This window comes from Onychomys torridus, chromosome 8 (genome assembly GCF_903995425.1).
Source record: "Onychomys torridus chromosome 8, mOncTor1.1, whole genome shotgun sequence".
Lineage (NCBI taxonomy): Eukaryota > Metazoa > Chordata > Mammalia > Rodentia > Cricetidae > Onychomys > Onychomys torridus.
The window spans coordinates 58,410,265-58,550,299 of record NC_050450.1 but is presented as its reverse complement, the minus strand read 5'-3'; the positions used below and the strand labels follow the sequence as shown (position 1 = coordinate 58,550,299).

The 140,035-nt window shown below is 47.7% G+C and overlaps 7 protein-coding genes across 17 annotated transcripts in view; 6 read left to right on the top strand and 1 right to left on the bottom strand.

The window, feature by feature from the left end:
- The window catches only part of LOC118589660 (polyunsaturated fatty acid (12S)/(13S)-lipoxygenase, epidermal-type), an 8,662-nt gene extending 6,211 nt beyond the window's left edge, over positions 1 to 2,451 (top strand). Inside the window, exons 12-15 of the mRNA XM_036197142.1 lie at positions 1 to 4; positions 1,526 to 1,625; positions 1,734 to 1,907; positions 2,025 to 2,451. The exon at positions 1 to 4 is cut by the window's left edge and continues 119 nt beyond it. Coding sequence (XP_036053035.1) covers positions 1 to 4; positions 1,526 to 1,625; positions 1,734 to 1,907; positions 2,025 to 2,204 — 458 coding nt within the window. The 3' untranslated portion in view covers positions 2,205 to 2,451. The remainder of the gene's footprint in view (positions 5 to 1,525; positions 1,626 to 1,733; positions 1,908 to 2,024) is intronic.
- Positions 2,452 to 61,347: 58,896 nt separating this feature from the next.
- On the top strand, positions 61,348 to 73,212 carry Alox12 (arachidonate 12-lipoxygenase, 12S type). Its single transcript, XM_036196613.1, has 13 exons — positions 61,348 to 61,543; positions 62,598 to 62,679; positions 62,783 to 62,905; positions 63,012 to 63,115; positions 63,364 to 63,524; positions 64,401 to 64,544; positions 65,569 to 65,778; positions 68,157 to 68,243; positions 68,478 to 68,647; positions 69,108 to 69,229; positions 72,335 to 72,435; positions 72,553 to 72,723; positions 72,828 to 73,212. The coding sequence occupies exons 4-13, from the start codon at positions 63,022 to 63,024 to the stop codon at positions 73,005 to 73,007; spliced, it is 1,440 nt and encodes a 479-aa protein (XP_036052506.1). The 5' UTR covers positions 61,348 to 61,543; positions 62,598 to 62,679; positions 62,783 to 62,905; positions 63,012 to 63,021; the 3' UTR covers positions 73,008 to 73,212.
- Positions 73,213 to 75,446: 2,234 nt separating this feature from the next.
- Positions 75,447 to 77,481, top strand: Rnasek (ribonuclease K). Its single transcript, XM_036197631.1, has 3 exons — positions 75,447 to 75,845; positions 76,484 to 76,560; positions 77,141 to 77,481. The coding sequence occupies exons 1-3, from the start codon at positions 75,768 to 75,770 to the stop codon at positions 77,280 to 77,282; spliced, it is 297 nt and encodes a 98-aa protein (XP_036053524.1). The 5' UTR covers positions 75,447 to 75,767; the 3' UTR covers positions 77,283 to 77,481.
- A 182-nt stretch (positions 77,482 to 77,663) lies between these two features.
- C8H17orf49 (chromosome 8 C17orf49 homolog) lies at positions 77,664 to 80,381 on the top strand. 7 transcript variants are annotated; one of them, XM_036197624.1, is made up of 6 exons: positions 77,667 to 77,824; positions 77,984 to 78,078; positions 78,626 to 78,727; positions 79,390 to 79,577; positions 79,784 to 79,888; positions 80,121 to 80,381. In XM_036197624.1, the coding sequence occupies exons 1-6, from the start codon at positions 77,804 to 77,806 to the stop codon at positions 80,123 to 80,125; spliced, it is 516 nt and encodes a 171-aa protein (XP_036053517.1). In that variant the 5' UTR covers positions 77,667 to 77,803; the 3' UTR covers positions 80,126 to 80,381. The 7 variants fall into 7 exon arrangements, with proteins under 7 accessions (XP_036053522.1, XP_036053517.1, XP_036053516.1 ...); XM_036197623.1 differs by having other exon boundaries at positions 80,117 to 80,381; XM_036197627.1 differs by lacking the exon at positions 78,626 to 78,727.
- Positions 80,382 to 85,705: 5,324 nt separating this feature from the next.
- On the top strand, positions 85,706 to 91,387 carry Bcl6b (BCL6B transcription repressor). Its single transcript, XM_036196689.1, has 9 exons — positions 85,706 to 85,788; positions 86,331 to 86,521; positions 86,800 to 87,021; positions 87,129 to 87,476; positions 87,781 to 87,905; positions 88,494 to 88,658; positions 88,732 to 88,862; positions 88,950 to 89,087; positions 89,419 to 91,387. Exons 2-9 carry the CDS (start codon positions 86,343 to 86,345, stop codon positions 89,533 to 89,535), a joined length of 1,425 nt encoding a protein of 474 aa, XP_036052582.1. The 5' UTR covers positions 85,706 to 85,788; positions 86,331 to 86,342; the 3' UTR covers positions 89,536 to 91,387.
- Positions 91,388 to 95,020: 3,633 nt separating this feature from the next.
- On the top strand, positions 95,021 to 99,145 carry Slc16a13 (solute carrier family 16 member 13). 2 transcript variants are annotated; one of them, XM_036196832.1, is made up of 4 exons: positions 95,021 to 95,546; positions 95,697 to 95,840; positions 96,714 to 97,451; positions 98,131 to 99,145. In XM_036196832.1, exons 1-4 carry the CDS (start codon positions 95,348 to 95,350, stop codon positions 98,334 to 98,336), a joined length of 1,287 nt encoding a protein of 428 aa, XP_036052725.1. In that variant the 5' UTR covers positions 95,021 to 95,347; the 3' UTR covers positions 98,337 to 99,145. The 2 variants fall into 2 exon arrangements, with proteins under 2 accessions (XP_036052725.1, XP_036052724.1); XM_036196831.1 differs by having other exon boundaries at positions 95,021 to 95,840.
- Positions 99,146 to 99,654: 509 nt separating this feature from the next.
- Slc16a11 (solute carrier family 16 member 11) lies at positions 99,655 to 102,181 on the bottom strand. 4 transcript variants are annotated; one of them, XM_036196833.1, is made up of 5 exons: positions 101,796 to 102,181; positions 101,348 to 101,558; positions 100,962 to 101,105; positions 100,017 to 100,784; positions 99,655 to 99,932 (listed from the first exon to the last, which is right to left on the bottom strand). In XM_036196833.1, the coding sequence occupies exons 2-5, from the start codon at positions 101,547 to 101,549 to the stop codon at positions 99,703 to 99,705; spliced, it is 1,344 nt and encodes a 447-aa protein (XP_036052726.1). In that variant the 5' UTR covers positions 101,550 to 101,558; positions 101,796 to 102,181; the 3' UTR covers positions 99,655 to 99,702. The 4 variants fall into 4 exon arrangements, with proteins under 4 accessions (XP_036052726.1, XP_036052728.1, XP_036052727.1 ...); XM_036196835.1 differs by having other exon boundaries at positions 101,348 to 101,694; positions 101,796 to 102,073; XM_036196834.1 differs by having other exon boundaries at positions 101,348 to 101,555; positions 101,796 to 101,856.
- Positions 102,182 to 140,035: the final 37,854 nt, after the last annotated feature.

Here is a 140,035-nt window from a genome sequence, read left to right as displayed (position 1 = left end):
GGGGGTAAGGCATGGGGTCCTCCTGAGTTACCCTGCATCATTGCCATGCATCTGTCAGCATCCCTCATCTGGTACCCTGAAACACTTCCCTGGGTGTCTCCCGAGCCTCCAGAAGCCCTAACCATCACCCTTTTCTGCAGCTCCTTTGTCTTCTCCTCTCACGGGATTCGCTCTCCTCACACACCGGGGGCTTTCTCTGCAGCCAGAACTATCATCCTCTTAGAGTCCCTTACTCTCCCAACCTCGAGCTGGAAGGCAGCTCCAAGGCCCATCCTACATGCATCAGTTTTCTTTTTTATTATTATTATTATTATTATTATTATTATTATTATTATTATTATTTTGGTTTTTTGAGACAGGGTTTCTCTGTAGCTTTGGAGCCTGTCCTGGACTAGCTCTGTAGACCAGGCTGACCTCGAACTCACAGAGATCCACCTGCCTCTGCCTCCCGAGTGCTGGGATTACAGGCGTGTGCCACCACCACCCGGCTAGTTTTCTTTATTTTTATCTTGGGGGAATATTTTCTTCTCTTCCTTTCATCCTTCCAAACCCTCCTGTATACCCCACCTGCTCTCTTTCAAATTCATGGCCTCTTTTTTCATTATTTGTTGTTACATATATATATATATATATATATATATATATATATATATATATATATGAACTCTCTCTCTCTCTCTCTCTCTCTCTCTCTCTCTATATATATATATATATATATATATATATATATATATATATATCCTTTTGGTTTTTCAAAATAGGGATTTTCTATGTAACAGCCCTGGCTGTCCTAGAACTTGCTCTGTAGAGTAAGCTGGCCTCAAACTCACAGAGATCCACCTGCCTCTGCCTCCTGAGTGCTGGGAAAAAGGTGTGCGCCACCACTGCCCGGCTATAATACATTCTTATATATGTATTCCGGACCTCAATCTCCTTGTATCCTGCTCAGTCCGTATAATGTTACTGTGTTTATATGTTTTCAGGGCCCCCCATTTGGTATTGGGTGACCACTTGGTATACTCTTCCCTATGGAAGATTATTTCTCCAGCTCCCAGCTCTCCTTGGTGGCCTTTATGTAGGCTTGAGGCCTCTTGGGCTCCCCCCGCCCCATGTTAGCACATCTATTGTTGTCCTTGTTCAGCTCATGGGTAGGCAGTCATATTGGTGAGGCCTTATGGGCGTGGCTTCTGGTATTCCTAGGACACCACCTCACAGCAAACTCCCTTATCCTCTGGCTCTTACTATCTCTCTGCCCCCTCTTTGGAAAGAACCCTGAGCCTTAGGTTTGGGAGTTGTTTTGCAGCTGTATCCAATGGGGCTGGGCTCCACATCTGCATTTTGATTGGTCGTGATTTTCTGTAGTGGTCTCCATTACACATCAGGTTTTGAGTGCACCTGTTTGTGAACCATAGGCTCTAGAGGCTGTGACCAGAATAAGGCCTTCATGTTTCTTCAGACATTTTTGCTGGCCTGAGCTCTGCCTCAGATGCTGGTCTCAAATCTAACTCTCTTTATTTTTACCCAGGTTCCCCCTGTCCCTAGAGTCGCGGGCTCAGCTGTGCCGTTTCGTTACCATGTGCATTTTCACGTGCACTGCTCAGCATGCTTCCAACCATCTGGGTCAGGTAATCCACGTGATCATGTCCCCAGGCTTCTGGGATGTAGGAGATGGGGAGAAACATCAAATGTCTGGGCGGTCAGCCTGAATTTCCAAGTGACCCTTCTATCTGCAGCTGGACTGGTATGCCTGGATCCCAAATGGCCCATGCACCATGCGGAAGCCCCCACCGACCTCCAAGGACGTGACAGAGAAGGACATAATAGATGCACTGCCTACTCTCCAGCAGGCACGGATGCAGATGACGTTCACCAAGTTCCTTGGCAGACGCCAGCCTGCCCCTGTCATGGTTAGACACGGCTGTCTGGGCCCTGGCCTAGGGGTGGGGAGGCAGCTTGACTGAGGGGCAGTATTCTTGCCTGTGAGAGGCCTAAGGGCCTGAGCCATTTGGTTTTCTCTCTCTCAGGTGGCCCTGGGGCAACATAAAGAGGAATATTTCTCAGGCCCTGAGCCCCGGGCTGTGCTGAAGCAATTCCAGGAGGAGCTGGCTGTCATGGACAAGGAGATTGAAGTCCGGAATGCAGGCCTGGACCTGCCCTATGAGTACCTTCGGCCCAGCGTAGTGGAAAACAGTGTGACTATCTGAGAGGCCCTGTCCATCTCAGCCCCAGAGGAGGCCACTGTCTCTGTGTATCTTCATAGTCTTGTCCTCCTTGGCCACATCCTTTAGTGAACAGACAAACTGCCCATCACAGAGTCCTGGGGAATAGACAGCGATCATTCCCATTGCATTTCAGAATCTGGAACTTGCCACAGTTGCTCTAGTGCTATGTCAATCCTGCTATGCGCTTCCTTAGCCTCAAACCCGTTACCCACTTCTCTTCCCCAAAGGACCTGGCTTGTACGTTAATGAAAAGTCTGATTAAATAATAAAGTTTGGTTATATAAAGCGTGATGTGGGATGTTCTGTATGTTAAACGTGCTGCTCTGATTGGTTAATAAATAAAACACTGATTGGCCAGTAGCCAGGCAGGAAGGATAGGCGGGACAAGCAGAGAGGAGAATGCTGGGAGGTGGAAGGCTGAGGCAGACAGACGCTGCCAGCCGCCACCTTGACAAACGAGATGTAAGGTACCAGTAAGCCACGAGCCATGTGGCAAGGTATAGACTAATAGAAATGGGCTAATTTAAGATAGAAGAACTCGATAAGAAGAATCCTGCCACGGCCATACAGTTTGTAAGCAATATAAGTCTCTGTGTGTTTACTCAGTTGGGTCTGAGTGGCTGCGGGACTGGCGGGTGAGGGAGATTTGTCCTGACCGTGGGCCAGACATGAAAAACTCTAGCTACAAAAGCAAGGAAAGGTGAGAGAAAAAGGCCTTATTTTGGTTTTTTGCCTTCTTATTCAGATAAAGGGAACGAAGGAAGATATTTTCCTGGGACAAAAATTTCTTCCTCAAGGGTTTCCTTAAACATCTGTAAGCTAAATGACATTGGTTATGGCTGACTGGGCCCAGTGGAGCTGGGAGTCATGGCTTTCACCTTTAGGCTTCTCTAAAGCCTCAGCTAACACATCCCTCTGTCCACCCACACTGAAGTCTCCCGTACACCTCCCAGCTCACATCAAACTGCCTCGACCCCTTCCCAAGCTGCAACTCATTCTCCTTTTCAGCCCTTTCCCCGAGACTCATGATAAAGCTCCCTCTTCTTTCCACCAACACTAACATAACCATCCAGCCCAGAGTCCTAACACTGAAGAAAGACAGACAAACACGTTCCCAGCAGAACGGGAGGAAAGAGTAAAGACATCAGTATAGAAAAAAAGAAGTCAACTTGTTACTGTTTGTGGGTGACATAAGCCTACGTAGAAAACACTCAATAACTTTACCAAAAATAACCTATTAGAACAATGAGTGTAGCCAGCAGCACACAGAGTTGGCAGCACCTGAAAATCAACAGTCAATTCTTTGAAAATGAAGCAAACAAAGCAATCTCATTTCCAACACCTGGAAATATACTTCACCAGAGAAGTGAAATATCTGTACAATCAGAAGTGTGACACTGAGGAACGGTGAGAGAGTGTGACCAAATGGAAAGGTATTCCATCTTCATGGATTGGAAAGATCAGTATCATTAAAACATCCATGCTATGAAGAGCATTTTGCAGATTCAAAGCAGTCTTTATCAAAGTATCAATGACATTATTCCCAGAATTAGAAAAGCAATCCTAGAATTTGTATGGCACCTCAAAAACAAAAATCCCAAGCCTGAATAGCCAAAGCAAACTACAGTTAAAAGAAAAAAAAAAAGTAGGAGCCATTACACTGACTATGTAGACTATGAGTATACATGTGTGTACAAAGTATTCTATGAGTCTATAATAGTCAGGACAGCATGGCACTGATGGGAAACAGGCCCTTAGGCCAGTGGGACAGAATACATACGAACACATCCATGGCTAACTGCTTTTTGACAAAAGTGCCATGAACATGGCATCAGGAAGAGGACATTCTCTCTCATAAATGGAATGTCTACATGTAGAACTCTGTAAGCAGCTAAAAAGAGCAACTCAAAATAGATTAAAGTGTAACATCTGAAACTGTGAATTACTATAATAAAACATAAAGGTAGTGCTTCAAGACGAAGGGACCCCAGCGTTGTTCTTTCTAAGCTACCAGAATTCCTGGCATGTGTGTGTGTGTGTGTGTGTGTGTGTGTGTGTGTGTGTGTGTGCCAGCGAGATGGCTAAGGGGATAAAGGTGCTTGCTGAAGTCTGGCAGCCTCAGTTCAGTCCTCAGAACTCACACAAAGGTGGAAGGAGAGGACCGACTGTACAAAGTCATCCTCTGACCTCTACATGAATGCTGTGACATGTGCACCCACAATTACAATCAATAAGAACATTTTAATTGGAAATAGCAAGCGCAGGTGAAAATGAAGAGGAAAGGTGCTTTCCAATGCATCAGTGGACAACTACACACTCACGCCCATGTGGGCGGCCCTGGTTAGCCTCACAGAACAAAACAAAGCCAAAAGAAAAAGAGAGGAGGAAAGGGACCTGGGAGAAGGTGGGATGTTGATGGGATGCGGGTGGGTCAGAGATGGTAGGGGAGCAAGTGTGATGTAGTATAAATACATGTGTGAAACTGTAAAAGGATACAGGAAAATAAAACGCTAAAAATAGATTATCATATGGTATACCAACCCTACTACTCAGTGTAGATGTGAAAAAAAAATGAATCCTTACATTATAGAGACATCTGGAGTCCTCTGTTTATTCTGCCAGTATTTGTACCAACCAAGAACTGGAAATGACCCAAGTGCCCATCCACCAATGAATGGATGGATAAAACACGGCGCCTATGCCTAAAACACATGCCTAAGCCATGAGAAGAGGTAAATCCACTTATTTATAACAACAGAAACAGACAGGGGAGAACGAGAGAGCGTTGTACTAAACAATGAACTAAGCCAGGCACAAAATGAAAATGACTAATTGATCTCACTCACACCTGGAGTAGAAGAAGTAGATCTATGGATCCTGAGTGTTGAGCAGAGGCTGCCAGCAGCTTCGAGAGTTAGAGGGAAGGTGAGTAGGGAAGATCCATCAACGGCAGTGAGTTGCAATTAGATAAGAAATAAATGAGTTCCACTTTCCTACTTCCATAGTAATATGGATGTAATAACGGTGACACGTTCTGAGTATTTTTTTTAACTAGGAAGTAACTAGTATTTTTTAACTTTTTAAAAGGCTACTTTCCCCATAAAGAAGGACTAAATATCTAAGGAAATGCTTACCTTACACAATGCACATATGTATCAAAACACGACGTGAGGGCTGGGGAGATGACTTTGCTGGTAAAGTACCTTGCCATGCCAGCGTGAGGTCTTGAGTTTGATCTCCACGTAAAAACCAGGCGTGGTGGTATAAGCCTGCAATCCCAGTGCTGGGGATACAGGGACAGGGGAGCCCTGGAGTCGCCGGCCAGCTAGTTTTGTCAAATCAGTAAGATCCAGGTTCAGTGAGAGATGCTACCTCCAAAAGTAAGGTGGAGGGAGAAAGACACAGGGTGTGAACCTCTATCTCCACATAACGTGTGTGTGCGCGCGCACTTGCCTACATACACACACACACACACACACACACACAAACAAACAAACAAATAAAAACTCAAAACAAGTTAAACACTTAAATACAAGACCTAAAACTATGAAATTGCTGGATGAAAACATAGGAAAAAGTCCATGGATATCGGTCTGGGCAAAGACTTCTGGGATACGACTCTTAAAGGTCAGGCAACAGACACAAAGATGGGCAAATGGGATTACATCAGACCAGAGGAGAAGCAAAGAACAGCCCACAGGCTGGGGAAATATCTGCAGTCTTGGCCAGTTCAACGGTACAACTCAGTAGTGTTGATGTATCTGTGTTGTTTGCAATGAGTCTCCAGAACCTCACAATCTTGCAAAATGGAAACTGAACAGTAATTCCCATTTTTCTCTCTCCTAGACCTTGCCTTTATCATTTTATTCTCCATTCTCTGTGAGTTTAGCTACTGTAGGTTCATCATATAAATGACGATGTGAAGTACATGTCTTTTTTTGGTTTTGTTTTTTTTGGTTTTTCGAGACAAGAGTTTCCCTGTGTAGCTTTGCACCTTTCCTGGAACTCACTCTGTAGACCAGGCTGGCCTCGAAATCACAGAGATCGACCTGGTTCTGCCTCTCGAGTACTGGGATTAAAGGCATGCGCCACCACTCCCCGGCAACATTTAATTGGTTACATTCCATATTTTTGTGATAGTAGTAGCAGTAAGTTGTCTTAAGTGTTTCTGTCTTTTTTTTTTCTTCCCCCAGAGCTGAGGACAGAACCCAGGGCCTTGTGGTTGCTAGGCAAGCCCTCTACCACTGAGCTAAATTCCCAACCCCGTACATATCTTTTTATGGCTGGCTTATTTCACTTAGCAGAGTATCTTCTCAGAGTTTCTTCAAGGTTCATCCACATCGTCAAACGTGAGAGGAATTATTTCCTATAGATACAGAATGATAATCCGTTCTGTGGGTTTATTACCAACTGGATGAGTTGCTTCTGATGTACTTAGATGGGAACTGGGTGTTGGCAAGGAGTAGTTCATCCAGTGTTGGTAGCCCTGGCCCTTGAGTGCTGGACAGCTAGCAGACAGAGGCTCATAGCTTCGAAGATCAAAAACTAGAGTTCCCGACATCAGCAACCAGAGGCTTAGGATTTAAGTACTGTGATTAGATGTTTATTGTTCTAGGTGCCAATTGCCAATGGCCTGGCACTTAATAGCTAGTGAAAACCCTGGCTCCAAGCAGTGGCTAGAGCAGCTGCAGTCAATGCAGCGGTGGTGCTCATCAGTGTTGCAGCCCCTGGGTGAGACGTGGGCACTGGGACTCTCAGTTCTCCAGCAGCCAGCATGGTACCTTCCAGGTCTCGGGTGCTACGCCCTGGACTCTTTTCAGTAGCTAGTATTCTTGCTGTCAGACTTGGCGTGTTAGGACCCCCATGTGATGCTTATTTTTGGTTGTCGACTACATCTGGTATTAACTAAAACCCAAGCGGTTGGGTTCACCTGTGAGAGACTTTTTTCCATGGAAGAAGGAAGCTTGCTCTCTTCCCACTTGCTCTCTCTCTCAGTGGCAATTCCTTCACTGGCCTCAGAGCCTACGTCTTCTGGGTTTTGGCATACACTGAAGACCACTGCAACATCCAGCTTTGTGGACAGAACAACTACTGGATTTTTGGACCTTCAGTTGGTAGACAGTCATTGTAGGATTAGCTGGACCACAGTCTGTAAGTCATTCTAATAAATCCTGTTATATATGTGTGTGTGTGTGTGTGTGTGTGTGTGTGTGTGTGTGTGTGTGTGTTCATTCTGTAAGTTCTGTTCCTCTAGAGAACCCTGACTAATACAGCCCAAGATGTTTGGCTGCTTCCTAGACATTTTCCAGTGACTAGCACCCACAGTTTCTTATCTCTGCCTCTTCACAGATGTCTATATTTCTTTCTTTTCTGTCTGTCCTCTCCTACCTACTCTATATTTCTATTGCTCCTTTTTGTCTCTTCTATCTATATTCCCAAGCCCCAATGTGTCTGTCTGTCTGTCTGTCTGTCTCTCTCTCTCTCTCTCTGAGAGTCTTCAGCTCTCTTCTCACTACTAACATTTAGGTTTTGTTCTGTTTTGCTGTGCTGTCAGCTCAACCACTGAACTTGAAAAGAAAATCTTTGTGTAGGTTGAAGCCTCTTGGGCTTTCCCTCATCTACTACGATATGTCTGTTGGTGTTGTCCTTGCTCAGCTCTTGTTTGGGCAGTCCTCCTGGTGAGACTTCATGGGTGTAGCTCCTGACATTCCTAGGAGACACAGTCTCACAGCAAACTCTTTGACCCTCAGGGTCTCAATCTTTCAGGCCACTCCTCAACAATGTCCCCTGAGCCTTAGGTGTGGGAGTGTGTTGTAGCTGTTTCCACTGGGACTGGGATCCACAACTTTGCATTTCGATCGGTTGTGGTTTTCTGTAGTGGCCTCTGTTAAAAAGAGAAGTTTCTGTGATGAAGAGTGAGGCCGACACTTACCTTTGGGCATAAGGGCACCCTACACAAAGATTTACAGACAACTAAGAAGTGCTGAGAGGAGGAGAAATGGTTTTCTCTAGGGAAGAGCATACTAATTAATTGGTTATCCAACACCAAATGGTCAGCCCTGAAAACATACAGGCGAGTCACATTCTATAGACTGAGCAGGTTGTATCTAGGAATATACATGCATATACACATATGTGTATGCGTGTAATAACAATTAATGAAACGAGAAGCCGTGAAGTTGGAAGAAGTCAAGGAGGGGCATAGGAAAGGTTTTGGGGGGAGGGAAGGGAAGATAGAAATGTTGCAACTCTATTACAATCTAAAAAGTAAGTAAAAGACAAAAACCAAAATCATGATTAGGCAAAGACTGTTGAAAAGAAACTTTCTATTGAGCCTAAGGTTGCAATGCCAGGGAACAGCACCAGAGAGGGACTTCCTGCTGGCTAAACACAAAACAAGGAGGATCCAGAAAGGGGGCAGAGGCGTTTACAATCCTTCCTGGTGGGCCGGCACAGGAAGTGCTTCCTCTCTGGCCCGGATAGAAAACGGTCCCCGTAGTCCACAAAGGCTTGTGGTGGCCTGAAGTCCAGAGTGAGCTGTTCAAAACCCTTATGACTAGAAAAGTGCCCTGAGGAGATGGAGCTGGTTTCAGCGGCAAGCGGCTGTAGTGTTAGGGTGGCTTCTCAGAGCACCGGTGACATGTTCACCATAGTCTGGCTACCGAAAAGGCGACCGGCCAGCTGCTGAGAGCTCTCGCTTGCCTTTGTCAAGGCGGCCAGGCATAAGGAAAGAACCGTCAGATGGTCTGCTCTTGACAGTTTCAATCATTCAGTGAAAACATTAGTGAAAGATCAACACCCAGTTAACATTCCCAATCACAATGAATGATGCTTAATAGTATAAAATGATGCTTTACACCAGTGGCTCTCAACCTTCCTAACTCTGCCACCCTTTAATACCATTCCTCATGTTGTGGGGACCCCAACCATAACACTATTTTCATTGCTACTTCATAACTGTAATTTTGCCACTGTTATGAATCATGATGTAAATATCTGATATGCAGGATATCTGATATGCAGCCCCTGTGAAAGGGTCATTGGACCTCAAAGGGTCACGACCCACAGATTGCGAACCACTGCTTTACACACTTAAATCTGCTCTAGTGTCTGAGGGTCCCTCTGTCCTCTTCTATACAGACCATTATTCTAGTTATCTGTTCACCCAGGGGTGGACATCTGGTTTGTTTCCCTTGTGGCGGTTATGAATAATGCTGCAATGGATGTGGGAGCTTAAATAGCCCTTTGAGGTTCCATTTCAATTCCCTAGAACATAAAACCAGAAATGGGACCTCTATGGGAGTCCTACTTTTTTTTTCTAGATCTTTTGTTCTATTGTACTAGGCTCAAGAAAACTATGGTAATCTTGATTAGATGCCGTTGAAATGACTTTGAACAATTCTTCACTGTCTGTACCTCTGCCAAGACAGCGCTTTACACAGTTGTGGGGCGGGAATTCTGAGAGTTCTGGTTCAGTTCTGCAACATGGCGCTCATCCACTGATAGAAGTGATTGATAGAAGAAGTGACCAAAAGTTGCAAGTCACAGATCTATGGCTTTAAGTTTCAGGGACTAAAATATCAAGTTCTGTTATTCCTGAGATGACCTCTAGAGAGCGCTCTTTAAACAATGGCCACTAACTCATGGGGAGCTGATCGCCTTAGCGTGGGGTTGGGTGCTGCCTCTCTGCACCAGGCCGTTTGTGTTTTTCTTTTTATGGGTGTACGGAAAACAACATAACAGTCCCAAGTGGCTAAAAAAGAAGAAAAAAAAAAGTGAGCTTTTTTCCAATCTCCTTTTTCTTTCTAGCAACATAATTACTGATTAAAAAAAAAAAAATAAGACAAACAAAAAAAGTATACACACAGTTGCCATTCTTCTTCTTAACAAAGTCTTACTCGGAGTTTAAAAAATAGGAGCAAAGGTTTTAAAATAAACAGACTTAAATTTTATACTTGTTTTAGTTTAAAATGCTTCATTATGTGTATTCTTATTGTTTTATTTCCTGGTATTAACTTCTGTTTCCTCCTATTTTTGTGCTTTAATTATGTTTCTTTGTCTAATTTTGAAAAAAAAGGTTACCCATCAGTTGGGGCGGAAAGTGACTTCAAAACAGAGCGTCCCAGGAGATGATTTACTTTTGTGTGTGTGCACATGTGTAACTAAAAATTTTAATTTTCCTGTAGTCCTTTTATCCATTTTTGTTTGCATGGATCATACTTTTTAGTTGCAGTTTGAGAATTCTTTTACTATCTCTTGATACTGATGATTTTTCTATTTTTCCCCCTGAATATTACACTGGTTCACATTTTGTACATTAGAATACATTCTGAGGTCATTTTTATACAAGGTATGAGGCAAGTTTCTTTTTCAGAATCCATAGATGCCGAAGTTCTAGAAAGGAGCTTCAGAAGTTAAGAGCACTGGCTGCTCTTGTAGAGAACTGGGTTTGATTCTCAGCACCCACATGGTGGCTCACAATCATCTGTAACTCTAGTTCCAGGGGACTTGACACCCTCTTCTGGCCTCCACAGGCACTGAATGCATGTGCTGCACAGACATACACACAGGCAAAACACACACACACACACACACACACAATGAAAACGTTGCTGTGCTATTTTCTGAGAAGGCTGTACCATAGCTGTGCTGATCTTACTCGGGTCCCACTGAACTGTATGCCCTCAGCTCCTGAAACTTAATTCTGGTTACTGTGGCTGTCTCAGTGATGAGTAGACTGACCCTGCCTACCACTTTATTATGTCAATCGCTTTAGCCATTTGTATAAAAATTTTATAATAATCTTGTTGATATCCACACTACTGTTCAGAATTCGAAATAAATTGTGTTAGAACTGTTTGGAAGGACTGAAATTCTGACTAGAGTCTCTGGTCATCAGGCATAGTGTGCCACGTCACTTGGTCTCACCTGCCTTTCTCCCATCAAGACTGTGGCACGCGTTGTTAGACTTACTATTAAGGACTCCTGTGTTGGTGGTAAGTGGCATTATAGCTCGAATTTTGGCATTCTTGTGTTTATTGCAAACATGTAGGTGCATAACCTAATTTTGTAAGTTTACCCCATGTTGGGCAGCCTTACTGGCCACACTTAATAGCTTCACAAAGTTTATCTGTGTGTGTGGATTCTTAGGTGTGTTCTATGGAGCCATGCCATCAAGCCAACAGGGCTGGGTGTCTCTTTCTCTCTCTCACTCTGTGTGTGCATGTGTATGTGTGTGTGTGTGTGTGGGGGGGGTCTGTGGGTATGACTCTGTGTGTCTGTCTCTGTGTGTGTGTGTGTGTGTGACTGTGTTGTGTGTGTCTGTGTTGTGTGTGTATATATCTGTGTCTGTATGTGTGTGTATATATCTGTGTCTGTATGTGTGTGACTGTGGTGTGTGTGTGTGTGTGTGTGTGTGTGTGTGTGTGTGTGTGTGTGTGTCTATGCACATGCATGTCTGCTTGGAGATTTTTCTACTCTTTCTATTCCCTCGGGCACCACAGGACCTCTGGTAATGGTGGCCCTGGCAGCACTGGGAATGTGTGTCCTTAGGTCTAAAAGTGACAAGAGCCAAGGGGTGGTTAGACATGTGAGGCAGAGGCAGTGGCCAGTGGAGGACCAGTCTTAAGGCCCAGAGGCCAGGTCCTTTGTTACTTGGGTCTTACAGGTGGCCATATCTCTGCTGAAGAGAAATGTCCACCTGCTACAGTCCAGGGAAATATGTGAGATGCTGGGGTCATGGTTGTACTGCTGGGTCTATGTGGGAGGGGAGCCCCAGATGCTGTGTGATGGAACATGAGAGCACAGGAGGACGGTGTGCAGGGGTGTCTTTCCTCCAGGGAAGTGACTTCTGACAGTGGCTCTGATGGTGGGGTGTGTCGGAAGGCAAAGCGAGCTTCTCCTCTGAAGCAAAGCTTCCAGGATCCAGGAAGCTCCCCTAACTCACTTTAACCCCGAGACAGCTGTTGAACTGTCCTCTGGCCAATGAGTATCATCTGTGGGGCGAGATCTGCTGGGACCCTCTTGTCCAGCCCTTCCCTATACCATGGACAGCTTTCTGCAGGGCTCTGGTAGCTGGTGGAGTTTGCATCTCTCCCCCTGCTCCCATCCCAGGTGTCAGTGTCTTGAAGAGTCCCTGTGTCTCCTCTGTTCCACAGTCTCCCTCGGCCATGCAACTCCAATGCATTTGCTGTTCTTTCTTGTAGAGACAGAGGCCAGCACTGAGCACTTCACTATGACCATCTCAGATGGAAATGTTAACCATTAGAAAGTTTTTCAATGTATAGTTCGAGAATTTTGGGTTCGTGTGCTACTCAGGTTGCTAGTGCGCCTCATGAGGAAGGGATCCTCAGGGTAGTGCTCTTTCTCTGTTGGGGTTTTCAAACTCCAATTGCAAAAGGAAAGCTGAGCACAAGCAACACACATTCATAAAGTGACCACTGAATGGAGTGTTGGAGCCTTCCTCCCGGATGGCTCTGTAGGCAATTAGTGGCCATGGGAGAGGGAGAGGGAGGCCAGGGAATGTCATGACCTTTCCTGGAGCAAGCAAGGATTCCCGGGGGAACATGAGCACCCTCCCTATGCTCCCTTTAATGGCCCAGTGCTTCCTGGCCCGTCTGCTGGAAGGTGTGTCCCTTAGGATAGGAATTAGAATGTAACGCATCTAGAGGTCATCCGGTGGCCACGCTGGCAGCCACTTTAGATCTATCCAGAGTAGAATAAATCATCTCAAGAGGAACTCCTGGCCTTTGGGCATCCTGTTCTCAAACATTAGGGAGGGGAAGAAATTTGGCTAGGTCGTGCAGACAGCTCACTGGGTAACAATTCACAAGTGCAGCTCCAGTTATTTAAACGAAACCTCCCCGAGGACCCTTCCACCACCAGGGTCTAAGCAGCCACTCCTCCTCCCCTCGAATTAGGATGCAGAGAAAGACATGGGGGGCATGGAACAGGAAATGGCCATGGGGCTATGGAACAGGAAATGGCCATGGGCATGGAACAGGAGCCCCGGAGTGCACGCAGCGCCTGCGGAGGCTTAGAAGAGGGGTTGGATACCCTGGGACTAGTTGTAGACAGTTGTGAGCCCCCATGTGGGTGCTGGGAATTGAACCTGGGTCATCTGCAAGAACAATAAGTTCTGCTGAGCCGTCTCTCCAGCCTCATCTGCCCAGTTGCTTGGCCCTTCTATCATGCCATCCTAGACACCCCAGACAAGAAGCCACGGGACTGATTACGGGCCTGGTGGGGTTCAGCCTTGCTTTTTTTCTGTGTCTTTCTTTGTATCCCCATCCTTCCCTTTCAGAATATAAATGTTTTCTCCATATAATTGTATCTTGGAAGTGCCTCCCCCTTATGTAGAGGATCACAGCTAGACTTTGGCCTTGGTGTGGGAGTCCAAATTACTCAGGGTCTGAGAATCTGAGCTTGCTTTACCCTGCAGGGCTGAATAAGGGGATGATTTGGTCACTGGCGTGTTTACCAGGTTTTTGGAAGGGTCCACACTTGGCTGTACAGCGTGCTTTGATCTTGCAAGGGGAAGGTCTTTTGCCTCTCCCCTTGGCCTATTATAAAAAGCTCTTGCTGGGCGGTGGTGGTGGTGGTGGTGGTGGTGGTGGTGGTGGTGGTGCATGCCTTTAATCCTACCACTCGGGAGGCAGAGCCAGGCAGATCTCTGTGAGTTCGAGGCCAGCCTGGGCTACCAAGTGAGTTCCAGGAAAGGCTCAAAGCTACACAGGAAAACCCTGTCTCAAAAAACCAAAAAAAAAAAAAAAAGCCCTTTTGAATAAACGATTGGGTGGTTGGGTATTGACCCAGGCCCTCCCGAAGCTATCCTGTATCTGTTTTTCTCTTCATTGTCTAGATCTACTTTTCTTTTCTTTTCTTTTTTTAAAGATTTATTTATTTATTATGTATACAGAAGAGGGTGCCAGATCTCATTACAGATGGTTGTGAGCCACCATGTGGGTGCTGGGAATTGAACTCAGGACCTCTGGAAGAGCAGTCAGTGCTCTTAACCTCTGAGCCATCTCTCCAGCCCTAGATCTACTTTTCTATCTGATATTTTCTATCCCTCTCTCCTCCATCTAAGAATCCTTTGATAGGTCAGAACAGGTTGGAGCTGGACTCCCCAGACTCCCACACTTTGGGTCTCAGAAAAGACTTCAGAACAGATTGGAACTTTAGCAACTTGAAGAACTCTTGGGGCTAAATGCAGTGTTCCTTATGCAATGGGAAATAGTATTTGGGGGAGCAGAGATGTCATGGTTTGAGGATGGAATGTTCCCCCAAGACCAAGCACGGAAAGCTCTTAGCTACTGGGAGTTAGTGCAACTCTTAGGACATGGGATCTAATGCACAGAAGTGGGTTACCAGGGGGATGTTCTTCCTACTCCTCTCTGCTTCCCACCACCAGGAGGCAAGCAGCCTTCTAGGCTCTTCTGCTTCAGTGATTGTCCCCCTTACCACAGGCACAAAGCACTGAAGCCACCATGGGCCTCTGAGCCCAAGAGAGCAAGCAGACCCTTCCTCTTCTTCAGTTAACTATCTGGGATGTGTTGTGACAGTGGCATATGGGGAAGAGGAGAGCCTCTTCGAACAGTTCTCTATCCACTGACTTGTTAGCCTGTAACGGTGGTGAAATTCTACATCTTCCACCACTTACTTTTCCATACTGTCTGCCCACCACACTGACAACAACAACAACAACAAAAAGTGATTAACTTCTTGTGTTAATATGGAACAAAGAGCACTCTTTTAAAAACATTTTATTTAGGCTGGGGATTTAGCTAGGTGGTAGAGTGCTTGCCTAGCAAGTGCAAGGCCCTGGGTTGGGTCCTCAGCTCTGACACACACACACACACACACACACACACACACACACACACACACAAAAGTTTTATTTATTTATTATTGTTTATTTATGTATTTATATGAGTGTCCAATGGGATAAAGAGAAATGCAAGTCATTATGTCATAAGGAGGTGATATTCAGAGGACAGGAAGAACTCCAAAAACTCACGTGCAAAACCAAATCAACCTGAGGGAGGCAGGGGGCGCACACCTTTAACCCCAGCACTCAGGGGGCAGAGGCAGGCGGATCTCTGTGAGTTCCTGGCTAGCCTGGTCCACAAAGTGAGTTCTAGGACAGTCAGGGATACACAGAGAAACCCTGTTTCAAAAAACAAAACAAAACAAAGCAAATAATAATTTAAAAATAAAACAAAACCAACGGAAACCAGAAAACTACGAGAGGAAGCACGTGAGGAAAGCAAGGGGTGATGATCATTTAGGTCCAAAACCAGGCAAGAAAAAGGAAAGAGCATGTCCCCTTGAACCTGCTAAGATCCGGGGGGACTGAGAGGCAAGGCTATGCAAAAGCACGCATCTGAAGAAAACTTGTCTTCTAGAAATAGAGAGGAGCCCTGACTGCACTCGATGGCAAAGCAGCTCCTGTCCTTCCATAACCCGCGTCCACAGGAAGCCTCTGCAAACAGCTGATAGAGAAGACTCTAACTCATTCAAACACACCCTCAAACAGGAACTGACGCAGCACTCACATACAGAAAGTACACACTTTTATTACACGTTTTTGATTTTTTGAGACAGGGTTTCTCTGTGTGGCCCTGGCTGTCCTGGAACTAGCTCTGTAGCCCAGGCTGTCCTCAAACTCACAGAGATCCACCTGCCTCTGCCTCTCAGGTGCTGGAATTAAAGGTGTGTGGTACCATTGCCTGGCTAGAGGACATACTTTTAAATTTGAGAACTAGCACACAGCATTCCCACTGAAGTGTTCATCAGAAATGAGAACATGGACAAATATTTCTATGTGAATTAAAAAAGAATACTTTAAAAAGCAAGTGCCGCTGGGTAGTGGTGGCACATGTCTTTAATCCCAGCACTTGGGAGGCAGGGGCAGGCAGATCTCTGTGAGTTCGAGGCCAGCCTAGTCTACAGAGTGAGATCCAGGAAAGGTGCAAAGCTACACAGAGAAACCCTGTCTTGGGGGGGGGGAGCAACACATCTTTGCATCATTAAAACAGCAGCACAAACAAATATAATACATCTTAAAATAATATTCCACAGCAAACATGGTCTACATGCAGAGTTCCAGGTCAGCCAGGGCTACATATTGATGAAGTCAAATTAAAAACAAAATGAATGCAAAGCAAATAGTCCATTTAGGAAACAATTTAATTATTTCCTATATATATAAATAGACATACAGACATGTGGAATAAAGACACATGTGCAAAGGGAATCATGGCAACAGGGCAGATACGTATGACAATAAATGTGAGTCAACTAATCTTGCCGACTGCTAGGAAACAAGTTTGTATTAGTTCCTGTGCTGTACATAAAAGACCTGTTTAAAATGAATCAGGAGGCTAAAATAAGAGGGTTGGTGTTCGTGGGTTAGCTTGAGGCATTAACATGAGCCCATGATAAGCTTTAGAGATATGGATGGTTATATATTAAAATATTGCTGGACATGGTGATACGTACTTGTAATCGTAGAGCTTGGGAGGTAGAGGCAGGAGGACCACAAGTTCAAGGTCATCTCCACCTACATAGCAAGTTCAGGGCCAGCCTGGGGTACATGTAAGCAATTGAATGACAAAGCATTATCAATAGGTTTGTGTAGGTATATTGGTTACCAGGCACACAGGACGTCAGCCCACTGCAGCTGAGAAGAGTTAGAAATAACGATGGTCCAGACAATGAGCAACAGGGCCTGGCCTGTAATACTCCTGCTCGATGACAACAACCAAGGTTCCTCTCCTTGGGGAGAGAACTGATCCTAAGACTGGGGAAGAAATTATCAAGACAAGCTTGGAGCATCTTTTTAAAATTCCTTTTTTAAAACTGTAATTATTTAAATATGTGTGTGTGCATGTGTATACATGTACCTGCTTGTCTGGATGAGCACCATGTACACACAGGTACCCATGAGGCCAAAAGGAGTTACAGGTGACTGTCAGATGCTAGTGCAGTGTGGTGCTAGGAACTGAACCTGGGTCCCCTGCAGGAACAGCAAGTGCTCTTAACTACTGAGATGTCTGTCTTAGTCAGAGTTTCTATGGCTGTGATGAAACACCATGACCAAAAAGCAAGTTGGGGAGGAAAGGGTTCATTTGGCTTACACTTCCACATTGTAGTGGGGTCACCCTGGGCAGGTGTAGTGGATAGCCATCCCAGCATTGGCCTGGAAGTTCCAACCCCCATTGAGACTTCAGTAATGGTCACGCCCACAAGGCGGGGCGGAGGAGGAAGCGGAAGACCCAGGATCGAGAGGAGGGCTTTCTCTCTTGGTTCTGGGATGCTGGACACAGGAGGTAGACCGAGCAGAGATCTCCAGAGAACACCGCCAGACTGTGCCATACCTTTGCCAGATCCTACAACCTATCCCTTCATTTGTAAGTTACCCCACAAAATAAACCTCCCTTTTAACTACGTGGAGTGGCCTTAATAATTTCACCAATAGGCAGGTGGTCCTGGTTTCTAAAGAACACAGGCTGAGCAAATCAGTAAGCAGCCCACAGCCTCTGCATCAGCTCCTGCCTCCAGGTTCCTGCCCTATTTGAGTTCCTGTCCTGACTTCCTTTAATGATGGACTACAACTCCTGGAGTTGTTGGCCATTGAGTTCCCATAGACCCCCAACGTTATAAACTATTGCCATCGCTGTTGAGAACATACCTTTGGGGACACATAAATGGAATTCAGAAGAACTGAATGAGGAGTTAGGGAATGTGACTCAGTAGGCAGAGTGCTAGCCTCAAATTTACAAACAGGATAGTGTGGTGGTGCAGGCCTGTGATCCTAGCACTCAGGAGGTGGGAGTCAGTGAGTCAGAAGTTCATAGTCACCCTCCAATACAAAGCTTGAAACCCGCCTGGGCTAGAGACCCCCATCTCAAAATAAAACTTGAAGGCCTAACAAAGAAACCCTTCAAAGCAAAGACTGGGGTTGGGGATTTAGCTCAGTGGTAAAGTGCTTGCCTAGCAAGCGCAAGGCCCTGGGTTCGATCCTCAGTTCAAAAACAAAACAAAACAAAAAACAGAAAAACCAAAGCAAAGACTGAGCTTAGTGTGGACAAGTCCACATATGTAGAAGTGGGTCAAAGAGGCAGTCAGCCAGGTGCTGGGAAACGAGGATTTCAGACTTCTGAATCGAGGATTTCAGTCCCTGAAAGGGAGACCAGAGAATCATCTGTGTGGAGGAGAACCTCAGGAGAGAGGAGGCATCGGAGGACTGAGTCTGGAGACACTCCTCCTCTTTGGAGTGAGGAGCAGGAAGGAACCAGTTTGGGTGAGCCACAGCACCAGTTCAGGAAGAAGTCGATGGCAGAGCAGGTGGCCGCTGTCTTCCTGGTGTAAGTCTGTCTTATATATGGTTTGAATGCTTGGGGAAAGGGACCTGAGGACACATACCACATTTTTAGGGATAATGGTGAGAGTGAGGGTACTCCTTTCTACTGTGCGTGCAGTTTTCCAGTTAGTGGACACTGAGCTTATAATGACCACCCTCCCCCATGGCAGCCAAAGAACCGTGATAAACCATTTTCCCTCTCTCACCCCTTCCGGCCACCCTCTTATCCCTTCTTAGCCAGTGTCCTTGTTTCTTACACAGCACGCCCCTAATCGCGCCACTCCGGCCTGCCCTAATCTCCTCAAAGTGTCCGTCAGCTAGCTGCTTTTTGTTGGATGGCAGGGAAAACTCTCCAAAAGTGAGCTGAGCCCTGGCGTAGTGGGATACATCCATGACCCCAGTATTCAGGAGGCTGAAGCAGGATGGAGAGTTCTCGTCCAGCCTGGACCACTCGGGAACCCCGAGGAACCTGCTTCTGCCTTGTTCGTGGTGGCTCGGACCGACACCCACTCCTTCCTGCCTTCTTATGGGTTGTGTCCCTAATGACGTCGGCTTCCGGAAGACCTCAGATGTGGGGCTTCCATCAAGCCCCGTGCCTGCTGCTCTACAACTGGCTACCTTCTAGGCAAATAATAAACACGCAGTGGTGATTTACCTCTGTGTGGTGGGAGGCCCCCACGATGTACTGTCTCCATGCAACAGAGAAACAATGGCTCCGATGAGCTGCAGGCTGCTCAGGCCTAGAGAGGTGCCAGAACTTAGAATTTCCGGTTCTGAGTTCAGTGCGTCCCATGTAATTTCTCCTGTGTCTCTCTTTAATGTGGCTCCTTAGGTGTTTAATGTTAAATTATTTTTATGTCACTTACATAGAATTTGTTATCCAGCATTATCATGTTTTCTTCATCCTACTGAATTTGTTAATAAAAATTAAATGGCACTACCATTACATGATCAGGACAACACACACACACACACACACACACACACACACACACACACGCACGCACGCATGCACGCGCACACACACATACATATATACATATACACCATATACAAGATCCTGCTGTTCGTTCCTATTGTCCTTATAAATTCATTCCTCTCTTTCTGAGAGCAAGGTAGTAACTATTTTTAATGCACAGAATGAAAGAAACAGACAAGGGGACCCACTGATGGCCAGACTTTCTTCCTCAACATAGCTTCTGTCCTAAAGAAAACAGAAAGGACTCTCCAAATGGGGCTTCAGTGTATGAAGAGAAGAGATTCAGAGTCAGGGAAGCTGAGGCAGAAGGCAGGGAGCCGCGTACTAGAGAGAGTTCCCCAGGGAATCTATGCAGATGTTTCTTTGAGTGGTCAGCTGAATATTGATCAGACAAAGGGTAAATGCAATTCAGTGTGAATCGGGTAACAACTTCTGGAGAGCAATGGCTTGGGATTCTGTTGCTATGATAAAACATTGTGACCAAAAGCAACTTGGGAGGAAAGGGTTTGTTCCATGTTACAGAGAAGCCAGGGCAGGCACTCCAGGCAGGCACTGGAGGCAGGGACTAGAGCAGAGACCACGGAGGGGAGCTTTCAGGCTCATTTCAGCTACCTCTCCTGTACAACCAGGACCCTCTGCCCAGGGCAGCATCCCACAGTGGGCTGGGCCTCCTACATCAATCATTAATCAAGGAAACCTCCCAGGGTTGGGGATTTAGCTCAGTGGTATAGTGCAAGGCCCTGGGTTTGGTCCTCAGCTCTGGCAAAAAAAAAAAAAAAAAAAAGAAAAAAGAAAACCTCCCATAGACTTGCCTACAGGCCAATCTGAGGGAGGCATCTTCTCAACTGAGGTTCCTCTTCCCGGATGATCCAGTGTGTACCAAGTTAATTAAAACAAAACTAACCAGCCCAAAAATCATATTTTATACAAGAAACATTTTGCAAGCTAATGCAGTTACTGCAGGCTTGAGGACAAAGTTCAGTATAGTGTATGTAAGGACCGGTTTCACCAAGGGCTAGGGCTTGGCTTGGCCTCCAGCACTGGGAAAGAAAAAGAAGCAGGAAAAAAAAAAAAATGGGGGATCTGGTTGGCAAGATAGCTCAGCAGGTAAAGATCCTGGTCATGCAAGCCTGAGGGCCTCAGTGTGGTTCTAAGAGCCCACATAAAGATGGAAAGAAAGCATCAAGTACACAAAACTGTCCTCTGGCCTCCATATGTACACCATGGCATGTGCACTCACACATATACATATTATTATTGTTGTTGCAGAATAATAATAATAATAATAATAATAATAAGTAAAAAATAAGAGTTACCAAAGTAGATATACACCTTCTACCTAAAGTGAAATACAACCAAAAATCACACAGAGAATAAAAGTTTCATCTCACGAGTAATCAAACAGATGCAAACAGAGGTGTGGCCAAAGCACTGATTTAAAACTATTAACAAAATAAACATTCCAGGGGAGATGGCTGGAGAGACGGCTCATTGGTTAAAAGTGCGTAATGCTCCTGCAGAGGACCCAAGTTTGGCTCCCAGCACCTGCATTGGGTGGTTGCCAACCTCCTGTAAATCCAGGTCTACAGGATCTAACACCTCAGGCCTCCTCAAGCACCTGCACTCATGTGTACATATCAACACATCCTTAACATATTGTGTGTGTGTGTGTGTGTGTGTGTGTGTGTGTGTGTGTGTGTGTATCCTAGCCCCTGGCTGAGTATGGTTGTGTATGCCTGTGATCCCAGCACTCAGGAGACTGGGGCAGGAGCTCAAGGCTAGTCTGTGTCCAAAAAACAAAACACCCAAATTAGATCATTTGGGAACAAAGATCTATATGTGATGGTCAATAATCCTACTTCTGAACTTCATTAATAACTTTAAAAATACTGGTGAAAATCTCAACCTCAAACAACTGTGTACTTCCAGAAGAGCCAACACTAATCACAGTGCCAAGGATTGCCAAGGACGAAGACCAATGGGCCAGCCTGCCATTGCCAGTGAGACTTTAGATTCCCAGGGCCACTGTGGGAAGCCTTCCGCTATTTTCTCATCAGGGTGAACCTGCTCGGACTCTAGCAAAGGAGGAGGTCCAGCTCTAAGTGCGTATCCTTGAGAAATGCAGACTCACGGAAAAGATCACACTCCTCAACAGCCAATAATGAGAAACCACCTGACAATCCACCAACAGCAAAAACAATGAATTAATTTGGGCACATTCATATAATTAAATACCAGAAATTGAAAATGAGTGAACTGCAGCTACGTGTGGCAATGTAATTTAATAAGATAAATTGAGATAGGGCAACAAGGTAAAATGATTTCATTTACGTAAAATTCAAAACCAGTCGAAACTAAGCAATGTGTGTATAAATGGCAATCTAGAAGTGTGTGAGGAAGTGGTTGCCAGAAGGGTAGGAAAGTGGTTATTTATGGGTTGGTGGGAGGAGGACACAGAAAATGTAGATGATGCTGTCAGTGTTCTACTTTGTGTTACATTTTTCCTGAAAGGATCTCTTGCCTTTGAAGAGAATGAACTTTTGCTTGACCCTGCAGCCAGGTTAACCACATGCCTTGAGATAATTGAAGACTATATACTTGACCTACTGTCCTACTATGTACTCAGCCTGTTGATATGCCTTTAAGAGAACAATATAACTGGCAGGCAGTGGTGGCACATGCCTTTAATCCCAGCACTCGGAGGCAGAGGCAGGCGGATCTCTGTGAGTTCGAAGCCAGCCTGATCTACAGAGTGAGTTCCAGGACACCCAGGATTACACAGAAAAACTCTGTCTCGGAAAATAAAAAAATAAGAAGAAGAACAGCAATGTAACCAACGTCACTATGCCTTGGATTTCCTCTGCAAATCAGCATTTACAACTTAAGATAAATGCATAGCTTTAATCTTAAACTATATACTCTTCCATGCCCCTGACCCAGAATAATGTATGTGTGCACGTGCGTGCTGTAATCATTTGCTGAAAGTAGCCAGCAGGTTGTAAGAAACCTTAAATAATAAATATCCCACAAATGTTGAAAGCAACATGGGGATATAGGTAGACCTCACCTGTTTGCAGTTTTGAGTGCCGTTCTATATCAGTTGGGGTTAGTAAAGTAATTTTTTCCCTTGTGAATTCTAAAGATTTCTATGTAGAATCCCTCATCCCTTTCCCATGCCACGTTTTCTGTGTTGTTCAATTAATACACAGCTATTGTGGAATAGTCTTTTTGTTTTTTTTTGGTTTTGGTTTTTGGTTTTTCGAGACAGGGTTTCTCTGTGTAGCTTTGCGCCTTTTCTGGAACTCACTTGGTAGCCCAGGCTGACCTCGAACTCACAGAGATCCACCTGGCTCTGCCACCCGGGTGCTGGGATTAAAGGCGTGTGCCACCGCCTGGCTAAAAGTCTGAGTTTTTTTTGGGGGGGGGTGATGGTGGTGGTGGTTGGAGACAAGGTTTCTCTGTAGCTTTGGAGCCTGTCCTGGAGTAGCTCTGTAGACCAGGCTGGCCTCGAACTCACAGAGATCCACCTGCCTCTGCCTCCTCAGTGCTGGGATTACAGGCATGTGCCACCACTGCCCGGCTTTTTGTTTTTTGGAAGTTTTTGTTTGTTTGTTTGTTTGTTTGTTTGTTTGTTTTTTGTTTTGCCAGAGCTGAGGACCAAACCCAGGGCCTTGCGCTTGCTAGGCAAGCATGCTACCACTGAGCTAAATCCCCAACCCCGGAATAGTCTTTTTGTATACTTTGAAGATTTGTCCTTCAGATTGGTTTAATAAAAAACTGCATGGCCAATAGCTAGGCAGGATGTTCAGAGCAGAGAGGATGCTGGGAAGAAGATGAGTACAGTTGCAAGGAGACTCCAGGATGCAAAACAAACAGCATGGACAGTACATAGATGAGATAAACAAGCCTCGGGGCAGCACACAGATGAATAGAAATGGGTTAATTTAAGTTATAAGAGCCAGCTAAAAACAAGCCTAAGCTATTGGCCAAAGTTTTATAATTAACAGCAAGTCTTCATGTTGTGATTTAGCAGCTGGCAGGAGAGACAGGAAAATCCGCCTACCAGCAACAAGCCCTTTGTCGGAGACATGAGACATAGGAGAGGTGGACAATTCAAACTCGGGCTCACTCTAGGTCAAACTCACCCAAGAGGAAGTTGCTTTGTTTCCATCTTCCATGTGTCATCAATGAACTTCCTAAACTGGCTCGTATTTACCTAGGAGCTTTTTAATTTGTTCTGACTTATTCTTTGATATAAACATGTACAGATGTGTATTTCGTATACATATACATGTACTTAGATATTTCATATTTCACTTGATAGGCATAAGAAAAGCGTATTGATGGAGTAGTTAATCTTTGGCCATCAGTTTTTGAAGAATGTGCTAAAAATAAACAGCTCTTCTGTCAGAAACAAAATACATTTACAGGAAATTTGTATGTAATTTTAGAAGATACATGTATCTTTTGAATTCAACACTGAAGAAGAGGGTGTCTGGGGTCTATACTGAAAACCTAACTGTAGAGTCTATGCACTGAAGGTCTCCATTTGTAGGAATTACTTTGCAAAAGCATGTCTTAAAAACCAAGGGTCACCGGGTGGTGGCGCATACCTTTAATCCCAGCACTCAGGAGGCAGAGCAAGGGCAGATCTCAGTGAGTTCCAGGCCAGCCTGGTCTATAGAGTGAGATCCAGGAAAGGCACAAAGCTACACAGAGAAACCCTGTCTCGAAAAACAAAAAACAAAACAAAACAAAACACCAAGGGTGAGGTATTTATTTTCTTTTCTTTGAGACCCAAGGTGATTGTACAAAAGACTTTGGACCACAGGCAGTCAGCTGGAGCAGCATACCGCCAATAACCAGGGACACACAAGGCCAGTCTTTTTAAACAAGACAGCACAGAAAACCAGGAGATTTGACAGTGACAAACTAAAAATTCCTCAGAAACGATTTTAGACAACAATAAAAAGAATTCTGCTTATATATCCAGAAAGGATGAAATCCACTAGTCAGAGCCTGGGAGTGGTTGCCAAGCAACTCAGCAGCTCTTCGATGGACGGGATCCTGATGATTCTGAATGGAACCAGCTTCTATTTGCACAGCCAATGTGGCTTGAATAGAAGAATGGGGAGCTGAGGAAGGAGAAGTTCCTAGAGTGTGGTTTTAAAATGCCTGAAGTAGCTGGGCGGTGATGGTGCACGCCTTTAATCCATCACTTGGGAGGCAGAAGCAAGTGGGTTTCTATGAGTTTGAGGCCAGCCTAGTCTACAGTAAGTTCCAGGATAGCTAGGACCACACGGAGAAACCCTGTCTTGAAAAACAAAACAAGGCCGGGCGGGGGTGGCGCACGCCTTTAATCCCAGCACTCGGGAGGCAGAGCCAGGTGGATCTCTGTGAGTTCAAGGCCAGCCTGGGCTACCAAGTGAGTTCCAGGAAAGGCTCAAAGCTACACAGAGAAACCCTGGAGAGAGAGAGAGAGAGAGAGAGAGAGAGAGAGAAAGAGAGAAACAAAACAAAAGCCTAAAATAAAAAAGGTATGTAGGGGATAGTTCACTGATGATAACAGTAATAATATCACTCACAGGGTTTAGGAGGATGGGTACTAATTTGCACTTAGAAGCTACTGATGTAGTTACAGACTTAGCCCAAGAACTGAATAACGGCAGCTCTAAAACTTTAAGAATGATTAAGAATTCTGCCTGTCCCCCCCACCCCCACCCCTGCCTCAAAAAAACTAGACTCTGGGCCAGAGACATGCCTCTGTGAGTAAAGGCATTTGATGCTGAGCCTAAGGCAGAGAAGAAACCTGTTCTCAAGACCAGCGACTTGGGTGGGAGGAAGAACCAGCTTTAAGAAACAACAGGACTAGGTGGAGATGGTGTGCATCTTTAATCCCAGCACTCGAGAGACAGAGTCAGGTGGATCTCTGTGAGTTCAAGGCCAGCCTGGTCTACAGAGTGAGATCTAGGACAGCCAAGGTTACACAGAGAAACCCTGTTTCCAAAAACCAAAAACCAAAAACTAAAAAAAAAAAAAAAAAAAAAGAAAGAAAGAAAGAAAAGAAACAACAACAGATTCCTACTGACTGCTTAATTTTTCTGTAACTTAAAATTTTCTCTGAAAAGAATTTCTTTAAATGTAGATTGTAAATGGGTAATATTCTTCACAAGAAACATGTAGAATCGAAGTACTACTTGTTAAACAGTTATAGACTATGTGATAATGTCTTTATTCATAGGGACAAGCTAAGCTAGACTTACCTTCAGAAGGAACATAAAGACTGTCATCCACAGATGGAGATGAATCACTGTTCCTGACTGGACAAAACAGGAGGAAGTGAAACGGAGTGAGCCACGGGGAAAACCAGGTTCTTTTGAGAAATGACCTACTAACCTGATTCCTAGTTTCTTGGCTTTCTGACACAGAATCTCACCATGTAGCCCAGGCTGGACTGGTATGCATGGTTCTGCCTCAGTGCTGGGGTTACAGGTGTATGCTACCATGTCTGGCTGAGATACTCTCCTTGAACTCCACTGAACATAACTGAGATGTAGACCAAAGAGGAGGAGGCTATTGTTCACAGGATTACTCTAAAAGTAGTTTGGTTTTACATGGTTAATTTGAATGCCCTAAGTGGAAAAACAGTTCTGTGGGGGTATTGACTGTGTAGTATGGCATTGACATGCAGTGCCCATGGAGGCCAGAAGAGGGCATTGGATCCTCTGGAACCACAGTGGTGCTGGAAACCAAACTCTGGTCCTTTTTAAGAGCAACAAGTGCTTTTACCTGCTGAGCTATGTCTCCAAACCCAACTATTGCATTTTTATATAACCAGATATCAGTAATTTCTAAAGAAACCCAACTGCCCACCAGTCATTTTAAACCTATTTTCCATGCAGATGCCTGTTTGATACCTTAAACCCTTAACAACAGTTAGCCTGCTCAGAATCTTGCAATCATGCTTCTATTTATTGCCTATACCTATAAATATAATGAAGGTTTTTTAAAAGTGTCTCTGAAAATGTGAAAGGCAATCATGACCCAGAATTTTTACAAAGAGGGGGCAATTTTGAAAGAGGCAGATCTGGAACTGCCGAAACGGCCCAACAGGTAAGATGTTTTCTCTGCAAGCTTGGCAACCCGAGTCTGATTCCCAGAGGCTAGCTAAAGGTAGGGAGGGAAGAATGAACTCCATGGGCCTGTCTTCTGATCACACATGCACAGGCACCCGCCCCTCACAACGATGATGATGATGATGATGATGATGATGATGATGATAAATGGTCATAATAAGCAACTTTTGAAAAGGATCACATAGTAACATGTCATCAAATATTTGAGTGTCATGAAGCCACTGAGAAGGATTAACCAGCCTGACTTCCTTTCCTCCTGTTTTCTCACATTTTTCTGTTATTTCAAGGAAACACCATTATATATGTGGGTATTGCTCCAATGAGACATTTACTCGGGATAGAAACTGGGAAAGGGTGAAGATAATAGAAAAATTAACAAGGAGATTTCTTCCAAGATATGTAACATTTGGCTTGGGTGTAGTTCAGAGGTAAAGCAAGACTTCCCAGCATGCATAAGGCTCCAGAGTCAGTCCCCAGCAAAGCACAGAAGTCTGTGCTTGCCATCTATTGATAGTTATCTGGGCTAGTTCTCCACCTCCACCATTGTGAGTGCCATAAAAAGTCATGGGCACAGTGTCACACACCTTCATCAAAAGCTAGCAGATCCATATGAGTTCCAGACATGTGCTTATGTGCTCACATGAAACATGTCAAATTCCAGAATATAGGTCAAGACATGGTCAAACCCAAATTTTACAGAAAACGGAAATGAACTTATTTTGACCTGTAACAAGATGGCTTCTAATCTTAAATGAGGTCAGGCTGGTCCATCATGACCCTTGTTTGTTTGTCCACTTTAGGAGATTTGAAGGCCAGATGCTTTCATGAGGGTGGGCTGCTTCTGAATTGCCTGATAGGACTTATTGTGCCCAGGAGGTATAGCATTCTCCTTCACTGACTTACTAAATATGCCAGAACAGCAATTTTTCTTTAATAACAATGAATATCGATTTTATTAGATATATATTTAAAAGTTCTACTACCCTAAAATTGATTTCTTTTGAATTTTTGGGTATTTGTGTAAATGGAAAGAAGGCCAATAATGCTGAGTATGCGTTATGAAAGATTCCCTTTTATGGCCCTGCCACTTACGTGGCTGTATTTTGTGACCTGCATTTTGTGACAGACATGTGGATTAGGACAATGATGAATACCTACCTGTATTAGTCAGGGCTTAGTCAAGAAAACAGACACCACCCTAGGTTTTTCAAACTAAATAAAGAACTGTAATAAGGAAAGTGCTTACCCAGGAAATGGAAAAGCTGAGAACCAAATGCGGGATGAGGCAATGGAGTGCCTACTCAGAGGCAAGCACTACCCCTGAGCTGAAGGGACCAGAAAACAGTTGTATTGAAATGCAGCTGTGGCTAATCAAAAGATCAGAACTGATAAGGGGATCTCCTAACTGCAGCTGGAACCCCACAGGGAGGGTCCCTTTAAGAGGTTCTGGAGGCACAGAAGAGAAATAGCCCCAGCTGAGGACACTAGGGGGCCAGAGAATAACCCAGCTCTTCTACATTCCAATTACCACCATTGTCTCCTTAGTCAAACTTACCCATAAGCCCCTGGCCAGAGGACCTGGGGAAATTATAGGGGATGGGATGGGTTTGAGCAAAACCAGGCAGTTGGCCAGCAACTGTCAAAGGTGGTCGTCACTCTACTACTTCCATAAACACTAAAAGGAAGAGGAAGCTGGGGCATGGCTTAGTTGACAGTGCTTCCCTAGCACACTTGAGAGCCAGGCTTCCATCTCCATCCCTGCATCACTTGGGACTGGTGGTACATGCTGGTAATCCCAACACTTGGGAAGTAGAGGCAGGAAGATCAGAAGTGCAATGTCATCCTCAGCTACAGAGTCTGAGGACAGCCTGGGCTACATGAGATCCGATCTTTCAAAAAAGACTCGCACAAAACAATTCACCTGCACTCTCCACAACATTAATGTCAAAAAAGAGAAAAAAGACCAAAAAACTTATCTAAGCTAAAGATCACCGGGGAGAGATGGCAGCCTCTTTCAATATAAGAAAGATCAGACTGAATACGGAGTCAAAAAAGAATCCCATACAAAGGGTATTATGGACAATTGTAAAAATGCGAACAAAACTACAATATCAGATTATATTATACATAAAGGTTAAATTTCTTGAGTACGATCATTTGTTTGTGGTTGTGTTAGACCATACCCTTGTTCGCAGGAAGAAGATCTGAAGAATTTAAAGGTACAAAAACAGCATCATGATCCTCCCAACCAGCTCCATAGAAATAAGGGGAAAGAGAATGGCAGGCCAAACAATCATCAAATTAGCAAATCCCTGTATCCGGCACAGATGTTCACAACACGGCATCTGCAGCTATCCTGGGGGCTTCATGTTCCCGCCCTAAAAAGCAGGAGAGAGAGGCAGGAACCAGGTCTTCAGCTCTTGGCACAGCATGAAGAGGAAGGGACTGAACCAATTCGTTCTTGGGACTCTGCTACTGAAAATTCATAAAGACTTTGCTAGCTAGCAACACAGTTTGAAGACAATGGGGGAAAAGTAGAGCTAGGCAATAGCAAGCTAAATTTCATGCAAACCTAAGTGGTTAACTGAAAGAGAGACAAAAACCCCAGCAAACTGTTTGAGAAGTTGCCTCAGACCTGCCCCTTCTCCCACCAAGAGTGAAGTCTGGGCAGAATTGGCCAGGCGCTAATCCCTAACCATTTGGAAGTCTCCCATCTTCCACTTGCCCTCACTTGGAGTCTGAGCCACCCTCAGAGAAAGGCTGTCTTACTGGAGAGATTGAGGTCAGTGTCCTCAGCTGTTCCCACACTTCAGCCAAAGCAAGAACCCCACCCTCACCACCCCACCCCGAGACAAGCCAACCTAGCCATCACCTCACAGAGCAAATACAAGGTGTTCCTGCCAATCTCCTCTCAAGTTACAGCATCATGTAGGATGCTCACTATTTAAACCATTGAACGGTGGGGAGATTTGTGAGAGAGCCAATAGACAAACAGAGCAGACAGACACACAGACATGCCTGTGAGGAAAGTGGAAAATTGCGACTTTTGGTATTCTAGTTAATCCTATGTTTTGGCTCAAAACAACGCCTACTCCTTTTTTGGTTAACACTGACTAAGGTTATGTCCCTTTCAACCAAAATAAAATTAAATTAAAATTAAACAAAGAGCCAGCAACAAGCGGCCCTTCTTGTCCTCTCCTCTTGCAAATATTATTTTCCAAAGATTCTGAACAAACATTTCTTTTTTATTTTATATGTATGAATTTTTGCTTGCATGCTTGTATGTGCACCACATGCAGTGTCTGTGGATGCCAGAAGAGGGTGTCAGGTTACAGATGGTTGTGAGACACAATGTGGGTGCTGGGAATCGAACCAGGGTTCCTCTGGAAGAGCAGTCAGTGCTATTAATCATTGAACATCTCTCCTTCTAAATGAACACTTCTCTTTGTATGTGGAGTTTTGTTGTTGTTGTTTATTTTGTTTTTCAAGACTGGGTTACTCTGTGTAGCTTTGTACCTTTCCTGGAACTCATTCTGTAGCCCAGGTGGTCCTCGAACTCACAGAGACCCACCTGTGCTGGAATTAAAGGCGTGCGCCGCCGCCGCCGCCGCCAACACCTCCCAGCTTGTGTGTGTGGTTTCTCTGTATAACAGCCTTGGCTATCCTGGAACTCACTCTGTAGACCAGGCTGGCCTGCAGTTCACAGAGATCTGTCTGTCTCTGCCTCCAGAGTGCTGAGATTGAAGGTGTGTGCCACCACATCTGGAGAATGACTACTTCTCATTTCTTCTTGTCCTCCCTTCACTCCCCTTTGCACTGGGGACTTTAAAATGACGTGCTATGATGTGCACCACACAGACAGAAGGGGGCGTGACATCAGTGGCACTATTTAAACATTATATGAGGGTGTTATGTTAGGGTTTCTACCCACTTTGTTTAGAAAATGTGACCGCTCTTTAGAAGTGTCCAGTCCTCAGCTGCTGCCACTTTCCCCATCGTGAACTCTGTTAAATCACGGTCATTTTTCCTTTATAGGCAATAGAGCACTTAATTTTCCAAAACTGGGTGGTAAGCAGCAACCTAGGAGAGGGAGGAAAGATGCCTCCACTGTTAGAGGAAGGCTAGGCACCGGGCAAATAAACTGAGCCCCTGGTCTCTGGGTGGCTGTCTGGCTTGGGCTTCTGAGCATTCATTAGAGCCTTTTATGGGAAGGTGTTGAGCAAGCTGGTGAGTAACTCTGGGAGACAGGGCTTGGCACCTTTGAGACATGTAGTGACACAGGAGCACGGGCCAGGCTTCAGATGTTTGGCCAGGTCGCGGTCGGAGAGACAGGCTGCCCATTGTGACTTCTCTCTGCCCGCCAGGAGAGGTCAAAGCTGCATATTACTAGACAATACACCCAGCCTAGATGGAAGACCGGACCTTGTCAACATACGGTCAAAGTAAAATCAGTGCAGAGAAAATCCCAGGCCACACGCTAGGTGTGTTGACCTAGCTTTCAAAGTTAGCATGATGAACTTGGAATGGTGGTGTGTGCCTGCAAGTCCAGCAGAGGCAGGGCCATGAGCTTAAGGACAGCCTGGCCTTGTCTGAGAGAGGGGGGGGGGGGAAGCATGGCGATAGTGGGGGAGATGGTGATGGGGGAGAGCCCCCATCCCTCCATATCCCTCCACACACCTGGAATCCTGGGAGCCTGAACCCACTAGAGAGCTGTTGCCTCACTCTGAGGATTCTCCTCACTGTTGGCCTGGGTCTGGTGTGTCTGTGTGGTTTCCCAGGCCCTCCTGGTTTGGTCTTTCCTCCAAAGAGTCCAGCCTCCAGGAAATTCTTGAGAAAAGCTACAGGAGAAGCAATGCTCACACACAGGAATGTGTCTTTTGTCCTTATAGATGATTGCTAATTTAGCTAGGAACAAAGTTCTAGGGAATTGTTTCCTTCAGGACTTTGAAGGTGTGGCTCGTCTTCATACTTGTAGTACTGTTTAAGTACAGAAAGCAAAGTCTGAGTCCCGGTCCTGTATAGATCTCTGTTCTCTCCCCCAATGCCCCTCCCTCCCTCTCTTCCTCTGCCCCATTAAGATCTCCTAGCCGCTGTGTTCTGAAATTTAGTAACAATGTGTCTAGATGAGCTGTTATCACCATCCATTTTGTTCTAGGCCGGTCAAAGACCTCTCACAGAAACGGTCCTGTTATAATAATTGTTAAAGCAATTAATCTCTCTCTCTCTCTCTCTCTCTCTCTCACACACACACACACACACACACACACACACACACACACACACACACACACACACACTTCTGGGTTGAGTGACTCCTTCCTGTTCTCTTTCTTGAACCTGTCATTCAGATATTTATCTTCCCAGGCTTATTCTCAAGTTTTATCTTTTCTCTCCATTGTCCCTTCTGTCTTCTTGTAGATTTCTTCAAGTATTTCCTCCCGCTATTATTATTATTATTTATGTGTGTGAGAAAGAGAAAGAGAATTACTATTATTATTATTACTCTGTGTGTGTGTGCGTGTGTGTGCGTGCGTGCGTGCGTGTGTGTGTGTGTGTGTGTGTGTGTGTGTGTGTGAGAGAGAGAGAGAGAGAGAGAGAGAGTGAGCAGGTGCATTTGTGCTACAGAACACATGTGGAGTTCAGAGGACAGTTTGCAGATATCTGTTTGTTCAGTCCTTCCCTTGCTGGGCTGGCCTGCAGCCCTTTTATTACATTCCCCAGCTCTGTTATTCTGCTTTAATATTCAAGGACGGTTTTACCCTCTTTATCACAATCACGTCCTGTTCTTACGGACACAGCTGATTCTCTTACCTTTTCTGAGTATATTAACAATCTCTTTTGGAACTGGGGGCTTTGCTTTTATTGGGGGCTCTATCTTCATTGTCTGAAGCAACATCCGGTCTCTTTGAAGACCTGCTAAGTCTCCTCAGTTCACAGGGGTGAGCTCACCGTTCGCTGATTCTTTCATCTTTATAACACACTTGACCTGCCTGCCTTCAGTTCCTTCACCAGTAAAACGAGGATGATAGAAGCCATTCCATGAGCATTGCCCAAGTCACTCCCTACGTCACGGACCTCAGACTCGTAACTGGACACAACTGGCTCAATAAATTTCAGCTGTAATCATCATCACATAGTTCAGGGGGGACCCACAGCACTATTCAGCTGAAGAGAGGAAAACGCCATCCGGGTTGTAGGAAAGGGGCCGTGGTGGCACACACCTTTAATCCCAGCACTCCGGAGACAGAGGCAGGCGGATCTCTGTGAGTTCAAGGCCAGCCTGGTCTACAGAGCGAGATCCAGGACAGTCAGATTTATGTGAGACCCTATCTCAGGAACACAACAAACAAACCCCACAAGCCCAGGACTGTTGACAGCCATCTTTATGGCACTTGTGGAGAGTCTGTCAGGAGCAGAACCAACATAAAGTAAAACCAAGGGCGGGGCATAGCTCACAGGTATAAGGGACGCTGCTCAATGAGAGCGTGGTACTTGGGGGTGGCTGCTGAATCAGGACCCACCCTTGCCTGAAGGCATTATGACCCCTGGACTTTCCAACACCAGGTCAATACATTCCTTTTCTTTCTCTCTCTTAAGCTATTTTTGTTGTTGTTGAATTTTCATTGCTTGCTACAAGAAGAATCTTTTGTAAAACTAAACAATCGAGAACACACATTTAAAACCTATGTATTTAACTTGATATGACCATATTCTCATTTTACTAAAATTAACCTTCAACATTATTTTATGTCTGGGATTTGCCTTATGATGCCCATATTAATGGGCAGATAACTTGTTAAATTTTAATACTATAAATAACATTAGAATGAGGATGTCACTACATTTTTGTGTATGGCATTGTTGCTTCCTGAAGGTGGACCTTCCAGGTCAAAAGTTGCACAAGATACTAAGAGTTTTTGCTACAGAGAGAAAAACTGGCTTTACTCCCCTGGAAATGTAAAACTGATTCACCCTCAGGCCATGAGCTTAAGAGAACACCTGTTTTCTCTGTCTTTGCCTGCTGTGGTTAATACCTTTCTTACACTCTGCCAAATAATCATATACACAATGAAACAGTATATCATTTTACTTCACATTCCATTATTATGTGAATCACCAGCTGTGCGTAGATTTGTACATAGTGTTCCATTGTTTAACCTAGGGGACCTGGTGATTAGGTCTTCTGGCATTCTCTTTGCTATGGTTTCTCGGGCTTTATTCTAGTTCTGCAAAACTAGAAACACAGAGATCTAATGATGAATAAATGTAGACTGAGGCTTGAGTTCCACATTTAGATATGTGATTCTGGCTGATTTACCCTTGATTCTGATATAGGGAGAGATGACCCAAGGAAAGTGAGTGAGATTCCAGAGAACCTGGAATGGCTCAGCCTGGGTGGGGGTTCTCAAGCACCACCACCACCACCACCACCACCACCACCACCCTGCACTGCACAGCGGTTGAAGGTCCTGCAAAGGGTGATACACAAAACCAAAGGAGATGCTTGAAAAGGTGTTCTGAAGGGATATGTCCCCCCAAGTCCCCTGCCCCAATCCCACTCAGGCTAGCACTTTTTCCAAAACCAAAGACAAGTGATTTATTCTTGGGAAAACAGAAATGGTCCAAGCTTGAAGAAATCACAGTAGAGGGAATGGGGTGAGCTATGGGACCGACTACAAGAAGACTGAGTGAAATTCCATGCTCTGAATCCTGCAGCCCCCAGTCCCACAGTCCCCCAGGCTTCTCCCGGACTTGCAAGCAGCTCACACTACCAAACCAGAAGTCAGGGCAGTTCTTTTCTGCATTTAGTGGACTCAAGAGAACGGGCCTTCCAGTTCTGACGTCTGCGGCCAGATCCATAACGGAACCCATTGCCCCTGGTTCCCCTGCACGAGGCCCACGTGTTCACACTTGGAAGAATTCGTCAGCTGCGGAGCTCAGACTTGGGAGGAGAACCTCTGAGATGAGAGAGAACAAAACAGCAAAGATGGGAGAGGATTCGTGTGCTTCCATTAGAGTCCTGTTCTCTTCTGCACTGTTCGGACTGAGCGCAATACCTCACACCTGCTGGGCAAATGCTAGACCACAGATACTCTCCAGCCCAGGACCCACTGTTACTATATTTGGGTCTTTAAATATATTTTATTAGAAATTTACTTCCTTTTAAATCTCATACATGTTCATTGTAAATAGTGATAAGTTCTATAGGGCATTTCTATCCAACTATATCATGCACTTTATAACATAATTTTTATGCTATTTTATTCCCATTATTGTATGCAAATGTATTCTAATTTTTGCTACAGCTTGCCTTTTTATTTATACTAACACTTACGTTATATTACTTTTTTAATATACCAAAGTAATTTGAAAGGTCATGTGAAGAAATTCATAACACCCTCTTGATGGGGGTGCTGAACATCTGTCCCCTCTTTGGGTGTTTCTGTGATGAGGAGAAACTTCGTCAGTGCCAGGTCCCAGGCCTCAGAGGTGACAGAATGGCCTGAGTAGTTGTCAATAGGAGAAGAGTAATGTGGGTGCTTGATTGGCCCAAGGTTTTCTGACGGGGAGTCAGGGCCACAAGGAGCATTGGGGTCTTAGTTACTGCCCACCAAGCTCTGAGTTACAAGAGGGGGTGGTCTAGTTTGCTTTCTGTTGATGGGATAAAACACTGACCAAAACCAACTTAGGGAGGAAAGGGTTTATTTGGCTCACACTTCCTGATCACCATTTTTCTTTGGCTAGAAATTCTGTGCATGAGACTGCAGAGTGGACACGCAGAAAAGACCATCTCCTTGATCGAGACACCCTTCCTCATCTGGGCAGGATGGAAGACCTGACTGCCAGAGGCTAGGTTCACATCGCCTCCCAGATACTGAGACCTTTGCCAGAGTTACCTACCATTAGCACCCATATGTACCTCTCCTCTGTGCCCAGAGCCTAGACTTCTCACCTCATAGCTCAGAGCTCCTCAAACAAGTGTTCAACACACTCAACAGACTCAGAATTCACACATCTTTTCTGCCACAGTCCAGTGTACCGACCACAACAGGCATTTTGAAGATACTCAGGTCCAGGGCAAGGGGAAGATACAAACCACATCTTTCAAAGGGTGTTCAGTGTAGGAACAAGCCCCTCACTCTGTAATAATTAAAGAGACTAGTTAAAGTGAAGTAGGTTTCATTTTAGTTTGTTTGGGGTTTTGTTTGTTTGTTTGTTTGTTTGTTTGTTGTTGTTTTAGACAGGGTTTCTCTGTGTAGCCCTGGCTGTCCTAGAACTCACTCTGTAGATGAGGCTGGCCTCCAACTCACAGAGATCCACCTGCCTCTGTCTCTCGAGTGCTGGGATTAAAGGCGCATTCCAGAGAAGTAGTTCTTAATATACCATCCTGCAGACAGAGACACTGTCGCAGAGGAAAGGCAGAAACAGCTGGCATGGTGATCTGATGGAAGACAGTGGTTTTTAAATGGTTTGTAAAGTCTCCAATCAGGAGAAACTCCGTCCCCCTTTTCCCATAAGCTGGTTCTCAGAGAGGTACAATCTTTTGTTCTTCTAGCAAAGCCCCTTCCCAAGTTCCCCATCCTGTTGGTTCAGAACACAAAACCTCATCTAACAAATATTCTGAGGCTTGGGACTGTCCCCCTTTTCTGATCTTGAGCTCAGTCACATAGCAGACTGCAACTTTCCAACTCAGCGCTTTGAGACAACAGGTACAAGCAGCAGCTAGTGGGGAGAGGAACCCAGAGCCTCCTGCTTACCTACGATTCTTCAGTGTGCTGGAAGTGCACCTCATCCTCAAAATGGACTCTAACAATATATCTCTTTCATAATCTGTGATGTGTGTGTGGGCACGAGTGTGTGGTTAACATTGGGTGTCTTCCTCAATCATTCTTCTGTGGGAATCTTTTAAAACAAATGAAGGGCATAACCTCTAAGATCCTAATATTGGAAGGAAAGAATAGTTAGGTTAAAAATAAATAAATAAGGAGTAAAACTGTCCAGCTGCCGGGCGGTGGTGGCGCACGCCTTTAGTCCCAGCACTCGGAAGGCAGAGCCAGGGGGATCTCTGTGAGTTCGAGGCCAACTGTCGAGCTTCCAAGCTTCTCCCCTCCATATTTTAAACAACAATGACCATCAAATAATGAACTCAACTCCCACACTAAAAAGATGAAGGGAGGGAGGAAGGGAGGAAGGGAAGGAGGGAGGGGAAAGGTAGAATCTCCCAGCATCCCCCCTCTATCCCTTTTTTTTTTTTTTTTTTTTTTTTTCAGAGACAGGGTTTCTCTGTGTAGCTTTGAGCCTTTCCTGGAACTCGCTCTGTAGCCCAGGCTGGCCTCGAACTCACAGAGGTCCACCTGGCTCTGCCTCCCGAGTGCTGGGATTAAAGGTGTGCGCCACCACCGCCCGGCCCTCTGTCCCTCTTCACACTGCCTGCTTCAGCACCAAGCAAGCCAACCCCACCAATTCCAGCCTTGGTTTGATTTCTTCCCTTCCTTTAATCTGTACTTAATAGTTCAGGATAAAAAGAAACATTTACAAGTCACAGACTTTCCTCCTAATATTCTTTTGTTTGTTATATGCTAAATCAGAACAAACATTCAAGAAATACCCTCACCAGTTTTAACCCTTTATGGCTTTCCCGTCCTCTGACCTTTCATGCTTTTTTTGATGGTTCTTGAAGACTGTCCATGAGCTCCTGAGGGTCAGCCACCCCAATCAATCCTTCGGTGACAGCCCTTGGGACTCCATGTCAGAGCATCCGTTCAGTTATTCCTTCATTACAGACACTGAGGGCCTGCTGGAAGCAGCAACAGGAAAGTGTGAGTGGATGGAAGGTGACTTGATATCGAAGTTTCTGGAAGAGCTCTACCGTAGACGAGGAACCACTGGTCTTTTGTGAGGAGGGGGAACTTTATATAATTTGCTTAATATTTAATCTATGACCTCCATTTTTCTACAAAGCAAAAGAAACCCCCAATTTTATGACTAATACGAAGTGATTTTTTTTTAGGCTCAGAAAAGGAATGTGGTGTTTTCTGAGAGCTTTTGGTTGAGAGTGTCTTAAGAGTCTTGATAGCAGACAAAAACCTAAAGTAGTTTAAATTTACCAAGGACACTGTATTGTGGAGATCCTGGGCTTCCTCAGAGAACCCAAAGGCAAAGATGAAGCTGTGTATGAGAAACAAGCTCTGACTAGAGACTGGGGCAACTCAAGACCAGGAAAGTTCTCTTTATCTCACCATGTATCTGTGCCTTTTTGCATTTGCTATGTTTATTTTTCTATTGCAACATAAAGTGCCTTTGTCTTCCCCTTGTCTGAGTTTACATTCCATTGCTGTGATGAAGGTACCAGACCAAGAGTAACTTGAGGAGGGACAGGTTTATTTGGCTTACAGGTTACAGGTTCATCATCAGGGGAAACCCAGGTAGGAACTGAAGCAGAGGCCATGGAGAAATGTTGCCTACCGGCTTGTTCCCTATGGCTCACTCAGCTTACTTTTTTATACCACACAAGACCTCAAGCCTAGGGGATGGCACCACCCACAGTGAGCTGGGCCCTCCTACGTAAATCATCAATCAAGAAAATACCTCCACAGACTTGGCTACTGGCCAAGCTAATGGAGTTGTTTTCTCAGTTGAAGTTTCCTCTTCCCAGATGGCTCTAGCTTGTCGTCTAGTTGACAAAAACAAAACACTCCAATGAACAAACACAACTAACCAACACAATTGTTGGAGGGAAAAAAATCAATGCCACCAATAGTCCCAAGTTTGTAACCTGCCAATTCCGAAGAACATTTCTCTGAGCAGAAACCTGTCTTAATTCTAAATCCTGAACAACCACCCTGGTGCTCACCTCCAAAGCAATCAGCTGCAGAAAGGCATGATCCCAGTCTTTCACTCATCCACATGCCGGCAGAGGATGGGAGAGATTCCCGAAGTCCTGGGGGATGTGAGCAAAGTAGTAGGTAAGCAGTTCCTTTGGACGCCTGGGAGCCCTTCAGACTGAAATATAAAACTTAGGAAAGGAACAAGGGCAAGGACTGATTTCTCGATTTGGCCAAGCGTTCTGGACACTCCTTTTTGGATGAGTGAGACTGGAATTTGCTCCTAGAATTAACACACATCCTGACTGTTTCTACATCAGCCAGCAGGTGTAGACAGCCAGTACCTCCGGACTCTGTCATCTCTTCTGTAGTGGGTAGCCATCCCAGCATTGGCCTGGAAGTTCCAACCCCCACTGAGGCTTCAGTAATGGTCACACCCACAAGGCGGGGCGGAGGAGGAAGCGGAAGACCCAGGATCGAGAGGAGGGCTCTCTCTCTTGGTTCTGGGACCCTGGACGCGGGAGGTAGACTGAGCAGAGTTCTCCAGAGAACACCGCCAGACTGCGCCATACCTTTGCCACACCCTACAACCAATCCCTTCATTTGTAAGTTACCCCACAAAATAAACCTCCCTTTTAACTACGTGGAGTGGCCTTAATAATTTCACCAATACTCTTCTCTTACTCACCCCTGAAGAAGTGCTTTATTCTGGTGCCTCATTCGTTCTGTATGCCGACAGTACTGTATTTGGGTCCACTGTGTGGTAAGAGCACTGTTGACTGGATCCAGCCATAAGAATCCTGAACCTTCCTTATGAGGCTAGCCAGAGTGTGATGGGTTAAATACAGTGGGCAAACATGGATCTTGTCATAGTCGCTAGGCTGCTTTGGCATGACAAGAGATATAAGACATAGAGAAACTAAAGAATTCAACAAACTTGTAAGAAGTAAGATTGGAGCTCAAGAAATGGCTCAGTGGTAGGAGCGCTGGCTGCAGAAGATTGGGGTTCAGTTCCCAGCACCCACACAATGGCTTACAACCATCTGGAACTCCATTTCTGGGGATTCTGACGCTCTCTTTTGACATCAGGCATACAGGTGGTGCACATGTATACACGCAGGTATGTAGCACGAATCTTAGAAGTTCTTATTAATATAATCAAACCTGAGGCCAGTTATTGGGGTTAAAGCTGGAAGATCAGAGAAGCAGAACAAGCCACAGCTTCCTCGCCTCACCAGTTCCTCAGTTGATCCTGTTTCCTCAGACTGGAAGCCTCTGAGACCTCATCCAGAATGGGTCTCAGCTGAACTGCTGCTCAAAAACCTAAAAGCTTAACCAACTCTAGTTCCTGGTTTTCACGCTTTATATACCTTTCTGCTTCCTGCTATCACTTCCTGGGATTAAAGGCGTGAGTCATCAGGCCTGGCTGTTTCCAGTGTGGCCTTGAACTCACAGAGATCCAAATGGATCTCTGCCTCCCAAGTGATAGGATTAAAGGCATGTGTGCCACCATTTTCTGGTCTCTATATCTAGTGGCTGTTCTGTTCTCTGATCCCAGATAAGTTTATTAGGGTGCACAATATTTTGGGGAACACAATATCACCACACAGGTAAAACACTCATACACATAAATACAAACCAAAAGAAATATCCATAAAGCTTGAAAAATGAAAAGAAACTAGATATATGGGAGAAGTGACTTGGAGTAATGGAGGATGCTGAGATAAGACTAGGTTTGAGAAGGAAGATCATGACTCTAGATTAAATGTGTTAAATCTGAAGTGGGTTTTAATATTTGCAAATTGCTGTCTGGATGCAGTGGTGCACACCTGTGATCCCAGCACTTGGGAGGCTGAGATAGGAGGACAATGAGTTCAAGGTCAGCCTGGGCTACATAACAAGAGGCTGCCTCAAAAACTATAATAAATAACTCAGGAGTTGACATGCAGGAGGAGTCTGATCCTTGAAGCAGAGGTCTGGGCTGGAGGGAAATGGGTTTCTCTCAATTCCCTTCCCAGGGCAATGCTGTGATTCAACCTGATGCTCACAGCAGCCTCTTGCCAGCCCAAGACTCCACTGGTCTCCTCCAGTCATAGCCCCAGCAGCAACAGTGAATTTCCACCAACTCCTTCTAGCATCTTTAAGATAAAAGTTCCCAGTAAGACACAGAGAGGCACGATCTCCCAGCAAGGACAGACCAGATCACAGTCGGGTTGAGACTGCTGTGAACAGGCAACCCTTGACAAAAGACCACCACAAAGACACTTCATTGTGCTTCTCCACTATCTTCAAACCTGTCCATCTGGATTGCATCGCAATCTGTACCTTTGTTGTAAAGTTTTATTAAAATATAGCTGGGCAGTGATGGTGTATGCCTTTAATCCCAGCACTCGGGAGACAGAGGCAGGAGGATCTCTGTGAGTTTGGGGCCAACCTTGTCTACAGAATGAGTTCCAGGACAGGCTCCAAATCTACACAGAGAAACCCTGTCTCAGAAAACCAAAATAATAATAATGATAATGATGATAATAGCTTGAAAATAAAAATTATATATATATATATATATTATACACAGAGAAAACTGTCCAAATCTTTGGTATACAACTAAATAAATATTCAAAAGCTTAATATAATTGTATAATTAACATCAAAGACCCTAATGCTTTTCATGTCATTTTGGCTATTAGAACAATGAAAATTTCAGGTTTAAAAGTTCTCATAAAACCAGACATGATGGCGCATGCCTGTAATCCCAGTCATAGAAGGAAACAGGAGAATCAGTAGGTCATGGCTGGAGAGACACTCAGCAGTTAAGGGCACTTGTTGCTCTTTCAGAGGACCTGGGATGGATTCCCAATACCCACATGGTAGCTCACAGCCATCTGTAACTTCCAGGGAATCTGATAGATGACCTCTTCTGACCTCTGCTAGCACAAGCATGTACAAAGTACATGTACATACATGCAGGCAAAACACTCAGACATAAAATTTTAAAAGCTTTAAAAAAAAAAAAAAGACATTCAAGATCGTCCTTGGCCACAGGAGACATTGTCTCAAGTCAAAGAAACAAGCAAAAGGTCCTCATTTTGTTGCTGAATCCATTATCAGGCCCTCACTTCTCCCTCAGTTCAGAACGTATTCCTCTTTCCCTCGAGCAGACCCGGCTGACACTCAGAACCCTGTGAAGGGCAATCCGAGGAAGAGGTCTGTGTCTTGCATGTTTTCCTTCATTTCCTTCCTTCCTCTCCTCCTGAGTCAGCATGGAAGTGTGGCCAGGGAAGGAACAAAGGTCAGATGTCACCCTGAGTTCTTCCCAGTCCCCACAGGATGTAGCTCCAGGTGCATGAACCTTTCCATCTGTCTTGTTTCACTGGCTCCATCGCCATCCAGAGAAGTGGAGCCTCCTCCCAGAAGTCACCTCCGCTTTCTGTGGACTGTTTCCAGCCCACTTAACTGGACACTGCTGAGCTCCCAACTCCCCCAAACAATACTGAACACTCTCTTTCTAACTAACCCTTTCCTCTGTTAAAGAGTCTATAAAACTTATCCAACCATACTTGTAAAGTATAGTAAGGAAGACTTTATGCAGTGCCAGTGTGGTAAGTCTAGGGGGTCTTACGGTGACAGAGGGGTTGGACTCAATGTCAAATACATGATGGGAAATGGAGATCTGTACCCAAGGAGCAGTATTTGAGTCCATGAGTCAAAAATGACAAAGAAGAAACATTAGTGCTATAGAAGGTTCTGGATAAATTGTCCTAACAGGATTTTGCTGAAGATACACCATGGTGAGCAGATGTCACGTGAGCAATGGTGGGAAAGGCTTGGGTGAGTTTTCTGGCAGCATCCCCAGGCGGGCCTCTGATTCGGGGGAGGTTCCACAAGCTGGTTAGCAGAGTCTGTGGTGGGCTGCTGAGACCCATATGCTGGTTGCTGTACACCTCTCCTTCTCCCTGAACTTGACAATAAATCGCGTTCCATCATGCTCCAAACAGCTTGTGCACAACCCCCAACTGTGTGTCTGGCCTCTATGGAGAGGCTCCAACACATATCCATGCATGACCCACGGCTGCTCCCACAGATGGATCCTCAACAGCAGCAGTAGACCTTGTCTTCTTCATTCTTCCATCTTTCTTTTTGATTAATAGATTGGTTGGTTGGTTGATTTTGAGGTGGAGCCTTACTCTGTAGCCCAGCCTGGCCTTAAACTTATGACTGTTCTGCTTCCTAAGTGCAGGATTACAGACACACACCATCATGCCTGGCTTACAAGTGGGTCTTAATGACTACCTCAGCCTTGCAGGCTTAAAAGATGCAAAACTTTTCAAACTTCAGAGCACCACCCTGGGACTGTAGACTGAAGGCTCTGCACACCATCCTTGACTTCATGAGAGCAAGAAAAGGCACCTGATTCTGAGAGCTCCACCCTAAAGGGGAGTAAGGAGTAGAGAGGCAGACAGTATAGAAACAGCATGGTGCAGAGGTGTCCGCCTGGATCTTAAGCTGGGTTTACTGTCCACGATCTTTGTCTCCAGTCAGTGATGGAGGAGATAACTATCTCTTAGTATGTGAAGAGGTGAGGGGCTAGAGGGAGGGGTGGCCCACACCTTTAATCCCAGCATTCAGGAGGCAGGCGGATCTCTGAGTTAGAGGCCATCCTGGTCTACAAAGTGAGTTCCAGGAAAGCCAGGGTTACACAGAAAAACCCTGTCTCAGAAAAACAAACAAAAGTGTGTGTGTCTCTCTGTGTGTGTCTGTGTGCAGAGATCCTTTTCTGCCTCTCCTGACCCAGAAATTTGGGGTAAGCATGGCTAAGGCATCTGGGAACCACTAAGAGCAGGGAAGACAGAGTACAGGATGCAGTCTTCAAGGACCATGAAGAATCAAGGCAATATAACACCAGAGAAGGGAAAAAATTCAAATCCAGTGGTTGACTCTTAGGAATTCCCTGAAAAGAGACTCAAAATAATTGTCATTTTAAAAGCCTGGTGGACTACATCTTAGAAAAACAACTACATGAAACCAGAAAGCAATACATAAACAACAGAAGAAATACAACAGAGGCAGACACGGAGCCAGGCGTGGCTGAAATGCCTGTAACCCCAGCTACTCAGGAAACCGAGGTAGCAGAGTGAGAAGTCTGAGGCCAGTCTGGGTAACAGACAGACAGACAGACAGACAGACAGACACACACACACACACACAGAGAGAGAGAGAGAGAGAGAGAGAGAGAGAGAGAGAGAGAGAGAGAAATGCAGAGAGACAGAGAGACAGAGAGAGGGAAAGACAGCTCCCAGTTGAAACTTTGAGGCCCCTTCCACTCTGCGTTCCAAGGTCTCAATTATAATTCCTTTTTATCCGTGTTTATTTATCCTGTGTCTCTGGGTGAGTGCACACCAGCATATGCACCAGGAATGCATTTAGCCAGAGCACACCTTGTGGGAGTCAGTCCTCTCTTTCCACCATGTGGGTTATGGAGATTTGAACTCAGATCATCAGGCTTGGCAGCGAGCGCCTTTACTCAGCGAGCCAGGTATCTCGCTGGCCCTAGAATTCTCATGCGTTTCATTTTTCCTGATACCACAGAACAAGAAAAGGCATATTAGCTCCCCCTTTACATTCAGCTACATTTTACACAACTTTAATCCCTACAGGCATGTCCTCAATTTAAGCGCTAGTGTCATACCTACTAACACAGGGCTCCCTGTATGTTATTCTAATCTCCTCAAAGTTATTGACCTGTAACCCTCCCCCAAACCATAAGATAGGGGTGCTAATTATTTTAATTTACAAGTGAAGAAACTGAGGCCTAAGACGATACTAGTGAAAGTGTGGACAGAGTGTTTGGTCTTAAGACGCCTGGACCGCCTCCAGGTAGTGGGCTGTGCCTTTGGCAGCAACCTCTGCTAATTCTATTTTAAGATTACTCGACTACGTTCATCTATATAACATGTTTTAAGATGTACTAAACTGAGGACAGGCCAATGGGGATCAAAGTGTAAACGATGGCTGTACTAAAAGCAGGGAGGGATTGAAAGAAAAGAAGGATTTTTTTAAACAGAGAGAGGCAGATAGAAAGAGGAGGGAAAATTGGCCTTAAAAATCACACATGAAGCTGGGAGGTGGTGGCACATGCCTTTTAATCCCAGCACTCGGGAGGCAGAGGCAGGGGGATCTCTGTGAGTTCAAGGCCAGCCTAGTCTCCAAAGTGAGTTCTAGAAAAGGCGCAAAGCTACACAGAGAAACCCTGTCTCAGAAAAAGAAAAAAAAAAAAATCGCGCGCGCGCGCACACACACACACACACACACACACACACACACAAACAAAACAAAAAAAACCTTAAACTGAAAACCACTCTATAAAACACCTATAAAACAGAACACTTAAGGGGATCAGAAAGCTCAGTGAATTATCAGTTCCCCTGAAATGGATCTAACCCACTAGTCAATTAAAAAAAAAAAAAAAAAACCTAAGCCAAAAATTTTACTAATAGAAACTTCACCAATGAAGATATGTAAATGGAAAATGAGTCCATGCGGAGATATGTAACATTATCAGCCAGCAGGGAAATGCAAATAAAAACTAGAGTGCTAAAATACAAGACTGTCAAAAGCAAAAGCAAATGTTGCTGAGGCTGTAGTTTATCTGGAACTCAGCTGTCGGGAAAGTAAGACGGACATCTGGAGAAAGCATCTTGACGGTTTCTCATAAAGTTCACCAGGATTGCCACATGACTCAGTGATTCCCCTCGTAGGTGTTTGCCCAACAGAAAGGAAAACATATGCCCACAAGAAGAGCTGACGACATGTGTTCACAACAGCATTAAACCGTGTTCAGAGCAGCAGCATTTCATAAAGCCAAAATTTGGAAACAGTCCAAACGCTGCTCATAGGTAAACAGACAGACAAGCTGCAGTCTTTCTATATGGTGGAATGATGCTCATCTACATAAGTGATGAACGTGACAGGCCTGGTGGCACAGACCTGTCGTCCGAGCCACGTTAGGAGACTGAGGCAGGAGGGTCATAATCATGTTCAAGGCCTGCCTGAAATACAGAGCAACTTCAAGTCTATCACGGGCATCTGAGTGAGGATCCAACACCTTCTTCTGACTCCTATGGGCCATAAGTACATGGTACATATACATACATGCAGGCAAAAGACTCACACATAAAAATTAAAAAGTGAAATAAATACATATAAAACATTTTAAGAGTTAGATGTGATGGTGTATAGCTTAATCCCATCACTTAAGAGGCAGCAACAAGCAGATCTGTGTGAGTTCAAGACCAGCCTGGTCTATATAGTAAATTCCAGTCAAGCCAGGGCTACATAATGAGACCTGTTCTCAAAACAAATAAATACATGATAGATAGATAGATAGATAGATAGATAGATAGATAGATAGATAGATGATTGCTAGATAGATAGATAGATAGATAGATAGATAGATAGACAGATAGAATTCAAGAAGCAGGGAAATGAACATGATGAGCTATAAGTGAAATCAAAGCACTCCTTCCCAAGTCCGTCACTAAGTATAACTTAAAACTAGAGACATGGTAGAGAAAACTGGGTGTGATGGTACACCAGAACTATAGAATTTAGGAGGTTATAGCAGGGAGATAAGAAATTCAAGATCACCTTTGGCTACATTGTGAATTCTAGGCTACCCTGGTTCATGTAGACTGCCACAAAAAGAGAAAAAAATCCTTAATTTTTGTTTTGTTTATTTTTGAGACAGAGTTTCTTTGTGTAACAGCCCTGGCTATCCTGGAACTCTCTCTGTAGAGCAGACTGGTCTCCAGCTCCCAGAGATCCACCTGCCTCTGCCTCCAAAGGACTGTAATTAAAGGTGCACACAACCACACCCAGCCTTCTTCAATTTTTCTAAGTGGAGATAGAGACCTGAAAATCTTGGGAATGACATGACATCAGTTCCCTGATTTGTCAAGCTGTTTTGTTGTTATTTGGTTGGTTGTAGTTGTTTAAATTTTATTAGTTTATCACCTGTTCCACAGACTTGTTAGTATCCATTTCACCTTTGAACTGTACACAGAACAGGTAATCATTAAATGTTGTTCAAATTCTTAGGGGATTTTTAATTTTTTATTATTTGTGTGCATATACACATGCTACTATGCATGTGTCCATAGATGCCAGAGCTTGGTTAGATCCCTTGGAGCTGGAGTTATAGGTGGTTGTGAGCCACCATAAGTTGATGCTAGGAACCAAACTTGGGTCCTCTGGAAGAGCAGCAAATACTCCTAACCGGGAAGTTTGTTTTCCAGTGTTTGGTCTGGGCCCTACATATCTGGGATTGAATGATAGAGATGCTTCTGTAGACACCAGTGACCAGTACACACAAGCAAAAGTTCCAAGAAACTTTCTCAGGTGAACAGACCCGGGAAGGGATAGTCTAACAAGGCAAAAACTTTTAGACATGCTCAATAGTGCAAAAGTGGCATAAACGTTATGGGAGCAGCCAACCTGAAATCTCCATTTGGATTTAAGGCCCATACCACAGGACAGAACCAAGCTTGGAATTTGGAACTGCAAACCTGGCCTAGAAACCATGGCTGGCGAGGAGAACCTACTACTACTACCAATTCCTACAGAGCCCTGCAGATGGTTAGAGTGCAGAGGATGAGTTACTCTGGAGTCCTCAGCCCAAAATGATACATCTATTTCCTGCCGCCTCCCCACATTGCTCAAGAACATTGCAGAAAAGAGGGCGGAAAGACTGCCAGAGCCAGAGGTAATGGACTGCTGGGGAGCAGGGTCTTCTGGGTATATCAGAACCGTTGTACGAATGGCAGCCATTGCCTCCTTAATACCTCAAGATCAGTCCAGTCAACATTCCGTCAGAGACGGGGTGAAAAGCCTCACAAATGCACCCCTTGCCTGAGAAGCTGTTCATCCCTCCAAACAAGAGTAAAGACTATTACCCAAATTCTTTGCTCAAATTATGCAAGCTTGATTTTCTGTCAGACAGGGCTATCTCCCTAAAGCGGGGTTAAAGAAAATAGCATCGCACACAGGAGAAGGTGGGATTAATATTAGCCCCAAACTGCAAGGCTGCGGGGGAGGAACACATGTTTCAAGGGTTTTTTGGTTATGTAGGAACCATGTGGAACATCTTACTTTATCAGGGTGGAGGGTGTGGAACAAGTCAAGTTCCAGAATATGGGTCAAGACATTGTCAAACCCAAGTTTTACAGAAAATGAGATTGAATTTATTTTGACCTTGTAATAAGATAACCTTTAATCTTAAGATGGAGTCAGTTTGGTCCATCAGAGCTTTGGCAATTGAAGTCTTCTGGGGTAGGGAGAGTCAGTTTTGATCAGAGAAGAGGCTCCTGTAGGACATTTATGCTCCCATGCACATAAAGATAATATACATTGAACTCAGTAAGTTATAAAAAGAGAACATGAAGTTGAGAGGAGAATGGGGGGGATGTTGGGGAGGAGTTGGAGGAAGAATGGGGTGGGGGGTTGATATGATCAAAATACGTGTATGAAATTCTCAAAGAATAAAGATTTAAAAAACACAAAACCTTTTAGACAATAATCACCTATGCCTGCAGATACCAGAAACCAACCACAGCCCTGTTACTTCATCAGCCGGTGGGGAATCAGACTCCAATCACTTACGACAAATCATATGCAGTGCGGTATCAGGTAAGATCGAGTGGAGATCCAACACTTCGTCCCCGCATGGTAGTGATAAGGGACATCTTCAAAATGTCCAGGAAACCATTTGGGGATCCTTGACTTCCATTCCCGTGAATCAGGAAGAAGGTAGTACTCTCCCTTCTCAGAAAAGTCCGAGGAGGTCCAGTGGGAAGCTGACCCTTTCATGTGTTCCAAGGCCTCTTCCAACCCATTGCAGCATCTGTGGAGGCCATGTGGGAGCAGTGACCAGGAACTGCCTTTCCATCTCCAGACAGATTTGGTTTCAGAGAGGCTGATTGTGGAGTTGCGGGTATACAACATTTGCCTAGCATGAATGAAGTCATGGGGGGTGGGGATGAAGAGAGAAAAAGAGAGAGAATAGACAAGGCATTTCAGTCAGAAATAAAGCTTTTAAAATGTAAATTTCAGACTAAAACACATGATAATCTAAATCTAACATAAAAAAAAAAAATCAAACTTCACTTCCCATAGAATAAACTCAAAGAAATCTACACCAAGACAAATAATGATCTAATCCCTAAAAACTAAACACAACATGTTTAAAACAATGAGAGAGAGAGGGAGGGGGGTGAAGAGAAGAGAATTGCACATATAAAGAAAATCATTTGACAGTGGATTTTTTTTTCATCAGCACTACAGACATCAGAAAAAAAGTAGCACACTTTTTTCATACACTAAAATAAAGCAGCTGGGGAAATGAGTAAAGTGTTTGCTGCACAAGTGTTTCCTAAGTTCAAATCCCCAGATCCCAAGTAAAAGCCAAGTATGACAGAGCATGTTTGCAACTCTGGTGCTCCTATGGAGAGATGGGGGTAGAATTGAGAGAATTCTCAGCTGCTTGTGGGCTAGCCTGGCCTACACAGCAGCCAACAACAAAGAAACCCGGTCTCAAACAAGAAGGCAAAGACCAAGACCCAAGATGGCCTTGACTTTCACTCAGTGTGCTATGGGATAGGTGCATGCCCACACTCACACAGTTGAACATGAACACACACATAGGTGCAAACCCATCACACATAGGAAGAAAAGAAAGAAGGTGTGGGTAGATGGTAGGAGAGTGACTTGAAATATCCTATCCAGCAAAATTATCTTTTAGAAATTAAGGAGAAATAAAAACAGTGTTGGAAAGGGGAGACATTCTCATTACGTAGTCCTGGCTGGCCAGGAATCTGCTGTGTAAACCAGGCTGACCTCAAACTCAGAGACCTGCCTCTGCCTCATGAATGCACAAGCTGGGGTACTCCAGCCTCGAGACCATCTTACCCACTTACCCAGCCTTACCTCTCTAGTTATCCACAGCTCTCACCTGTGTGTACTAGAGCGGACGGACTCCAAGTGAATTTTTGTTTTAAAGGCATGCACTGGTTTCTGTAACTTAAAAGGTTGGGACTATCCTGAGTGCAGGTACAGCTAGATCAAGGGATTCAAATTATGTCATCTCCCCCTCTCCCCCCTCCTTCCCTTTGCAACCGCCCCCCCCCACCTCCCCTCCTTTAAAATGTCAGGGGAAACCACCTGGGACTCCTTGACTTCCATTTCCACTCAAGTGGGGACACAGTGCTGGTCATCTTCTGCAGAAGTCAGGAGAAGAAGCTAGAACTTGCTCTGTGCTCCTGACAGGCCTCCCTCTGGCTTCCCCTCTTCTTCCATGTTTTCTGTCCTCTCTGGCAGGCTCTGGCCAGGGAGCGAGCCAACGGGACCCAACATGGCTATAATCTACGAGCTTGGCAGCCGTGGTGGAAATACAGGCTTCATTCTCGTTCCATCAGAGTTCCTGCAAAGGCCTCTCTGGCTCTAGTGAACCCCTCCGGGCCACGTGTCCACCTTACACTATCCAAGAGGGTGTGGCACCTTCATGGCCAGTTTCTGTGGACTGCTGAGCAGGAGGTGGACAAACCCACCAAGCAGCCATGCAATGCCAACGTGAGCAAAGGCAATACCCAGAAGGGTTCTCTGCTGGCACGCAGGCCTTCAGACCTCACTCTCCCCGAGGTGATAAGCACCTCTCCATTAAACCTCATAGGGCACCCTGAGGAACCTGCTGTGGGTTAATACTGTAAAAACCACTTAAAAGATTGTCCGACTAGGCCAGGAACGGTGGCCTACGCCTTTGATCATCAATGGATCTCTGCTAGCTTGAGGTCCAACCAGTTCACATGTGAGTTCCAGGAGAGCCAGGGTTACAGAGTGAGACCCTGTCTCAAACAAAGTCCAACTCCAAATAAGTGGCATAGGTCAGGAGCTTGCAGGATGGATGAAGGAGCCTGGAGAAAGAAAGAGACACAGCCCTTAAGGAGAGAGAAGGACAGAGCAGTTTTCAAAGAAGTGTGACCCGATTTGTACCAAACTGGTAAAACACGGCATACTGGTTGAACTACTTTTTGCTGTTTTGATTCATAGTTTAATAATCACAAGACTGTTTTGAAGTGTCTTCTTAATCAGGAATACAGATTCAAGTACAGAACACATCTTTATACTGGTTACAAGACAAATTCTACACCAAATTCTAACTATAGAAACAACCAAGAGAGGCAGAGAGATGGCTCAGTGGTTAAGAGCACTTGTTGCTCTTGCAGAGGGCCTGTGTTCGGTTCCTAGTTACCATGTCAGGTAGCTCACAAGTGCCTGTAACTCCAGCTTCAGGGGATCCTATGGCCCCAGCAAGCACCTGAACACACAGTGCACACACAGACACAAATTTTTAAAAATCTTTAAAAAATAATTAACAAAAAGAATAATTATAAACTAGTCGAGAGTGTGCTGCCCAGTGAAAAAAGACCTACGGATCCTGGCCACAAGTGATATCACACCAGATGACTGGCACCCTGCCGAGGAACCCTCACCAGTGATCACAGCTACCTTTCTCAGTGACTCATTCTTTTTTTTGTTTTGTTTTGTTTTTGTTTTTGTTTTGTTTTGTTTTTTGTTTTTCGAGACAGGGTTTCTCGGTGTAGCTTTGAGTCTTTCCTGGAACTCACTCTGTAGCCCAGGCCGGCCTCGAACTCACAGAGATCCGCCTGCCTCTGCCTCCCAAGTGCTGGGATTAAAGGTGTGTGCCACCAACGCCCGGCTCAGTGACTCATTCTTAAATGCAGAGAGAGAGCTAAGGATCACCAGACAGTAAAAAGAGCCATTTCTCCAGCCCCCTTATAGGCGGAAGTTTCTGTTCCTACCGCCAGTTCCCAAATAACCGACACAGAGGCTTAATATTAATTATAAATGTTTGGCCAATAGCTCAGGCTTGTTACTAGCTAACTCTTACACTTAAATTAACTCATATTTCTTATCTGCACTTTGCCACATGGCTTGGTACCTTTTCTCAGTACAGCATGTCCATCTTGCTTCTCCCTGCATCTCTTGGCAACTCCTCTTGACTCTGCCCTTCCTCATCCCATCATTCTCAGTGTGGCTTTCCCGCCTAACTTTATCCTGTTCAGCTATTGGCCAGTCAGCTTGTTTATTAAACCAATCATAGCGACATATATTCACACAGTGTACAGAAGGATTATTCCACAGCAGCCTCTGGCAAAGTGACTTTTAACAAGATCACCTAGAAAAATTTTTTAAAGTTCCTATTACTTTGTATGCTGGCCTGAAAAATTAATTTTAAAAATGAGCATCTTACAAATGAGCTTGGGAGTGGATTCATGACAGTGATGGGACAGACAGCAGCATTGAAGAGTCACAGACAAAATGAATGATGGGCATCGAACTCGACAGTGTCTCTGCTGTTCCACCTTTGTGCTGTGGATTTTGACAGAAACCCCTCTTTCAGCTCCGGTGTCTGAGTACACAACCAGGATGGTACTTTGTCAGAAATTTGTAGGAGCAAATTAGACACACTGATTTTCTTAATTCAAATAAAACCTGTGTAGTTTTTGTTGTTGTTGTTTAAGACATGGTCTCAAGCCCAGGCTGGCCTTGAACTCCTGATCTTCCTGACTCTGCCTCCCAAATCCTGGGATTACAGGCATGCAACCCCCACCCCCTGCCCTGTTCGGTTTATAGAACTTTAAAAAATTTTTCTAGGTGATCTTGTTAAAAGTCACTTTGCCAGAGGCTGCTGTGGAATAATCCTTCTGTACACTGTGTGAATATATGTCGCTATGATTGGGAGAAAACAGTAAACACCAGAGAACTTGATTTGGGAAAATCGCTGGTTTAGCTGTTAATGAGGTAAGCGGATGGCCCATATTTAACTTACCTTGAAGATCATCTTGGTTTTGGAAACATGGGAACCAGGGCAGACCTTAAAATAGAAATAAATTTTTTTTTAAAAAGGTAAATTTTTAAAAAACATTAAAATAATATTAGGACTTGGGTATAGTCCAATGGTAGAGTGCATGCTTAGCATTCATGAGGCCCTGGGTTTGGTTCCCAGCACCGAGAGAGGAGAGAGAGAGAAAGAGAGAGAGAGAGAGAGAGAGAGAGAGAGAGAGAGAATTAATTGCCTTCAATAATGTCATTACTGAGGAGAAGGCCTGGAAATAAACCAGACAAAGTAAGGCATCTTTAGGACAAGGCATCTCCAGTGCGGGGAATGTGGGTGTGGTGGATCCAGTCAGCCAGAGGGACATTTCTGGTTCCAGGAATGGTTCAGAACATCCTAAGAATATGGATGGCAGCAGGGCATGGTGTCACGTCCTTGCCGTCAGTCAGTCTCACAGGAAACACACCACAAGCCTCGGGACAGGTTACAAGTGCCCCACTGTCCTGTCTACTGGCCCTCTTGGGTCACAGGGAAGGCCATTGTCTCCCCGGCCCTTTAGGACCATGTCTCTCCACCTTTCTACTATCATTGCCTGCTCCCGGAGTCATTAAGACAGTTTCTAATCACTACCTGTGCCTCCTCATGAATGTTTAATACCTTCATAGACGTTTACGTTCTGTGCTCTGGGGTTGGGGGGGGGGCACACACCACTGCGACAGCCGGTTTTGTCCTGCCCCGCTTTTGATGAGAATGCAGCCCAGGGAGCCCGTTCTTCCACGCATTCTCAGAATTTCCTTTCCTCCTACAGCAGTGGTCTCAACCTGTGAGTCCCAACCCCTTTGGGGTTGAACTACCCTTTCTCAGGGATCATGTCAGAGATCCTGAACATTATATGTACATTATGATTCATAACAGTAGCAAAAGGACAGTTAGAAGTAACAATGAAAATAATGTTATGGTTGGGGTCACTACAACATGGGGAACTGTATTAAAGGGTCCCAGCATTAGGAAGGTTGAGAACCGCTGGCCTAGATTCTTCCACGCCTTCTCCAGTACCTCGGCCTTGGCCTCTTGCCAGCCCTCCTGATCCCTTCTCCCCATCACGGACTTTTACTTCCTGGAAGGCTCACGGTGCTTCTGCCTGCCTTTTGCCTCTGTCTCCACTCAACTGTCTGCCCCATGCAGGGAAGATCTCAAAGTGCTGCATCACCCACACAGACTCGGCCATCTGCACCCCCAGCTGAAAGAATGGTAGCTGTGTTACCCCGCAGAAAGCAGCACCAGGTGCTGAATGAAACTTTGACCCTGCTCTGTGGAGGCATGATGGGGAATGAAAGTTGTATGTTTTAATAGGGCATGTGTGATGGTTATGTGTACGTTGTGAAATTATTGCTGTAATCAAAATAATTAACATGTCTACATCTCATCTAGTTACCATTTTATTCTACATATACCTGTTATTATTTATATTATGGTTATTTTATTATGAATACTTATGAGAACACCTGAATTCTCTTAGTAAATTTCAGATATACATTGTTATGAACTGTGCTGTGTCCTTGGTTCCTACTCATCTTATAAGTGAGGTCTTGTATACTGTGACCAATATTTCCCCTCTTATTCCAAACCCCAAGCGCTGGTTAGGTTTTGTCAAAATGATACATAGTAGGGTCATCTGGGAAGGGGAAACTTTAATTGAGGAATTACTTCCATCAGATTGTTCTGGGGGTATTTCTCTGGGGCATTTTCTTCCTTCCTTTCCTTTCCTTTCCTTTCCTTTCCTTTCCTTTCCTTTCCTTCCCTTTCCTTCCCTTCCCTTCCCTTCCCTTCCCTTCCCTTCCCTTCCCTTCCCTTCCCTTCCCTTCCCCCCCCACTCTCTCTCTCTCTCTTCTCTGCCCCTTCTCTTTTTCTTTTTGGTTTTGGTTTTTTTGAGACAGGGTCTCTCTGTGTAGCCCTGGCTATCCTGTAACTCAGTCTGTAGGCTGGCCTCGAACTCACAGAGATCCACCTGCCTCTGGGGCATTTTTTTGATTGCTGAATCTGATGAGAGGGCTTAGTCCACTCGAAGCAGTGCTGCCCCTAGTCGGTGGACGTGGGTTCTATAGGAGAACAAGCTGAGTGAGCCACAGAAAGCTATCCAGCCAGCTGCTTTCCTCCGTGGTTTCTGCCTCTGCTCCTGCTGACTCCCTCAATGGCGGGCTGTGATCAGGGCATAGAAGGAAAAAAACAAACAAACAAAAACCAAAAACCCTTTCTTCTCCAAGTTGCTTTGGGTCAGTGTTCCATCACAGCAACGTAAATCAAACAAGGACGTGCCAGCTCCCAGTAACAAAGGCATGCCAGCTCCCAGTTACAAGGACATGCCAGCTCCCAGTAACAAGGGCATGCCAGCTCCCAGTTACAAGGACATGCCAGCTCCCAGTAACAAGGGCATGCCAGCTCCCAGTAACCACATTTTACTGTTAGAAGTTCAACTTTTCTTTAGGTTCCATATAAGGTGGAAAGTAACTAAGGAAGTCACCGATGTCTATCTTTGGCCTACATGCACCACACGCCCCCACACACACACACCAATTTTAAAAAATAAATAAATAAGATGTTTAACTGCAGAGCTCCAAAGATTTCTAAAAGATGAGTCAGGCCACACACATCCCTTTGTCTTTGAGACGAGGTTTTATTATAGCCTAGGCTGGCCCTGAACTCACAGAGACATATCTGCCTCTGCCACCTAAGTACTGGAATTAAAAGTGTGAACTAACCATGCTCTCAAAGAAAGCTACAGGGAAAAAATGCACACAGTATAGCACAGTTTTTTTCTCTGCTTTCTCTTTTCTTCCGTGTTCATTCTTTCATTTACCACTCACATATTCCATCCTGACCACTGCTTCCTCTCCCTCCTCTCCTCCCCATCCACTCCTCCTCCACTTCCCTTCAGAAAGGGCAGGCCTCCCAGGGAGGTCAACCAAACATGGCTCTCCCAGGCTTTTTCTTTTAGGCTACCACCCAGCTCCCAAATCATGACACAGAGACTCTTCATTAGCTCTGAGTGCTCGGTCTGGCTTAGGCTCATTTCTGGCTAGCTCTTTCAACTTAAATTAACCTGTTTCTCTTCATCTACCTTTAGCCTCAGAGCTTATTACCTTTCTTACTTCTGTATAACTTACTTTCACTGCGTCTCTATGTCTGTCTGTCTGTCTGGCATTTGCCTGGTTTCCTACCCTGGGCATGTCCCTCATTCTCTCCTCATTCTTTCTCTCTTTCTTTCTCCTCTCTCTTCTCCTGAGCCTAGAGTTCTCCCATTTATTCTCTCTGCCTGGCATCCTCGTCCATCTCTCTCCTGCCTAACTATTGGCTGTTCAGCTTTTTATTAGACCAATCAGGTGCCTTAGGCAGGCAAAGTGAAACAGATGCAACACATCTTTACATAGTTAAACAAATGCAGCATAAACAAAAATAACACACCTTTACAGAGTTAAAGAAATATAACACATCTTTATCTAGTTAAAATAATATTCTACAACACATGGCATATCAAGTTGCAGTAAGAGTAGGCACCTCCTCTCGTATTAAGACAGGGTGAGGCAACCCAGTGAGTGGAAAGGGGTCCCAAAATCAGACAAAAGAGTCAGAGACCACTCCCTCTTCCACTTTAGGAGTCCCACAAGTAGACCAAGCCATACAGCCATATAAAATAATTAAAACCATCCACCCTGAACAAACCCTCCTGGTCTCTTCCCTAGGACTTGAGTGTCCCCCTATTGTATACACTCCAAAGACAAACAGCCCTCTCCTTCCTGGTCCTCTCTTTTCCATGCCCCCTTCTCCACTCCAACACTCCTGTCACATAGAGTTGAGGGTGGAGGACAAAGTGAGAAACCCTTTACATTGTGCAGTATTTAGTCCTCTTTGAAAGACTGAGACGGTCTCAAGAGAAGGCTGCATCAGAGAAAGAACTCCCATGATCCCAAGGGAGAATCCTCCGTGCCTAGATCCAACTCCAAGCCTCAGGGTCAGGACACTGAGGATGGGTGGACAGAGCCTTGGCACTGCCACCTAGCACCACAGTCATGCTTGGGACCCTGTGTGAACCCGGGGTCTGGAAGATCTAGCTTGCATCACTGCTGTGACCTAGGCAAGACATCCCAGAAGCATTAGGAAATGACTTTCTTAGATTTCACAGGACAAAGTTTCTCCTGCCACACCACAAGACACCAGACACCAATGACCACACTCAGAGAGGGAAATCCTGGCCGTCCCGCAAATAAAGACAGGTGGGTACCCAAATTAGTAATTAGAAAAGTAAATGTTACATTATCTGCCTTGAAATCATATCCTAAGATCACACGCTTAAAATTACATGGTTAATAATGACTTTCTTATGAGTAAATGCCTCAAGAAACTAAGATGAGTTTATATAGCCCCATGCCATACATGAGCTCCAAGTAATAACGCAGCGAAGACAACAGAGGCATCATCCCCCAAAAAAAGTGGCTGCAGAATGAGGCATAGTGGCATGGGAGAGAAAAGAAGGATGGGATTGTTGTGTTTCAAGAAGTGTCTTTGGCTATGGGATTCAAGGGTCGCCTTGCTCGTCCGCATCCCTGGGGCATAACCCAGTGAAAGGAGCTTTGATCAAGAAGTTGAAAGTTGCAGAGACAGGTCATGGGAATATAGGAGTAGGCTTTTGGCACAGACATCAGGCATTGAGGTCTGGACCGAGAGAGTTGAGCTTTGAAGTGTGCACCTGTGCCAATGTGAACTCCCACTGCAAAGGGCCGGACAAAACCAAGGCCTCGATCCTTCTTGTGTCGTATGTAGGGAGACCATAGCCTCAGAGGACAGATTTAAAATACAGTGCTGAATTCTCTCCCTTAAAAAGCAAGGGAAGGAGCTGGGCATGGTGGCGCACACCTGAAATCCCAGCACTCCGGAGGCAGAGGCAGGAGGATCTCTGTGAGTTTGAGGCCAGCCTGGTCTACAGAGTGAAATTGTCTCTCAAAAAAATAAAAAGAAGGGAGGAAGGGAGGGAGGGAGGAAGGAAGGAAGGAAGGAAGGAAGGAAGGAAGGAAGGAAGGAAGGATCTGGAAGGATGTATTAGGAAACTTGCAAGTTCTCCATCTCTGAGGAACTTGTGTGAATCTGCGAACCTATCCAAGCCTTGAGCCAGCTTTATTGCTCAGGACTGTGCATCTCCAGGCCCTGGGAGACTTGCATGGGAAGGGAGACAGGGTCTCTAGTCTAGCTCCAGTGAGAGGGTGAGATCCCAACCCAGACGGGCACTTTCTCTGCATTTCGAACCAGTCTCCTTTCAGAAACTCAGGAGGAGCTTGTTTGTTCCTCTGACTGAGCCATTTAAACAAACATGGGTGGTCACTCCAGTCCCCAAGTGGTCTAGGACGTACTATCTATAACACAGGGCACCATCAAGTCCTCTTACCTGAGGCTGGGGGGAGTGGGGAGGAGGTTCGTTTGTTTTGTTTAGAACTTGTTGTTTGTTTTAAACTTTGTATTTTATTTTATGTGTAGGAGTGGTTTGCTTACATGAATATCTCTGTACCATGTGCATGCCTGGTGTCCACAGAGGCCAGAAGAGGGCATCAGATCCCCTAGGACTAGAGTTACAAATGGTTATGAGCCATCATGTGGGTGATGGGAATCGAACCCAGGTCCCCTGCAAGAGTATACAGTGCTCCCAACCTCTGAGCCATTTCTTCAGTATCTGTTCGTTTCTGAATGAGGATCTCACGCTGTAACCCAGACCAGCCTGGAACTACGTAACTGCAGCTGACTTTCAGACTTCGACACTCTTCCTGCCTCAGTCTCTCAAATACGCATCATAAATGGGAGCCACCATCTCCGCCTTGAGATTAGTTATTATTTACTTTGGGGATTGCAGTGGGCTGTACCTGTGTGTCTGTGTGCCAGAAGGAGTTCCTCTTATCTTCATAATTTCTTCACGTGTGATATACGTCACACTCTGCTTTACGGCTCCTTCAGTGATAAAGTTGTTTTCTTTCTCTGCTACCATTGGGAAGAGGTTTTTAGGATTGAGAGAAGATTTTTATTTTAAATATATCCTCCTTGACTTAGGGTGTAGGTCAATGGTAGAAAGCGTGCCTAGCATACATGAGGTTCAGCACCACAGAATACAATTAAAAATTGGATATAGCTTCTCAATATATCACATGTGCTTTAAAAAAAAAAACAGTGAAAAATGAAGGAGGGAGCAGGTCTTGAGAAGTGAAGACCCCAGTAGAATGTGGGGGGCTGTGGAGGAAGCCGTGGGTGGTAGAAAATGGGAAAGGAACTTCTAAGATAGATGCCGACATTCCGTCTTGAATAATAATATGTTAAAACAGAGAGGGCTAGCTATGTGTCAAACATTGTGCTCAGTGTTTGAACATGTTAACTCACTAAGCTTATGCAGAAGCTCAGGTTCTTTTTCTTCGATTGTTTCTCTCTCTCTCTCTCTCTCTCTCTCTCTCTCTCTCTTTTTCTCTCTCTCTCTCTTTCTCTCTCTCTCTCTGTATGTAACCCCCATAACACACTAAAGCAGCAGAAAACTAGTCACAAGGCACTAGGGAAGCAGTTCTGAATTAAGGAATCATCTAGCAGACATGAACCAAACTCTTCGAGAATGCTGAACAGGACCTATGAAAATGCACATGGAGAGGGCCACTTCCTGCTGTCATGAACCATGGGGAATGCACAGAAAAGGGTGACATCAAAACACTGAAAGAAAGGGGGACTGTCACCTGACAGACACCCAATCCAGAACACAGAACATATAGATAGAAATGAGCCTAGATGTGGATGGTAACCCACCAAGGTTTGGCGGCTAGAAACCCCTGACGTTCCCTACTAACAATCAGCATGCCAGCTCCAGAAAATGTGTGTCTGGCCCTAGCCTACCCCAAGCCATTACTTTAGCATCTAAGTTCACAAAAACCTAAACAGAGACTTGTACAGGGGACAAAGTCTGAGTCTGAACCAGTTTTCAATGTTTACAAAGTCCCTAACAAGCATCATTCTGAGTTCATGACTTTCCCTATTCTGAGACCCAAGACCAGGAGATAACCTGGGTAGAAAACCCACCCTGGGATCCACTGAAAAAGGGCTCACTTTCCTTCCCTGAGAGGAGTGAATTCAGGGACCCACCCACATCTGCTGGATTCCTAACTGGTTCTACACTGCACCCTCATAGTCTGGTGTTCTTGGGAACCTACCCTTTCCTGCACCCCCTGTCTGGAGGTTGGACAAAATGTGGCATTCACTGTTTTTGGCCTTTCTCAAGATGTCTGGCCCATGACATTTGGTGTATTTGAAATCTTAAAGTCTTGATATTCAGGGGAGTGGGAGAGAAGCTGGGGGTGGGGGAAGAAGGGAGAGCTGGGGTTGTAAGTCTGGAAATGCTGTCCTTTGGGGCTCAAGGCAGCCTGGGAATCCCTGGGGTTCTGTGGAAGGGCAGATTTCAAAAGCAGTACAGAGCATTGGGGGTGTTGGAGGACCAGAGCTGACCTAGCAGCTGGGCATCCCTCAGACCCTCCCAGTCTCACCTTCTAGAAGCATTCCTCTGGTCTCAGCCCAGAAAAGAGTTGTTTCCCTCCTCCATTTGAAAACCGGGTTCAACCTTTCTGCAAGTTATCCTAAAGACCCAGAGACCTTGGGGAGTCTCCTAAGCCTTCTTAGCTCGAGCCTGGATGGTCCTGCCCTGGGGGAATCCTTTGTAAATCCAGAACAGTGGTTCTCAACCTATGAGTTGACCCCTTTGAAGACCTTTTCACAGGGGTTGTCTAAAACCATCGGAAACCGAGATATTTACATTATGGTTCCTAACAGTAGTAAACTTGCAGTTATAAAGTAGCAAAGAAAATAATTTTATGGTTGGGGGTCACCACAACATGAGGACCTGTATTAAAGGGTCGCAGCATTGAGAAAGTTGAGAACCACTGCTCTAGAGGGTCCTGTCATATCTAGCTCTAAGCCCCCCTCCACACCCCACTCTGCCAGGGCACCTTTAGTTTCTTCCACACCATAGCTAACCCAAAGGCAGGGAGCCCTTCCCCAAAGCCTGTTAGACTAGCAGGTTCAGGCTAGTCTAGGGCGGGGACTTGGGAGGAGTGTCTAGAAGTCGTGAGGGCGAGGACACCGATCCATCTTTTAAAGCCTTGGAACTGGCCCTGAGGCGACGGTGGCCCTGGGCGGTCTTCGAATTGAACTTTGCTTGGATCGCCGCCTCCGGAGGGGCCAGAGGGCGCCATGGGCCGCTACCGCGTCCGTGCGATCACTGGGGCCTGGCTCTTCTCGGGATCCCTCAACCGAGTGGAGCTGTGGCTGGTTGGGGCGCATCGGGAGGTGAAACTGGAGCTGCAGCTGAGGCCCGCGCGGGGCAAGGTTAGCGGGCAGTGTCCGGGCTGGGGTGGGAGGTTGGCAAGGGACAGTTGGCTAGGGGCTGTGACAACACCACCGCAATGGAGTTTAGGGGAGGTGGGACGCAGGGAGTGAGGTCAACTACTGGCCTAGGCTGGTCTCCTTTCCCGGACCCTGGCCCAGGAAGCCTCTGACTCCTCCTGCAAAGAGAGCCCCAGAGCGGATGTAAATACAGGACTTGTGGTCAGTCCTGAAGCGCCTCCGAGCTCCAGTGTGGTGGGAGCTCAAGGACCAGGATGAGACAGGTGATGCTGCTGCTCCATCATCCGCTCAGAATCTCTGGACAGCGCGCTGTAGACTCTGGTCTCCCCACAGAAACGGGACACCTTAGACCCACCAGACAGGTTAGGGGCGGAAGAGGGAGGGAGAGCGGGAGCGAGGGGTGTTCTCTGACCGCTGCGGTAAACCGAGGCTCCACAAAGGGCTGCTCCGTCTCCGGAAGGCTTCTCCCAATTCTGGCGAGTCTGGTCCCCACAGGAGGAGGAGTTTGACTTCGATGTTACCGAGGACTTGGGGCCACTGCAGTTTGTGAAGCTGAACAAACTGCACACAGTGGTGGACGACGCCTGGTTCTGCAACCTCATCACGGTTCAGGGGCCCGGAACAAGTGCCGAGGCAGTGTTCCCCTGCTACCGCTGGGTGCAGGGAGACGGAGTACTAAGCCTGCCCGAGGGTACAGGTGAGCTGGCAGCGTCTCACCCGGGGGAAGTGGGCGAAGGCCCGAGGGAAAGGGGAGTGCGGGAGGTGATGGGTGGGGGGTGAGCTAAAGAGGAGAGGCGAGGAACCTCGAGAAAGGATGGACAGGCGCTGGAGCAGTGAGTTTCAGGGATGCAGGGAAGGAAATGGGAAGAAGTTATGAATTCTCCAAGTGTTTCCCAGAGTAAGTGATGTTGCAAATGAATTAAAGAGGGCAATAATCGGTCTGGAGACCCTGTTTTCCCAAATAGGATGTAGATCACGGAGCTGTGGACACAGAGAAGCAAAGAACAACAGGACGAGTTCTGTAATTCAGAACAAGTTAGGGCAGGGACAAGGTGACAGGCTCGCAGAACAGCAACCAGGCAGCCAGGAAGGGGTGACGGGCAGCTGGTTTGATTGGAGTAGTGAGGACCACCTGGCAGGAGGGCTGCAGAACTTCAAATGTTTACCGTGGGAAACAAGAGAGAGCGAGGAAAGGAAAGCCAGGCTGGCGTGGGTAGAAACACCAACCCGGGTGTTGAGATGGGTGGGTCTTATCTAAGCCACGCGGGGCCAAGTCGGTAACTACAGAGTGTCGATGCGCTCAGGAGAGTGAAACCAGGCAATGAACGTACGGGTGAAGGTGTCCAGATGTTTAGGGTGTGAGATTAGCCAGAGCAACAGGGAGCAACCGATAGGTGTGGTGTCGGTGACCAAGACTTTGTCACCTTAATTAGGGTGATTTTTCTCCCAACTTTACACATTGATGAAATAAGGTCGGTAGGGGATTATGAGCTTAAGGAACAAGGAAACATGGCAGATAGCTGGTCTGGAAGCAAGATGCGGGTTGAAGTCAGAGAAACTGTGAGCTCAAGCAAGAACCAGATGGATAGGTCAGGGAATCAGCCAGTCAGGTGAGGTAAAGCCAGAGATAAGACGACAGAACTCAGCAGAAACACGAAACACAAACTGGCTACCGAAAGAACAGGGACAGGAGGGAGGAAGAGTGTGCTCCAAACCAGACAAGAAGCGCAGCTGATTCTAACTCTCCCCAGCCCGCCTGGCAGGAGACAATGCCTTGGATGTCTTCCAGAAGCATCGAGAAAAGGAACTGAAGGAAAGACAGCAGACCTACTGGTGACCATCCACCCACAGGCCTCCCAACCGCCCCTGCCTCTCCCTGCCCCACCCCCACTACTCATCTCCACACTCTCCCTGAAGTGCTGTCCCCAACTTCTAGCTGGGCCACCTGGAAGGAAGGCTTACCTCAGACAATAGCGGCAGACTGTAAGGATGACCTACCTCTCAATGTGAGATTCCATGAGGAGAAGAGGCTGGACTTTGAATGGACGCTGAGGGCAGGGTAAGAAAAGAAGCCAGGCAGGGAGAGCCGGGAGATCCAAGCACAGTGGAGCCTGGTGAGGAACTAAGGCTCAGACAATGGGATCCTGTCTTAACGCCTGTTCTAGGGTTCTGGAAATGGGTCTCAAACGTGTTTATACCCTCCTGAGAAGCTGGAACCGTCTGGAAGACTTTGATCAGATCTTCTGGGGCCAGAAGAGTGCCTTGGCTGGTGAGTGGCTTTCTCAGATCTCCATGACCTCCCAGGGGTCCCTTTTCATTACCATGCATGGTTCCTGTAGCTCCTTGCCAAATTAAAATATATTACACCTGATATTCTCACCAAGGCCTCCAAAATGACATACCAAAATGGGCGGAGCATAGGATAGTCTTAAATGCCCGAAGTCCAACATGAAGAACAGAAACATCTAGACTGCAATAAATCTCCTCTTCCTTTCTGTGCCTCACCCCACCCTACAGAGACGGTTCACCGGTGCTGGCAGGATGATGAGCTTTTTGGCTACCAGTTCCTCAATGGTGCCAACCCCATGCTGTTGAGACGCTCCACCTCTCTGCCCTCCAGGCTGGTACTGCCCTCTGGGACAGAGGAGCTCCAAGCTCAGTTGGAGAAAGAACTCCAGGTACCTTCCTCCGCCTGGCCTTGTTTTCTCATGACTAGTGTGTAAGACTGTTGCGGTTGAGACACCAATGTCAAGTGTCAGAAAAGCAGGCACCCCTTGGTGCATGCCTTTTGCTAGAGAAAAAAAAAATCTGAAAAATGGCCATGCCATGTAAAAGCTACAAGGAACTCCAGCATGAATGGGGGAAGAGGAGGATCCCTAGGCCACAGGCTGGGTCCAGAGACATTAGAAGGAATTGTGATACTCTAGCTGATGTCATTTCCCTGGGTCCCAGTGATCTTGACAGGTGAAAAGGCGGCACCTGGGCTGTGGAGTAGGGTGATTGAGGAAGTTTTCTGGAAAATTGTAAAGAGCTGAGTTTGGGAAGGATGAACTGGTCACCAGGAGGATAGGCCTATGCACACTGTGTTCAGTGGCTTCAGCAGCTCAGGAGGCTCTGTGGAATATTCCTCAGAGTAGGTGAGATTCTTACAGAGCAGAAGAGGGATTGCTGAGCTGATGGGAGCCAAGAGCAGAGCGAAGGCCATTGGGAATGGTCGGTCAGGGGGTTGGCCATCTGGACACAGAGTCACATTGCTAGTGCTTATGGTACAAACTGGATTGAGCAGGCCTATTCCGAACCCAGATCTGCTACACATAGCCCCACACGAGGCATCTACCCTCATCAACATGGTTTGTGTTTGGGTCGTTATTTCAGTTTAAGATGAGAGGAAGTGGGTCAACCAGATACTGTAGCTCTGCCAATAGAACTCTGGGATTGATGGATGACAATGACAAGAAACTGGAAGCAATGTCTTTAAGTGTCTTCTTCCCTTTGTCTTGGTCCCTTTATGTGTGAACTTTGACCTCTAAAAATGGATGCATCCCTTTCTCCAGAATGGTTCCCTGTTTGAAGTTGACTTTATTCTGCTGGATGGAATTCCAGCCAACGTGATCCGAGGAGAGCAGCAGTACCTGGCTGCCCCTCTTGTCATGCTGAGGATGACCCCCAGTGGGAAGCTGCTACCCATGGCTATCCAGGTGAGGCTCCCTAAGTATCTCATTCCTAACACTGTTCCCTTAGACCTCTGCACCCAGAACCCCAGTTTCTAGGTCCCTGGCTCCCAGGCCCTATCTCTTCTGAGAGCTACCCTTACTGTACAGCCTAGCTCCCCCAGCTCACCCAAATGGAAGAGCTTGTTCATGAGTCACAGAAGCAGCTGGGTGTGGTGGTGCATACCCATAATCTCAATACTCTGGAGGCAGAAGGAGCCTGAGTTCAAGACTACCCAAGGATACATGACAAGTTTCCGGCCAGCCTGACCTACATATTAAGATCTTCAAACAAACAAACAATTCTTGCCTATTACCAGCAATTTTCAAGTACTAGTGTGCTTCTGAATCACCTCAAGTACTTGGTGGGTGTAGCTCCGCACACAGTACTCACCAGGCACACACAAGGCCCTGCAGGAGGCAGTCGAGGGTAAGGAAATTTGTGAAGTCCCACCCCCAGACTTTCTGGTTCAGTGTATCTGAGGTGGATCTAAGAAAGTACTTTCCTTACAAGTTCCAAATTAATGCTGAGATTAAGTAGCTGAGGACCACACTGAGAACCATATTTAATCTCTCAGCGTCCTCTGCTTCTAGAAATCCATTGTTGACTAACTCTTTTTACCTACACTCACATCAGTCATTGACAAGCACTGGCCTGGAACTTACCATGTAGACCAGACTGACCTTGAAAGCACAGAGATCTGCCAGCCTCTGCTCCCTGAGTAATTAAAGAGGAAGACCACCACACCTGGCTCACGTCCGCAAGCTTTTGCTCTCCTTTCCATCACCTGATCTCTGAGCCCCACCGCATTTTTGCTGGACCCCTGCGTCCCATCATTCAGCCTGCATTCAGCTGCCTAGCGAGGAAAGCAGAGGGGCAGGTGTCTCCTCCTTCTACCTGAGTGTAAGCGGCTAGAAGGAAACAGTTTTGCTTAGTCAGAGAGCCCCCCAAGAACTGTCACCGGGTCACAGAGGGGAAGTTCCATGAAAACTCAATTTTGATTTCTCCCAGATTCAGCCTCCCAGTTCCAGCTCCCCAGCTCCAACATTGTTCCTGCCCTCAGATCCTCCTCTTGCCTGGCTCTTGGCTAAGATCTGGGTCCGAAGTTCAGATTTCCAACTGCAGGAGCTCCAGTTCCATTTGCTGAACACTCATCTGGTGGCTGAGGTCATCGCTGTTGCCACCATGAGGTGCCTCCCAGGACTGCACCCTATCTTTAAGGTACAGACTCTGCCCTCTGTCCCATTTCCCTTACAACCCAATGAGATGTTTTGAGACAAAGTCTCTAACTAGACCTGGCGCTCACCATTTTGGCTAGAGTGGCTGGCCAGCAAGTCCCTGGGATCCACCTGTCTCCACCCTCCACAACTCAAAGGAGGTAGATACAACAGCAAAAATCTTCATAGCAATCTCTGAGTGAAAATCGGGAGACAGAAACTATGGACACTTTGGAACTTATTTTAATCAAGTTGAGTCACTTAACACCTCTTCAGGACCATTATGAGGGAGAGCTCTGAGATTCTCAAACATGTGACAGTGTCACAGTGGGCTTAGAATCTATCTGAGACACTGTCACTTGGGAGTGGAGGGAGCATTACTCCTACCTTAGAAGACAAATGAAGAACCAACTGGGGTGGGGAGATGGCCAGTGGATAAAATGCTTGTCCTGAGGACCCGAGTTTGGATCCCCAGCACCCATGCAAAATCCAAGCACAGTGGCTCATCTGTAGCCCCAGCAGCGTGATGGTGGGGGACAGAGGGAATCTACTTCCAAAAGTTGTCCTCCAACCTCCACATGGGCACCAAGACACACATGTGCCCATACACACTTACATGCAAATAAAATAATGTATTTTAAAAATAAAAAGATTTGAAAAATCTTCATAACATTTCACATATAGAGAATATGCCAGATATCCCAAAACTGGTGCAAGCCTATTAAAGGGAGTGATTGTCAGGGTAGTTTCAGGGCAAAATGAGGTGTCTGTTTTAGCTGCACAGTATGTAAAGCATTGTTGGGGTATTCAAGTGAGGAATATGGTAAGGAGAACAATTAAATCCCTCCAGCTGGGTGCTTCCCTTTGACTGCCCAAGCCTGGCCTATACAGTTGTGACCCTTTGGAATTACCCCTTTGGTAACACAGGCTGATTAATAGTACCCTGGATTTCATTTACTCCACGATGCCACCTGTACCTGCATCTTCTACTCAGTGTGTAGAGTTAAAGCCTATATTCACACTTGAAATTTTCTTTTCTGGCTCAGCCTCCTCCTGTCTCCATCCACCCTAACAACTCCATCACAGGACACACTGGAGGGCTAAATGTGCTGATGTCCCAAGGGCTACCTTACTGTGGAGAATCTGGACTTTGATGGTCAGGGTCTAAATACTAAATCTTACTTGATATTTTCCAAATGTCCACTTTTTTGTTTGTTTGTTTGTTTTGCTTTTGAGACAGGGGTCTCATCCAACCCAGGCTGACCTCAAACTCTAACTAAAGACTTCCCCAAACTTCTCTGATCCTCCTTCATCCACCTCCCACATGCTTGGATCAGAGGCATGCACTGCCACACCCAGTTTATGGAGCTCTGGAAACTGAACCTGGAGGCTTTGTACATGCTACATTTTGCCACCCAAGATACATCTCCAGCCTAGATGGGCACATTTTAAAATTATGACGGAAGGTCGGTTAGGACTGTTAAAGGATACAGGACATAAACTGTAATGTGATGCACATGAAATGCGATCTAATAAGTTCTTGCAGTTTTTCTTCAGAGTTGTTCTCAGGCATCTTTTCTTCTCAAGTGACTTGGGGCTTTCTATGACATTCACAATCTCAGACCCATGTGAGCTGCTTCGATATCTCAAAATCAAAGAGATCACGTAGCAGCTCCTGTGTTTGGCATAAGCATTTCAGATAAACACCAAAATTAGATGAAATATGAATATGTACTGTATAAAAAAAGATGACAAAAGGAATGTATGTGAATGAGGTGGATTTTTATACCAGCCAAGGAAGAGGAGAGAGGAGACCCAGCAGTACCATCAAGGCTGGGGGACAGATTGGATGTTGACAGCTCTGCGGTGTAAGCAGATAGCTTCATATCCCCTTCCCACAAGCCACACCCGAAGAAACCCAGTCAGCAAGTAACCAAAGAATGGAGGGGCACTCAAAGAATATGCAGGCTAGTTTAAGCTATGAGGATATAAACGATAGAATATAAGAAAATCAAAAGGCCCTGAGAGCCCCTAAAAGACACCCACACTCAAGGTAGAAGTAAAGAGAATGACTGAGGGATCCTTTATGTAGACACCAATCACACACATCACTACAGGTCCCTCGGATAAACGCCTATTATTGCCCCCTGTTGGCAGGTGGGGATATTGCACATTAAAGAGTAATTAACTTGCTAGGGTGTGGGTTGAAATCCTAGTCACCACGGCTCTGCAGGACAACTGCTGAGGAATTTAGAGTGTGATTGTGATGAGTGATCAGAGAACTAAGGGTCCAGCCTGCCAAGGCAGCAGCAGAGCATTAAGAGGACAGCAGGACATTGGTGTCAGGTCCTACAAGGCAGCTCCCTTCAATCTCCACCCCAGCTCCTAGTACCCCACATCCGTTACACTATGGAAATCAACACACGAAGCCGGACCCAGCTCATCTCAGATGGGGGAATATTTGATCAGGTAAGCGGGGGGGGGGTATGGTGCCACCTAATCTCCCAGCCTGGGTTGACAGTCAGAACACTTGGGGATGCCAGACCAACTTCCACGAAAATCTTATGCCTTAACTAACCTATGAGTCCTGTTCATTCATACACATGACTTTAAATCTGAAAACTCCATGTCTGGGCACCATATAGCCTGTGGTTCTCTAACCCTGCTTCCACCCATCAAGACCTGTCAACTTTCTTGTCGCAGGTAGTGAGCACAGGCGGAGGGGGCCATGTCCAGCTGCTCACTCGGGCAATGGCTCAACTGACCTATTGCTCCCTCTGTCCTCCTGACGACCTGGCTGACCGAGGCCTGCTGAATCTCCCAAGTGCTCTCTATGCTCAGGATGCTTTACAGCTCTGGGAAGTCACTGCCAGGTGAGTGAGAGGGCCTGGGTGAGAGCTGGCTTGGGGCAGAAGTCTCTCCCCAGAGAGAGAGAGAGATAAGGAACAGGTGGAGTCAGTTGTCAGGTTTAAAAACAGAGACTGGAGTAGGGGCAGGATACAGAAGAGGACAGCTGTTAGATCGGAGGCTGGGGGATCTGGAAGAACCAGGGCTTTGTCAGGAGTGACTAGCAGTCATGTGTAGATGTGTAGAATGACTAACATCTCTTTTCCTTACATGAATATACCGGAGCCCTGGGGTGTAACTCAATGACGGGCCCTTGCTTAGCATGAGCAAAGCCTTCATTTTGACCCCTAATACTGCAATTAATTAATTTCAAAACACAAATCTGGTAGATCCAACCCAGGAGTGGGAGCCAGATGAGAGTTGACCCCAGAAAAGAGGTGAGAGGTTGGAGCCTCTGCTCTCGGCTTAGCTCCCTTCTCTGGACAGGTACGTGGAAGGGATGGTCCACCTCTTCTACCAGAGTGATGACATTGTGAGGGGAGACCCAGAGCTGCAAGCCTGGTGTCGGGAGATCACTGAGGTGGGGCTGTGCCATGCCCAGGATAGAGGTAAGATCTGTCCCAGGGACAAGCATCCCTCCCCAGACCTCAGGAACAGAACTCCCCAATCACACCTGCCCTTCCATCCATGAAAGCATCCTCCATGCCTCCAAATACCCAGAACCATCCCATATACCAGGTTGTCCTCCTCAAGAGGCCCTGGCCATCAGCTCATACTCAAGTCCTCGGCCATGTCTATAACTTGCCATAGCATGGGACTCAGCTAGCGCAGAACCATGATGAGTTCTGTCCAGTCCCTGCTGGGGTTTGTGGCATTCTGTGCTCATGGTTCCCTATTTCTCTACCTGGAGACATAAATGGGAAAATTTCCCACCAAAGCCCATCATGTCCCACCGTGACTACCCCTTTTCTTCCTGCCCGCTACCATCCACACACAGAGGGTTCTGGTATGCTGCACATTTGCCAGACTACAATGTCATTTCTACACCTCAACACTATCTGCATGCTGTGGCTCAAATCTGAATTCACTGTCCAGGTCCTTGGCGCTTGGGTTAATCTGGTCCTCACTGTCCAGCTTCCCTACTTCCGGTCAGCTTCCACCCTGCTCCCTTAGCTCCTGAAAGAACGAGCCTTTCCAGGGCTATCTAAACACAGGCCTCCTCCTCTCTGGCTCTGAGGTTTCTTTCGGTCACTGCCCCTCCCGACGTCCACCACCCTGAGTCCCATCCACTGCTTCTTTACGGCACAGCAGAGCCGCCGTGGCCAGACCCTGCAATGCAGCAAACCCCTGTCTCCTGGAGAGAGCCTCTCCTTGAGGAGGCAAGGGTTCCCCACCTCCACTCCTGCAGGACCAAGATTCTCTAGTGTTTCTCGGTCCTGACCTTTTGGCTTCATGTGTCCAAAAAGACCTTCTTCTCCCGGTCATCTCCTCAAGCAGTATCTGCATCTTGAAATTTGCAACAAATATTCAGTGTCTTAGCCTGTCTGGATTGGAATAATGAGACAGACAGTGCGGCTTAAACATCAGACCTTTATTTCTCACCACTCTGGAGGCTGAAAGTCTGAGGCAGAGTGCCTGCATGTTTGGGTTCTGGTGGGCACTATTCAGGTGACCCAAGTGACTTCCATGGCACCACATGGCAGAGAGAGACAAACTAGATGTCTGTCCTGTCTCATAAAGACACTGCCATCTCTCATGAGAGCTCCAACCTCATGACCTTATAAAGTCCCAGTGACTCCTCCTGTCCAAATACCATCACATTGGCAAATAATTTCAGAGTATTAACTTGGGGGTGGAAACACAAACATTCAGTCCATACCATAAATACTAACCTTAACTTCCACAAACAGCTTCTCAGCCCCTCTCCTCTCTGTTCTCTCAACTCACAGAGCTCACTTTTACCTAATTTTCCTGCTGCACTCAGAGGAAGTATGCTAAAATTAAAATGGGTAATAGAATAGCAGTCAGGAAACCGAGTTCAAAGTTAGCTTCTGTTTTCCCCCACTGGGTAATCTTGACAAGCATTTACTCTCTCTGGTCTTTGATTTCCTTATCCAGAAAACAGGTGCAGTTATATATGCACCAGCTCAACTCACATCTCCCACATGTACTGTGAAGTAACTGGCATGAGGTAAACTCAGGGCTTTGTTGTTTCGACACAGGGTCATTAAGCCAACTGGGCTTCAAACTCACTACACGGTGAAAGCTGGCCTTGAACTTACGTTCTTCCCACCTCAGCCTCCTAAGTGCTGAGGTCACAGGCATGTGCCACCAGGCCCAGCTCAGGACTTCTCTTATTCTCCATTATGTAACTAAGAGACTATAATTCTCTGTCTAGAAATAGGAAGAAGCATCATTAATTCTTTTTTTTTTTTTTTTTTTTTTTTTTTGAGACAGGGTTTCTCTGTGTAGTTTTTGGTACCTGTCCTGGATCTCTCTCTGTAGACCAGGCTGGCCTCGAACTCACAGAGATCCGCCTGGCTCTGCCTCCCAAGTGCTGGGATTAAAAGCATGTGCCACCACTGCCTGGCACATCATTAATTCTTAATCAACTAGAATAACTGATTGCTCAGCCCCTAATCCTTCCACAATAAGAGTATCTAATATTTTCTGAGCACTATTTAAAAACAGATGATTTTGATGCTTTTTGTTTTGTTTTGTTCTGTTTTGTTTTTTGTTTTGTTTTTCGAGACAGGGTTTCTCTGTGTAGCTTTACGCCTTTTCCTGGAACTCACTTGGTAGCCCAGGCTGGCCTCGAACTCACAGAGATCTACCTGCCTCTGCCTCACAAAGGCAGATTAAAGGCATGCACCACCACCGCCCAGCATGATGCTTTTTTTTTTAAAGACAGGCTCTAACTGTGTAGTCCAGACAATGGTGCAGGCTGGCTTGGAACTTTACATGTAGGCTGGACTGGCCAGGAACTCACAAGCCTCCTACCTCTGAGCTGGGATTATATGCATGAACAACTTCATCCATTATGCAGATGGAAAAAAACTGGAATGTGGAGAGGTTAGGTAATTGGTTCTCAACTTTCCTAATGCTGCGACCCTTTAATGCAGTTCCTCATGTTTTGCGGACTTCCAACCTTAGAATTATTTTGTTGCGTCGGGCTGGAGAGATAGCTCAGTGGTTAAGAGCACTGGCTGCTCTTTCAGAGGGTTCTGAGTTCAATTCTCAGCAACTACATGGTGGCTCACAACCATCTCTAGTGGGATCGGATGCCCTCTTCTGGCATAAAGGTGTACATGCAAGTAGAGCACTCATATACATAAAACAAATAAATAAATCTGAAAAAAGGATGCTGCAGTCCTTCAGAAATATAAATAAATAAATTAATTAAAAATAAGAATTATTTTGTTGCTACTTCAGAACTGTAATTTTAGTACTGTCATAAATCATAATGTAAATATCTGATATGCAGAACACCTGATATAGGACCCCTGTGGGGTGTCAAGACTGAGACCCCCATAGGCTGAGAACCTCTGGTCTAAAGTAACCAAGATGTAAGTAACAGGCCAGTATTGGAACCTATATCTGATACGAATATATCTACATAAATAAAAACTCCACACATCCGTTCTAAGATATAGAGCATCCTTGCTTTCTCTCCTCTCATCCACAGCCTTTAAATCTTGCTCTTCTCCTTGCAGGCTTCCCTATCTCCTTCCAAACCCGGGCTCAACTGTGCCATTTCCTTACCATGTGTGTCTTCACGTGCACTGCCCAGCATGCCGCCATCAACCAGGGCCAGGTACGGAGAGAAGAGGGCCCGGGGCCCAGGAAGCAAGTGTTTGGACCTTGGGATAGCCAAGGGAGAGGTGGGGATTCAAATCCTACAACCTGGTTCTGAGTCACTTTCCTTCCCCAGCTGGACTGGTACGGTTGGGTACCTAATGCTCCATGCACAATGAGGATGCCCCCACCCACCAACAAGGAAGGCGTGACTATGGAGACGGTGATGGGCTCTCTACCTGACATTCAGAAGTCCTGTCTTCAAATGACCATCACATGGCATCTGGGTCGCCTCCAGCCAGACATGGTGAGTACGGATCAAGGAGAGGGAAGTAACAATTGGGAGGAAAGTATCAGTGTGAGGGGCTGGGTGTCTTCGAGCTGGAACCTGAATGATCCATTCTGTCCCAGGTACCCCTAGGACAACACAAAGAAAAATATTTCTCCGATCCCAGGACCAAAACTGTGCTCAGCCGATTTCAAGCAGATTTGGGAAATTTGGAAAGAGAGATTATAGCCCGGAATGAGCGACTTGACCTGCCCTATGAATACCTCAAGCCCAGCCGCATAGAGAACAGTATCACCATCTGAGCCTGAGGTGGCGGCACCCAGAGGAATCCCATCAGCTCTAGGGCTGCTTCTGCTCTCTTGGTTCCATGCCTTCTCACATCTGCTGTTAAGACTCTAATTCCTCTCCTGACTAAACACACTCCACATCAGGGTTCTGCCACAGGGCACTAAATGTTCTGCTGTAAAGAACAGTTTACGCCGGGCAGTGGTGGTGCACGCCTTTAATTCCAGCACTCGGGAGGCAGAGGCAGGTGGATCTCTGTGAGTTCGAGGCCAGCCTGGTCTACAGAGCTAGTCCAGGACAGGCTCCAAAGCTACACAGAGAAACCCTGTCTCGAAAAAACCAAAAAAAAAAAAAAAAAAAAAAAGAAGAGCAGTTTAGTCTTTGTAGGCCATATGCTTTCTGCCACAACTACTAACCTCTCTGTACCATGAAAGTGGCCACCAACATCACGAGTGTGACTATGTTCCAATAAAACTTTAGGTATGGACACTGAGATGTGACTTCACATGTCACTGCAGTATTTTGGCTTTTTTCTCCAGCCATTTAAAAACAAAAACAAAGCCAGGCAGTGGTGGCACTCACCTTTAATCCCAGCACTTGGGAGGCAGAGACAGGCAGAATTCTGAGTTCAAGGCCAGCCTGGTCTACTGAGTAAGTTCCAGGATAGCCAGAGCTGTTACACAGAGAAACCTTGTCTAAAAATAAATAAATAAATAAATAAATAAAACAAACAAACAAAGGGAAAAAAAAAGACTAGCAAACAAGAGAAAATAAAAGTGCTTTGCTTGAGGGCCATGTACAATTTCAGATTACATTTGGTCTAAACTCATACAAGCCTCAGGCCCAAAATTCCAGTTTCTAGAAAAACATTCAACAGCCAGGGTTGTGGAGAGGAAAATAATATTTCTGAATGAAACCAACTATTTCAGCTAATTCCCCTTTGCCAGGAACCAGCCCTCATGTTTGAGAGCCAACTTGTAAATTCCCAACTCTTTTCCTTGACAATTTCCCCTGGACCCCCACTTTCCCAATTTGAACACAAACCCTGGATAAAGGTGTTGCTGGCCCCAAGTAGAAAACATTCCCCCAAACAGCTTCCCTTGCCAACAGTTGCAAACAAAGAGAGGCAGCGAACCCTTGTTTCAAACTGCTTACCACCCAGGAATCGCAGGTTCTCTTTCATAACCGAGACCAATACCCACAAGACAGACAAACAAACATGCCACAAGAGTCTTGTCCATGGCAGGGTTCCTCTGTTTGGTTCTGGGGTCTTGAAATTAAAATGTATTCTCCCGATTGTTCTGTGGCCATTGTCCTCACTAGCATGAGTATACCGAACTCAGTGCAAATTTTTTCTCCATTGGTGGCCTGGAGCTTGGACCCAGCCCTGGAGAGGAGGGGGTGTTCTTTAAACACGTCTACATACTACAAATATAGTTCTCACTAGTGAAGTTAGCAAATTTGTTTTGGAGAGGAAGGCCTATTCTTATTTTTACACCTTGTGATGGTCTGAATGAAAACAGTCCCATAGGATCACAGATTTGAATGCTTGGTTAACAGAGCGTGGAACTGTTCCAAAGGATTACAAGGATTCGGAGAGGTGAGGAGGCCTTGTTAGAGGAAGTATGTCACTGGGAGTGGGCTTTGCTTTCAAAAGCCCAGGCCAGGCCCAGTCAGTTTGGCCCTCCCCGCCACCCATCAGGGTGTCGCTCTGCTCCAGGCCATGCCATGGCTGCTGCCATGCTCCCCACTATGATGAGAATGGACTGACCCTCTGCAACTGTAAGGGAGACCCCAGTTAAATGCTCGCTAAGAGTTGCCTTGGCCGGAGTGTCTCCACACAGCACTGTGACCACGGCACGTCTGATGTTCTGTCTTAAGTAGCTGCAGCTTTTTTAGTGGAGAGGGAAGCAACAGCGACCTTTTAGTGTATTTACTCCTTTCTCCCCCACACTTAGCAAGTCTGCTTGCCTTCATAACATGTCCAATGAGTCTGCTTTTCCCAGCCCCATGTTTCCCCTGAACGTGGCATTAGAACGACACTGTATTTCAAGTGAAGCATTTCTAGGGTCAAGACGACCTCAACTATGTAAAAAACCGTCCTCCCAGCAGGATGCTCAGCCTCAGGTAGTGGCTCTTCCTTTTTCCTCTGAAAGTGTCAAAGCGTCTCTGAAAGTGTCAAAGGGGCGCCTGGGTGGAGGCGACAGACCTCCACGCCGAGTAATCTCACCATCTCGCTTCCCGTTTCCTCCATCCCAGAAGACCAGCGGAGACTAAGGGATGCGTGTAGGGGGTGAGGAACTAGACGATCCCGAGCTTCTCGACCTAACCGGACAGTCCGCTACTCAACTCGGCCGGCGCTCTTTCCCACTAGATTCTTTCCTGACGCCAGGTTAAAGCTAGTTCCTGGTCATGTGACCTGCCAAGCCGGTCACGTGAGGTGCCTGCTCCTTCCATTCCAAGACGGGGTAGGTGAAGAAGAAGAACCATCAGGCCCTAGCTCCTGCATCACTCACGTCCCTGCTACCTAGATCAGGGAGGACTCCGGGAGTTGCTACTTCGGATTCTGGCCCCGCGTCCTCCGCCCGAGGCTCGGCCCTCCGCCCGGCGCAGCGCTCTCCGCCCGCCGCCCCTTCGGCGTGGTCCGCGCCTAAGGCCACGCCCCCCGCCGCCGCGCAGGTCCCCAAATCCAGCTCCCGGGCCCCGGCGTCTCCAGGCTTCCCGGTCGCCGCTTCTGCGCCTGGCTCAGTCTCCAGCGACCCCTCCCTCCTTCCTCCATGGCGTCGCTGCTGTGCTGTGGGCCGAAGCTGGCCGCCTGTGGCATCGTCCTCAGCGCCTGGGGAGTGATCATGTTGGTGAGAGGGCTGCCCCGTGAGAATCAGAATCGGGGCGGGCCTGAGGGGCTCCGGGGTTGCAGGGTTGGGAGGCCAGGAAGCCCCAGGCCTTTGGAAGTAGTAGACAGATTAAGGGTCTGGCTAACTAGTCGCTGGAAAACGAGGTGGAACTTAGATCGGGGGAGGGGGGGACCTAGAGCGACGGGGTGATGGGGCAGGACCCTGGGAATGGGAGCCAACGCTGGTAAAGTTTGCGGACCCCTCAAGGTAAACAAGAGCTGAGACGTGCTTGAGTTGGATGGAGGCGAGGATGAAGTGTGCTTGCCCTTCTCCGGGGCTCTACCGGCCTTCACTTTCAGAAATACGAAGTGCTGGGTTTCCGTCCTCTCTCCCGCCTGGTCCCATGATAATGACGCGCCTTGGAGAGCTGTTTGCTAGGTCCTCCTTGTACCCAGCCCCCCTTCCCAGGGTCCTGCCTCATGCCCTACTCCAGATGGCTGAGTCCGAATCCAGCTACAACCACCCTGCTCCTAGCCCTTTCTGGTTATCTAAGGGGCAAATGTTGGGCCAACATTAGAAATGGGAGGAGCTTGGGGAGCCACCCAGAGGTAAGGTGTCAGAATTTGACAACCTACCTACCTATACCTTTGTTCTTCCAGATAATGCTCGGGATATTTTTCAATGTCCACTCCGCTGTGTTAATTGAGGACGTTCCCTTCACGGAGAAAGATTTTGAGTAAGTGGTCAGGGTACTTAGGCGAGCCTGGGCGCAGAAGTAGCAGGGTCTAGGCTCAGGATTATGTAGGAGACACTGCTGAAGGCTGGACATTTATGGCCTTAAGTTGGGGCACTGCAAGGAGAGAGCTGCTGTCTATAAAGTGGTCCAGTGGCAAACGTGTGCTTAACATGCAAGGTTCTAGTTTCAATCCCCAGCATTAAAAAGTGTAAAAAAAGAAAAAAAAAAAAAAGGGTTGGGGATTTAGCTCAGTGGTAGAGCGCTTGCCTAGTAAGCGCAAGGCCCTGGGTTCGGACCTCAGCTCCAGAAAGAAAAAAAAAAAAATGCATTTTAGGAGCAGTCTTGCAAGCTAGGCTTCCGTGGCCACCCCACCAGCTTAGATGCGGCCTCTTCTAATGTTTGGCCTTCCCGAGCCTTCATCTACTTCTGCAAAAATGGGTCCCATGATAGAACTCATCCCGTATGGTTGTCAGGAAGACTATTATAGACGTCAACGCGTTCAGCATGGTGTCTGGTGCACAGCACGTGCACCTTGGACGCTGAGTGACTGACACTTGCCTGCTTACTCGCCACCCCCCAGGAACGGCCCTCAGAACATATACAGCCTGTACGAGCAAGTCAGCTACAACTGCTTCATCGCCGCGGGCCTCTACCTCCTCCTCGGAGGCTTCTCCTTCTGCCAAGTTCGGCTCAATAAGCGGAAGGAATACATGGTGCGCTAGAGCGCAGCCCGGCTCTCCCTCCCCAGCCCACTTCTCTATTTAAGGACCCCTCAGCCCGTCTGTCCCCCCCATCTGGCGTCCTCCCGGACCGGGTTACCCCTGGCAAGACCGCATCCCTGGCCCTGCGAACCCCGGAGGGGCCCGGTGCCGACCGCGCCCTATCATCCTGAACCACAATAAAAAGCTGCGGTTCTCCTGAGCTTGGTGTCTGTGCTTTCAGGGAGGGGGCGGGCCCGGGCTTGCGAGACTTGAGCCTAGCCTCTTCGAGGAGTCCCGTCCCGTGGACGGAAGTGGAATGAAGCCAGCCGGAAGTGAGGCGACGTCTTCCATCGCGTCTTCCTCCGCGCAGCGAGACGACCAGAGTGACGGGGGGGAGAGGTCGGGTGTCAGCCAATCGGCTGCGAGGAGGGCGGGACTTCCTGCGCGGGAGCCAGAGCGGCCGGCTGCCCGGCGCTCCGTGGTTTCCAGCTCGCGTGGTGGTGGCGGCGGCGGAGCGTCTCCGTGAGGAGGTGCGCGGGGCCATGACGTCAGCGTCCACCAAGGTTCGACCTCCCTCGCGGACTGCGCTCCCTGGCGGCCACGGGAGGGTGGGCCCCCTGCCTGAGCTCCCGGCTGGTGCGCGCTGGGCGGGGGGCGGGCTGATCGCAGGCTGGGGTGGGACGGCGCGCTGCCGGCCCCCCGTCATGCTGCTCCGCCCCTAGGTTGGAGAGATCTTCTCCGCGGCGGGCGCCGCCTTCACGAAGCTCGGGGAGCTGACGATGCAGCTGCATCCAGTGTCGGACTCTTCCCCTGCCGGGTACGTGAGACCAGCCCAGGACCTGGACGCCGAGAGCTGTGGCTTGGATGCAATTGCGGACACGACCCTCTCTAGAGCAGGGAGACAGTATTAATTCCACTGTGCTTGGCCCAGCGCAGTGTAGTTGTTGGTCATTGTGGATGAGTGAATGACAGGTTGAGGATACTGCCAGGTCCACAGTAACCCCCCCCCCCGACCCCCCGCCGCTGCAAACCGACAGACTGTCTCCCACCCACCCCAAGCCCTCCGAGTGTTGCTCCACATCTTCGAGGCTTCTGTTTGTAAGGCCCCTACTTGTTGCGTTGGTTTCTGTGAGTTGTTCATAGCAGCTGGTCCATGATGAGGAGATGTTTTCAAGTGGCTCTGGACGCAGTTTCCTGTGGCTAGCGGTTTGTCCCGGGGCTTTTCTTAAGGAGGTCCTCGTTACCAGTCTTTGAAAGGTGCCCCCGGAGTCTAGGGGGAAGAGGCTGTGCACGGAATAGCCTGTGGGCTGGCTCCACACACACCTCCTTCCGTTTTTGCTCTCACCCTTCTCCCCTTCCGACAGTGCCAAGTGGACGGAGACGGAGATAGAGATGCTGAGGGCTGCTGTGAAGCGATTTGGGGACGATCTTAATCACATCAGCTGTGTCATCAAGGAACGGACAGTGTGAGGGAGGGTGGCTGGCAGAGAAAGGGGAGGGGTGGGCACCTTTCTTCTCCTGACCCATTGTTCTTCTCAGAATCCCTAGCTCAGCATCTTTGCTACTTTGTTGCTAGGTTTTGTTTTGCTTTGTTTTTTTAAGCATTTCCTTGAAGACTGAAAGAATATAATAATTGTGGCAATTGGTCGGAAGTTCAGGAAATGCAATGGTAATTGGGACCGTCAGAGAATTTTATTTTCAGGTGCCCAGATCACTTAATGGGTGTATTGATGATGAGGGCACCCTAGCTATTTATATACATCCTTGAGACTAGTATTTCCAGGGATGCATTCTGAACTAGTTAGTTGGTCAGGATCCATAAAAAAGTCTCAGTCTACCTTTATATCACCACAACATACCTACATCCATACATCTCTCCCAGAGGATCTGGAAAAGGGCCTTCCTGGCTGCTCTGTTCAGGGATCCCATTCTTCATAATCTATTGGCCCTAAGTGGGTGCAGAGCTGCAGAGTGTGAGGGGGACCCCTTATTCCACATGGATTAGGGCCTTGATCTGGATATTTATGAAGAAGTAGAATTCCTTCAGAATGGTCCATTATTCCTCCCCTCCCCTCTTCCCTCGGCTTCTCTGATGAGTCTCTAATCTGCTTTCTTCTCTTCTCTTCAGGGCTCAGATAAAGACCACTGTAAAGCGAAAAGTATATGAAGACTCTGGTATCCCTCTTCCAACTGAGTCACCTAAGAAAGGGCCCAAGAAGATGACCTCTGGGGTGCTCTCACCTCCAACCGCCCCTCCACCCAGCAGCTCCAGTGTCCCTGAAGCTGGGGGTCCTCCCCTAAAGAAACAGAAGGCTGGTGAGGGCTGTGGAGTTGCTGCCTAGGGTAGGGTTAAAGGTCCTATGAGACTCAATGAGAGAATGGGGCAGGGTCAAAGGACAGGTCGCTCTTCTGTACTCTGGTGATTCCAGACCGGGTAGAGGGTGTGTAGAGCATGAGGCTTTGGAGTACCAGGAGGAGGAAAAACAGTCAGGAAACCTAGAACCTAGCCTGTGCCCCCCCAGATGTGACACTCAGTGCTCTGAACGACTCGGACGCCAACAGTGACCTGGTGGATGTAGAAGGGCGAGGAGAAACTCCTCCAGCCAGGAAACTCAACTTTGACCAGGGTAGGAGTCATCCTCCTCCCCCCCCGCACGGCTGGGGTGGGAAGAAGTACTCACCTGGACGGTAGGGGGGTCCCAGCAGAAACCCTTTCTCATGCAAGGGCTCCAGAAGGGAAGACACCCAGTGCAGGGGTTGGGTCAGTTAGTAATATGATGTTTGAGGAGGTGAGGCTTTCTTGGAAACATACTCTGTGCTCGCTCCATCTCGGTCCATTTTACTTCCTGTTCCAGACAGCCTGACCCTGGACTCTGGCCTTCTCTCGACCTCTGCTGATGCTCCTCTACTCTCCTGCTGAGCCCGCCCCTGCTGACCCTCAACTGTTCCCCGAGGACCTGTGGATCACCTGGGACTGAGCAAGGACTGCGTGAGAGAGGGTCAGAAAGCCACTGGAGCTGTCTGCCCACCTTGTTCCTGATAAACACGTGCCCTCACCATCTGACCTCCGTCTGATGGACATTTTTATACAGAAGATTCTAATAAAAAGTTCTCTCAGCATGTCGCTGCCGCTGCCCTCCCCTCCGCCCTCGGCGGCCCCTTCTCAGCAGTTCTCAGCACCCTGCCTGGAGCAGCACTGCCAATATTGGCAGACTCACTTCCCGGTGCCAATATTTCTGTGCTGCTAGAGCCAGGAGAGCGGGTGTGGGCAGCAGAGGCCCTGCTTTGCTCTGGGGGGCCAGAACGTACTCCCACTTTGCTGACAACAGTATTCGACTGCCTGGGGATTTTAGAGGGGCTCTTTCCAGGGTCTCAGACTCCCCTGCCCCACCTTGCCAGAACTCCATGACATTAGCGCAGGCGGGTCTTTTTAAAGTGCTGCTTCTCCAGGATGGCCTCCCAGGGCCAGGCCTCAGCGGTGCCTCCCCCACCCTCGCTCTAACACCACAGTGTGGTTTGGACGTGGCCACAGTGCCGTACAAACCACAGTGTGCTGCTGGGGCGGGAGCAGGACTCGGATGGCTTGAGAGGAAGACAGCACGAAGCAGTGCCATGAAGACCCCCCCCCCAGGAGAGGGGAGACGGAGGAGGTGTGGATGGCAGACATGGCCCCCAAAAGGGCTGGAAAAAGCCAGGACCAGCAATAGCAGTTTAGCAGGCAACAGGGAGGATGGGGCCCTGGGGGATGGGATCGGGGAGGTAAGCTTGGCACATGGTTCACCTCTGGAGGAATTAGCTCTGGGGATCCTGACGATGGGGCAGAAGAAACAGTGACCATCAGGCTGCCCCCCGACAAAGGCAGGGGCCTGAGGCTTGCTGTGTCCATCCCTCCCTCCCTAGGTCAGAACCCAAGAGAAATTGCTAGAAGAGACAGGGCCAAGGACAGCAGGGTTGGGAGTTGGCAGTCCAGAGGTGATGGGGCTGGAACACGGTTGGGAGAGGGGGGCCGGAAGTCACCCTGGGCCCTGGGCCTGCCACAAGATGGAGGTCAAAGGCAGGAAATGGAGGCCAGGGAGAAGGGAGCAGCAGAGCCCAGGAAGAAGCCCATCTGGACCTAAGGGCCAAGTATTCAACCCCAAGAGCTGCTTTCATTCCCCATGGTCCCCCAAGACCCACGCCCCACCCCGACAGCAACACTCACTAGCCCATTCACCAGGCCCAGGCAGGCAGGCCCACCCCTGAGAGCCACGTTTAAGCAGAGACAAACATGTCTCTCCCCACCCCCAACCCTAGGCCTTCCCTCAGCCTTTTCCTCCTGTCCAAGACTTGATTTTAAAAAGAATCTCCCAGAAGGCAAAAGTTTCTTCTGGAAATTAAAAACAAAAAACTCTGTAATACCCAAATATTAATCTCCCAACTCTCATCCCACCCTTAACCACCACCAAGCTTCCGACACACCCCCCAAAACTCTTGGCAATCAAAAAAATCTAAGATGGTGTGTGTAAGCAGTCTTTTTAGGCCCCCCTGAAGATATCAGACCCTCTCCAAGACTACTACCTGTTCTATATCAAGCCCTGCCAAGGCTTCCTGCTCCTTAGACCCTCCAGAGCCCCCAAACAACTGTTGTACCCAGCTCCCATCTCAGCAAAGCTTTTGTGGGGACAAAAATTATCAAACACTATTCTGATGTCTGGAGGTACTGGGGGCTCTCAAGTCTCAGGCTTTGGTTTAAGTCTGGGGGGCTACATCTTAGGGGTACAAGAGAAAGGTTCTCTGGTCATCCCCCCAATTCCAAGAGTTACAGAGTCCAACCCCACCCCAGCACGCACCTCCAAACCTCCCCCCCAACCGCCACGTCTCTCCTGAAAACAGGGGACACTTTCCTCCCCACTTACCTCAGCTACTCTCCCCTGAGATCCTGGTCCCCTATTTTGAAAGGAGCAAATTTGGGGGTGCATCCCTCACATTTGGGGTGCAGGAGAAAAGAGTCGCCCAGTCGCATCGCTGGCCTCCTTCCTCTCAGCTGGCTCAAGGACTGGGGGGTGCCCTGGGGAGGGGGACCCCCACAAGAGAGCTCTGGAGGGGTTCCTCCACTCCCAGTCAGAACTGGGGACACCCCCCCCCAAACCCGTCCCAGCCCATCCGTCTCCAACTCGGCGGGAGAGGCAGCTGCAATGCCCCAGTCAGATTCCCCCAACACTACATTCCTCACCCCATCTAGAGGGGTCCCGGGGCCCCCAAAAAATCCCAAAAAAATCTAGGATGTTGGGAAGACAGTCCTGGACTAGCTACCCAAATTTGGGGTCCTTAGATAGCCCCGTTTTTTCAGGAAAATTCTGTCTTTCTCCTGCCTCCCGCCAGCCCTGCTCTGTCCCGATGCCAATTTTGGAAGTCACTCCCTCCTTCCTCCACCCCGTTTCTCCAGCCCCCCCGCTGGGGGGCTAGGGTCCAGGACACCTGGCTTCCAGACCGGGGGACACTCTTTAGAGGGCTAGGGGCCAAGAGGTCAAGCTCATTGCCCCTGTCTCAAGGAAGCAGGAGAGCCCGATCCTCCCCTCCCCTCCCCCCTGGCTGGTCTCGGTGGTGGTTTAGGAAAGCCTGGAGGACTGGAATCTGCCATTGCTATTGCACAGGCAGGTTTTTTTTCCTTGGGTTGGGGGGGGGGGCGGTGGGAGGGAGAGAGGGGAGGAGAGCCGAAGAGAACAGGGACCTAGGCGGGAATATCTGGCCTGGCTTACCCTCTAGCCCCTGCTGCCGTTGGGAACCCCTCCCCCTCAGTTCACCCTCATTCCTTGCCTGCTTTCTGTTTGGGGCTTTTATCCTAAAAAAATCAGGGTGCAAGAATCAACTCCTTGTAACCCACTTCAGCCCCTCCTTGTCAGTTTCAGCAGCACTACATTGGTCAGAAGCACCCACTTTAACAAGAGACACCTCGTTTTCCTCTAAACTGATTTTTTTCTTCCATAAGGAATCGGGGTTCAGAGTGTGAAGCCACCTCTTCCCCCTCAGCTCAATAAGCCAAATACTAATAAGTCTATGGTGAAACATACTGCTTTTCCCAGGCTTCTCCCTTCAAACCCTTGGCTTATTTGGGGGTTCACTAAAATAGAACTTTCTGGAATCTGGGGCAAGAGGGTGCCATCAGCAAAAGATAACCTAACCCAGAAATGTGCTCTAGAATAGGTGAGCTTCCAGACTGATCTCAGTTTAAGATCCATCTCTGCGTTGCCAAAGGTGGCCAGTGACAAGACACCCCCAAATCAGACACCCCCAAACTATCCTTCCCCAGGGGAGGGGTGTTCTCATAGTCTCTCCCCCTGGAAGAGTGTCATACCTAAACATGGACACAGGAATATCCTCCCTTCAAAATGAGTTTCCACAAGATTCAAATATAAGACTCTGCCCCCCAAAAACAAGTCCTCAACTACAAAAGCCTTCGAACCTGCAACTAGCTTCCTGCTCTGCCTCCAACTCAATGGATGCTTTCTAAAAAGCTCCAAATTGAATTTTATGTCCCCAAACAATCTCTTCTAACCCCTGAAACAGAGAGCACTGGGAAGGCCCTCCCAGTAGACCAAAGCAACAGAGATGGACAGTCTCAAAATCATGGTCACCAGAATCCCACCCCCGAACCTTTAAAACCAGTCCCACACTTCCAACTTGCTATTAGCTCTCAAGACTGAAAAGAGGCCCCATGGACTATAATAACATCCTATGGCAAGTAGCACCCCAAAACTGACCACATACCCAACTCCATCCTGACATCAAAGGGAGCCCTTGATGTTTTCACCTCGAATTTGGAGGTTAAAAATTAGACAGAGACCAAAAATAACCCTGACAAAGTAAAGACACATCTTCATCCTGAATCCTTAGGTTATCCCCAATTATCAGTTGATCTGCTGTTTGGTTTGTTGGTCTGTCTGCTCAAAAACAACAAACAGAAACTCCCCCTGGAACGGAAGAGAGAGGCCTCAGGCCTACTTCTGCAGCTCCATGGCCAGTGCTCAGTCATTCCTGGTCAGCTACATAAGCTCCTGACGCCATAACCAAAGAGCTCCTGCTTTGCCCCTGGGCTCAGATCTAGCCCCTCTTCTTCAAGCAAACCTCATCCTCCCACCACAAAGCTCCCCCAACAAAATCTAAGGGTGTGGTCCCTGCTCGTCTCCTAGATGGAGTACTTAAAATAAGGTTACCGGGTTCTTCCTCCCTTTCTCCTCAATTCGGTCTTTGTTTACTCCATTCAACGTTCACATCAATGTTCACTAAAAATTCACGCCTATCTAATTAGAAAAGACAGTCCTGTGTTCCCAGGCTCAAGACTCCACTCCTCGTCCCAACCACTCCCCTCATTCCAAGGCCAATTCCACAAGAGTTCCAGCCTGAGTTTCCTTCGGAGACCCTAACTCTTCTGTCCTCTCCCTAAGTGGCCCACTAAGAGACAGAGGTGCAGAATAAACTCTCGCAGAGAGAAGGCAGCAGAAGGTTTTGGTAGCCCAGACTGAACGCATCCAGCTCCCTGGTCTGAGCACATCCCCAGCCTGGAGGAGACCTAGGGGCGAAGCGAGGCTAGTGCTCGTCCGCCCCCTCGTGGAAGGATGCAGACATTGCCGAGCTTTGCCTACTTGCCGCGCTGGACCCCGGCGTCCCGCCAGACTTTAAGCGCAGCCGACCGGCGGGTGCTCGAGGCCCTAGTGAGCTAGGACTGACCGAGAGCAGCAGGGCTTTGGGAGGGAGTCTGTCTCTCTGGATCCCTAAAAGGGTCCAGGAGAGAGTCTGGAGTAAGAGGCCGGACGCCTAGGTCTCCCGAACGTCTCTCGGTCCCCACCCGGGGCTTTCCCCACCTCCTCGAGGGGAAGCAGCTGCAGGAGCCGTCCGGTCGCAGGACAATGGAAGGAAACGAACTAGAAATCATATCCGCCCTCTCCTTACCCCGCCTGGTCAGAGCCCCTCCTTTTGTGGACCCTGCCTGTCAATCACGCCTCCTTTTCCCACTGTCTGAGCCCCCTCGGGAGTCCACTACCGCCTGCCCAAACCCGATACCACTTGGGCTCTCTATTTTCTCCCTGATTCCAGTACATTGGAAAGGGGAGTTTTACGGTATTTCCTTTCTCCTTCAACAGGCTCTTGGCACCCTCTTCCAAAACCCAAAACTCAATTCTCGCTGTCCCAGGTCCTCCGACGACACAAGGCTCCCATATTACCTCCTTCCACATCACTAACCTCCTCCCCGAGTCTAATATCCTCACCCTCGGGTGCTCGTTTAAAGAACTAACTCCCCCCCCCCCCCCCACACACACACATACACTATACGACCACCCCACGATTCTGAGATAGAGTTTAAGACAGAGACCCCGCCCCGGGCTCACCATCTGGAGAGCGAAAGAGGAAGGAAGGATACGGACCCACGGGTTCACCCCACCTCTACCCCCGCCCCCGACATCCCGGCCGGATAAAGGAGCCCAGGCCGAAAGAGAAGAGAGACCCCGCCCCCCTCGAGGAGAGAAGCCGCAGCCCCTGCAGGACAGGGGTAAGAACCAGATCTTGAAGAAATCAGACTTCTGGGTCCCCAAAGTGGGCTGGGGTTTGTTGATGGTTGTAAGACTTGAATCCCAGAAATTATGCTAAAAAGAGATTGGGGAGTGTGGGATCCAGAGATAGGAGTCGCATGGGCGTGGAAGGGTGTGGGCTGCACATCATATGTGGTCCCCGGGCAAGGTCTGGTACCTGGGACCCAGGCGCGCGGGAAAGCAGAGAAAAGGAAGGCAATGGGCGAGGTAGCTAGAGTCGAAGCTACGCACTGCTTGCGGGGGTGCGGAAGTCCTCATGCTCGCCCTTCAGGCGGAGGTACGAGAATTTCTAACCTGCTTCAAGAGCTCTGCGATCCAGCAAAGGGAAAGAAGCGACCGCTGAGGGCAAGATGAACGAGATGAATTAAGCGGGGCTGGTGATGCTGGGCCCGCTCTCTGATGGCTTTGACTCTAGGGGCACCCCGGGAAGAAAGCACCACCAGAAAAGAGAATGTGTCTTAGGCATGCCTGGATCCCCTAACTTTCTCCCTGGCTGGCGCAGGCCTGGGTCGCTATGGGTTCCCCAGCAGCCCCAGAGGGAGCGCTGGGCTATGTCCGAGAGTTCACGCGTCACTCCTCCGACGTGCTTGGCAATCTGAATGAGCTGCGCCTGCGCGGGATCCTCACTGACGTCACGCTGCTGGTTGGCGGGCAACCCCTAAGAGCACACAAGGCAGTTCTTATCGCCTGCAGGTTCGAGGGGGTGGGGGTCCTGGGACTAACTGGGTAGAGAACAGAGTCACAAGGCCGTTGAGAGGCAATCCAACGCACGAGGGAAGTTGGGGATAGTGGCCCACACCTGTAATCCCGAATTGGGGAGGCAGAGGGGAGGGAGTGGGAAGGAAGAAGAGAAGCATGGAGGAGCATCCAAGAATTGGGCAGCAGTGCTAGTGGGGAAGCAAGACTCTAAAGTGTCCCGTGTCTCCTTTGGTCCCCCACTTCCTAACACGGCCCAATTGTCCCTTCTCCAGTGGCTTCTTCTACTCGATTTTCCGAGGCCGAGCAGGAGTCGGAGTGGATGTACTCTCTCTGCCTGGGGGGCCAGAAGCCAGGGGCTTTGCTCCACTTCTGGACTTCATGTACACTTCAAGGCTTCGCCTCTCCCCAGCCACTGCACCAGCTGTCCTTGCGGCTGCCACTTATTTGCAGATGGAACATGTAGTCCAGGCATGCCACCGCTTCATCCAAGCCAGGTGAATGAACCATGGAGTTTGTGTTCTCTGCAGAAGTGGTGCTCCAAGTATTATGGGCAAAAGCAATGATTAGGAAATGGTGTTAATGGCCATCATACTTTTTCTAGCTATGAACCTCTAGGCATCTCCCTGCGACCCCTGGAGGCAGAACCCCCAAGCCCACCCACAGCCCCTCCACCAGGCAGTCCCAGGCGCTCAGAAGGACACCCAGACCCCCCTACTGAGTCTCGAAGCTGCAGTCAAGGCTCTCGGAGTCCAGCCAGCCCAGACCCCAAGGCCTGCAACTGGAAAAAGTACAAATTTATTGTGCTAAATTCTCAGACTTCACAAGCAGGGAGCCTGGTTGGGGAGAGCTCCGGTCAGCCTTGCCCCCAAGCCAGGCTCCCTAGCGGAGATGAAGCCTCTAGCAACAGCAGCAGCAGCGAAGAAGGACCCATGTCTGGTCTCCAGAGCAGGTAGAGAATCTGTAGCTCCCAAGAGCTTTAGAGGCTGGCCTACTTTAGGAGCCATTGAGGGTGCCTTTGAGGTGCAATCTGGGAATGGGTGTCAGAAGCTAGCTCACCTCGGGGAGCTGGCCAGAGGGAATGTGGCTTATTGATTAACATTAGCTCCCTTCCAGAAGATATAGGTCCATATTTTCCAGGAAAAAAGCAGCACCCCACCCCACCCCTGTGTGTGTGTGTGTGTGTGTGTGTGTGTGTGTGTGTGTGTGTTTAGGTTAATCCCTAACCTTTTCTATGGCTCCTACCGTCTGCCTAGGCTATCTCTAGCTACTACCACTGCGCGATTCAAATGTGGAGCTTCAGCAAATTCCCCCTACCTCTTCACACCCCGGGCGCAAGAGACTTCTGGATCGACTTCTAAGCAGCTTCACCCACCACCAGGTAAGAGCTCTTCTTTCTCTTCTGGCTTTTCTCCTGTGGCTATTCCAGGTCAATCTGGACCAGAAGACCTCAGAAAAGACCTGCTTAACAGTTCCCAAACTTGACTGCAAATTGGACCCTTCTGTGAAGTTTTCACCTCATCAGTCAGAATATCTAAGTGGCAACCAATCATAAAAAAAAATTTTTTTTTTAATTAAGTTCTCCATGTACTTCCAAGGAGCAGCACAGTTTGGGGAGTTCTGGCCTAGCCTAATCCAGGACTGAACAATCTGCCCAGAGTTTGGCAGGGCCTCTCTGGCAGTCTGTCACCCAGAGTGAGGCAAGAAAGGAGAGAAACAGAAACCTCCACCCACTTGCAAGAACCTCCACATACTGTCACTACCATCGAAAAATATAAGCATATTACTAACTGTCCTACAGACTATTCGGCTGTGAGCAAGCCAAGTGAGTCCCCTGTAGCCTTCACAGTAAATTAGGGGTTAAAGAGGCAAACAGATCCTACTAGTGTTCTGTTGTGGATTCACTGGTACCTGGGAAGTCCTCAGTGAATACACAGCTAAGGTTGTCTTTGCTCTCCACCCTTCCCAGGAGGTGAGTTTTTCAGCTGCCAGAACTGTGAGACTGTGGCTGGTTGCTCATCGGGGCTGGACCCCTTAGCTCCGGGGGACGAGGACAAGCCCTATAAATGCCAGCTGTGCCGCTCTGCCTTCCGTTATAAGGGCAACCTGGCTAGTCACCGCACGGTGCACACAGGTAGGAGGGGGTCTTGGTCTTCATGCCCAGCGTTCTCTTACGGCGATCTGACTGTCTTCCTCCCCACCTGCAGGAGAAAAGCCCTACCGCTGCTCCATCTGCGGAGCACGTTTTAACCGACCAGCTAACCTAAAAACGCACAGCCGCATCCATTCTGGAGAGAAACCCTACAAGTGTGAGACGTGCGGCTCGCGATTCGTCCAGGTTGGGAGAGGGCCGGAAGGCAAGTGGGAGGAGCGGAGAGGGTTCTGCCCCTCCCGGAGGCGATCTCAAGGCTCCGCCCCTCCTCAGGTGGCACACCTACGCGCACACGTGCTGATCCACACCGGAGAGAAGCCCTATCCATGTCCCACTTGCGGAACCCGCTTCCGCCACCTACAGACCCTCAAAAGCCACGTTCGCATCCACACCGGGGAGAAGCCGTACCACGTGGGTACCCTACACGGCCTAGCCGTTATCCCCCCACCTACGCAGGCAGGGGCCTGGTCTTGCCACCAGTGCTAGATTTCTTGGAAAAGAGTCCGAGTGAATCAGGGCCTTGGACTGCCGAGAGAGGTGGGGTAATTGTAATTATAGTCCCTAGGCGCTGGTTGATGCGTTTGTTAAGTAAGGCAAGGCGCTATCTCCTGGGCGCCCCAGGGGAGGAATTCTGGGTGTGAATGCTAAAGGGCTGATTGTCAGCGGAGAGCTGGACAGTTCCCGCCCCAACAAAAAGGTGGTTGTGGAAAGGTGGGGACCTAACAGACCTGTCCTCCCACAGTGCGACCCCTGCGGCCTGCATTTTCGGCACAAGAGTCAACTACGGCTGCACCTGCGTCAGAAACACGGGGCCGCCACCAACACGAAAGTGCGCTACCACATCCTCGGGGGGCCATAGCTGAGTCCCCAGACCCGAACCACACTTGCTCCCTGGGGCTGCAAAAGCTCCAGGCCCAGTCTTGGCTTCCCTGACGGGCTTACTATGGGAGTGTGCCAGGCCACTCTGGTATCAGAAACTTCTGTCACCTTAATTTTGTACTGGGGAGAGCAGGGGTGGCAGATCCTGGCTAGATCTGTCTCCGTTTTGCTGGCCAAAACCTCTTCCTCACAATCCAGATTGGGTAGCTAGGGGCTGGGCAAAAAGAGAGACACAACGGACTTGGTCTCTTCAAGGGAACTGCCCCCCCACACACACACCCAATTTCAAATTATTTGTCTGTAAATATAATTTATTAAGGCCTGTGGGTGGCACAGGGCCTTTGTTCTGTTTGCATTTCCGACTTTCCTCTTCCACAAGTGTGATCAAAAGTGACCCGAAACACAGAAGGTGGGGGTGCTGCCCTGCTGGCAGGGCGTCTTAGCACTTGGCTCTTGCCTTTGTTTTTGTGGTGACTTTTCTCTCTGGGATCATCCCTTTTCTGTCTGCCTGCCTGTTGGTTTGTCCGTCAGTTCTAGGACTTCAACCTTCAGCTTCCCTGGGGCAAACCCTGAGAACATGGAAGGTTGGGTAAGGAATCCTCTCTGGTATTCTGGATGCTGCAACTCCTGTAGCAGGCTAGTCATAAAAAGAAACCTTTCAGGTCTGGGAGGGTGATGGGAACCTTTTTTGATGAACTCAAAATATAGAAGATAAATTCCTCCTGAAGGCTGGGGAAGTGGGGGCTGGATTCCTCCTCCTCCTCATTCTAAATGGATGTGGGTAGTCTTTCCTGCAACAAGGCATACCATCTAAACTGTGCCATTGAGCTATCCACCTGGGTTTGAATGCACTGTGTCCATCTCAGACAGAGCCTGCCTCAGGGTCTGAGCTGAGCCTGTAAACCTCCACTGGGGCTGAGTTAGTATCTCCATGGGGAGAGAGCTAAAGATCTGTACCAGAGATTTTACGACCTGTTCTTATCTGTCTAATTTCTAAGAATGTTATGACCTACAGAGAATTAATGACATTCCTTACCTTGAATACAAGTCTGACCCATCCTTTACTGTATGAACAGCTGGGTTTGAATGTTCCTTAAGGTTCAATATGCCCCCTTTGTCTTTGAATGTGTTTTTGGACAGCTTCTGGAAAGTGTCCAGATTACAAAACTTTCCTCTTTCATGGGTGCTTGGTAGTTTTCTTACCTGGGAACCTGGGTCTGTGACTCAGTCTTCTCCAAATACATTCCTGTCTGTGACCAGGGAATGCTTTGGACTTTACATGGGAAGATAAAGGGGGCTGAGTTCCATGCTGGATGTATTGTCATTGGAGGATTAGTGTTTGGAATTACATGCTTCGAGGCTTTAAAAGACTGGTTGATGGATTGGCCAAAGGCCCCTTCTATGTGAACAGGTTGCCAGATAGTGTATGAGGTTAGCTGATGGCTACAGTTCCTGGTATAGACCATGTAGATGAAAGTGTTAGGGATGGAGTTCCCTGGTTCGATGGAGTGGCTGGAATGTTAGATGATATTTGGGAGCCTTGATTTATAGTCATGCTTCTTACTGCCCTGAGATCTATTTGATGATAGGACTTGGGTAAGAAGACTTGAATTTGTAAGGCAGAGCTTCCAGAATTAAGTCAGCTGGGGGCTGGTGAGAGAGCCGTTCTTTCCCTTTCCAATCACCTGAATGTAGAATTGAAGGGGGTGGGACCAGAGGAGAGATTGAGAAGGTATTATGGTTTCTGTGTGGCGGACTGGATGGGCATGTGGGAAGTGCCGGGGTGAGATATTAGCTCTTGCAAGATCAGATCCTTGGAATAAAGAAGCCTCTCATGCCCTCTGTGTGTCCTAGGCTTCTGTTTGTGGGGGAAAGGGGGGCCTGGGGACTTGGATTCTGTGTTCATGACACTGTTCATCCCACTAGCCCTTGTCAATGGTCCTGGTTCTCCCCTCCCTGCCCTAGCCTTCCGGCTCATTGTGTAGGAACCAGTGACTTCATGAAGCTTATCCGGAGCCACCTGCATCCTGCTGGTCTGAAGTCACTTCCTGACTGAGGTGTGGAGGCTGCAGGGAGAAAGTAGGGAAACACCAAGAAGTTGGGAAATGCATCTGTGCAAGCAGGGGTTTAAGAAACCTACCCACCCGTCACACACAACCATTGCCAAAGAAAATGGGTAGGACTCACAACAGAGGTGCCAGGCGGTGGTGGCGCACGCCTTTAATCCCAGCACTCAGGAAGCAGAGGCAGGCGGCTCTCTGTGAGTTTGAGGCCAGCCTGGGCTACAGAGTGAGTTTCAGGACAGACTCCAAAGCTACACAGAGAAACCCTGTCTCAAAACAAAGACAAAAAGAACAACCGAGGTGAGCTAGAACATCCTGGAGAAGGCCGAGTGCATCAGTGCCTCTGTGCCTGCTCCACCTCCCAGTCCTAATGTCTGGGATTCTCTCTAATGTCCAATACAGGTGTCTTTTTTCCCTTGACCTGTGTGTCCAGGGTGCACAGGTGTGTTCTAGCCCCAAAGTCACTAATTCTAATTTTACCTCTCTCTGGACTTTCCTCGGCTATGACAAAGATGAATGTGGTTATGCTTCTTCAGTCTCGTGTTCTCCCTGATCATCTATTGTAGGGACTGCTTGGATTTCTTCATTTTTTTATTTTTTTTTACAAGTCCATAACCTAGGTTATATTTGAAAAACAAAAAAAGCAGCAAAATACTAAGCAAAAGTTTCTGTCGCCTTCCATTCCAGCTTGTCACACCCTTTTTGAAAATAAGACCAGCTACTTACCACCTATTAAATGCCAGGTCTTAAATAAAGCATTTTAGTGCACAGACTTACTAATTTAGCCCCCTGGTGGCCCTAAAAAGTAGGGAGTGTTCTCCCCAGTTTACAGGTGAGGAAGCCAACTGAAAAGTTACCTATCTTGACCAAGTAATAAGTGATAAAGTCAAGACTGGGACTGTACCCTGAATCTAGAGATCTCAAGACTGGAGTCTTGACTCCTGAGATTCAGCTTTTTCCTATCCCACCAATGTACCCCTACTTATGACTACTTGAAACAAGATTGCAGACCCATGGCATTTGGCATAGTTATTTTATTTTCCATATTTGCAACTGAGAAAGTTAATATGGTTTGGTTTGGTTTTGCTTGGTGCAAGGGACTGAACCTGGTAAGCCAAAACCCCTTGGGTTTAGGGAGAGTGCTTTTAGTGTCACAAATTTTATTAATTAATCTATTACTGTATGTGTGTATGATGTTTTTGTGTGCATACACCATGGTATATGTACATGTGGAGGTCAGAGGACAATTCTGAGGAGTCAGCTCTCCCCTTCCATGTTTCTGTGGGTTCCAGGGATTGAACTCAGGTCATCAGCACCTTCCCTGCTAAGCCAACTCACTAGCTCCTCCTTGGGTTTTTTGTTTGTTTGTTTGGGTTTTGTTGTTGTTGTTGTTGTTTTGTTTTTCGAGACAGGGTTTCTCTGTGTAGCTTTGCACCTTTCCTGGATCTCACTCTGTAGACCAGGCTGGCCTCGAACTCACAGAGATCCACCTGCCTCTGCCTCCCGAGTGCTGGGATCAAAGGAGTGCACCACCACCGCTGCCAGGCTCCCTTCTTGGGTTTTTGAGACATAGTCTTATGTCGCTCAGGCTGGCTTTTCTCTCACTCTGTAGTCCAGGCAAGCCTTGAGCTTGCCACCCTCTTACCTCAGCCCCTTAAACAGCTGGGGTTGCAGACAGGCCTGTGCAATCAAGCTTGGTTTATATATTTCTTTTTATGTAAATGAGTTTGTTTTTTTCCCCTCTGTGAATTTAAGTGACCCACATGGCTACAGTGCCTGTAGAGGATAGAAGAGGGTGTCAGATCCCCTGGGACACGAGTCACAGGCCACTGTGTTGACTAGTGTGGGTGCAGGCAAGAACCCCACTGCTCTGTAAGAACAGCAAGTGCTCTTAACTGCTGAGCCATCTCTGCAGCCCCTACATATGACTTCTTAAAAGCATAGCTCCTTATCCCATCCCCCTCGTTTGCCTCTTTCCCCACTGGTCTGGGTATGAATTCTGAGCCCAAGGTTTCAAGGTCAGAGTCCTGGGGAGCCTGAGGTATAATGATGGAACAGAAAAGCCCCAGTCGTTGCTGTCATGAGGAGAGGGAGTGCTTGCTAGAGAGCCGGCTAGATGAACCGGGCTGACTGCCCCAGTGACCAGGGTTATGGCTTGTCTCTTGTGTAACAGTTCAGCACGAGATCAAAAACTGCTCAGGAAATGGCCATCACTACAAGGCAAAGGGAAAAGCTTCCAGCACCGCGGAGGGAGGAAAAGGTAGGTGGTCCTGGGCAAACTCTGATGGTCTGACAGCCGCCCTTCCTCTCCTCAGTTATTTTTGGTCTCAGTGACCTGCAAGTTTCCTGTCAGTGGGTCTGGAAACTGCAGGAACAAATTCTTGGTACTGAAATGAATGCCGGGAGTCCAACAGGTTCATCTGTCTGTCCACTCCCCTCCCCTTAACACAGCAGCACTAGGGATTGAACCAGGACCTACACAAAACTGTATGCACCTTTTGTTTTATTTTTATTTTATTTATTTTTTGGTTTTACAAGACAAGGTTTCTCTGTGTAGTTTTGGTGCCTGTCCTGGATCTCACTCTGTAGACCAGGTTGGCCTCGAACTCACAAAGATCCACCTAGCCTGCTGGGATTAGAGGCGTGCGCCACCGCCGCCTGGCTCTTTAATTATTTTAATTTTTTGAGACGGGGTTTGGATAAGTTGCCCACGCTGACCATGAGTTTGCCTCTGCCTTTGTACGATGAAAGCAGCAATAGGGATGGCTGCTTGATGTGCTCAAACTATTTAATTAAAAACAGTATAGGAGCTGGGCGGCGGTGGCGCACGCCTGTAATCCCAGCAGTCGGGAGGCAGAGGCAGGCGGATCTCTGTGAGTTCCAGGCCAGCCCGGGCTAGATCTGGGGCAGCTAGAATCACAGACTGGGCTTTCCTGTCTTCCCCTCTGCCTCTGCTCCTCTCGGACCCAGCGGTCTAGAATTTTCAAGGCTTTTCTAAAAAGCCGCCCCAGCTGCTCCATCAGTTTGTTTAACTCTTACCTCACAACCTATCCCTTCGTACCCACGCGGCCTGGCAATTCTCGGATCCCTCACTAAGCAAGTGAGTTCCTGCCTGGCCAGGACCAGTTCGTCCACCACCAGCTCTTAGATGCACGTCTTGAAAAGCGAATGACCCTAGCACCCGCCAGCACCCGCAGAACCCTCGCGGTAGGCCCCTTGTCACGTGGGATCTAATCTTCCTCATGTCCCTCGTTACGCATGCGCCCCCCTCACTACAGGTTCGGAACAATGCTGTAAACCCCGCCCACCCCCTCGGGCCGCCCCCTGCTCCAGAGACCTGCATCCTAATTGGCGAGCCTGGGGTTGGATGTTGGCCCACTTAGGCAGGTGCTGAATCTCAAAGATAACATAATCCACACCCAGACTCTCCTCAGGGTTGTGGCCCGAGCCCAGTTTTGTTCTCTGGCTTATAAAGAAATCCTCTGGCCCGGGTCTGGATTCTCAGCTGTGGACTAACCCGTCCCAGTCTCAGTGGCAGGTCCCGGCTCGTAGGCCTTCCCTCCCGTTGGGGGAAAGGCGCAGGCGCCCCACGCTTTATCAGGAACTTCCTAGCGACCAGCCACCACTTAGCGCCGAGCGTCCTGCAGGGTGGGTGGGTTAAAGTGGGCGGTCTAAAGCCCTGATCAGGCAGGGGCGCTTCGGGGCTGCGGCGGCTTTGTTCCTTCCCGAATGGCGCGCAGGGCTGAGCCCCCCGACGGGGGCTGGGGGTGGGTGGTGGTGCTATCAGCGTTCATCCAGTCGGCGCTCGTGTTTGGGGTGCTCCGTTCTTTCGGTGTCTTCTTCGTGGAATTTGTGGCGGCGTTTGAGGAGCAGGCAGCCAGAGTCTCCTGGATCGCTTCCATAGGGATCGCGGTGCAGCAGTTTGGGAGTGAGTGCTGTGCCTGGGTGCCGTGGCCTACCACCCACGGAAAACAGAGAGAGGGAACCTGGGGACCAGAAAAGGGAAAGGCGAAGGGTCGGGAGGATATTGAGGGAGGACGGCGGAGACCACCTCGCAGAACCCCTTCCAATTCCCCAGGCCCGATAGGCAGTGCCCTGAGCACGAAGTTGGGGCCCAGGCCTGTGGTGATGACTGGAGGCATCTTGGCTGCGCTGGGGATGCTGCTGGCTGCATTTGCTACCTCCTTGACCCACCTCTACCTGAGTATTGGGCTGGTGTCAGGTGAGACCCTGGGCAAGGGCCGAAGTCCAAGGCCGGGATCTTAAGCCTCTGGATTTTCAACTTTTTCAACGCCTTCCACTTCTTTCCAAAAAGGCTTAGGAAAAACCTGTGCCCTGCAGGGAATTCTTAAGCTGAATGACTAAACCAGAGATAATGAATCTTGAAAATACAAGCCCAAACCCATCGGACTGGAGAGGAGAAGGGAGAATTTCTTTAAGATTGTGCTAGGTATTAACTGAAATAGATATCATTGGCCTATTTAAAATAATAATAATAATAATAAGGCTTTCAATGCTTATCGATTTTATACACCTGGGCAAAGGAAGATTAACGCAGCCGGAAACCGTAGAGACAGGCTCTGATTACAAAGTTCTGTTTTAGTTACTTTAGGAACACATCTCTCGTCTTCCCAGATCCCATAAAGCAGCAGTGCTCAACCAGTCAGTTGTGCCCCTTTAGGAATTGAACGACCCTTTCACAGGAGTCGCATTTAGATATCCTGCATATCAGACATTTACATTACCATTCATAACAGTAGCAAAATTGCAATTATGAAGTAACAATGAAAATAATTTCATTATGGGGGTGGGTGGGTCACCACAACATGAGGGACTGTGTTAAAGGGTCGCAGCATTAGGAAGGTTGAGAGCCAACACCATAAAGTGTGTTAACCCCATTTTGTGGATGAGATCATTGAGCCTGGGAGAGTAAGCAGAACACTCAAGGTCACAGAGCTAGAAAGTGTCAAAGCCAGCACGAAGATAACCCAGGGCAGTGGGAGTCAAAGCAGGGACGGGCCTTCTGCTAGGTAGGACTGGGAGTCCTGAGCACCTCCAAAGTCCACAGCCTCCCCCCTGATTTCCTCTTCGACAGGCACTGGCTGGGCCCTGACCTTCACTCCGACCCTGGCCTGCCTCTCCCGTTATTTCTGTCGACGTCGCTCTCTGGCCGTGGGGCTGGCGCTGACTGGAGTGGGTCTCTCCTCCTTTGCGTTCGCTCCCCTCTTCCAGTGGCTGATCAGCCGCTACGCCTGGCGGGGAGCCCTCTTGGTCCTGTCTGCCCTCTCCCTACACCTGATGGCCTGTGGTGCTCTCCTCCGCCCACTCTCCCTGACCGAAGACACTTCTGTGGGTGGCCCTGGGGCCCAGCTCACCTCCCTCCTCTGTCACGGCCCCTTCATCCGTTACACTCTTGCCCTTACTCTGATTAACACGGGCTACTTCATCCCCTACGTCCATTTGGTGGCCCATCTGCAAGACCTGGGTTGGGACCCACTGCCCGCTGCTTTCCTTCTGTCGGTGGCTGCTATTTCTGACCTCGTGGGCCGTGTGGCATCTGGTTGGCTGGGAGATGCCGTCCCAGGACCTGTGGCACGGCTGCTGATGCTTTGGACCACCCTGACTGGGGTGTCACTAGCCCTGTTCCCCGTGGCTCAGTCTCCCACAACCCTGGTGGTTCTGGCTGTGACCTATGGCTTCACATCGGGGGCCCTGACCCCAGTGGCCTTCTCCGTGATTCCTGAACTGGTGGGGACTGGAAGGATTTACTGTGGCCTGGGACTGGTGCAGATGATAGAGAGCATCGGAGGATTATTAGGAGCTCCTCTATCAGGTAAGGGAGATGGGGTCGCCAGCTGGGCCAGGGATGTTGCATAGCTGGAGGAAGGAACTATTCTCACTATGGTGTATGTTAATGTTGCCCTCTAGTACGTTACAGTATACAGCCTGCGTAGCCAATCATAACGGTCCTGAGGTAGGGTCACAGAAGGACAGAACTTGGGTCTGAGAAGGTCTGAGTGGAAAAGTCAGAAGAGGAACCCAGTGAAACTGCAGGCTGGGTTTTTAGAAGACCTAGCTTGACCTAACATCGTCTTCTTTTCCTTTGGCCCACTGGGCCCCTGCCCAAATGTCTGAAACATCTGGTTAAAGTTCTACATGCTCAAGATGCCAGAACCTCTTGATCTTTAAACACCTTCCTCTTAACTATTAACTGAAGGCTTAGAAGGGCCACTGTTGCCAGAATAAAACACACAGATATGCTTGACTTAGTATGGCTCACCAGATAGCTACAGGCTGGTTTGCAGGTCTTCTCCAGGGAGGGCGGTGGCGGAAATGACATTTGAGGCTGTTTAAGAGACTAGAGTCTCATATTCATTCAGTCCTACATTGGGAATCCCATCTCTTCTAAGACGATGGGTCTTCCTTTGCCCCCAAACGGATCTAGGCCATTAGCCCCAGTGTGCAGATCACCCATGTGTATTTGTTTTTCTCCCTCTCTCTCTCGAACCCAGGCTACCTCCGGGATGTGACAGGCAACTACATGGTTTCCTTTATGGTGGCCGGGGCCTTCCTTCTGGCAGGAAGTGGAGTTCTTACCACCTTGCCCCATTTCTTCTCCTGCATCTCCGCTTCTACCTCCAGACCCCAGGACCTTGGAATAGAGGCACTGGACACCAAAATTCCCCTGCCCAAGGAGGAGGGGTTGGGAGAGGACTGAACTCCACCAGGAGACAGTGGTCATGGAGAGCCAGAGCTTGGCAGCACCGGGTCTTCTGCCCCATCAAGGCATCCACAGAAGCACAGTGCCTTAGGATTCTTGATGTGCCTCCACCAGAGCAGACCTGGGGTTCTTGCGATTTATGTGCCAACCCTTTGTATTTTGTGAACGACTCTCATATCACCTCCTTTGTTCTCCCAAGATTTTTCGGAAGGATCCAGGAGATCTCAACCCACTGAGTTCTGAATCAAATCTGAAAATCAAAGGTCGAGAGCCTTCTCATGTTTTATATGTGATTCCTGGTGTCCCTCAGATATAAAACAAGTAAGGAAACTGGACAATAATTGTAACCTCAAAAAGAGCCAGAGGCCCAGGTGCTTGGGGCTGCTAATGGGGTCATGGCTGAACAGAGGGGTGGAGACATCCATGAGCTCTGGTGACCCAGAGTTCTCTCCATCCACTTACCTCCCTCTTCTCCACCATTCCTGTGATACAGAAGGAAGAAAATGAAGAGAAACGTCTATGTGTAGAGGAAGGTGGCTTGGGAGCACCAGCCACAACCTAAGATCCTTGTACTTTTGAGACAAGTGCCTCACCATGTAGCCCAGGCTGCTCTTGAACTTGAGACTTGGCCTCCTCCCAAGTGCTGAGATTACAGGTGCTCACAGTCATACCCAGATGGATTTTTGTTTCTCTTAGGCTAACAAAGGCAGATCGAAATGCACGAAAGAAAAAGTATGAAGTTTGGGAGTTGGAGAGAGAGCTCAACAGTTAAAAGCACTTCCTGCTCTTCCAGAGGGCCAGGGACACCCACACATGGTGGTTCACAACCACTTATTAATCCAGATCCCAGGGATCCGATGTCCTCTTCTGGCTTCCGTAGATACCCACACACGTGGCATACATTCACACACACACACACACACACACACACACACACACACACACACACAGAGCATAAATAAAAATCAATCTTTTTTAAAGTAGGCCTGGAGAGAGGGCTCAGCACATGGCCTGCTGCTCCTCCTGGTGACCTGTTTCGCTCAGGGCATCCACTGCAGGCAGTTCACAACAGCCTGTAAGTCCAACTCCAAGAGATCTGGCCTCGGCAATCCCACACAAATAAAAATTTAAAGTATGAGGTTTAGCAATGCTCCCTAACAAATTGAAACTGACTAGCTCACAACTTCTCAAAGGCCCACTTTAAGGCACGGATTTGAGCCAAGGAAAACCGACTAGACCTCACCGCATCCTTCCTCACCGCCAGGGTCCCTGGGTCCTGTTGCTTTCAGCTAGGTTTATTTGTTTCCTCAAGAGAGTCCGATAAAAATCCTTTATTAGGGAAGGGGCTCCAACACGGAAATAATCAACAAGTGGTATCCCGGGTGGAGTCAGCACCCGCTGCCGAGCGCAGGGAGACCTGTGGAACTGGGAGCAGCCCCCCTCTCTCAGGAGGAGGGGTAGCTGGAGGTGAGACTGGACGGCAAGTAGGGAGGGCCCTGGGCAGCCCCATGTAGATGAAGCTGCCGGAGAGGATCAAAGAGCTGCACACCAGGAAAGAGGCACTGAAGTCTCCTGTCTTATCCCTTAGGAAACCTGAGAAAAGGGGCAAAGGGATTTAGAGGCCTGGCATCCCAGGGACAGAAGTCTGGAGCGAGAATCTGCAGGCTCAGCCCTTACCTGACAGGGGAGGGCCCAGGAGTCCCCCGAGGCTCATCAGCATCATCACCAGCCCTGTAGCCTGCACCACACCACCAATGCCCACCAGCCCCGGGAGCACACCGAAAACCAGCGGGGCATAACTCCCGGCGCTCAGGCCGTAGGCCCCAGCCGCGGCTAGCAGGGGAACCCCCCATCCGCCCTCCGTCCCCTCAGTGGGCACTAGTCCCATTGCCAGTACCCCTAACCCAGTCAGAGACCCAAACACAACCAGAAGCCGCGGAAGGGGCACCCAGCCCTGGTCTGCTAGCCATCCACTGACCAGTCGGGCACTTGCATCTCCCACTGCAGCCACAGCCACCACCAACGCTGCCCCGTAGCCCCCCATGCCCTGGTCTAAAGCGTGCGGACCCAAGTGCACGTAGGGGACGAAGTATCCGCCCCCAATCAAGGCGGTGCCCAAAGCAAAGATTGAAAAGGCTCGGCGCCTGAAGAGACCTAGGCCAAGAGCAGCTAGGGGGGTGCGAGGTGGAGCCAGGGGGTCACCAGAGAGAGCTAAGGGTCGTAGCAAGGCGCCACAGGGCGTGAGGTGGAGGGTGACAGCGCCAAGGAGGAGCAAGGCACCCCGCCAGCCGAAAGTATCAAGGAGGAACTGCAAGGCAGGTGCCAGGAGCAGCGAGGATGCCCCATTACCGGTGAGAGCCAACCCTACCGCCAAGACCCGGCGGCGGGAGAAGTACCGAGAGAGGGTACCCAGGGCAGGGGCGAACACCAGGGCCCAGCCGGAGCCTGCAAATGGATAGGACAGAATGAGGGACGAGGATGGTTTTCCTAGCATTCCTTAGCCCTGCTTCTTATTCGCGCGCGGGGACACACACACACACACACCGCCTTGTTCGGTGTCCTACCCCACAAGGAGCTCCCCATTATCACCCCTGAAACATACAGGCATCCCGCTCTTCTTACCAGCGAGGAGGCCCAGGCCGAGGTAGAGGTGCAGGAGACTTCGGGCGAAAGCCGAGAAGACCAAGCCAAGCGAGGTTAGGACGCCCCCAACCATCACCACGGGGCGTGCCCCCCAGCGAGTGCTCAGGGCGCTGCCCACTGGGCCTAGAAGGGGGCGGAGTCAACGAAGACATGCCCGGGGACCCCCAAACTATCTCCAACACTTCTCATTGGCTGTTTTGCCTGGCCTGGTAACTCCTCCCTTTGACCTCAAGACCCCACTCTTCTAGAACTTGGTTCCACCAGCAGCTCTCAGGTTGTCTGGTAATCAAGTCTGCTGTCTCCCATCACTACATTCACGGCCTCTCCACCCGGTTCCCGCCTCCCACCTCGGGGCCCCCCCTCACTGGCTGCCTGCTGCACGGCCAAGGCCAGGGCGCTGACCCACGCAGTGTCCTGGGCGCTTCGTTCAAAGTGCTCCGCGAAGTCGGGGAGGGCAAGGCCCAGGGAGCGTAAGAGGCCGTAGGACAGCCCGTTCACGGCGAATGCTGCGGCCGCCACCACCCAGCCCCAGCCCCCGTCCGGGGGTCCGGCCGGCTTGGGGGTCATCGCCGTCTGCTGGGGTGGGGAAACACCTGTGAATGAAGTCTCCACGCCTGGGCCTCCGCTAGGGAGCTGATGTCCCTGAGATCCAGCCTCGGGCTGCTCGCCCAGGGTGGGCACGTCGCCCCGAGCATGGGCGCGGGAACCAGGCCTAGGGATAGAAGTCCTGGGTGCGCGTGAGGTCCTGGAATGGGGGGGCAGCAGGATCCCCTAGGCCAGGGGCTCCTCCTTCCCAAACCCTCTTTCTCTTACCCGACCTCTCCCGGCGTTGGGGGTAGGGAAAGGGCGAAGGTGAGTTCGGCCGGATTTTCTCTGCGCGTTCCAGGCAGGCAGCGTTCTGCCGAGCAGCCAACCCCGGCAGAGATGGAGCCCAACTTGGACCCGCTCTCTCGGTAAACAGAGATCACCACCAGGGCCCGAGCCACCTGGGACGCGCGGTGGGGGTGGGGGTGTGAGTCGCGAGGGCGGGGGCAAGCGAGACAGCCAATCCACCGAGGCTGGGCCCAGGCCTGACGCGGAGTCCCACGGGGATTGAATTATCCACACACAACCCCCAGTCCTGAATAGGGAACCGCGGGGAATGAGTGTGCCTGCCTGGTGGCCGCGCCCCGCCCTCCCCGCGCCTCTCGGCGCCGCGGGGCTCACGCCCACGCACCTGCAGCGGGCTGTGCACGCAAGGCGAGCCGGGTTGCAATCCCTGCTTGGCCGGCTGCCCACGCGTGAAAATAGCGGTGGTCTCCAAAGCCTAAGAGTTCTTCGATTCTCGCGTTTGTTGCTGAGGATCCTGTAAACATCCGACATCAAATCACTGGCCTCCAATGGACAATACTAGCAAGCCCTCACCTCACCGGCAAGGTGACTTCCCAGGACCAAGACCTGTGATGTTCCAGGCAGTCTTTACACACACACTTTCTCATTCCGTCTTCACAATACCCCTATGACGAAGGCGCTATCCCTATTTTAGAAATGGAATAACTGATGCTTAAAGAGGTTAGGTGACCTACCCCCAAATCGTTCGGCTTAAAAAAAGAAAGTGGAAATGCTTGAATTTAGGTTTAGCCTGCTGTGGGAGGATACAGGCTAGGAGTGAAAACAGCCGGCTACAGTCGAGGGAAATAGCTTGGAGACTGATGTGGACTGCCCTGGAACTGGGCAGCATCTATGCAGAACCACAATGCGTCGGGTTCTAAACCAAGGGTGCCTGGGAATAGATGACATCTTTGGCACCAGAATCGCCAAAGGCTTAGGCTAGATTTTTTTTAAAAGCAAAGTAAGAGTTCAGAGAATTGAACCAGATGTTTTTGTCTGTGTGTTTGTTTGTGTTTGAAGACTCTAGTGAGCATCCCTCTTTACAGGTCACTATTGCTTTACTTCAGCGGTTTGACCCAATAGGTGTGTGTATTCTTTGGTTTAATCATTGAACAATGCCATTGAAATTTCAGCAATTTGCAGGTTGGAGTATGTATCAACCCATAGCCACAGGATGGCAGTGTTTCCTAATTGATGAGAAAGCATCTGGCTAGAAAAAAAAAAGAAGAGAGACAGTTCAAAAGTTGTGAAACTGAAAGACTAAAGAGAGACAGACTTTCAGCGGCAGACCATGGTGGGCAAGGCCCCACAATCGTCAAAGGCAGCCAGGCTACCTTTCCATCCCACCCTCCCGCCCTGGGGAATTAGCTTCTTCCCTACTCCAGGACGTCTATTCTTTTCTCAATTCTAGGTTTTGGCATACGTCACTTTTCTCTGCTGAAATGTCCTATTAGAGGAGACCTTGAAGGCTTAAGGCCCTGCTACATACACTTCAGGAAAGTGGCCTCACTGGTTTCACCAGCCAGGGGTTGTCTTTGTAAAAGCCACTGGGGTGATGGAGCTTGCAGGTACTCGGTCACCAGGGAGGCAGGGAACTGGTTTCCCCAGAAGGCTGGTAAGGACTCTGCTGTAAGTTGAACCAGGTCAACCGAAAGAAATCACGCTCTCCATGGTGAAGTAGAAATATAGCCAGGGAGGAGACTGGGGCCTCTAGGTCTGGGTTGTACAAGTAATGCTGTGCACCTTGGCAGTCTGCAAAACCCGGAAGCCTGGGGTGACTGGTTGTGAAAGGGCACATTCCTCCTCTACCTTATGTTCTTAGCCAGAGTTGTTGTGTGTTGTTCTTGGAGGTAATATAGCACTGGAAAATGGACCCCAACAAGACTTACTGAGCCTGACTTTCAGCTCTATTGCTTACCTGATTGCAAACAAGTGTCTGTTTCCTCATTTTTAAAAATGGTTATAATAATAGTTACCTGATAGGGTTGTTATACAGATTAAATTTGTCATGGTGTGTGCATGTGCAAGTAAGAGACTTAGAACAGTGTCTGAATACGATCTGTGCTAGCTCCATGGTCACCACTGTAACTCAGGGCAACTTGACTAGACTCCACAGCATCGTTTCCCTTTGCCAGGTGGCTACTTCAAAACAGAGCTAGCAAATTCAAGGTCAATGAACCACATCAATCTGGCGAGTTTTAGCAGAAATACGTGGGTTATAAGCTATGAATATTTATAAGAAATGTAAGAGCCGGGTGGTGGTGGTGCACACCTTTAATCCCAGCACTTGGGAGGCAGAGGCAGGCGGATCTCTGTGAGTTCGAGGCCAGCCTGGCCTACCTAGTGAGATCCAGGAAAGGCGCAAAGCTACTCAGAGAAACCCTGTCTCGAAAAACCAAAAAAAAAAAAAAAAAAAAAAAGTTAGTTTCAGGGGGTGGGGTAGAGCGCTTGCCTAGCAAGCGCAAGGCCCTGGGTTCAATCCTCAGCTCAAAAAAAAAAAAAAAAAAAAAAAAAAAATGTATCTCCTTCTTATGGGGCTGGAGAGATGGCTCAGAGGTTAAGAGCACTGACTGCTCTTCCAGAAGACATAGGTTCAATTCCCAGCACCCACATAGCAGCTCACCACTGTCTGTAATTGCAGCTCCAGGAGATCTGACACCTTCACACAGACACACATGCAGGCAACACCAATGCACATAAAATAGAAAATAAAATCAGTGATTTTTTAAAAAAAAGTTTAGTTTCCACTAAGGCCCAGTAGCAGGCCAACAATTGTCTGCCGATGATGGTAGAGCCTTGTTCCAAAATCCCAAAGGTCTCTTCTGTGATTCACCTATAGGGGCCTGCCAGAGACTCCACACAGCGTCCCTAAATGCCACTGACACCTCAAGTACCATCGGGTCTGCTGGATCATATGGTCCAAGTGGTAGATCAGCCTGCACAGCAGCCTGGACCTGCTGTGAAGAGCCTTCTCCTTTCCAGGCCTCACACAACGCTAACGGCTTTCCAACTCGGTATATGGGCCAGAGTAACACACCCAAGTGAGGAATGTGCTGTCTCCAGGATCCAAACAGGCACTAAATATTGTGCTTCTTTCTTGGTGATAGGAGCGGCCAGATGCGATAACTTACCTTCACCTTAGAAGGACTCTCCCTGCTTGGCCCACACCATTGGACCCCTAAGAATTTCACTAAAGTAGAAGACCCTTGAATTTTGGTTGGGTTTATTTCCCTTCTACTGATTTGCATATGTGTTACCAATGAGTTCAAAGTGGTTGCTATCCTCTGCTCACTTGATCCAATCAGCATAATGTTGTCAATACAGAGGGCTGGTGTGATATTTTGTGGGAGGAAAATGTGATCAAGGTCACTTTGAACAAGGCTGGAAAATCAATATACCTTGGAGGTATAACTGTAAATATGTACTACTGGCCTTGTTAGGTAAAAGCAACTTCTTTCTGGTGGTCCTTATGTACATGTGCTAAGAAAAAAATCATCTTCTAGGTCACTCACTGCACACTAGGTGCTAGGAGATGTGTTAATCTGCTCACATAAGGACATCACGTCGAACAACAACTACAATTGCAATCTCTGCTTGATTAGGTTTGTGACATTCAACTGTCATTCTCCGTGATCCATCTGTCTTCTGCACAGACCAAATGGAAGAGTTAAAGGGAGCTGTACGGACCGCCACCCCTGCTTCTTTCAAGTCCTTGATGGTGGCGCTCATTTCTGCCACCCCTTCAGGATGTGCTGTTGGTTTGAGTTGGTTTATGCAGGGCTGAGGATGAAACCTGAGGCCTCCTGCACATATGAAGCAAACATTTTCTCAACCGATCTTCAGCTCCAGCCAACAGAATCTTTGTGACACACGCATATGTATAAATACATGTATTTATTCTGTTCCTCCAGAGACCCTGCTCCAGTACAGGGAATTTTGTTTTTATCATTGTGGCATTTTTGTTTTTCTTGTGCTTTCCAAGTTTGTGAGAACATGCCAACTTCCTTATCTTGACTCCAAAGCCAAAAGAGGAATCAAAATAAGTCATATTCTTTTTTTTTTGGGGGGGGGGGTTCTCTGTGTAGCTTTCCTTTCCTGGAACTCACTCTGTAGACCAGGCTGGCCTCGAACTCACAGAGATCCGCCTGCCTCTGCCTCCCGAGTGCTGGGATTAAAGATATGTACCACCAATGCCCGGCCATTTTTTTTTTTTTATTTAAAAAAGATTTACTTATTTATTATAGTGTTCTGCCTGCATGTGTCCCTGCAGGCCAGAAGAGGGCACCAGATCTCATTACAGATGGTTGTGAGCCACCATGTGGTTGCTGGGAATTGAACTCAGGACCTCTGGAAGAGCAGCCAGTGCTCTTAACTGCTGAGCCATCTCTCTAGCCCTTGTATTCATTTTTATATAAGATATTTACAGAGTGGTAATATACACCTACAATCCTAGCACTCAGGTGGTAGGGACAGACGGGTCACAAGGTCCAGGCCAGCCTGAGCTACATAATAGAGCTACATACATAGTTCCAGGTCAGCTGTAGTGTTGTGGAACTCTGTCCTTAAGGTATGACATGGCCATTACCATCTTGACACCAGAGTAGGTGTAGCTACCTGTATGAGATGCACACTAACAGTTCCTAATGGAAGGGAGGGACTCACAAAGCTTGTGTGGAGACACAGGTAGATCACCCAGAGGCACAAAGGCATGAGGTACTCACAAGGCCCCACCACCTCCTGAGAATACACAAGCACCCAGTAACTGCTGCAGGAAAAGATCCTGTGCTGGTACAGCTGGAGGTAAGTTGCCCTGCCGCCCCTTCAGGGATGTGTTGCAGGTTCGGGTTTGTTTTTGCCCTGATGAGGATGAAACCTGAGCTTTCTTAAATTCTTCCTCACCCATGCTTCTGTAAGTAATCCCAATTAAATTCATTGACTCACCAAGCTAGATTTCAGTGGCACCTTCGGGGGGCAGGGGGGAGGGACAACAGCAGAATCTCACCATGAACTCTGACTGGCCTGAACCTGTTATGCAGTACACCAAGCTGGCTTCAAACTCCCAGAGATCCACCTGACGAGGAAACGGGGCCTAAAGGTTAAAGGTGCTTACTGCCATGCCTGGCTGAAAGCATTTCTTTTGTCTGTCCTCAGTGCCCCATCGGGGGCAAACAGACTTTTTTTTTTTTTTTTTTTTAAACATCTCTCCTGGAAAATTATGTACCAGTTGGCAGCCAAACACCACAACAAAACCAAAGATGATTTTGGGAGAAGCAGCTGCCTTGTCCCCCGATGCGGATGATAAGACATGCAGCTGAAGACGATCTATCTGAAGGTGGAGTGTTTTCAGAGGGGATCCTGAGATAAGGGCCCTTCCTTGGTTGTTGGATTTTCTTTTACTCTAGCTCCATGTTAGCATGCCATAAGGTTGTTGGTTGTTTTTACTCTTTGGGGGGCCCGCCACCCAGCTCCCAAATAAATTCACACAGCCAGAGGCTTATTATTACTTATCAGTGCCCGGCCTTAGCTTGGCTTGTTTCTTGCCAGCTTTTCTTAAATTATCCCATCTACCTCTTGCCTCTGGGCTTTTTCCTTTTCTTACTTCTGTAAATCTTACTTTCACTCTTACTCCGTGGCTGGCTGTGTGACTGTGTGGCTGGGTGGCTGGGTGGCTGTGTGGCTGTGTGGCTGGGTGGTTGGGTGGCTGTATGTCTGTATGGCTGGGTGGTTGTGTGGCTGTGTGGCTGGGTGGCTGTGTGGCGGTGTGGCTGGGTGGCTGGGTAGCTGGGTAGCTGGGTAGCCGACCCCTAGCATCCTCTTCTCCTTGTTCTCTTGGTCCTTCTTCCTTTTCCTCCCAGATTATGCCTTCTATTTATTCTCTCTGCCTGCCAGCCCCGCCTATCCTTTCTCCTGCCTCACTATTGGTCATTCAGTTCTGTATTAGACCACCAGGTGTTTTAGACAGGCACAGTAACACAGCTTCACAGAGTTAAACAAATGCAACATAAAGGAATGCAACACATCTTTGTATCATTAAGCAAATGTGCCACAGCATAAACAAATGTAGCACGTCTTAAAACAGTATTCTACAACATTCCCTGCTTGCATGTCCTAGAATCCTTCTTGCTGTGGTAGCAGACATATTGTTGCTGCTATTTGACCAAGGCTGGGTCATCTGAAGGTGAAACGTCTGTGGAAGGGATCCCAGTATGACCATCCTCTTCTATGTGCTAGAAGTGACACCCTCCTTGATGAGTGGGGTCTGCCACGTAAGCACAAGAATCATTTCCCAACCGCCCCCCCCCCCATGGCTGACAAGGTAGAAAACACTTTGCAGCCCTCTAAAGGAGCACACTTGGGACAAGTTCCTAAGAAGACTTTGGTATCAGTTGTGTGACCTTTGCTATGATGATAAGGCACGAGGATCCCGAAAGACGGCTCAGGGGATAAAGACATTTGTCACCATGCATGATGACCTGAGCTTGATCTGCTACACCCACAGGGTAGAAGGAGAAAACTGACCCGCACAGGCTCTCCTCTGACTACATATGTGTGCATGCACACGTAAGTGTGTGTGGTAAAGGGAAGGCATACAACTGTAGCTCAACTGTCCGCCCAGAAAGAATCTGCTCATCTAAGGGACAAACTGCAACATGAAAAATAGGTTTGGAGTCTATCCTTTTCAATAGCCTCTTTTTTTTTTTAAAGATTTATTTATTATTATTATGTATACAGAAGAGGGTGCCAGATCTCATTACAGATGGTTGGGAGCCACCATGTGGGTGCTGGGAATTGAACTCGGGACCTCTGGAAGAACAGACGGTGCTCTTAACCTCTGAGCCATCTCTCCAGCCCTCAATAGCCTCTTAATTGGTAGGAAATGTGAAAAAACTAGAGGAAAAAAGGGAAGGTATTGGCTTGCTGTTTCTTAGGATGGGGCATGTGAAGAATATGAGGAAAGAATACCAATTAGATCTGTGTTAAATAGCCCCTTCTGAGACCCAAAAACGTGGAACCCACAGGAAAAAAATCTGACAGTGAAGAGGAGCATGGGGACAGGAGATACCCTTCAGGGCCAACCTTTAATTCAGAGAAAGAGACAACCCATGATTCAGCAAGCAGGTAGAGGCCTTGATAGTGGTCCAGAGCAGAAAACCACAATAATCAGAGGCTACTCCGAACTGCTTTAGCTGGAAAAGACTTAACCAAAAAATTACACAGTGCCTCCAACCCTGGCTGGTGAGAATATGAGACATGGGGAGGGGAGTAGTCAGTCTGGATGCTGTGGAAGCAGAGACTGAGTAATACAGCCACTCCTTCATCCTTGAATCAAAGATTGAGTATCTTTGACAATATGAGAGAAAACAGTCCTGTTGGGATAATTGGTTGTTATTGGCTGAGGTCCCTGTGAATATCCAGGACTGGGAGATAACAGAGGAAGGACAAGCACTTGGGGGACTTGAGGGTGTAAGAGAGGCAGTGTAAGCCGGGCGGCGGTGGCGCACGCCTTTAATCCCACCACGAGAGAGGGAGAGCCAGGCGGATCTCTGTGAGTTCGAAGCCAGCCTGGGCTACAGAGTGAGTTCCAGGAAAGGCGCAAAGCTACACAGAGAAACCCTGTCTCACCCCCCCACCCAGAGAGAGACAGAGAGACAGAGAGAGAGAGAGAGAGAGAGAGAGAGAGAGAGAGAGAGAGAGAGAGAGAGAGAGTGTTTGTCGTCAAGTTCCCTGACCTGATAGGGCTGTGTGCACAGGAGAGCTGGGAAAGAAGCTAATGAGGCAGGGACCTCAGGCCTGACATCAGTGCTTAGTGGTTTGGCTGAGCCCTGTGGTGGGCTATTTTCTTTACAAGACAGGCAAAGTGCTGGTGAATCTGAGTGATGGTTGCTGGCATGTAAGTCATGTTCATAAGTGCCAAGCAAGCAATACAGGATCAGACAAAGGAAAAGCAGACACAGGGCTTTTCCAGGTCACTCAAAAGCAAATGTAGCAGTTTTTGTTTTTGTTTTTGTTTTTGTTTTTGTGGAGTTGGAGTCCCTAGGCAGAAAAGCTGTCAGAAAGCCAAAGCCAGTGCTCGTGAGCCTGAATGACAGACCAGTACATGTGAAACCGAGTAAGTTGTTCCCAAGGGTGGGCAATTATCTCACCAGAGGATGCTGAATATGTTTCTTCTCCAAGGGTGCAGGTTTCTCACCAAGCCCAGGCAAATGGGAGCGGCAGAACGGCAGCAACAGCTCTAGAACCCGTCAGATTCAGGAAGCCGAACTCGTGTGGCAAACAGCAGCAGTGCAGCCCTGCCCCTGGGTTGGCCTCAGCCCATGGAACAGTGCCAGCCAGACTTCCTGGACCCTTCTGGAGTGAAGACGTGCAGCGGCACCCAGGGTGCGGGAATGGAATGGCTGTGGAGAGTGACCGTGGGGTACAGAAACCTAAATCAGATCACGCCTCTCGTCCGTGATGATGTAGCCAGCATTGCTCTTTTGAGGAAACAGCTGATGCAAACGGATGGACTATTTTCATGCTGTCTTGGACCTTACTAACATTATTTCCTAACATCACTTTAGCTGAGAAATCCCAAGATCAACTGGCACTTGCTTGAAATGGTGGGTGGTGGGACATCTGAGATCCTGCCCACCCTTTGCGGAAAGGTTTCATTATCAGATGCTAACCTCGAAGTGTTTTACAGGTTTAGACAAGCATGGAAAGTGATATAGGGACCTGACGAGACAGGGTGGGAAACAGTCCGCACAGGTGCAAGGGCCAGGTACAATGGTGGTATTTGGGGCGTTTTATGATTGCCGAAGGTGTGACATCCAACAAGATGATTGACTGTAAGTTAAAATAATGGTTAAAGACTTCGAATTAAGGTACTTTGGGTGGGAAAAGGCATTCCCAGAAACTGTAAAGGTTTTGGGGTTTTTTGTTTTGTTTTGTTTTTGAGACAGGATTTCTCTGTGTATCCCTGGCTTTCCTGGAACTTACTCTGTAGACCAGGCTGCCCTCAAACTCAGTGATCTGCCTGCCTCTGCCTTCTGAGTGCTGGGACTAAAGATGTTCACCGCCACCACCCAGTGATGTAAGGTTATTGAATGAAAATCTCAGTGCCAGAAATGGGCCTCCATTTTATGAGACATGGGTCAGAGATGCCCCCTACACAAGACTGGCTATTGCCACTGGCTTCGGGTGCATGCCAGCACTAGACTTCAAAACCCTATTGCTGAAGACACCACACACTTTTAGTTGCCAGAAATGGAGAAATCAGATTGGAATTGAACTCAGAGAGCCTTCTTTGCTCACTGGCTTTTGTGGTACCAGAAGGTACTCTGCAGACTTCCAGGGGAGAATTGTCATCTACAGTCTTGTTTGGTTATGGACCTTGCAGGCTACACTGTGACATGCCAGGCAAGATGTGCCCATAGGTCCAGTAGGGCACAACTGTTATGAGTGCAACCAAGCACTTTCTAGTTGAACTTAAGGCCCACTTTACAGAAAAGGACACGTGTTTGGTAGTATAAAGCAAAAATCCCTAGTGGAGAAGTTACTGCTGTTCTTTCCTGAAATGGATATGATATGCCTGTCAAATTGCCTTGTAAACATTATGTTTAGATCCCTGGTATTGCTCTTGTGGGTCTTGGCTGGAAGCTTCTTTATAGAGTGGGTGGAGGTTACTATTGAAAGCATAAATGATAATTACTGTGGTAGAATAGAACAATGCTCAGCCGTAAGTGGGGAAAAATAATCATATGTCCTTTCATCTCCTCCAAGGCTAGGAACATGGCAGAAGAGAGAGAGGAAAGAATATAAGAGCTGGAGAAAAGAGTGGAATGTTGTAGAACTGTGTGCTCTGGACATGACAGGGCTTGGAATCCTGTGGCTGTCTGCATGAGATACTCACATGACTGGGCCTACTAATGTCCCCCATGTGGAAGTGGGCAGAGCTCCCAAAGCTCACAAGGTGGCATGAGTGGTGTTTGAGGGACTCGTGAGATGTCTCAGGCTCCCATCCTTCCTTGGGGAAACACAAGTGGCTAATAATTGCTGGGAAGGGAGGCTTGTCTTCTGTGGTGTCACTCACAGATCGCCTATGCTCCTGTAAATAACTCCAATTAAACTCATCATTTCACCAAGCTAGAAAGTTTTCTTTATTCTACCATCATTGCACTAGTCTGGGGGTGAATAGGAGTGTGTTCACACTTCCCAGGAAAAGTCATACACTGCTATATACAGAAGGCCCTGTCTGAAAAACTCTGTGTGTGTGTGTGTGTGTGTGTGTGTGTGTGTGTGTTTATAGACATCTATCATATCAATCACTGGGTTTAGGAGTGAGGAGACATGCATGAATAATAAGTAAGTCTTCCTTCTCTTAGCCCCTACAATCAAGTCAGAGAACAGTCACAGAAAAGAAATCTCAGCAAGGCGGTGGCGCCACACACCTTTAATCCCAGCACTCAGGAGGCAGAGGCAGGTGGATCTCTGTGAGTTTGAGGCCAGCCTGGTCTACAAAGCAAGTTCCAGGAAAGGTGCAAAGCTACACAGAGAAACCCTGTCTCAAAAAACCAAAAAAAAAGAAGAAGAAGAAGAAGAAGAAGAAGAAGAAGAAGAAGAAGAAGAAGAAGAAGAAGAAATGATTTTTAGGGGCTGGAGAGATGGCTCAGAGGTTAAGAGCACTAACTGTTCTTCCAGAGGTCCTGAGTTCAATTCCCAGCAACCACATGGTGGCTCACAACCATCTGTAATGAGATCTGGCACCCTCTTCTGTGTACATAATAAATAAATAAATAAATCTTAAAAAAAAAAAAAGTGAGGAAGCCTCCACGTGGCTTCCTTAAAAAAAGAAAGAAAGAAAAAGAAGTCTCAGCACAAGGACACAGAAAACTACTCTGGAGTGGCACATGAGAGGGACGGACTCATTTAGTTTGGGCTCCTTGCAGGCTTCACAGAAGAGGATCCCTTAAGCAAGGCCTTGAAGGATGAGGTGAATGTGGCGGGTAGGAGGCATTCCAGGCAAATGGCAGAGCTTAGAGAAAATTGAGAAGGCATGAGGTGGCTTGGCATGTTGTCTACTGTTTGCAGAGCTGGGAAAAGTTACTGTGTAGGGCAGTGGTGGGGGGACATTTTGGGGTAGGGAGGCCTGTCTGGAAGGCCTTGAGGCCAAGCCAAAGAGCAGAAATGTTTTCCAGGAGATATGTCCCCGAGTTTCCAGGGAAGGAGGGGTCACTAAAATGGGAAGCTGGGCATGGGAGAGAGGAGGCATGCCATAGTCAGAGGGTTGAGGGGATATGAAGACAGCTTTTACACAGGAGGAAGTTCTCAAAACGTCGTGTTTAATGTTGAAAATTCAGAGGGAATTTACACTTTACTTTTATGAATATTTATAGGAAACTAATGCTTACACATTGTCTCCTCATTTCTTCAAGAAAATGAAAACACTCCAGGAAGATGTACACAATTGTTCCAAGCTATCGTTTGCCCCGGCACACTGCCATTGAGGGCGACATACCCATAGATTGAGCAGAAAGACTCCTCCAGGAAGTCTCCCCAGACCACACCCACACCAAATCTGCCTACGGCAGTGGTTCTCAACCTTCCTAATGCTGTGACCCTTTGATACCGTTCCTCATGTTGTGGTGGCCCCAACCAGAACATTATTTTGTTACTACTTCATAACTGTACTTTTGCTAATGTTAGGAGTTGTAATGTAAATATCTGTGTTTTCGGGTGGTTTTAGGCCACCCCTGTGAAAAGGTTGTTTGACACCCCACTAAGGTCCCACAGGTTGAGAACTGCTGACCTACCAGACTTGTTTGTTTGCTTAAGACAGGATCTTGTTATGTAACTGAGGCTGCTCTGAAACTCACTGTGTACTCCAGGCTGGCCTCAAACTCCTGGTCCTCCTGCCTCAGCCTCCTGTGTGTTGGGATTATTGGTGTCACTAGCAGGCACAGGCTTAGTGTTTACCTCCTTCAGAACACTTGTACCTGCCAGGAAATTGTCGGTTTTTGTCTTTGGCTCTTCATTCCTCTATGTTATGGTGTTCCTTCACCACGAGGCCCTGGAGGGGGACCTCAGATTTTAATCTCTGGGTCCCCCACATCCAAAGATGGTAAAGGTGAACGATGATTTGTGGAGTGGTGTGAAAACCTGAAAAGGAATGACTGGGTGCGTGGACCCAATGGCTAAAGAGTCCCAGCATATGGCAATATTGACATGTCTATCCATGTGGAGGAAGCAGAGGTAGATGAGGAGCCAGACAAGGGCTTTAGGAAAGCCATAGAGAAGATCAAGGACTGTATAGACATTATTTATGCTGGGGACACAGGATCTAGGAGTGTGGTTACATTAGTGAACTCTAAAATGGCTTTTACAGGAACCCTGTGAATTCTCAAGGCCTTCTGCCTGCAAGCTCTGTGAAGCCCTGCACTACCCACCACAGCTCTTCCTATCACATACATACATACATACATACATACACACATACATACATACACACACACACACACATACACACATACATACATACACACATACATACACACACATACATACATACATACACATACACACACACACACACACACACACACACACACACACACATATATATATATATATGGAAGCTATCTGTAAAGGTGGCTGGGAGGGGAAGAGCAGGGATGCACGGCATCCACAAGAAACATTGCTGTTCAAGGAATTAAAAAGGACCAGCACAGGCACAAATAGAAAACCACATTGAGGACTAGAGAGATGGCTCAGAGGTTAAGAGCACTGACTGTTCTTCCAGAGGTTCTGAGTTCAATTCCCAGCAACCACATGGTAGCTGGCAACCACCTACAATGAGATCTGGTGCCCTCTTCTGGCCTGCAGGCTGAACACTGTATACATAATAAATAGTCTTTAAAAATATTTTTTAAAAAAGAAATACATTAAAAAAAAAAAAAAGAGGGGTTGGGGATTTAGCTCAGTGGTAGAGCCCTTGCTTAGCTTGCCTAGTCCTCAGGAAAAAAAAAGAAAGAAAACCACATTGAGTCCTCTGAGCGCACGTGCGTGCGTGCGTGTGTGTGTGTGTGTGTGTGTGTGTGTGTGTGTGTGTGTGTGTGTGTGTTGGGGGCTGTGGTTTGGATTGGCCAAAGCCTATAGTGAGATAGGAGTCTTACCCAACATGACCACCCTCTCAGCTTCCTACCAAATCTGTTACAGTTACTTCTTTCCATCCTGTCCCCATCCGTCCCCTCTGTCACCTCCCCCCACTTCCCATCCCTGTTAACATGCTAACAGTTTGTATGAAGGAACTGTGTCCTGAATTCCTCATGAAAGCACTCTGCCCCAACTTGACTTATTTGGGGTATTTTGGTTTTGGGACTTGGCCAACGTCTGTGTTAGAATTTAAAATCTGTGTCAGATTATTAAAAAAAAAAAAAAAAAAAATCCATGGACAGGGTTGGAGAGATGGTTCAGTGCTCTTGCAGAGGGCAGGTTCCCAGTACCCACATCAAGCCGAGCACAACTACCTGGAGCTCCAATCCCAGGGCATCTGACATCCTCTTCTGGCCTCCCCAGGCCCCTGCATGCATGTGGTGTATATAAACTCACACAGGCACTCACACATACACTTATAAATAAATCTTTTTTTTAATCCGTAGATAGAAACTCTAACATAGCTAAGGAAAGAAACGATTGGTTATATGATGTGCATAACGTACAAAATCATCCAGAAGGCTACAGAAATAGTTCGGCAGGACAGGACTGGCACAAGCCTGGATGAGTTGCTCAAGCCACCGCTAGGTGGCGCTGCTGACAGCCTTCTGCAAACGCTGGGTCTAGCGGCCTTTGCGACTCTTCGGAAATGTTCTCTGCTTCTTGGCATGGGAATTCCCAAATTCAAGTTCAAAGCCATGGTTCTGGCCTCTTCAGCCTTAGTCCTGTGCGCTCAACCTCGAGTGATGGAGCGCCAGGAAAGCAAACACACGCCTTCTGTGTCTGCAGATGGACGGTGAAGCCACACCCACAAGAGCACACCTGTCCTCCCAGCCTCTCTGGAGGCTGAGGAGGGAGACAGGGTTAAGTCAGGAGGTTAGGGCCAGAGCCGGAAACACAGCGAGACATTTTTCTCTGAAAAATAAATGAATTAAAGACAAGCAAACATAAAAAAACAAACAAAAATCTTGTGAGGAGGTACATGCCTGTGATCCCAGGACTCGGCAGGCTGAGAAAGGAGAGTTCCCAAGACCAGCCTGGGCTACATAGCAAAATAACACACAAATAAATGAACAACGAGGTGAAGGATTTCTAAAACAAAAGAGTCCAGATTCAAGGCAGTTCACACTGGCTTTTAACTGTTTTAGTCCAAATGTAAGCAGATTGTCTCCATCAGAAAGGAATGACCAGCACTCGGTAGGCAGAGCCAGGCGGATCTCTGTGAGTTCGAGGCCAGCCTGGTCTACCAAACAAGTTCCAGGAAAGGCGCAAAGCTACACAGAGAAACCCTGTCTCGAAAAACCAAAAAAAGAAAAAAAAAAAAAAAAAAGAAAAAGAAAAAAGAAACCTGCATTTCCAAGGCATCTATAAAAGAAGGTCAAGGTTGGGGATTTAGCTCAGTGGTAGAGCGCTCGTCTAGCAAGCGCAAGGCCCTGGGTTCGGTCCTTTGGTTCTCAGCTCAACAACAACAACAAAAAGATAAATAGGAGTAAAGATATCAGAGTAGAGCAGTAACCCAAAGAAGGTCAATACTACTAACCAAGGTTATCAGTGATGCTCTAGGGACCCTTCACAAGCCCAGGCGCATAGTAGGTTCACTGCTTATTAATATGGACATCCTTCCAGTTAATTTCATCCTAATTTTCTCCACACCAGGTCTCACCCCTACGTCTCCATCCAGTCCTCTCTGCCCCAGGCTGGGGTACTTGTCCTGTCTGATCTGCAAAGGGTAGTCAGACAGACTAGGAGAGGTTGAGAGTGGGTCTGTCATTTTTCTCTCTTTGGGGCCCAGTTTTTTCAGTTACCACTGAGTTTTCTGTGCCTATTTATCTACCTCTTCCGTCCCAAACTGGTACCTCAGGACATAACTTAATCGGTCTCTTAGAGGATGTGTCTAGATAATCCCTAGGTAATCCCACTGAGGTGCAGGGGCTTGGCCTGGCGGGTATCTCTACTTAGCTGAGTCATGTCAACCGGGACTAGAAGCCAGAAGAGGGAGGAGACAGAGAGTCGGATAACAGGTTTCCCTGCAGCTGTGGGAATGTAAACTAGACACCCTGTGGGCGCTGACAAACCAGAACACTCAGGAGGTCAGTCAGCCCGGGGCTCGAAATAACAATACTCCAGGCAAAAACGTGCCTTGTGCAACTCTCCGGCCAAGGTATTCTTCTGAACCAAGGAAGCAGGGGCCCTGCTTTCTTCATGGAGGCAGCTGCCAGGTGAAGTTGGAGGATTGGCTAAGCCTGGGAAAGTCCCCAATCCGCAGGTTTCCTGACCTGGAGGCGGTCACTCCCTCTTCTTGTTTATCCACAGGGCAATCTTTTCCCTTTCCGAACTCTTCTGAACTGAGTTCCTCTTATCTGCCACAAATCTCCTTTGCCCTTGTCCAACCCAGTGTTATTTCCCCTGAAAGCTTTCTCCTGCCCTGCTGTTTTTCAACCTTTCAAAAACCCTGGCAGCCTCTCCCTGGAGACTCCTCCTCTCTAGCATATTCAGACAAACAGCTTTGCCAAGCTTTATGTAACCAAATTTCAAACTCTCATTGGCACACCTTCTTCCTTGATCCATAGAGTCATTTGCAAGGACACTGCCCCTCATTCCAAACGTATTTGTGAGGGTGGTGTTATGATCTTCCCTGGAGGTGAGGTGAGGCAAGGCATTGGGCAACTGGAGACATTCTGATTTGTAGGTGATGTGCTTACACCTCACTGGATCCAGGGATTTGGGAGATAAGAAGTTGATGCCAAAGGCCTTGTAGCAGAGGTTTTAGGACTGGGGCCAGCTGAGAGTCTGTACTGGACACCACAATGTGTAAAGTCTGCTGGCTATCCTTTTTTTAATTTTTAATTTTTAATTTTTAATTTTTATTTTCCGGAACTGAAGACCAAACCCAGGGCCTTGTGCTTGCTAGGCAAGCACTGAGCTAAATCCCTGACCCGTATCCTTTCTTCTCTCTCTCTCTCTCTCTCTCTCTCTCTCTCTCTCTCTCTGTCTCTCTCTCTCTCCATCCTCCTCTTCCTGCCTTCGTCTTTGGAGGGAAGGTCTCACTGTATTGCCCAAGCTGACCCAAACTCCTGGGCTCAAATGATCCTCAACCTCATGAGCAGCTGGAACCTGCTAGTGGGTGCCGCCTCTCCTGGCTTCTTGGTGGCTCTTGGGAGGCTTGTGGTTTCTGAGTTTATTTCCTTGTTGTCCTTAGGCAGAGGTGACTTGTCCCTTGGGTAAGCAGGGCTTAGAGCTCACCTTTCTCCAGTGTTTACATAAATGCTTGAGTGGTGGACACTTTTACGGACTCTAAACTACAGAAAGGAAAATTCTAAAATAATGAATGCTTAGATACGTGTCTACAAAACATAACAGTAACCAGTCAACCCTTGTTCCATTCTGTGTTCCTAAAGTGTCTATCTATACTGGAAAACAACTTGAAGGCTGATTTTCTTTTTGTTATGCCCAGATCGTGAGGACCCCCAAAAGACCACCACGGAGACCGAATCCCACATGTAAAAGCAAAGAGCCTTTATTTCAAGCTCCAGGGCTTGGTCCCTCTGTCTGTCCGACACAGTGGTGAGAGCAGAGAGCCCTGAGCTCAGGTGGGACAGAATTTTATCATAGCAAAGGTTGGGGTGAGGGGATTTCCAGGGTCCAGGACCCTGATTGGCTGACAATTATCTAGGGGTATCTGTAAAACCAAAACAGGTGTGTGCTAGATTCAGGGACATCTGGCCACCGTATCTAATGGTTGGAATGTTTGAGATGTCAGGTACTTGCTCACCCCTGGGTGGATCTTTGGATGGTATCAGCTTAAGGCTTTTTCTGGATCTGGGTGTTGCCTGCCAGTAAGCCTGTCACAGAAGCTGTGTCTAGGCCCCTAAGCCTGTCATGGCTGCTGTGTGGTCAAGCTGTTTTGGGGCCCCTCCACACTTTTCCCACTGCCCATTATGATCCATAATGATTGATGAGAAATCAGTCAACACCAGACACAGTGAGCTCTTTGCAGACAAATGTGTTTTTTAAATAAAACATGTCCTTTCAAAAACTTAACAGCCACTGAACCTGGCAGTGCAAACTGATAAGCCTATTTGCTTGAGAGCCCAAGGCAGGAAATTGAGCATGTAAGACTTGCCTGGGCTACAGAGTGAACTCAAGGCCAGCCTGGACAATCTAGTAAGCCCTTGTCCCCAAATAAAAGGTAAAAAGAACCAGGCATGATAGTGCATGCCTTTAACCCCAGCACTCTGGAGATTGTAATTGGATGACAGTGTGGTCTACATCCTGAACTCCAGGCCAGCCAGGGCTGCACTTTGAGACCCTGTCACAAACAAAGAAAAGTAAAAGGCAGGACAGGACCTGTTTAACATGTGTGGGCTTCTGGGTGCCACAGGAAATGCATTGGCAGTAAAAATGTATTCAGCATGGAATATGAGCGTTTTGTATACGTAGTCTCAAGAGGTCCTGTCGAATGGTGGTTAGAATATGAATCCAGAAAGGAGGCCAGCTGGCTTCTAGCTCTGCCTTAGCTGCTTAGCGGCCATATGAATGAGAGGAAGTATTTAATCTTACTGTGTAACGATCCCCTGATCCATGAAAAAATGATGGTTAAGTTCTATGGTCTGAATGTCTATATCCCTCCAAAATCCATATGTTGAGATCCGATCTCCAGCGCAATAGCATCCAAGAGGTGGGGACCTTTAGACAGCAATTAGTGAAGCAAAGCCCTGGTGAATGAGATTAGTGTCTTTGTAAAAGGTCTGGGAGCTTGTGATGCCTCCTGCCACATGAGACCTAGAAGGCACCATCTGTGAAGCAGAGAGATGGCTCTCATGAGACACTGAATCTGCCAGCTTTTCAGCCTCCAGATTGGTGATCAACACCTTTCTCTCATCTATAAATTAGTATTTGTCTACAGTATTTTGTTATAGTACCTCAAAGGTGGAACAACACCTTGTTCATTTGTTTTTAATTTTTATTGATTCTTTCTGGATTTCACATCATGTATTCCAATCCTACTTATCTCCCTGTCCCCTTGCACCCACCCTCTGCCCTTGTACACCCCCTCACCCCTGCTCAAATCAAAACCAAATTTAAAAGAAAAGCCAAAAACAAAACAAAGAAACAAAAGAAAAGAGAGAGAAGGGGAGAGAAGAACCTTGTCATGGAAGCTGTGGCCTGTTGAGTCAAACAGTCCCCCTGTAGTGTATTCATCTTCCCCGTGTTCATTGCCTTGAGTCCTTGGTCTGGCTCCAAGCCTCTGGTTTCTATATAACGGACTCTCACTGAGGCTCCTCTTGGATATCTGTTGTTGTCCCGTGTCATGGAGATCCTGCCGTTTTGGATCTGTGGGTTCATCCCCTTCACATACTCCAACAGTTCATTGATTCAGTGGATGTTGGGGTGGGCCAACTCAGAGCGGTGGTTCTGGGCCTCTGTGGTAGCTGGGTTGGTCAGCCTGCCTCCTTTCCCTCATCATCACTACCCAGGCGAGCTCTCCAGCATTGCCTCAGCCAGCTCGCCCAGTGCAGCCTGCAGCAAGGATGGGACCAGTTCTCCTGTTCTCGGGTCCTCAGGTCTGGTTCTTCCACACTCACACCACCAGGACCAGCTCTACTGTTTTGCCCAGGCTAGGTGTAGGGCCCTCTCTCCTGATGCTGTAGGGGGCATATGGGGGTAGAGGAGGGCTCAGTTCTCCTGTTCTCATGCCCTCAGGGTTGAGAACCGCTGCTCCAGAGAGTCCTCCGTCATATCTAGCTCTAAGCCTACACACACACACACACACACACACACACCACAGCAGAATCAGCTCTAGTGTGCTGCCCAGGTAGGGTACAGAGCCCGCTCTCCTGTGTGCTGCAACTGGTGTGAGACAGGGTTAATTCTCACTCTCCTGACCCTGGGGCCAGCTCTCGTGCCTGCCACAGGTAGCAAGGGGTGGAGGGGGAAGGCATCTTTCCTTCACTGACACCACCACATGGTAGGTGATGGTGGGTGGGGTCAACTCACGCCCTAAAGGCAGGCTCACCTGTAACCCCAACAACAGGGTCAGCTCTAGTATGCTGCCCAGGTGAGGTGCACACCTGTGGTGAGGGATGGAGCCATCTTTCCTGAGTGCCTGGATGAACTCTCTCCTGAGGGGTAGAGCCAGCTTGCCTGCTGAGTATCCAGTGAAGGGCAGACCGGGCCAGCACCGCATGGTTCCAATGACCCCCATGCTAACACAGGTCATGGACATCACCACAGACTCCTATTCCAGCAGGCCTATGGACCCAGACATTATGACCCTCGCCAGCAAGCTCAGGCCCAGATGCCACCATGGCTTCTGTGGGAGCCCAGGCCACCCACAGCATGGCCCCAGCAGCAGCGTGGCCCCCAGGTATCCACAGGAGACTAGACCCCAGGCATCTACAGATCCCTCCGTGGAAACAGGAGCCATGGACACCACCCGGCTGCCAGGATGAGCTTCAACAACCATAGTCTAACTAAAAAATATAACTTTAGGGGATTGGAGAGAGAGCTCAGTGGGTAAGAGCATTGACTGCTCTTGGAAAAGATTCAAGTTTGATTCCCAGAACCCACAGGGCAGCTCTCAACTGTCCTTAAGGCCAGTTCAGTTCCAGGGGATCTGATGCCCTCTTCTGTCCACCATGGGTACTGCACATGTGTGGTCTATAGACGCACATGCAGGCAAGACACACAAATAAAATAAGAATAATGCTAAATAAAATAGGCCTGGGCCAGGCGGTGGAGGCACAAGCCTTTAATCTCAGCTCTCGGGAGGCAGAGGCACACAAACTGTGAGTTAGAGGCCAGGCTGGTCTACAGAGCAAGTTCCAGGACAGCCAGGGCAACACAGAGAAACCCTGTCTCCAAAAACAAATAAATGAAATAAAATAGGCCTATTAGGGAATTTATTAAATTAATAAAGGTTATTTTGTAAAGATTCATTTATTTATTATGTATACAGAAGAGGGTGCCAGATCTCATTACAGATGGTTGTGAGCCACCATGTGGGTGCTGGGAATTGAACTCAGGACCTCTGGAAGAACAACCTGTGCTCTTAACCTCTGAGGCATCTCTCCAGCCCCAGGTTATTTCTTTAAAAAGAACAAATTTTTAAAGAGAGAAATCACCAAAACTATTTAATTTAAACAAAAAAATAAGCAAGATATTCCATGTAGCTTCTAGTTATCAATTTTCTGGAAATTCTAGCAAGAACAAAAAGAAAGTACATAATTATAGACCAAACACCTAGAAAATACAAAAGCTTCAGTATAAAATAGCAGAATTAATGATAAAATTTGGCAAGATGGCTGAATACAAGCTACACAGGTGTAAAACAGTACCTTACTTCCCGTCGACTTCAGGGTAAGTAAGATTCTTGGAACCTTCCCACAGAACTGCTGAAAGGTAGGTTAAAAAGTTAGAAAGAAGCCAGGCGGTGGTGGTGCTCACCTTTAATCCCAGCACTGGAGAGGCAGAGCCAGGTGGATCTCTATGAGTTTGAGACCAGCCTGGGCTACAGAGTGAGTTCCAGGATAGGCTCCAAAACTACACAGAAAAACCCTGTCTGGAAAAACAAAAGAGTAAGAAAGAAAAGTGTCTTTTAAGTTAGCAACTTAGCTATAAAGAAAGTAATGGGAGGGGGTGCAAATCTAAAGTGTGAATTATAAGACACAAACAGAGGCAGAGTGCACAAGAGACGGTGGACACAGTGGAGTCGGGGGATTCCCACGTGGGTTATGAAAGACTTACGGTGGAGGTGGAGGGCAGGATCGTGACAGCAGGCTCGGAAAAGACACAAAATAGGCAAAAGGAAACTTGGTTTGTCTTATCCCCATCTCTGGGCAGAGAAGGAAGAAACATCTCCTAAAATTCAGAACTAGTACTGGGTATGGAGGTGCAAGCTTTTAATCCTAGCACTTGGGAAGGAGAGGTAGGCAGAACTCTGTATGAGGCCAGACTGGTCTACTTAGAGTTCCAGGCCACCAGGACTACATAGTGAAACTCTGTCTCAAAAATAAATAAACAAACAAACAAAAAATGAAGATAACCAGAAATGCCTGTTCCAAATCAGAGCAGGGCACACACACACACACACACACACACACACACACACACACACACAAGACTGGGCATCACAAATGAATCATCAGTGATAAGAAATGGCAGAATTAGATGCATATGGAATTTAGATGTTTGATTTTGTTTTTGTTTTTGTTTTTTGAGACAGGGTTTCTCTGTGTAGCTTTGTGCTTTTTCCTGGAACTCACTTGGTAGCCCAGGCTGGCCTCAAACTCACAAAGATCCACCCGCCTCTGCCTCCCGAGTGCTGGAATTAAAGGCATGTGCCACCACCACCCGGTGATGCTTGAATTTTTGAAAAAATAAAAATAAGCACCCAGCATTCGGGAGCCAGAGGCAGGCAGATCTCTGTGAGTTCAAGGCCAGCCTGGTCTATAGAGAGAGTTCCAGGACAGGCAAAGCTACACAGAAAAACTCTGTCTCAAAAAACCAAAATAAATAAATAAAAATAAAATAAACACCTATGCTTAAGTAAACAGAATAAAATTTGGAAACACGAAGAGAAAGAGACTACTGTGAAAACATCAAGTTTTCATGTTGGAGCTATCCACAGCTGCTGCCTCTATTTCAGGTCCAGTACAGGAGTCTAGAGCCAGAACTGGTCCGATATGTGCAGACTAGTGGGGCCGCATGCCAAGGGTAGCTAAGCATGGGCCTGTGAACGTACACATGGTAGGCCACTTCCACTTAGAGGAGTTGGGCCTACTCAGGTTCCCAACAGAAGACCAAGAGTGTGACTCATTGCTTGCTATGTTGGAATTCACAAAAGGGACAGTTTGGACATGACAGAGTCGGGAGAGCAGCTTCCAGATCCAGGCAAGGAAGCCAGTGTGGGTCTCAGGCAGGGAGACTTAGAGGATGTGTGACTTACTTCATCTTTGCTGCTCCCCACAGCCTTTTTTTTCTCCTGAGTTAGGGTCTCTTTATGAACTCCTTCCTATCCTGGAGCTCACAGTGTAGACCAGGCTGGCCTCGAACTCACAGAGATTCTCTTGCTTCTGCTTCCTGAGTGCTGGGATTAAAGGAATGTGCCACCTCACCTGACCTCTCTCTGCCTTTGATAAGAATGATGGACATGATGTTACCTTTAAGGAAGTGAGACTGGGAGGGAGGGGCAGCTCAGTGGGTTAGAGCACTTGCTGCTCTTGCAGAGGACTCGGGTTTGAGTCACAGAATCCACATGAAGGCTCATACAACCATCCCAAACCCCAGGTCCAGGGGTTCTGACCTCCACAGAAACCAGGCACGCACATGATGCACATACATGCAGGCAAAAAGTTCATGCACATAAAATTAAATAATCACTTAAGGAAAGAAAGATCTGCTGTGTGTGGTGGCAGAGGACAGGGAAGGAATTGGGGAAGGATTCCAACCTCCTATATCGAGACTTACATTGAGACCTCAGGATGGACTCGGTCAGCTCTGAGGCTGAACTGGGAAAGGTAACAAGGTAACATGGTAATATGGTCAAAGGACAAAAAAGATCACTTCCTGTTCACTACCACCCCTCTGCTGTCAGCAGGGCCACTTCCTGTTCACTACCACCCCTCTGCTGTCAGCAGGGCCACTTCCTGTTCACTACCACCCCTCTGCTGTCAGCAGGGCCCGGGAGGAGGAGGAGGCTCAACAGCTTTGCTGACACAAAAGAACAATGAGTTTTCAACTGATGTGGTTACAGTTTTTCCACCAAAGTCAAAGACGCCTGGTTTATACCTGTTCCATTCCTTATGACTTTCTGGAACACTCTATCCATCCCTAGCTCCAGTTCTTGGTGCTCAGGGTATGCTCAGGCTACGTGTGTGCTCTGTGGACTTGGCTGATTTTAGTGGGAGGGGCTAAGCCTTTGTGTTCTGGAAGGAAACCGCATTGGTCCATTTTCTTTTACTTTGAAAAGGTATCTGAGCCTGGTAACTTTATAAATCCAGGAGTCCTACTTAGCTCGTGGTTTTAGAGGTTCAAGAGCAAAGTGCTGCTATCAGCTCAGCTTTTATGAAGGACCCACAACAGATGAGCTCCTGATGGTGTGATCACTTGCAAGAGCAATCACGTGGTGATACAGGAAGGCAGAGTGATATAGAGGTCAGGCTTGCTCCTAACACCCACTCTTGTAGGAACTAACCCATTGTTCAACAACAGTGTTAATCCTTTCTGAGGGGCAGTGCCTTCAGTGGCCTACCTGCCATCGACTTGACACAACCTCTTAAAATGTCATACCAACTTAAGGACCAAGCTCCCATGGCCTGAGCCCTTAGGGAACACATTTGAGCAGTATTCAAAGGATAACAGATGGTTCTCTTGCCCCCCTCAGTGCAAATCAACCTGCAGAAACCCGATGGTGCTCGGAGGGGAAGAGGTACCCACTGTTTGCTGTGTTTTGTTTAATGGCTTCCTTCTCTGATTCAGCAACCAGTCTGTCAAATGGCAGTAGATTGTTCCTGTCCACCCCCGTGAAGTAATCATGCACCCTGTGAATAATACACAATAGAATTGCTTCTTAACTTATAAAACATGACCAGCTATGACTCATTCTGACATTTCAAAGCCTCAGAATTCCGGTGGCATCAGAGCGGCTTCTCTTCCTTTCTCCCCAATGATTCATACGTTTTCCTCAGATTCTATTAACCCGCGCCGTTCCTCTCCCCGGAACCTATATGAACATTGACTGCAAGATGTACATGTACCTCATTACTGGTAAGAGGCGGGATGCACACGGTGCTTTTTTCAGTGTCTGCCATGAGGCTGCAGTGGAGCCATTAGTCAACCAAGTACTCAGATGTCTGCCTTCCCTGTGGGTAGGAGATCAAACCCAGGGCCTCCTGCTTACCAGGGAGTGTCTATCGCTGAGACACACCCCTTTCTTGACCTTTCTCTTAGAAAATATTGGCCTGGAGGGCGTGGCTCAGCAGTTAAGATCACTGATTGCTCTTCCAGACAGAGACCCAAGTTTAGTTCCCAGCATATATGTCCAGTATCTCACAACCATCTGTAACTCCTGTTCCTGAGGATCCAGCACCCTCTGGCCTCCGTGGGCACCCCCTACACACACACACACACACACACACACACACACACACACACACACTACTTCTCTTTCACAGAAGCTTCAGGAGACATAGTTTCAGGTGTCACTGGCTAGTCCTAAAATAATCATAGGTGAAAGAGAGCAGGCATGCCCAAGTGGATTTGAACTAATTTTAGACCTCAGAAGTGTAAAGGGGAGAGACTACTCTGAGCTAGTTGCAGCAAGGAACAGGAAATGGCCACCAAGAGTGTTTGTCACTGACACAGAGAAGGGTGGTCTGCAGTGGGGAAGAGGAAGAAGGAGAACACAGGAGGTCTGCTTGTCTGGGATCCAGTCAGCCAGTTCTCTGCCCCAGGGTGGTTTCCCAAGACTGCTTTAACCCATGACCACCACTAGGTGGCTTAAAACAACCGTGACATCCTCTTAATAGAGCCTAGACTTTGGCGGTAGCGATCTGGGAAGAGCAGCTTCCTGGGGAGCCTGCAGGGGAAAACCTTTCCTTGCTCCTCTTCAGCTTCCTGCTCAGCTTCCAGTTACAGCACTGGGCTGAGGCTGGAGTTCTGTGATAGAGAACTTTCTAGCATTCGGGAGGTTCTGGGCCAATTTGTAGCACTTCCAACTCTGACATGGCATCTCCCCGCGGGTAATACCACATTCTGAGATTAATCAGGCCGTGTGAGGACAGAGGTAGGGAGTGTTAGAACTTCAACCTTGGAGGAAACAATTCAATGCTTAGCTAATGAGTGGCCTCCTGCATTAGATAAGACTGGACATATTCTGTGGTTTGTAATGAAAGAGTCCTAATGGAAGGCATTTTATTATTTCATTTTATTTGGCAGGGTCTTGCTCCAAAGCCTAGGCTAGACCTAAACTCACACACAGTCTCCTTGCTTCAGCCTCCCAGTGCCGGGCTCCACACAGGGTCCCCAATACTGGGCTCACCCAGGACTCTAACACAGATGCACAACAGTAGCACAAACCCCAACCTCGTGGTTTAGCGCCCCCCCCCCCCACTTACCAAAGCTTTTTGTCTCCAGAAGCAATTTAGAAACAGAGTGGTTATCTCCTTCAGGAAAGGGAGGGGGTTTTCAAAAGAGAAGAGGGTCTTACATAATGGGAAGCTTTCTTTGCAGAGAGAGCTGGCCTGAGATGTTTCCTAAAATTGAAAATTTAGGCTTTTGCTTGTTTCCTTTTGAAAACATAGCTTTTTAAAGTCACTCTTTTCTGTTCAGCCTGTGAGCACCTGGTGTCTCAGCTACGCCAGATTGCCTGTGCCCCCGCCTAGCTCCCGCCCCATTTTCTAGATATTGATGGTTATTGCAGTCTCGAACTCATCACCAACTAGATCGGTTGTCACACACTCTGTATAATCTATTCCAACCACACCCTGACTTTTCTGGGTTTTTGGAGCAGGGGTAGTCTTCCTTTGGAAGCCTGTGATCTACTGCACTCCACTCCTTACCCTAACCAGGCCAGAGTTATTGCATTTTGGTTTTGCTGAGGGCATAATGATTATAGCGTGAACTTGGAAGGATTGCATGATTTGGTGAACATTCTCAATAATTTCCAGCATCATTTTATTGTTGTTGCTCATTTTCATCTTGCTTTTTTTTTTTTTAAGCATGTATGGAGGGGATATATGTATGTGCATGTCTATATGTATGTTTACATGTGTGGGGGCATGTGAGTGTATAAAGGCCTGAGGTCTTTCTGGGAGTCTTTCTCAATGGCTCGTCTCATTTATTGAGATAGGGTCTCTTGGCTGAACCCAGAAATCAGCAATCTGTAGATTCTAGTGGAATGGTTAGCTTTAATTATTGATTTAATACAACCTAGAAACACCTGGAAACAAGTCTCAACGAGGGATCGCCTACATTGGATTGGCTTGTGGGTGCGTTTGTAGGGGATTGTCTCAAGTAAGTTAATCGATGTAGGCCGCTCATCCATGGTCCCCGGTGGTTTAGTCTTGATGAATGTTCCCGGCTGAGGGCTGGTGCAAAAACAATGCCACCAAACACGATCTGTGGATCAGAACAGAAAGATCGCTCGGAAAATCCTCCAGGAGAAAGTGGATGTTCTCTACAATGGTGAAAACAGCCCTGTTCACGAAGAGAAGCTTGAGGCTGAGAGAAGAAAGCGGGAGAGGAAGAAAAGAGCAAAGAAGACGCTAGAAAAGAAGAGGTTGTTTGTTGAAAGAATTATGGGAAGCCAGTCAGAACATCACCAAAGAAAGGACCAATGATGCTGATGTGCGGGGAGGGGGGGGGCATGGGGGACGGGGCTTCCGGGAATAATCTCGTAACATCCAGCACAGGTTGGACCATCTGAGAACGCATCCTGGAGGTGGACGTGGTGGTGTGTACTTGCAGTCTCAGCACTTGGGAGAGCTAAGGCTAAGGCCTGGGCGAAAGCACTTGTCCCATAAGCCTAACTGCCTGAGTTTGAGCCTCAAAACTCACATAAGAGTAGAGGGTCAGAACTCAGTCCACAAAGTTGTCCTCTGACCTCCTCACATACACTGTGACATGTATGCCCACACTCATCACACACAAAAATAAACCGTTAAGATGAAAACAATTTGAAAAAGCACTGATAGTAGTTAAACCCACTTTTATGGCACGTTGAGTCAAATAACATTTCATGGTGTCTGGTCAACTCCAGGGCCACTGCTGAGCTGTCTTAAGGTATCATTTATCCTTAGATTTTGGTAAAAAGAAAATGACAGTGAACTGTTACTAAGTTACCTGCTGTGCTGACTAGTTTTTTTTTTTTTTTAAGTTTTATTTATTTATTATGTATATAGCATTCTGTCTGCATGTACACCTGCACGCCAGAAGAGGGCGCCAGATCTCATTACAGATGGTTGTGAGCCACCATGTGGTTGCTGGGAATTGAACTCAGGACCTCTGGAAGAGCAGTCGGTGCTCTTAACCGCTGAGGCATCTCTCTAGCCCCAAGCTTACAAGTTTTAACAGTCAACTTCACAGACAACTGTGGTGGTATTGTGTTCCCCAAAATATTGTGCACCCTAATAAACTTATCTGGGGTCAGAGACAGAACAGCCACAATATTAAACATAGAGGTTAGGCAGTGGTAGCACACGCCTTTAATCCTAGCATTCCAGAGGCAGAAATCCATCTGTTCAAGGATACAGCCAGGCATGGTGACACACGCCTTTAATCCCAAGGAGTGATGGCAGAAGCAGAAAGATATATAAGGCGTGAAGACCAGAAACTAGAAGCTTTTAGCTGGTTAAGCTTTTAGGCTTCTAGCAGCAGTTCAGCTGAGATCCATTTGGATGAGGACTCAGAAGCTTCCAGTCAGAGGAAACAGGATCAGCTGAGGAACTGCTGAGGTGAGGTAGTTGTGGCTTGTTCTGTGTCTCTGATCTTCCAGCATTCACCCCAATAATAGGCCTCAGGTTTGATTTTATTAATAAGACCCTTTAAGATTCATGTCACAGACAACCTAGAATCACCAGGGGAAAGTCTTAGTGAGAAATTATGAGGATGTCTGTGAGGATTCTTATTAACTGAAGTCGGAAAACGGCAGCCCATTGTGGGCAACATCATCCCCTCAGCAGGAATCCAGAACAATATAGGAGAGCTAACTAAGAAAGAGCAAACTATGCTTTTATTCTCTTCATGACTGTGAATGTGACATGACATTGCTTGAGTTCCTGCCTTGACTTCACCCAAAATGATGGACTGTAACTTGAAACAGCAAGCAAAATGAATTGCTTTCTTTGATTTAAAAAAAAAAAAAAGTTAATTGATGTAGGAAGACATAACCCACTATGGGCAGCACCATTCCCTAGGCTGGGGGGACTGAACTGCATGAGAGTAGAGAAACCAAACTGAGCACAAGCCAACACGTGAGTAGGCACACAGATTCTTTCTTTGCTGCCCCTGACCAGGACGTGCTAGCTGCTCTACAGCATGCGGCCTTGACTTCCCTGCTGGGGTGGACTGTAACCTGGAACTATGAGCAAAATGAACTCTCCCTATACTGCTTTTTGTTGGGCTATCTTACCACAGTAACAGAAAGGGAATTAGGACATTTAGCTAGCCAGTGTGGTCTTCTGGAGCTCCCCTGTCTTTGCTTCCTGGGTCCTAGACTTACAGGCAGGCCTTTGTGCTCTCCCAGAACAGACATAGGCTCTAGGGGTCTGGACTCTGGTCATCCTGGTGTGTACAGCAAACACAGCAAACATCTTATCACCAGAACCATCTCCCCAACCTCGTGTGTGTGTGTGTGTGTGTGTGTGTGTGTGTGTGTGTGTGTGTGTGTGATATGTGTATGTAGTTGTCCATGGAAACCAGAAGAGGGCATCATATCCCCTAGAACTGTTCTTAGGTGGTTGTGAGCTGCCTGATGTGGGTGCTGGGAACTGAATCCTGGTCCTCTATAAGAGCAGAAAACACTCTTAATCAATGAGCCATCTCTTCAGCCCTATATTTTTATTATTAAATACATAATGTGTGTGTGTGTGTGTGTGTGTGTGTGTGTGTGTGTGTGTGTGTGTGTACCATAAACATTTCATGGTAGCAGGTGCCTTTAATCTGAGCACTGGAGGCATAGAGGGAGAGGCAGGAAGAACTCTGTGAGTTTGAGGCCAGCCTGGTCTACATAGTAAGTTCTGGGATAGTCAGAGCTACACAGTGAGACCCTGTCTCAAAACAAAATCCATTTACTCAGGCAGAAAATCTGAGCACTCCAGGAGTAACTAAATGAAATGCTTGTAGTAGATAGATTATATTTGGAACTGTAAATTAGTCCTCTGTGTTCCCAGCATCAAAGTACTGTGTGGTAATACTTTGAACAAATAAAATTTGCTTGAAGATCAGAGGACAGAACAAGCCATTAGATTAAACATAGAAGTCGGGCAGTGGTGACACACACCTTTAATCCCAGCACTAGGAAGGTTGAGACAGGGAGTGATGTGGCTGGGCAGAGAAAGAAATATAAGGCAGGAGAAGACAGGAACTTGATCTCTCTGACAGGCTGAGGAACTGGTGAGGTAAGAGGTGTTAGCTGTGGCTGCTCTGCTTCTCTGGTCCTTCAGCTTTCATCCTGATATCTGGCTCCAGGTTTTTATTAAGACCAATTAGGATTGGTGCAATAGTACTGTGTCACAATGACCCTGTCCCACCATCATCTTCAGTAACAGCTCTCCGTACCCACAATCCTAAATTGGGTATAACCAAGACAACTAAACTAACAGAATCTCTGAATAAATGTTCAAAACTCCCAGGAGAAGCAATATCCTGAAAGCCTCAGTGGCTCCAGATAGCCACCATTGGGCCATGAAGGGAAGGAGCGAAAATCTTGTCCAGAAGTCAAAAGTTCAACTTTTCATAACAACCAGAGCTTCAGTGAGACAGATCATAAAGTCAACACAAGTCCAGAGATGAAATAACTCTACATCAGGACCAGCCTTAGTTCCCAGGCACCAGAGTTCCTGCATCTCCTACTGGATAAGGCCTTACTGGGCCCCAACTGACTCCATCCTTCCTGTGGGGCTGGGAAGGAGTCTGCAGGGCCCTGGAACATGCTCACCCCAAGCTACTCCGTTCTTCTAGAGCAATCTGTGGGTACCTGGCAGCCCAGATCATCCACTCTACACAGCCTCAAACCTATTTCAGAATCCATGTTCTTCTCATCCATGGGTCTGTCCTCTGACCAGCACACTAAGTTGCTGGGATGGATTACATTGTGTTTCATATAGAATAATACTGATCTACTCCTGGCAACATTTGCAAAAATCATCTTAAAGAACATAAGTGCTGTTTCATCAAGCTTTCTTCTGAGTTTGCCAGGCTTTTAACTGCTTAGAAAACTGAGTCTTAACAACATCAGGATTTATTTTAAAATCTGTTTTTGTCTAAATGTTACACAAAAGTGAATTAAAATGTAAATCCACAACTTCCTCTTTAAGACCATTAAAACTTCTTCAAAGTGTTTAACAATCAAAGCTCAGAGTCCAAAACCAGTGATTGGGAAACAAACAAACAGACAGACAGACGAAAAGGATAGCCAATATTTTGGTCCTTGCTATCCAACATTTTGGACACAGGAAATGATGGCGCCCTGTGAAAGGACCCTCTGTCTGTTAGGTCACATGTGCTCTTCGTCAGAAGGGCCGTATGATCCTCTGTGTTTTACCCCAGCCAGCTCAGATCCTGTGGAGAAGAAACTCACTGGAAGTAGACAGCGGTTGACACATGGAGATGGAACTGTCCCTAAGCAGGGACAGACGGAAAGGCACAAGCAAGCTTCCGTACCATCCATCATATCGCAACTGGTTCCCAAGTGAAGGAGTCGGGGAGGCTCCAGCTTCATCCATTCGGGTCTGCTTGGTATTTGGATTCAACTGGTAGTACTACCTTACGGCCACATGGAGGGATGGTTTTATAAGAGAGGGAACATGTTCCTAATGGGGGCAGTACAATAAACCATTCTCTTTCATTTTGGGTGTTAGAAAAAGTGGTCTGAGGTAAGAATATATATCAGCCTTTTGGTATAATGACTGAGATACCCATAATTCTGAGAAATTTAGGGCAGGAAATAAAAAGAGCAGTTGGGGCAGAGGAGAGAAAACAGTGCACTCTGGTCCTTCCTTGTCCAGTTCCCTCCCAGATGTTAAAAATAAGGAAGTTCATGTTGTCGAACACGCAGAGAAAAAGGAACACTTGAGCATTATTGAAGTATAAGGCATGTACAATTAGTACAGATTTTACAGAAAACCAAAAGTCAAAAATAGAACCTCATGTGACCTAGCAATCTCACTACTCCAAAAGAACAAAGAACCAGTATTTTGAAGTCATGTCCTTCCCTCCCATATTTATTGTAGTACTATTCACAATACCAACAAAATGGAAACAACCTAAGTGTCTGTCACCTGAGAAATTAAGTGTGGCAATACATATTATGGATCATTTTCAGCCAAAAAAAAAAAAAAAAAAGTGAAATACTGTCATCAGGAGCTGGAAAGATGGGTTAGTGGTTAAGGGCACAGGTCACTCTTCCAGGAAGAGTAACATGAATTCAGTTCCAGTTCCCAGCATCTAGGTCAAGAGGCTGACAATCGCCTGTAACTCCAGCCCCATGGACTCCAACATCCTGTTCTGGAACCAGAGGAACCTAGACACATTTGACAAGATACACACATTATACTACACACACACACAGACACACACATACATATACACATTTATGCACACTATACATATACACACATGCATACACACAGACAGACACACACAGATACACACATAAACATGTACATATATACACATACACACATATCACACATAAATATACACATACATACACAGAGAGAGAGACACATATACACACATAAGCACGTACATACATACATACACATGCACACATACTGCACACACACAGATACACAAACACACACAGAGACACATACATTTAAAAATGAAGTACCATTATTTTGAGAATGTGGATGGGACTGTTAAGTTATGAGAAATGAGCCAATACCACATGATGTCACTCACTGGGGATGTGAGAATAATAATTTTATAGAGGTTGAGCTCATTTCTTTTTTTTTTTTTTTTTTTAAAGATTTATTTATTTATCATGTACACAGAAGAGGGCGCCAGATCTCATTACAGATGGTTGTGAGCCACCATGTGGTTGCTGGGAATTGAACTCAGGACCTCTGGAAGAGCTGTCAGTGCTCTTAACCTCTGAGCCATCTTTCCAGCCCCTCATTTCTTTTCTTTGTTTAAAAAAATGTGCTTTAGAAAATGACTCAAAAAGTGTTAAAAATTATTTAAGCCCTAATCTGTTAAAGCCCCATCCTGTAAAGTTTGGATGAACTGGATTGAATATGTTTGGTTTTTTTGCATACCATGCACCATACCAGAAAAGGCAAGGCATGTTGCCAGTCTGTTAAATGTGTGACTGGCCACCAAATCAAGCCTCTTATGTTCTTTTTTCTTCCTTCCTTCCTTTCTTCCTTCCTTCCTTCCTTCCTTCCTTCCTTCCTTCCTTTCTGCTTTTCTACTTTGTTAAAGTATCTTCCATGGCATTTTTTCCTGGGAGTCTCCCTCATCCATTTTAAGCATCTTACTCGGCTTTACCTATTTTATCCTCACTCCAGGCCATTCTGGGATTGTGCCCCGTGTGGTAGCCTGTGCGTAGCAACTGTAGACGAACAGCTTCTCACTGTCAGCTGTCACTTTCATGGACAGCCAGAGGGGACCATAGAGTGACGGATGGGGACAGTGATGGGGACACTGGTGAGGTGCTGAAGGACTGGTGATGGGAATGGCGTTGGCTATGCCACTCACTGGGTCACGTGGTCACATTTCGTCACCCCCTAAGCTATAGTTTCCTTCCATGCAATACTAGATGTTAACAGGGCCTGCCTGAACTGGCTTGCTGCACCCCGAGTCCCGGCAAAGAGATCTGATGATCAATCCCAGCCATCTCATCAGACTCCCTGTTACTAAGGGAACTTGTTTCCCTGAGAACCACTGTCCACAGTCACCTCTCAAACACAGGGACTGAAATCCAGGCCCTGACTTCCAAGAGTGAGGAGGCCTTGGATGGGACCCTGAGCTGGGACAGATCCAAGTACATAGCATGAGTTCTAAGTTCCAGTCCTCTGTTTTCTGGGCCACACCTTGTAAGAAACAACACCATTTATGAAAACTGAGGTAGGGAATTTTAGTTAGGAACTGGAAGCGGGCCAGAGACCCTGGTCTCCAAGAGTGTGAACAGGAGCAACTTCCTGTTCTGGGCCACTGGCACCTCTAGCTGCAGTTTGAACCCAAAGGTAGTTTCCATGGAGAGATGGCTGGAGGGGAAGAAGCAGGAACCCAAAGCAGGTGAAATGCTTGTGCCTGGGCACAACTCACATGGGAGTGAGGAAGGTTCCTAGGCTGGGCTCCGCAGGGCATCTGTGCTGCAGGAACCCACCAACAAGAGAGCACACCCAGTTCCCTGTCCTTCCTCTTATCTATGTGTTTCAGATCAATGGTTATGATTTTGCAAATCCAGCAACAGGAGGCCTGACATCCTTGGCTTACCGAGAATAAGAGTAACGATAAGGAGGATTATGGGTACAGCTGGACTCACTTCCTGTCCATGGCCCACTGGGAAGAGCCTCCAGTTTTTTCATCCCCTCTTGCCCCCAGGCTCTGAAAGAACCTGCTGTCCCATTAATTGGCTGAATTATAAAGGCAGCTGTTACTGGTTTTTTCAAAGAAGTGCTGGTCCGAAGCCAACAAGTACTAGCAACCAAAGAACGCTGACCTGGTGGTTATTACTCCCAGGAGGACAGGTAGGGCTTCTGACTTATGGTTCCCAAGACTTGTCACATTTATGGGAATGGTCCTCAACCTTGTCTTCACACCAGAGTGACCCTGGGAGCTTTAGAAACCATTTTGCCCTCGAACATTTTAATGGGGTCAGGCATTGGGATGAGCATGAAAACTGATCATGTTCAGAATGGTTTGTCTATGCGGTTGGTAGAACGGGAGATGTCACCTTCGTCTTTCAGGCATTCCAAGATTTTGTCCAGAGACTTGCAGGCTCCGTATACACCGAGCCCTGAAAGAGTCAGGAAGGGGTGGATGGGATGAACTGAGTGCACACTGGCTTCCTGTGTCCCGTGGCCCTCATCCAGTCTGTTCTTTGAGAATCTGTCCTGTTTTGCTCTCATCTGAGACCTGAATTCTATCTACTTGATCTGCTCCTTCCATCTTGCTCTTGTCCTTTTTGCTCAGAAACTAGATGATGGGACAGCCAGACAGCAGACGTGGGTGTGAGTTGGGTGTCAGTGTGGACTGCCTCGCTGGTGGGTCTGCAAGTCACTGAAATGCTTTTGTGACCACAGAAATGGCAAGGGGCAAGTGTCCCTTTGTTAGAGACCCCCTAGGAAGATTGTGTGGGAGATGGAAGCACTGATATTATTTTGGATGTTTCCTCCTCTAACTTTATAAAAGGACGATGTGCTTGCTGGACAGTGGTGGCGCACGCCTGTAATCCCAGCACTCGGGAGGCAGAGGCAGGCGGATCTTTGTGAGTTCGAGGCCAGCCTGGTCTACCAAGAGAGATCCAGGAAAGGCGCAAAGCTACACAGAGAAACCCTGTCTCGAAAAACCAAAAAAAAGGATGATGTAATGGAACTCCTAAGATGCTCCCCTCCCCCAACGTTCTGAGGAACCATAGGAACACAATAAAACGTTGGATGTAATAGTCCCTGAGTTGGGGCTGGAGAGATGGCTCAGAGGTTAAGAGCACTGGCTGTTTCTACCAGAGGTCCTGAGTTCAAATTCCCAGCAACCACATAGTGCCTCACAACCATCTGTAATGAGATCTGGTGCCCTCTTCTGGCCTGCAGGCATACATGCAGACAGAACACTGTACAGATAATAAAATAAACGTTAAGAAATAGTCCCTGAGTTGTTTTTGCTGTTTACTGAGGCTGCTTTGGCTCATCTTTAGCTTAGTAGTGACTTTCCTTAACTAGTTACAAAAACATCTGCATTTGTCGCCACATGTGGCCACTGATACCTGGAGTCCTCAGCTTTGTGGACCTTGCATGAGTTTGCTGTTGCTGTGACAGAATACCATGGCCAAGGCATCTAATAGAAGGGTTTACCTGGGCTGTGGTTCCAGAGGGTAATAATCCATCATCGCAGGGAGGCATGACAGCAGGGCCGGGAAGCTGAGCGATCGCATTCTCAAGCACAGCACAGAGCAGAAAGAACACTCACGGCAAGTGGGGTAAGGCTATGCACTCTCAAAGCCCACTCCTCCTCCACCTCCCATTCCATCCCCATATCCCCCCCAACACACACATACAGTTCCCCCAGCAAGGCCACACCTCCTAAACCTCCTGTCTTAGGGTCTCTACTGCTTTGATAAGACACATGATCGAAAGCATGAGGAGGAAAGGGTTTATTTCATCTTACAACTGTTAGGTCCAACATCGTCCAACACTCCATCACGGAGGGAAGTCAGGGCAGGAACCTGGAGGCAGAAACTGAAGCAGACGCTGTGGAGGAACAGTGCTTACTGGCTTGCTCCTCAGGGCTTGCTCAGCCTGCTTTCTTATACAACCCAGGACCACTGTCCAGGGTTAGCACACCCACAGCAGGCTGGGCCTCCGCACATCAATCATTAGTCAAGAAAATGGCTGACAGATTTGCCCCTACTCCAGTCTTATGGAGACAGGTTTTCAATTGAGAGCCCCTCTTCCCAGATAACCCTAGCTGTGTCAAGTTGGCAAAAAAAAAACTATCCAACACACCTCTCCGAGGAGTACCAATTGGAAAGCAGGTGTTCAAATTCCCGAGTCCATGGGGGCAGTTTTTCATTTAAACCTTCACAACTTCTAATGACTAATTACACATGTTCTTTTAAATTTTAGTATACACTAATATAGTAATACTGGTGAAAATTAATGAATCTCATGTAACATTTTCATACATGCCTATAACATACTTGGATCATATCCACCCCCAAATTGCTCTTTCTTATCCCTCCTCCCTGAACAGAGAAGTTCTCCAAAGATCTATTTGTTTATTTGTGCCTGTGTTAGTGAGTATATGCACACATGTGTGTGAGAGTGTATGCTGTGTGCACACATGAGCCCAAAAGAGGATATCAAGTAAGCTACCAGTGGCTCTCTGCCTATTCCTTTGAGGCGGGGTTTCTCCCTGAGCCCGGAACTCTGTTCTCAGCTAGCCTGGAAGCCCAGCAGCTTTCCTGTCTCCGCCTCCATCAGAGCTGGGGTTACACGTGTATGCCAGACATCAGCTTCCATGGTAGGATCTGATATCTGGTCTTCATGGTTATCCAGCAAGTACTACAGGCAAGAAGAGGAATCAAGCTTAAATCATGAAAGATTTTAAAAATAAAAGCACAATAAAAAGCAATACTAGGGCTGGAGAGATGGGTCAGCGGTTAAGAGCACTGACTGCTCTTCCAGAGGTCCTGAGTTCAATTCCCAGCAACCACATGGTGGCTCACAACCATCTGTAATGAGATCTGGCGCCCTCTTCTATATACATAATAAATCTTTAAAAAAAAAAAAACAAAGCAATACTAAAACTACAGTCCAAAGGAGACGTGAAGTTAAAATTTAATGACTGCTTGAATTATTTCCGCTTCTCTAACATTGGACTCTGCCTGGAGGAGCCCCAGCAAGTGAGCCCCAGCAAGTGGAGTCTGTTACCGCCCAACTGTGGTGGCCGATGCTGCACATGGCTGGTGTGAGCTGGTCCAGGGCCAGTCTGCACTCCAGGGCTGCGTTCTCTGAAGTTCTGGCACCAGAAGCTGCTGCTGCGCCCCCCCCTCTCCCCCCAGGACCTTTGCGGCCTCTCAGGCAGCAGTTTCCTCCTTTCAGAGGCTCACCATTTTGTGCACCCAGGGGTTGCGAAGGTCCAAGCCAAGAAATGTCCCCTGAGTGCCTCTGAGAGTTGCAGAAGTAAACAGACTACTCATAAGTGCCCTGGGGCGAAGGAAGGTCCCGAGGGAACTCTGCCGCCTGCCGGGCTCAGGACATTCAACTCCCACTTGACACTGAGGGGCCCGAGGAAGGGGGAAAGCCAGAGAAACTGGGCAATCCTCTGCACCTGTGTTCAGAGCCCCTTGTCCCCGAAAGCAAAGCCTGGTGACAGGGAGGCAGTTCCAGAAGCCATGCACTCCTTCTCTGCAGTAATCCTCCGGTGGTAGCACTGGCTCCTTGTCACAGAGCTCAGAGCCGCTGAGCACTGTAGCGCAAACTTCCCATTGTGCGGGATCCCCCCTCCCTGCGACAGCCTCCTCCTGACCCCTTTCACCCTGACACGTAGTAGAATAGCCAAGCCCCTGGGTGGCAGCTGTTCTTGAATTCTGGTCTCAGGAATAGCCCCGTCTGGGGCCAGAGTGATGATGTTGGCTCAGCGGTTAGGATCTGGCAGAGAACCAGAGTTCATTCCCTGGCACTCACATGTGATAGCTCACAACCATCTTGTAACCCCAGCCCTAGGGATTCTGAAGTCCTCCTCTAGGCTAGGTGGGAGTAAACTCATACACAGACACACACTAAGTTTAAAAAGACAGAATTTTATGTTTTAAGCAGCTCAATCTCAAACAATAGGCCCTTCTCTCAAGATGGTGACTGGCCATGGAGAAGACGCTATCACCCACCACCACCACCACCACCACCACCACCATCACCACCACCACCACCACCACCACCACCACCACCATTTGGTTTAAGGTTTACAATAACTGCAAGCATCTCCTTCAGCTAGAACTGCTGCCCGCCATGCTGCTGGCTTACCTTCTGGCTGTGGCCTTGGCTTCTCCTTCCTGCGGGGCTGGAACAGTGGGACTGGGTCCTAGTTTTCTGTTTCTTGGTGACTTCCAGTGTCCTATCACCTCTTTCTTTCATTTTGATTTTTGTTTTATTGAGACAGGGTTTCTCTGTGTAGCTTTGCACCTTTCCTGGAACTCACTCTGTAGCCCAGGCTGGCCTTGAACTCACAGAGATCCTCCTGCCTCTGCCTCCTGAGTGCTGGGATTAAAGGCCTGCACCACCACCGCCCAGAGGGATCCCTCTTTCTTGATCCCCAACATCCTTTCTCTTGTTCTCCCTTTGGAGTATAATCTGTCCTGACTCACCGGGCCACACGGGGACCGGTCCACCATTGTACCCTCTTTTCTCCATTCAGTGGTACCCTTTCCTAGATGCTTGATAGAATTCATGAGAAAAAAAATCATCTCAAACTGGGCATTTTTGTTGTCAGAAGTTTTTAAATTATAAACTCATTCTAAATTCATCTAAGCCTGCTCAGATTCCCAATTTCCTTTGGAGCTGGTTTCAGTAGCGTGTGCTGCTGTGGAACAACTTTTCTGTACACTG

What these genes read in the sequence shown, in the direction of transcription:
- Rnasek (XM_036197631.1), top strand. Translation starts at nt 75,768, where the DNA reads ATGGCGTCGCTGCTGTGCTGTGGGCCGAAGCTGGCCGCCTGTGGCATC. An exon ending in CCTGGGGAGTGATCATGTTG is followed by an intron (nt 75,846 to 76,483) that starts GTGAGAGGGCTG and finishes TTGTTCTTCCAG; the next exon opens with ATAATGCTCGGGATATTTTT. An exon ending in TTCACGGAGAAAGATTTTGA is followed by an intron (nt 76,561 to 77,140) that starts GTAAGTGGTCAG and finishes GCCACCCCCCAG; the next exon opens with GAACGGCCCTCAGAACATAT.
- Slc16a13 (XM_036196831.1), top strand. Translation starts at nt 95,348, where the DNA reads ATGGCGCGCAGGGCTGAGCCCCCCGACGGGGGCTGGGGGTGGGTGGTG. An exon ending in GAGTATTGGGCTGGTGTCAG is followed by an intron (nt 95,841 to 96,713) that starts GTGAGACCCTGG and finishes CCTCTTCGACAG; the next exon opens with GCACTGGCTGGGCCCTGACC. An exon ending in ATTAGGAGCTCCTCTATCAG is followed by an intron (nt 97,452 to 98,130) that starts GTAAGGGAGATG and finishes TCTCGAACCCAG; the next exon opens with GCTACCTCCGGGATGTGACA.
- C8H17orf49 (XM_036197623.1), top strand. Translation starts at nt 77,804, where the DNA reads ATGACGTCAGCGTCCACCAAG. An exon ending in TGACGTCAGCGTCCACCAAG is followed by an intron (nt 77,825 to 77,983) that starts GTTCGACCTCCC and finishes CTCCGCCCCTAG; the next exon opens with GTTGGAGAGATCTTCTCCGC. An exon ending in GTCATCAAGGAACGGACAGT is followed by an intron (nt 78,728 to 79,389) that starts GTGAGGGAGGGT and finishes TCTTCTCTTCAG; the next exon opens with GGCTCAGATAAAGACCACTG.
- Alox12 (XM_036196613.1), top strand. Translation starts at nt 63,022, where the DNA reads ATGGGTCTCAAACGTGTTTATACCCTCCTGAGAAGCTGGAACCGTCTG. An exon ending in CCAGAAGAGTGCCTTGGCTG is followed by an intron (nt 63,116 to 63,363) that starts GTGAGTGGCTTT and finishes CCCACCCTACAG; the next exon opens with AGACGGTTCACCGGTGCTGG. An exon ending in GACTGCACCCTATCTTTAAG is followed by an intron (nt 65,779 to 68,156) that starts GTACAGACTCTG and finishes TCTCCACCCCAG; the next exon opens with CTCCTAGTACCCCACATCCG.
- Slc16a11 (XM_036196833.1), bottom strand. Translation starts at nt 101,549, where the DNA reads ATGACCCCCAAGCCGGCCGGACCCCCGGACGGGGGCTGGGGCTGGGTG. An exon ending in CGGCCTGGGCCTCCTCGCTG is followed by an intron (nt 100,785 to 100,961) that starts GTAAGAAGAGCG and finishes ATCCATTTGCAG; the next exon opens with GCTCCGGCTGGGCCCTGGTG. An exon ending in CCTGGGCCCTCCCCTGTCAG is followed by an intron (nt 99,933 to 100,016) that starts GTAAGGGCTGAG and finishes CCCTTTTCTCAG; the next exon opens with GTTTCCTAAGGGATAAGACA.
- Bcl6b (XM_036196689.1), top strand. Translation starts at nt 86,343, where the DNA reads ATGGGTTCCCCAGCAGCCCCAGAGGGAGCGCTGGGCTATGTCCGAGAG. An exon ending in GCAGTTCTTATCGCCTGCAG is followed by an intron (nt 86,522 to 86,799) that starts GTTCGAGGGGGT and finishes TCCCTTCTCCAG; the next exon opens with TGGCTTCTTCTACTCGATTT. An exon ending in ATGTCTGGTCTCCAGAGCAG is followed by an intron (nt 87,477 to 87,780) that starts GTAGAGAATCTG and finishes CCGTCTGCCTAG; the next exon opens with GCTATCTCTAGCTACTACCA.